This window comes from Podarcis bocagei (assembly GCF_964188305.1).
Source record: "Podarcis bocagei genome assembly, chromosome: 7".
Taxonomy (NCBI): Eukaryota; Metazoa; Chordata; class Lepidosauria; order Squamata; family Lacertidae; genus Podarcis; species Podarcis bocagei.
Window position 1 is genome coordinate 10,442,401 of NC_138132.1, and position 142,949 is coordinate 10,585,349.

Here is a 142,949-nt window from a genome sequence, read left to right on the forward strand (position 1 = left end):
GTAAATCATATTCAGCTAGACATCAGAGCTGGAAAATTGCTTATGATATATATATTGCGCTTAATTCTCTACTCTGTCCCTGCAGAATATTCTGTCCAGGCAAAGAGCTTTTTAATAATCTGTCCTCTTTTTCAAGCTGCCCTTTAAGCCATCATTTTACAGATGAGCACCACTTCCAAGAGCGGGGGAAACCATAAAGTTACTGGACATGCCACTAAGCGTTAATTAAAACTTGTTATAGTGGCCCTGATTGCTTTCAGGTGAAATGGCTGCATTTCACACACAGATGAGTCCCAGACCACCAGGGGACGGAGGCTCTGTGCTTTGGATTGCAAAGGTATACTTGCCTTGCAATAAACAACCACCATTTTCATGTTCTGCCTTTTGAGTAATCTGAACTGTTTCACACTGCTCATCTCAGCAGCCCTTTCACGAGCTACTTGTGAAGCAGGTTAGAATCAAGTCTGTAGTGCAAACAGAAGACCAACACTGGCCTGGGTCTCACACCACTTTAAATCAGGGGTGGGGAACCTGTGACCCTGCAGATGTTGGGGAGCCAAAAACTGGCATCAGCTGCAGACAGCACGTCCCATGGCCTGGCCTGGGGGCATGCTATGTTGGCAATACCTGCATTAAACTTAAAGGTAAAGGGACCCCTGACCATTAGGTCCAGTCGTGGCAGACTTTGTGGTTGCGACGCCCATCTCGCTTTATTGGCCGAGGGAGCCGACGTACAGCTTCCGGGTCATGTGGCCAGCATGACTAAGCCGCTTCTGGCGAACCAGAGCAGCACACGGAAACGCCGTTTACCTTCCCGCTGGAGTGGTACCTATTTATCTACTTGCACTTTGAGGTGCTTTCGAACTGCTAGGTTGGCAGGAGCAGGGACCGAGTAACGAAAGCTCACCCGTCGCGGGGATTCAAACCGCCGACCTTCAGATCGGCAAGTCCTAGGCTCTGTGGTTTAACCCATAGCGCCACCCGCATCCCTTCATTCAACTTAGAATAAACTAAACGAATACACACTTTGCTGCTCAGCACACTGGCAAGGAAACAAAGCAGAGACTGGCTTCAGTGATACTTGCAAAGCAGCACACGTATTTTGTTTTATCAAAACAAACAACAAGTTTCTTCTTGGCTCCATTGGTTTGGAGGAAACAATCCACCAATGTTAGTTCGCATGTATCATGGAGCCAGCCTCTGGTTCATCTCCTCTCTGGTGTGCTGCAGGAAGGAGCAACAAAGTATACCCTCACTTTTAAACCAAGTTATTTTATATGGTTAAAGAATGACATGCAAACAAGGCCACGGAAGGGAGCTTGTGGAATTCCCATAACCTCTATAGTTTTTGTTCTCACGACAAGCCTGCAAGGTAGGTTGGGACAGGCTCAGCTTAAGGGCAAGCAGAGAATTTTGTTGGCCGAGTGGGTGGGTATGTGAGCCCAGGTCAAAGTTGATTTATCTGTCCACTGCACTCCCACCAACTGACTTCCTGGCAGGGATGCACACTGACTGGGGACTTTCTAGAGCCCAGCTCAGGCCATGGTCACTGGACTCCACCACTGCCAATTCACAGGACTTATCATGGAAGCACACCAAGTGAGCACCAAAAAGCCTCAGTCGTGGATCTTCAACAGCTCCCTCCTCAATAGTACTAATAATAATTTATTATTTATACCCCGCCCATCTGGCTGGGTTTCCCCAGCCACTCTGGGCAGCTTCCAACAGAACACTAAAATACAATAACCTATTAAACATTAAAAGCTTTCCTAAACAGGGCTGCCTTCAGATGTCTTCTAAACGTTTGGTAGTTGTTGTTCTCTTTGACATCTGGTGGGAGGGCGTTCCACAGGGCGGGTGCCACTACCGAGAAGGCCCTCTGCCTGGTTCCCTGTAACTTGGCTTCTCGCAGTGAGGGAACCGCCAGAAGGCCCTCGGAGCTGGACCTCAGCGTCTGGGCAGAACAATGGGGGTGGAGACGCTCCTTCAAGTATACTGGACCAAGGCCGTTTAGGGCTTTAAAGGTCAGCACCAACACTTTGAATTGTGCTCGGAAACGTACTGGGAGCCAGTGTAGGTCTTTCAAGACCGGTGTTATGTGGTCTATGAGATCGAAAAGGGGGGGGGGAGGAAAAGGAAGACAAGCAGGAAAAGTGGCTGATGTTGGTTTTTTTGTTTTTTGTTTTAATAGGAACCAGATATTCCCAACTTCGCAGTGGAGGGAGGCAGCTTTTGCCTTGCAGATTCTTCTTCTTCTTCTTCTGTAAAAGATCCTCTCATTCCCATTAACTTATAAACATGATTTACACTCAGTCTCTGGCGGCAGGAGGGGAGGAGGGCATGCAGAGATTTTCCCCGCCACCTCCGCAGAGGGCAGCAGCGGGAGGCACGTGGGGCAGGCGTCTTTCTCTCTCTCTTGCTATGGTCCCGTGGAGCTTCTCCGCGCAGAGGAGGCAAGGTTTGGGATGGCGAGGGGCGAGCGGCGCCGTGACATCCAGCAGACGCAGAAGCCATCATAGGGCATTCTTCTTGCAAAACCCTTGATGGCAGGTGGAGAGGTGGAGGTGTAGGGGGGGAGGGGGGGAGACTGAATGAGAAGCAGAAGGCAGCAGAACAAAAATGAAATCCTGGACTTTTAGGAGACTCGATTTGGTGGCGTGGAATAATGCTAATAATAAAAAAGGGGGACAGCTTGTGAGTTCCCAAACATTCCCCAGACACACTGCAGAAAAGTCTGAGGGAGTCCTGGCGGTGGGTTTTTAAAAGCCCTGAAGGCTAAAGACTAGGATACACTGACATTTTTTTTATATAAAAAAATCTTCAAAAGTCCTGCCTCTGCGCTTCCAGGCTTGGGGGGCGGGGGGGTCAGGAAGAATTCTCAGAATAGAAAGGAAAAGCAGGGAAGGCAAAGGGGGAGAGAACCATCGCAAAGCACCCCGTCCTGGGTGCAGGAACCGTTGTGCCCCCCTCTTGCCGCGCCAGCAGCCGCAGATCCCCTTAGAAAGAAGAAGAGGCCTTCCCCCCCATCCCCGAAGCAGCACCCCCCTCTAGTGGCAGCAGGCAGGCAGAGCAGCGATTGCAGCTGCTTATGTCACGGGCGCCTTTGGCTCTTGCAAAAAAACCGTACCTTGGGGGCAGAAGCCCAGAGGGGGAGCAGGGAAGAAGCCCCCCAAGCCCCATGCAGACCCCTGCCCCCAAGTTCCCTGAGAACCAGCTAGCTGCACCCTGACGCGTCCTGCTCCATCCCCTCGCGCCCATGCTCCCCGGGCCCCCCACGCCCACACCACGGAGGCGACCCCTAGCCGAAGGAGGATGCAGGTGGCGGGGCAAAGTGGGTGCGAGCTGCACTGAATCGGTGGGGGTTGGAGGAGGAGGAGGAGGAGGAGGAAGGGCTGGCGGGCTTAGCCAATGGTCAGGCCGAAACCACACTGGAATTTGTTCTTGCGGTGGTTGAGGAAGGCGCCCATCGCCAACGTGAGGGGCAGGGGGAGGAGCTTCTTCTCCAGGGCTGCTCCTACGATCCAGTTGCTGTCGACAGAGCCTGAAGGGAGAAGGGGGAAAGCCGTGGTCAGAAGCGGTGGAGGCTGGCCGGCAGAACGAGGCAGGCCTAAACTGTATTTTGTCTGCGTGGAATCGTGTGTCCCTCCCTCTCTGGCATCATGTTAATACATTAATTTGCATTCAGAGGCTGCCTGGGGTCCTTTCTGCCCAGAGCCGTGCCATAATAATAATTTGTTTATTTATACCCCACCCATCTGGGTAGGTTTCCCCAGCCACTCTGGGAGGATCCCAACAGAATATGATAAAACATCAAATATTAAAAACCTCCCTAAACAGGGCTGCCTTCAGAAGTCTTCTAAAAATCGTATACAGTCATACTTTGGGTTACAGACACTTCAGGTTGCGGTTTTTTTGGGTATGGACAAGCCAAAACCCGGAAGTACCGGAACGGGTTACTTCTGGGTTTCAGCGGTTGCACAAGCGCTAAATCGCACTTTGCACATGCACAGAAGCGTCAAATCGCAAGCCGCGTGTGCGCAGACGCAGCGTTGCGGATTGCGAACATGCCTCCCGCATGGATCACATTTGCAACCAGAGCGTCCACTGTAATTGTTTATCTCCTTCACATCCGATGGGAGGGTGTTTCACAGGGCGGGTGCCACTACCAAGAAGGCCCTCTGCCTGGTTCCCTGTAACTTGGCTTCTCGCAGGGAGGGAAGCGCCAGAAGGCCCTCGGAGCTGGACCTCAGTGTCCGGGCAGAACGATGGGGGTGGGCACGCTACTTCAGCCATCAGTGGACTAGGCCAGTCCCCTAAATTAAGAGTATTAAAGTGTGCACCTTTTCCTCCGACTTGTTCATATACATTCATTTTTATACCATCATATTCATCACTCTGGAGTCAGACGCCTCCTTCCCAAACCCTGGGAAGCTTCAGCCCGGCATAGGGAGAGAGGCATGATGCTCCGACTTGGTCCAAGAGCCTGTCACCTTCCCAAAGCCCAGCCCGCTTTGGGAAGGAAGCAGCAGGGCTCCAGCGTCCTGTCAGAGGCTGGGCATCTCCTTCCCAAAGCCTGGGAGGCTTCTGCCTGGCTTAGGAAGGAGGTGTAGTGCTCACGTGGGAAACATCAGCCCCCCAATCACTCTTGCAAGCTGGCGCCACTGGCCCCAACTGTTTCCCTACGAAAATTTTCACTGCACACCAGTTTCTGTCCATCTCTTTTGCTAGAAACAGAACTGAAAAAGTACAGGCGTATCTGGGTATTTGATGCCGACACCTATTTCTAGGTGTCCTTCCAAGGCCTCTGTCGGAATGAATGAATTTTACTATTACGGTCACAGACCAGTTCCGGGTCGCTTATAATATCAGGAAAATAATAAAACACAACAGGAATACATTGAATTGCAATTGGGTATAACAGAGACAATTCAGATATAGCAGCAGTTAAAATATATATTAAATCTTGCTCACTAAAATATAACCTACAATTATCATTTAAAACCTCTGTCGGCCTCTGTCGGAGAATCGCCTAAGGGTCCGTTGCAAATATACAGCAGAGGATGGGAAGAAAACCTTTGCTTCCAGTGACCATACGAGGCTCTGGCTTTTATTAGCTGCCCTGCTCAATTCACTAGCCAGCTCTGGGGGTTACCAGCTGCCACTGGTTCGGGCTGTGTGCATGCACACACCACAAATGCCACAGAGATCACACCTGAAACTCTCAAGAGGCAGGTCTCCCCACCACCTCTTGTTATCCCTGGGTGGAAACATGCGGTCTAAACTGGGATGGAGATGGATGCCGTACCTCTGAAAAGTAGGTTGGCTTTGGGGAGGTCCAGCTGGTAGCCAAACGTCACGCTCGTGTCCTGCATGCGGGTGCTGGCTTCAAACTCCACCCCCACTTGCAACTGGAAGGACACAGAAAGGGAGGAGGATGAGGAGGTGGTCCAAGGAAGGAAGACTTCGTGGCAAGAGGTATTTCCTTGCTTTATTCTTGGCCCCACAAACCATCTCCAAGCGGCCACTAACCTGATCGCTGGCTTTGTGGTAATACGTGGCGTGTGCTCCGGCCTGCCCTAGCGTCAGAGTCCCAATCCAGTTAGGTGCTGAGGGGGGGAAAGAGAGAAAGAATCGCTGAGAACCCAGGAACCCAGCCTCTCCTTCGGAAAACATCAGGCCTGTTCCTCCATGGATCTGTCACTGGTCCTTAGCAGCTGAAACAGCAGGAGTGGCAGGCCTGTGACGTCGTAGGTCAGCAAACTAAGGCCCGTGGGCTGGATCAGGTCCAATTGCCTTCTGGATCCAGCCCGTGGATGGTCCAGGAATCGCTGCGTGGATCGCCAGCCAGCACGCACGCTCTTTCCCTCTCCCTCACACGACAATGGCGGCACCTCCTCCCTCCCTCCCTCCTCCTGCTTTCTCCCTGCCCTGCCTAGAGGAGGAAGGGGGCTGGGCTTTGTTGGTGCCGGCAGCAGCAGCGCTCGAGCAGCCGCCATTTTAAGCAGCCCCTCTCCGGAGCCCTTTCACGTGCCGCTCATCATCCCACCGCCGTCAGCCTCTGCTGCTCACAAGACACAGGTAAGCAGCCACCGGAGCTCATCCCCCCCCCCAAAAAAAATATAGACTGGCCCCACACAAGGTCTGAGGGTCAGTGGATTGGCCCCCTGCTGAAAAATTTTGCTGTCCCCTGTCGTAGGTGCTGCTAGGACTCCAACACCAACTGGCCCCCAGCAGCATGGCCAACAGTCAAGAACGGGCATCTGGGTTGTGGTCTAGCAACACCCGGAGGGCCAGAGGTTCCCCACCTCCAAGCTACAGGGAGCCACAATAGAATTGTAAAGTTGGAAGGGACCCTGTGGATCTTCTAGTCCACCGTTTCCCAAACTTGTATGGGAAACACTGATCTAGTCCAACCCCCCTGCAATGAAGGAATACGCAGCTGTCCCATGCAGGGATTGAACCTGCAAACTCTGGCATTATCAGCCCCACGCTCTAACCAGAAAATAATGAGGAGCCCTCTTGCCTTATGGGCTTCCTGGCGGCGTTTGGTTTGCCACTGTTGGAAACAGGATACAAGACCTGGTGGGCAAGCAGAGTTCATCTGTCCTGGCCCCGCCCTGACCCACAGCAAGATTAAAGGCTTTGAGCATTAGGGGCCCCAACAAGGCAGAAAGGTGGCATTTCAAATACATGATGCAGCATATTATGTTTTTTAAGCAACTGCAACAAGGCCACAGAGAGCACCGTTTTCCTGCATTTGATCTCTCGGCATCATTCGTGTAATAACTCCAAGGAAAAGTGTGGTGGACATAGTTTGATTTTTATTTTCCAGTGCCCAGAATGTCAAAGGCTGAAGTCCTATGAGCTTTCCGGGTATAGGGCGGTATACAGTGGTGCCTCGCAAGACAAAAAGAATCCATCCTGTGATTCTCTTCGTCTAGCAGTTTTTTCATCTTGCGAAGCAAGCCCATTGAAGGATTAGCGAATTAGCGCTATTAGCGGCTTATCTGCTGATCGGATCAGCTGATAAGCGGATTAGAAAAGGGGGGGGGGAGGGGAAAAAACCAGCAGGAACTCGCAAGACATTGTCGTCTTGCGAAGCAAGCCCATAGGAAATTCGTTTTGCGAAGCACCTCCAAAACGGAAAACTCTTTCGTCTAGCGAGTTTTCCGTCTTGCGAGGCATTCATCTTGCGGGGCACCACTGTATAAATTCAATAAATGAGTAAAATAATTTTTTTAAAAGCTCCACAATAATCAAACGTGGCTTATCCCTTTAAGTAAACCTGCAAAGGCTTAGGTCTTCAAGCTAGCACTGGTCACCCCACCCCCAATCGCATGTTGCGAATCAGGAACGTTATCTTTTTTCTTTAAAGGAGTTGTAAATTGCAGCCTAATCCTTCCTGCCTGTTTTTTGAGAGACAACCCTAATCCTCTGTGTGTACACTGGTGCCGAGGAGAGCCAAGCAGTGAGATACGCAGAACACAGTTCAAATCGGCCCTAAATTCTGTATACCATTCCGCATCTGTGCTGCTTTTACGTATGAAACTGTTTTTACAGTGAAACTGCTTTGATATGCTTTGCGGGAACTGTTTCGCGGGCGGATCTGGCAGATTGTGTCGGTACCTGTATACTTCCCAGCAAGCGACATGACGGTTCCCTCCTCTCCCGGGCGGCGATGGTATACCAGCTCCCCACCCAGCGCCAGGCAAGGTGTGATGCTCTGTAGGTAATGCGCTACCAGGATCCCTGTGGGGTGGAGAGGAGAGGGGATTGGTCAGGACCTGACAGATAGAAATACAGCCACATGGATCACACCCACAAGACAGAGGGACCCACGCCAAAGGCCAGTCTAATGAGGAGAGGAGAATAGGAGCTTTCTCACCTGAACCCACTAAGATATCGGGGTTCCCTAGCGTGACGGCTGCAGTGAAGTCTGCGCCCCGGTATTCCCCATCCACCTGCCAGTTCACGAATTTTGATTGCTGCGTCTGGATGGCCGGGGGGAAGAGAAAAGAAACATTTATTTGGCACAAGGAATTTGACATGCAAGGGCCACACTGAACCACCACGTGCTGGGGCAAGAAGTCAGTTGCCGGTAGCCACTGTCAAGGCATTAAGAGATCTCAAGTACATGGCCTGGCCTTGCACGCAGATACACCTTCTCCGAGGAGACGCCGAGAGGCTGAATCGCTATCTAGTCATACAACAAGGAATCCCAGAGCCAATCCCTTTCCCCATCCTTGCAAATCCCCAAATCAAAGAGGGACCGTGGAGAGAGCAGACTAAGAGGGGGAGACGCTGCAATTAAAATATAAAAATAAAGTAAGAAAGTCTCCTCAACCAATCCTAAGCAATGGACAGGGATTATTAGTCCATTAGTCAGTTGGTAGTCGTAAATTAAATGGGAATCTAGTTTTGCAGTGCAGGGCACCTCCCTGGTCACCTGAAGGCAATTCTGCTCGCCGTAGGTGATCAGGAAAAGAGGGATATTTACAAGCCTCAATCACAGGCCAGCAACATACCCCGTGACCCAAAGGGCCCAGGGCATACTGCAAGGCCTGGATCGGCAAGAAGATGGCAGCAGCAGGAGGACCTGTGGGAAGGGAGAAGAGGAGGAGGAGCTCAGCCAACAACTCAGTACCTGGAAGGCCACCTTGGAGCGAACTTTGTTTGTGAGCTGGTGAATGATCTGTGCATTGAGGCTGCCGCTGTTGTCCATGTCCCCTACCAGAACGGGGAAGGCCTGAGACAGAGAGAGGAGCAAAGGCACGTTCAAAGGCTAACCAATAAGTAACTTGTTTAGGTAGATCACTTATGCCAAAACATTCGGGAACTAAGCTGTTTGAATTCTGTTCCAAGGTACAGTCTAAAGGGAGGCTATCATAATTACATGAAATACAACTCTGAGAACAAAGAAAAGTAGAAAGAATAAGAACAACAGGCACAAATTGTAGGGGGTTGGACTAGATGACCCGTAAGGTCCCTCCAACAATTCTATGATTCTATTATCAAGAACCCTCAAATTACCAATCAATGAGGACCCAAATACAACTATTTTAACTTGAGGTATACATTTTGTTTGATTTCATTTTGTTTCAACTTTATTTTATTAAAATATTTATAACCCGTTCTCTAACCTTGAGTAACAAAAGTTATGGCCAGAAGGATCTCAGATTCGTGTTTCTATGTCGTGTAAAAGTTGTTCGTGCTTTTGCACGCCATCCCAAAACCTTTTGCTGTGGGTGATTAAATGGTATTTTAAATAATTAAAATGGGAGAAAGTGGTCCTGACTGAGACAGATGAGAGACAGTCAGGATGACCCAATTATTCAGCTGCCTAATATGCACAGAAACAGCACCTATTGTTTCTCCCCACCACAATGCTTGCAAACTTACCTCTGTGGGGCTCAGCTGCTTTGTCCCTACATACGTCACCCCAAAGTGGTAATTGGAGTCGCCAACCGTACTGAGAGCCACCGTGTGATTGACCTGAAGAAGGCAACAAATGTGTGAAACAGCAACGTGAAACTAAGATGTAGGAACACAGCAAGCCAATGTATACCAGGTAAGTCAATCTAGCCCAACATTGACTACACTGACTGGTAGCAGCTCTCAAGTATTTCAGACAGGGGTCTCTCCCTAGTCCTATCTGTGGGTGCCAATAAATGAACCCGTGTCCTTCTGCATCCAAAGCAGATACTCTAGCACTGAGCCCTCGGCAACCGCTGGCCAGATCGCCTGTGGTGAGCAGTGACTGCTTCCAGGTGACCACACTTTGAAGCCATTCAGAGTGTTCTCTCTCTCTCTCCCTCATATATTTTAGGCTGAAGCATCACGAATACCAAGAACAGATAGGACTGGATAGGCAGTTAAATCAACATTTGCACAGATTAATGCAAAATATTGCTTGCAAAAATTACTAAGGGCTAAAAACAGGCTTGTGTGCTGCAAAGCATGGTTTACTGTTAAGGTAAAGGTAAAGGGACCCCTGACCATTAGGTCCAGTCGTGACCGACTGTGGGGTTGCGGCACTCATCTTGCTTTATTGGCCGAGGGAGCCGGCGTACAGCTGCCGGGTCATGTGGCCAGCATGACTAAGCTGCTTCTGGCGAACCAGAGCAGCGCACGGAAACGCCGTTTACCTTCCTGCCGGAGCGGTACCTATTTATCTACTTGCACTTTGACTTGCTTTCGAACTGCTAGGTTGGCAGGAGCAGGGACCGAGCAATGGGAGCTCACCCCGTCGCGGGGATTTGAACCGCCGACAATCTGATCGGCAAGTCCTAGGCTCTGTGCTTTAACCCACAGCGCCACCCACATCCCTGGTTTACTGTTACAATAGTTTTTATCCAACTCATTCGCTGAGTAAGCCCACTGAAATCAATACTCAGTTAGATGCAACCCAAAATCTCTAGAGTGACTCTCTCAAACTGCCTGCAAATTCAAAGGGGTCACTCTTACCTGGAAGTGGTTGCTGAGACCTTTGTTCACAGTCAATTTCACGCCCTCCATCTGGATGGGGAATAATTCTGAAACGGTGAGAAAAGAGGGTGTCAGATCATCACGTGGTCACATTTTGTCCTTCCAAGCTTCCCTTGCTCAAAACAAGAGCTATTAGGGCCTCTCCCAGAGAAGCCCAGTGTCTGATTACAGGAAATGTGTTCAAATTCCCACTTGGCCGCACTCTGGGCCTAGCCTACCTCTTATTGCGAGGCTAATGAAAGAGAACCCAGCAGCTGCATTCCTGAGCTGCTTGAATGAAAGGCAGGACATGCTACAGGCAATCGGGAGAAAGTGTCGAAGTGTTTTCCACATTGGGTGTCGGCATGAACAAGAAGGTAAAAACAAAAAGGGGTAAGCAGGCAGAGCCACGAGATCCAACCTTCAGGCCTCTGGCAGGAAACCTAAGAGAGCAAACAGCTTTTGGAAAACAGAAGGTCTGATCTGCACCAGCTTAAGTCTGGTCTAGTGTACAGAATGAATTGGTAGAATACGCTGCACCACTTCAGGCTGTGTCTCTCTGCATAAACTGCTATTTTTGAATGCTTTCCTTGCATTAAGGGGGAAGGGGGGAACCTCCTGCAAATTGAATAACGAAATTTGGGTAGCCTCCAGGTGTTATTGGACTGCAACTCCCATCATCCCTGACAACTGGCTATACTGGCTGGGCCTAATGGGAGTTGGAGGATACTACATTGGCTGTCCCTGAACTACAGTGATGCCTCGCAAGACGAAAATAATCCGTTCCGCGAGTCTCTTCGTCTAGCGGTCTTTTCGTCTTGCGAAGCACGGCTATTAGCGGCTTAGCAGATTAGCGCTATTAGCGGTTTAGCGGCTATTAAAGGCTTAGCGGCTAAAAGGCTATTAGCGACTTAGAAAAAGGGGGGAGCGAAAAAAATCACAAGACTCGCAAGATGTTTTCGTCTTGCGAAGCAAGCCCATAGGGAAATTCGTCTTGCGAAGTGCATCGAAAAACGGAAAACCCTTTCGTCTAGCGGGTTTTTCGCCTTGCGAGGCATTCGTCTTGCGGGGCACCACTGTAAATTATCATGGCAGGAAGAAAGGTTCCAAGCTAGCCCCACTCCCGGAATGTGCTCGTTTCTCGCTTGCAAGTTTTCCATGCAGGGGTACACACACACAAAGTGATTCCCACACACCCTCTAGCCCAGTCTGTGTTGCTCTAACCACCTCGTTCCACAGCATGGGTGAGACCAGGCCTTAGACTGTTTAAATGAAGAGTTGGCACTCGGCATGGAAGGAAGCAAGGGGACCATCAACATTCACACTACATAAATGAATGAAACTAGTACCGATACATTGTGCCTACTGTTAGCCTTTTTCACAAGAAGTCAAAAGGAAACGGTCTCCCTAACTCTGGGCTAGAATCATTTTTTTAAAAGCGCATGCGAAGATGGGAAGCAGATTCGGGAAAGTGACAGCCCCTCCGAAACCTTCTGCCTAAGGAATGGAATTTTATGGCCAAGCTATCCTTGGCCATATCACAAGTAATATGTTACGATATTGAAGCAATGCAGCCGCGAGCTGCTGGTAGCTTGAAAGCAAAACATAATGGGAATGTTGGGACTGTTCCGTGGGAAACAGAGGGACAGTCAATTCACAGTGCAGAGGGCACCGGAATTAGCTCAGAGTGTAATATGAGCTGGACAGGAAGTGTTTGTTTTCTCTCGACTGTCGGAGTTTGAAGAGAGCAGTCATGTTTTCTGTAACGCTGCAAAGACAGAAATAAAGGCATGTAAATACGTTTCTGTCTATCTCCTTCCCCTGCCCGGGGGGCGGGGGCAGGAAAGAGTGGTGTGTTCTTCTCACGCTGAGAAGGATCACCTATCGCGACCTCTGCCTGGATCTTGCCGGGAAAGCAGACAGGGAGGTCAACAGGAGACCAAGCCGGGTGCCTGGGAGAGTTGCCAGTTTCTCCTGATAAAGGCTTGATTTCCGACATCCTGTGCTAGGGAAGGGGAACCAAAGGCGCAGGGGCAAAATACAGCCTGTCTCTGGCCCCTGGAACAGTGATGCCCTCTCAAAAAGTGTCTGCAAGGTTTTTGGAATAATTATATGATAGCTATTTATATAAGTACTCTGCACAGCCGGAGGACATGACAGATTACAGGTGGAGGCCGTTTAGGCGTGTCCAATTGACGTGCAACTGCTGACATGCCGGTCTTTTTGATCTGGAAGAGGGCAGAACGGGGGTGGGATGGGGGGCAGGGCATGCTTATGCACACTCCATTGATGCGCACGGGGGCTGGGAACGGAACCCTTGCATGAAACGGTCACTGCCTGTACAGAGCCACGCTCCGGGGTCTGGTGTGACACCATAGCATATAGCAGCCTTGCTGAAGCCAAGCCTAGGCCTGGTCAGTGGCTGGATGGGAGATGGGAAAGGCACAGAAAGCCTCTACAATGCTCCGTCATGAAAGAAAGGCAAGAAATGAATGCAGGAGGTCTAATAAAAAGAATTAAGCATTTAGCACAAAATAAAGGATTGTTAAAAAGTGCAAAACGGCATGCCATCATTACCTTCACACTTATACGTATGTCACTTTAAGCTACTCAAGCTACCCCGCGCCATAATATCCTCAGAAAGACCCTACACGGTAGATTAGGATGGCACTGTAACTAGCCCAAGATCACCCAGGAAGTCTCACAGCTCAATGCGGATTTGAACCCTGGTCTCCCAGGTCTCAGTCCCACACACTAAACACTCTACTGCACAGATATACAACTGACAGCCAGCAAGGAATTTTCAGTCCTTCTTAGAAGAAGTTTACAAATAATGCCAGCGCTGCGATCCCCATATTGCACATTGAAATAAGGCAGGCATGGCTAAGGTCACGTGGTAAGTTCATGGCCACGGGTCAGCAAACTTTTTCAGCAGGGGGCCGGTCCACTGTCCCTCAGACCTTGTGGGGGGCCGGACTATATTTTTTGGGGGGAGGGGGGAAATGAACGAATTCCTATGCCCTACAAATAGCCCAGAGATGCATTTTAAATAAAAGGACACATTCTATTCATGTAAAAACATGCTGATTCCCAGACCATCTGCGGGCTGGATTTAGAAGGCGATTGGGCTGGATCCGGCCCCCGGGCCTTAGTCTGCCTACCCATGTTCATGGCCAAGGGGAGATTTGAACTGGTGTCTGCCTTGGCAGCTCCCTCTTAGCCACTGAGAAAAGATAACAGATCATGGTCTTTGCCCGCCTTCTGGCTAACCAAGTCTTTAGCACACATCGCTGCTAGGTTATTGTGAAAACATAGCAATGCAGCTTTTGCTTTCAGAAAAGAAACTGGGGTTCTCACTGATTTCATGGGAGCACTCTCAGAGCATGTCTTACTTCCATGCTCCCAGGATCCAATCCAAAGGCGCGTAACAGATCTGGGTCTGCTCAGTGCCTGGATGAAACACCACGTGGGAAGCCCTAAAGATACAGCTTTTATTTTACATGATGGAACATGGAATACGCATGAAATAAATAAAATTCAAGAGAGGATCCCAGAGTCTGCACAGACCAGAAACACGAGAGACATGCTCTAAACAGGCAACTTGCATGGCAAAATATGAACTCAATAAGCTGGAAATCTGACAACACGGAGAAACATGAGCTTCTTTTGTTTTAGGAGTACAAGAGTCCCGTGAGGTGGATGCTGCCTTCCTTTGCCGTGTGCTGGTGGAGCATTTTACCTTTGCATTTGCGGTGACACTCCTCGAAGGTGCCTGGGTTGGGAAGCTGGTCACACTTGTCTTCTGTGGCACGATCTGCTGCTGGGGGAACCAGCCCACTGACAGGGGGCATGGAGAATCCCGGTGGAACCGATACGAGGCCAGAACCCGGCCCTGGCACGGCAGCAGGGGGCGCTGGGGAGCTGGCAGCCAGGACATTACCCATGGCGAGGAGCTAGGGAGAAGGAAAGAACTGCTCAAGCGGAAGGTTTTGTTCAGGGCCTTCAGAAATGGCCATTCTTCAATGTGACAGCCTATGCTTTGCAATGAGCAAAGGTTGGAATATGGCCACCAATTCCTAGTATCAGGTTCAAAGAAGCAGACCGATGGCCTGGGTCAATCTGCTTCCGCTGGTTGCTGACCAATGGCAGGACTCATCAACAGAAGAGACAGAGCAGTATCCTGGCTTAATATAGGACAGGGTTGTAGCTCAGTGGTAAGCTACATGCTCCCCAGCATATCCAGGAAGCAGCGGGGGAAACTCCTGCCTGAAACCCTGGCAGATCTGATGTGCGTGTAGCTGTAGACCACTCTAAAAGACACACCAACATCACACTCGGAACAAGTCTAGAAACAATCTTCTCCATGCTTCCCCACTTCAGGCTCTGGGGCTACAGGCTATGTGGCTGTAGTACAACATCTGGGGACCCACAGTTGGGGGAAGGGAGGTTGAGGAGTGAGTGGAGAAAGATCAGCAGCACAACCCAGTATAAAGCTCTTATAACAATACAGCTCAATACAGTGGTACCTCGGGTTAAGTACTTAATTCGTTCCGGAGGTCTGTACTTAACCTGAAACTGTTCTTAACCTGAAGCACCACTTTAGTTAATGGGGCCTCCTGCTGCCGCTGCAGCACGATTTCTCTTCTCATCCTGAAGCAAAGTTCTTAACCTGAAGCACTATTTCTGGGTTAGCGGACTCTGTAACCTGAAGCGCATGTAACCTGAAGTACCACTGTACTGTGTACATTGACTCACAAAAGCTCTCCAGGGTTTCAGGCAGGGGGCATTGACAGCCCTACTAGGAGATGCAGATGACCAAAACTGGGACGTATGCCCTACCACTGAGCCCCCTTCTCCTAAAAAGGGAGCAGTTCTGAAGTAGCAGAGTATGCATGCCAAGAACCACCTGGCCTGAAATGCTTATACAGTAGAGTAAGAGCAAAAGAAGGGGAAGCTTGCGATATTCAAGACTGCTGTCCTGTGCAAGTGTTTGAGCTGACATTCCCAGTAGTGGTGCCTCGCAAGACGAAAAGAATCCGTTCTGTGATTCTCTTCGTCTAGCGGTTTTTTCGTCTTGCGAAGCAAGCCCATTGACGGATTAGCGGATTAGCGGCTTATCAGCTTATCGGATCAGCTGATAAGCGGCTTAACGGCTTAGAAAAAGGGGGGCGAACCCGCAAGACATTTTCGTCTTGCGAAGCAAGCCCGTAGGAGATTCGTTTTGCGAAGCACCTCCAAAACGGAAAACTCTTTCGTCTAGCGAGTTTTCCGTCTTGCGGGGCACCACTGTACTTGCAGTTAGGCTGCAGTCATAGGAAGGTGCCTTATACCAAGTGTGACCACGGGGATCCACCCAGTTCATACTGGATGACAGTGGCTCTCCAGGGTTTCAGAAGTGTGTGTGTTTTTCCCCAGCCGTACCTGCAGTTGCCGGGAGACTGAACCTGTCCCCTTCCACATCCAAAGCAGATACTCTAGCCACTGGGTAATCGCTCACCGGGTCACCTGTGGTGAGTGGTGAGCACTTCCAGGCAACCACGCAATGAAACATTTGTAAATTCAGAACTCCTCCCTTCTATCCTATTCCAAGCTGATGCTCCACAAAGCTGGCAACAGCCCTCTAAGTTTTCAGCCAGGGCGTGTGGGAATCTCTCCCGATCCTACCTAGAGTTTCCAGGAGACTGAACCTGTGCCCTTCGTCATCCAAAGCAGATGCTGTATTACTTAGTTAGCGCTCGCCAGATCACCATTGGTGCTCGTGGGGCACTTCCAGGTGGCCCTGCGATGAGGCTTTACCCAATTCAGAATTCTCCCCAGCATCTCCAGGAAGTGTGTGTGTGTGTGGGGGGGGGGGGGACTCCTGCCTGAAACCCTGGCAGATCTGATGTGCATGTAGCTGTAAGGCAAAGGGACCCCTGACCATTAGGTCCAGTCATGGCCGACTCGGGTTGCAGCGCTCATCTCGCTTTACTGGCTGAGGGAGCCGGCGTACAGCTCATGTGGCCAGCATGACTAAGCCGCTTCTGGCGAACCAGAGCAGCGCAAGGAAACGCCGTTTACCTTCCCACCGGAGTGGTACCTATTTATCTACTTGCACTTTGAGGTGCTTTCAAACTGCTAGGTGGGCAGGAGCAGGGACCGAGCAACGGGAGCTCACCCCGTGGCAGGGATTCGAACCGCCGACCTTCTGATCGGCAAGCCCTGCGTGTAGCTGTAGACCACTCTAAAAGACACACCAACATCGCACTCAGAACAAGTCTAGAAACAATCTTCTCCATGATCCCCCACTTCAGGCTATGGGGCTACAGGCTGCTGCACCACCAGGGGGCTCTCCGGAGTTTGAGGCAGGAGCTTTATACCTGGGGGGAGCGATGCTGCAGCTTGAACCTGGGACCTCCTGAGCGGAAGCCACATGCTCTGCCGACGAGCTGCGGCCATTCCCGTGAAAGCGGGAACCGGTGGCTTGGGCCGAGGGAGATCCTCTCGCAGCAGGAGGGATTCCCACCCCCTGGGCCCACCCCACCCCCCAGCAGCACCCCTGGGCCCTCCCCTCCCCCACCCTTGGGCCCACCCTCTCCCAGAGCTCCTCCCTCCCACTCCCCTCACTGCAGAGTCCATTTTGGTTCCCCCTCCTTCCCCCCTCGCGTGCCTGCCTCCCTCCCTGCCTGCATAGCTGCCCTGCCCTGCTTCTCCGCCCCGCGCGGCTTCCCCTCCCCTCCCGCCCCGCCGGAGCCCCTCCGGCCCCGGACTCTCCTGCCCCACTCCCAACTCACGCGGTGGCGGCGGCGGCAGGAAGAGCAGCAGCAGCAGCAGCAGAGAGAGCCGGAGCCGGGGGACACCCGAACCCGCCTGTCCACAAGCCCCGCCCCCCGGCGCCGCCATTGGCCAGCGCCGCCCGTGCTCGCCCTCCGCCGCGGCGCGACTGGCTGCTGCGCACACAAGCCTCGCCCCCTCAGGCAACCCCCCCCCTCGTGGCTCGCAGGCATGGCCGTGTCCCGCCGCTTCCGCTCCAAGCACGGACTCCCTATTGGTTGGGCTCGCCGTGCCGTCCGCCCCGATTGGGCCGGTTATGGGAATGAATCCGGGCTCCTCTCGGCCATTGGTCTCTCTTTCCGCGGGGCCGCCGCGTCCCCATTGGTTGTTTTTCGAACGGCGCTGGGGATAGGGTTCCCAGCCGCCTTGTCACTGGCTGCTTTTCTTAATGGAGAGGCGGAGCGACCCCCGCTAAGCCAGCAAGGTCAGCTGCGGAGAACAGGAGCAAGGTCAGGTGGCCACAGAGCTGAAGGGGCAAGAGTGGCCCGCAAAAAAACCATAGAGTTTGATAGGTGGGAGAAAATAAAGGGGAAAACCGCACGGGCGGCGCCATCTTTGTGAACGTCGTTGGGTTCCGCGCGCCAAAGGTTTCCATAGTTACCCACATGGGAGGCTTGTAGGATACTCGTCTTTCCTCAACGTCAGGCCAACGCCCAGAATGTTGATATATTCCATATATATATATGGAGATAGAAATTGCTTCTTCCTCCCAATATATATTCATGGGAACTGTAGTTTACCCTGCACCGAGCTACAATTCCCAGCACCCTGAGCAAACGGCACTTCCCAAGAGTCTTTGTGAGGAAGCCTCGTGCTTTCTATATATGTTGTGGGTGTGATCCAAGGCTCATTATTTATCTAGGCGTCAAATCAGTGGACGTCTCCGAACCCTCCCCAGGACACCTAGCCCACGGCAAGATAACAAATCAGGAACTGTTCAGGCCCTCCTCACCCACAAAGCATGATGCTGTCATTACAGGGTTTGAAAAACATTTATTTTTAAGAAACAACATCAGTAAAAAGTTTATTTAAAAAAGAAGAAAGTCCATCTGTGTTCCCACTGAGATCTGTCCATTCAGCGTCAAGCAAAGGCACGAAAAGGGCATTGAGGGGAAAAGGCATCTTGTGTTTCAATCATTCCTTCCCTCAGACCCTGAGATTCATGGCATTAGTGTTAAGATCAGTGAAGTTAAGAGGAACAGGTAGTAAAAAACAATCGTAATCACAATAAAAAATCCTGCAGCGCCAATCTGTACCTGCGCCCAGCGGAAACAGCAGCAGTGGCAAAAAGGCAACAACTAAAAACAGCAAACCTACAAAACAACCCTTCACATTTTCAGATCAGGAGACCGGAAACCCGGGCAGCTCCTGAGCTCTTGGGGAACAGATTCACAATTCAAGTAGCAACCGGAGCCTGAGCTATAGGAAAATCATGCCAGTGGGAGTTTGTGGCACCAACCTCCCCACTCAAAAGTGGAAACTCTGAAACATGGAATGATCTCCGTGTATCCTCTTATGTGGGGCTGGGAGACCAGGGGACCGCCAGGCATTGCCAGACTACAACTCCCATCACCACCCCTTAGCGCTAGCAATGCTGGTAGAAGCTGCTGGGAGGCCAACAACAACTAAAGGTCCATAAGGTCCCCACCAAACTTCTGCACAGTGACTAAATCTAGATCAGAGGTTGATTGATTGACTGACTGATTGATTGATTGATTGATTGACTGCCAGATGTGCTGCAGACACCTGAAGGCTTCACAGCAACGTCGTACTGCAACAGTCACTGCCAGCCTAACTGGTCCTTGTTGGGATAACAGGTGAGATCAGTCACAGCACTCCAAACTTGGGCTTGTGGACAAAAGTGGCCTCTTGCCAACAACACAGCAACAGTAACCTGCGTGCGCCTGGCAGCTTTTATAGGGAGCTGCCACACGACCTACTTTGCCCAACTGATGTGAAGATCCTTCCTTGCTGTTCTCCCTGCAGTCCCCTCGTTTGGCCAGAGCCGAGTGGGGCAGCATAAGCTGCCTTGCCACCCTTCAGGTTCCAGGATTTGGCATGGGGTAGAGTCCTGATGACGTGCCGCAGACCCAACGAGAGATCGTTATGCACAGATACCTGCGCAAGTCCGTCCCGTTCCAATCCCCTTGCTAAAAAGGCTGTCACAGCTCATATCCCTGGCCTAGTGCTAAATTGGCACCTTCAACACTGCAGTTGGGAGGTAGCCCAAGCAGGGATGTCCTAGTCCCTTTTGAAAAAGCACTCATTGCAGAGACCTGCCCAGCCACCCCATAAATACCGCCGCAGAAGGAGATGCCACTCGCCCATGGCTCTCTGCAGGAAGGCTACGAGGCGTATTCTATTGCAGCCGAAACCTCCTGGGGTGTGTGCATATGGTGGTTTGGGGGGGAGAGCTCAGCTTTCAACAGCAAGAGACCCTATCTTTTGCACTCACTCGCATGGGGAACCCCCAACTCCCTAGGGCTGGCAGTGTATTTGGGCAAGGAGAAAGCAATACTCTTGGGTGCTTGGTGGGAGACGTCCTGCGCAGTCGGGAGCACATGCCAAGATTGTTTCGAGGACACAATGAGAAGCGGAGTACCCGCAACAAGTTGCCCACCCCGTGGCCGAGGAATCTAGCACATCAAACCCCGAAGATGGCTAACACTGTGGTGGTGGTTGCCAGGCACCTGGCAGACATTTCTTGTGCCTTCTGGAAGGAGCCTAAACATTCACCAAGGCGTGATCATGTCATGTGAAGATCCAATCGTATCTCGGAGCCTGGTCTAGAGAGAAAAAGCTCTCGTCTGGTGTTGTTCCGTTCCAGAGTGCAGACGGAACTGCACGACTGAATCACCCCCACCCCGATACACATGGAAAACTCTCCACCCAGAGAAAACTAGATGCTGGGGGAGTCTAGCCAAGACTTCTTCCCAACATGCCCATTTTTTCTGTGTAGGATTCTTTTCCCTTTTGGGGGTGGCGGGGAGCAATCGGGCAACCTCCATCTGCAATACGAAGGGGCAAAGCCCAGGAGGCGTCGTTTTACCAGGTGCCAGGCATCCTCCAGGCAGGACAGGTTAATACAGGGGCACCAAGAGAATGGGGGGGGTACCTAAGGAGGTATAAAATCCCCCTCCCCAACTGGCTTTGGCAGGAGTCAATAGCTAGCTCCATGGGGGGAGCAGCTGCAAGAGGTACTTGGCCCCTGTATCCACGCATGGGAAGTGGTTCTGAGGACTCTGGATTCTACTGTAAATGTAGCATTTGTCCGACAGCCAGATGGCTCAGGGTCAGGGAAATCTGGCCGAGGAAGGCCCACTAGACTTTAGGGGAGGCTGGGAGGGTATAAGCCGCCATCAGACAAAAGATGAAGGCACTACGTATGTCTGGCATGGTGGGACAGCTCTGGCCTTGCTGGAGAAAGAACAGAAGGAATGAGAAGGCCTGCTTGGAGCAGGACGTGCTCCTGCCCATCTAAGGCACACGAGAAACCCAGGATTTTCAAGGGAACCACGCTGGGCATCTAACGGGATAGAGCGTCAAAAGAAGCAGCATCTCTCCAGGACCAGCGCGAGATACAGCATCCTCATCTCTGGGCCTCGGGTGGAAATCCAGCCTCAGGGCTCAGACATACATAGCCCTCGACATGATAAAGGCCTTGTCGGTGGACATGGGAGCCATGGCGGCCTCTTCCTCCGTGGCTGCGAAGGAGAGCGCGTCATAAATGGGGTTGATCTGGTCCAGATATTCGTCCTCCATGCTGGGGCCAGCGCCTGCCGCCGCCTCTCGCTCTTCCAGCGTCGGCAGCTCATGGTATCGCGGGGCCTCCTGCAAAGGGAAGGAATGAATTGGTGGTTTGGAGGGGGGATATTTACTTAACTGCTGTCCCCCCCATCCCTTGTTGCATCCCACTGTGTTTACACTGAGGTGGGCAGTAGGTTGTGATGGTGGACCAGGGTTCCTGAATTCGGTTCCCGGAGCTGGAGGCTTGGCTTGGAGACTGGAGCAGCCAAATCTCGACTGAAGTGGAGACCATGCTGCTCTGATGACCAAGCCAGGGCCTGATGACCATGTTATGGCTTCCCTCATGGAATTCTGGGAGCTGTAGTTCGCTAAGGGTGCTGAGCGTTGCTAGGAGACCCCCTATTCCCCTCCCAGAGCTGCAATTCCCAGGGTGATTTGGCAATCAATCCCTCTGCAAAGGGAACTCTGGGAAGTACCTATATGTGATGGGGGGAAAGGTCTCCTAACTACTCTCAGGACCTTTAACAAACTACAGCTCCCAGAATTCTTTGGGGGAAGCCATAACAGTTTAAAGTGGTATCATAGCTCTTTAAATGTATGGTGTGATGGTGGCCAGGCCAGGCCAACCCAGGGGCATCATCCTGGCTGTCATTCACAGGGGTCGACATTGCATGCTCTCTCTGTGCTGAGCTCAGCTAACGTGGCCAGGCCCGAGCCCCAGACTAGGAGGGCCCTAGCTAAAGCTGTGGGGGCTGGATAAACACGCACCCTAAGGAGCCATGCCACAAGGGACTTGTGTCACAGACTATGTTGCACCTATTTCTTGTTCTTTCTTGTAATCAGGGCTGGCCCAAGACATTTTGCTGCCTGAGGCAGAGCAACAAATGCTGCCCCTCCCTCACAAGTCAAGGTCTCCAAAGCTCACCAAGATATTTTGGGATTTAATACAATAATAAAATAAATAACAGTTCATGGCCCCTTCAAAACACCACAATTCAGCTGTCTGAGGTGGACATTTGACATTGCCCAATGGTTGAGCCGGCCCTCTGTGTTGCCTGTTGGTGTGCACAGAATTAGTATATTGATTCTGAAGGTAAAATAAAGGCACCCCTGACCGTTAGGTCCAGTTGCGGATGACTCTGGGGTTGCGGCGCTCATCTCGCTCTATAGACCGAGGGAGCAGGCGTTTGTCCACAGACAGCTTCTGGGTCATGTGGCCAGCATGACTAAGCCGCTTCTGGCGAATCAGAGCAGTGCACGGAAACACTGTTTACCTTCCTGCCTATGTATCTACTTGCACTTTGACATGCTTTCGAACTGCTAGGTGGGCAGGAGCTGGGACCAAACAACGGGAGCTTACCCCGTTGCGGGGATTCAAACCGCCGACCTTCTGATCAGCAAGCCCTAGGCTCTGTGGTTTAAATCCCAGCACCACCCACGTCCCTCTTGATTCTAAAGAGTACCTGGCAAACAAACATATCTGCAGCTCGCCCAGTTGTGTTGGAAAGACAGGTCACCGTTTGTGGGAGCAGCTAGTCTGAAGGGCAGATCTGTTTTGACGAGCACTATGAAGCACCGTGCAATCCAAGAGGCAAACGCCAGGATCCTAAGCAATGCTGCTGAGAATCCAGAAGCACAACCTCAGATTATAGGCAGTGTAATGCTTTTGTGTCTGCAAAAGTGTGTAGCAAAGGAGGGGTGCTGAAGCAGCCCCTTGCCCTCTGCTCCCTACTCATCTTGCTTGGTCCCCCTTTCTACATTGTAGAAAACTCACCAAGCCTTGCCCACAAGTTTGCAAATTAATTGCTACGTTTTGCAGCCATAAGGACTAGAAACTTTGAGGACTTTAAAAACAAAAAGGAAGCCATGAGTCTCAGGATTCTCTGGTGTGCACTCGCCAACCAAATCCCACGCTCTGAGAGGCGCGATCGCAGATGGGCAGGATACATCCTGGGAGTTGTGTGTGTTTGTTATACAGATCTTCCACATGGGGCCCTGGGGCCAGCATGGGCTATGTTATGTACTGAAGTTCTCACCCTGGGCCAGCAGGGGGATACTGTAGATAGTTATGCAAATAAGGGATCGAAAGTGACGTTCAGTGATTGGATAGCTTTAGAAAATTGTTACAGTTACGTTGTACTGGAGCTCTATATAAGCAGGCTGACTGAACCCTTCAGTTCAGTTCTGTTCTGGCCTGTGAATAAACAAGAGCTGTTTGAAGAATTGCTGTGTCGTCTGATATGTTCACCCACAACTTAACAGGCTAGGTTTTCTCTCCAAGGCAAACCCGAGAAGCTGAATCTCAGGGTGTCAGAGCGGATCTGGTTTCAGAGGGCTCAGTCTCCTTGATTGCACCCCTTGTGCTCAACGCGGGCTCTTCCCTAGAGAAAACTCCTTGGCACGGGCTCCCCCTCACCTCCATTGCGGTGGCAGCGACCCCGCCAAAGAGATCGTCTGTGGTGCTGGGTTCATAAAAGGGTGCTTTGAGCGGGATACTCTCAGCCTCACTGGGAGTGGGAACCTGGAATAAACCAGAGATGGGGGATGAAGACGGGAGGGGGCAGCCTGAACTGCCGGAGGAAGCCAAGAGAGAGAAAAAGCTCCCTTCCCAGAGTCAGAATAAATTCCAGGATACTCTCAGCCAGAGAGGGAGAGAGCCGCCAGCACACACAGAATTGCAGGTAGTTCCCTCCCCATCCATCCCTGGTCGCCTTTGCCTTTCTGAAGAGCTTCTTAAGACTCAGCCAGCCACCTCCTATCCAACTGCAGGAAGAAACTGCTGCAAGCAACCCTGCCCAAAAGCTTCACCAAAGCCTCCGGCGTCTCTTCGTCCTCAGCCAGCCATGGCAGGGCCATGCGTATCCTGCCATTTCATGCAAGCACCGCACAGATATTTGCTCTGGGAGCCAACGTTCATTGGAGACTCCCAGCGTTCTGGTTTTTATTTTCTAAAAAGCAAGTTGCTAGGCCTTATGGTTTGCAAAGAGAGCTTTGCCCGAGAGTGGGCAACGCCTGCTGAAATCACAGCCTAAGAAGCCCTGCTGGGTTAGGTCAGAGGCCCACTGAATCCAGCATCCTGTTACCACTGTGGCCAGTCAGGTGGCAAGCCCAGAAGCAGGATCTGAGCACAAGAGCAGCCAGAGGGAGTAAATAAGGCTTCCAGCGACAGAGAGAACATGCATTGCTCCACTGAGCTCTTGGCCTGGCCCCAGGAAGAGCAGAAACAGAAGGGAATAAGCAAAAAGCAACAGATATTGCACACACTTCAACAGTGAACAGGTACATTAAAACCCAGCTTTTCTCACTTCAAGGATTATTATTATTCTTCTAACCCAGTCAGATGGGAGATGATGATGATGATGATTAACAGCATCCTCTTTCAGCACAGAGTACAAACAGCCCTGGAAATTAGTAGGCTGATGATTGCTAAGCATGCGAGGGACGGGTCTTGCCTGTGCAGGGGTGGCTTGGCCAGCGCCAAGGACGACATTGCCAGGTAGCTTCTGCTGAGTTCTGCAAGCTCTGCTCCCTGCATTCTCTGGCCATTTCCCACCACACCTGGGAGGGACCTTGGCCAACTCCAGCTACAAAGGCAGCTTCTGTGGCTCAGGATGCCTAGAGGCCATTGAGGTAGGTAGGACATCGTTTTGGGCAGTCTTCAACAACTGGGCATCCTCCTTCTGTGCTGCAATTCCTATCAGTCCCAGGCAGCACACCCCACTTCGCCCTGAAGCTCTTTGGGGGCAGGTCTATGTTGGGGTCTATGTTGGATCAGCCAACGTCTATTAGCCTAAAGTACCTCATGCAGTTGGCAGGTAGGGCCAGGGGTGGTGAAGGACCATTTGTAGATACAGGGAAATGTGAGCCATCATTAACACCAGGGTCAAATAGACAGAGCCTCCCTTGCCCAATGGCACCCAGTGAGTTTGACAGCTGAGCTGGGAAGGATTTGACTCCATCTCCCTTTGGTACAGGTCCTACCCACTTTCGTCCCGGGCCCCAGCTCTGCCCTAGAAGTTATCACCTGGGATCTGCAATTCGCATGGGGACACTGTTATAATTTTGTCCCCCCAAAAACCAGTCCAAGAGACTGAAAAAATAACCCCGTGTGTCAGGAGCATATCCTGGCTACTTCAAGCCACAGATACTTACCGGTTCTGTTTCGTCAGACAACTGGCAGGGTGGGGGCGGCTTGTAGGCAGGTGGTCCTTCCTGGCTGCAAAGGCGGCAGGAAGGAAGACGGTCAGGTGAGGATGTAAACTGCCAAACTACTGACTACCAGGGCTAGCTGGCTGGCTGGAGATAATGTGCTTTAGGTGGGTCAAGGGAGCCATGGACTCAGAAAGGTTGAATACCACTGCTCTAGGTAGTGGGTGTTAATCATGAGTTCAGATTTGCACCCCAATGGGTAAAGAGATGCCAGTGAAAAGGGCCACCTACTCAAAAGATGGTAGGCCAGATTTAAAGGGTTTGTTGATACCCAACCTCTGGTTCTCCAGATGTTGCTGACCTGTGTCTCCCAAAACAGCCCACCCAGCACTGGACAATGGTCAATGGCTGGTGGCAGCTGAAGTCCAACAACATCTGGCAGGCCAGAGAGCCCCTGCGATAGAGAATCAAAATGGTAGGCCCATGATAAAGGAATAGCAAGGGACCTAGGCAAACAATGCAGACGGGAAAAGTGCCGAAATAATTACATCCATCACCAACCTGGTGGCTTCCAGATGTTTTGGACCGCAAAACATCTGGAAGCCACCAGGTTGGCAAAGGCTAAGCCAATCGCCTAGAAATTTGGATCGCTGTTCCTGCATTGTAGACCCACCATATTGATTCTCTGTTGGGGCCTTCTGGCGGTTCCCTCACTGCGAGAAGCCAGGTTACAGGGAACCATGCAGAGGGCCTTCTCAGTAGTGGCACCTGCCCTGTGGAACGCCCTCCCACCAGATGTCAAAGAGAGCAACAACCACCAGACTTTTAGAAGACCTCTGAAGGCAGCCCTGCTTAGGGAAGCTTTTAATGTTTGATGAATCATTGTATTTTAATATTTTGTAGGAAAGCTGCATGTATGTCTAAATAAATAAATAAATAAATAAATAAATAAATAAATATGATGATGATGATGATTATTAATGAACTAAACCATTTTCATTTGTTTCAGTTAGAGTTGTACGAGCCTGCGGCATTTGTCACCAGCGACACTTCACCTGCCCAATCTGAACCCAGACCAACTGTGGCCGGAGGAGGAGGAGAGGTTATCCCTTTCTTGCCATGCCCTGTTGCCCACCTCCCTGGCCCCCTGCACTCTATCTGGAATCCTGGCCCTTAGCCTTGAGCAAACTGAGCCACTCACTCATCCTCCTCGCGATCCATCCGGTTCTTCTGCTGCTGGCGGCAGATTAGGATGCCAGTGGCCACCACGGCTACGGCCACGATGGCCGCAATGAGGCCACCAATGATCCCCCCTGTGGTGCCTGCCCCTTCCATGTTGGGCTTATCTGGAAGAAAGAAAGAAAGAAAGAAAGAAAGAAAGAAAGAAAGAAAGAAAGAAAGAAAGAAAGAAAGAAAGAAAGAAAGAAACACTGTGAATCAGAGGCCCATGTGAACATGTGTTGCGCATCAGGCTGCTTCAGGAGTGGGGGCGCTTCGTTCCTGTAGGTGTTGTTGGGTGGCATGGCCAAGATCAGGGGTGATGTCTGGAGCCAGAGTCAGTCGTATGTCAGGGAAAAAAATACCCAGTGTCATTGAAGTTAACTCTTTATTCAAAGAAACCAAAACAGTGCAGGGTCATGTTGTGCGGATGCCTGATGATCGTCTCCCAAAGCAGCTACTCTACTCCGAACTTACAAATGGAAAGTATAATGCTGGAGGTCAACAAAAGAGGTTTAAAGACTCTCTCAAGGCAAATCTAAAAAAAAGTAGGATAAACACAGACAACTGGGAAACACTGGCCTGCGAGCGCTCTAATTGGAGAACAGCCTTTACCAAAGGTGTCGTGGGTTTTGAAGACGCTCAAACTCAGGACGAAAGGGAGAAACGAGTTAAGGGGAAGGCACGCTTGGCAAATCCACACTGTGATCAACTCCCGCCCGGAAACCTATGTCCCCACTGTGGAAGGACGTGTGGATCCAGAATTGGCCTCCACAGCCACTTACGGACTCACTGTTTTAACTGTGTTTATGGAAGACAATCTTACTCGGTTACGAGAGATCACCAAAGAAGAAGAATGATCCCAGCAACTCTTCCCAGTAGGTCTTGCCCCAATGAGGCAGCTCTGAGGACTAAAGGTCCCTACCTTCCCACTCCTCTCCAAGGTTCCTTTCCCTGGTTCCTTCCCCAACAGCCTAAGGCTCCATCGTCTTGCCTCTCTTTGCTCTGCCCTCTTCTTTTCTCTGCATGTTCTGGGAGATCAGGCGGGAGGGGAGCTGGCTGAAGCAGGACAGAGGGACTCCCTGGATTCTCCAGCAGCCGGACTCAACTCTGTCTCCTGGCCTTCTTCCTCTCCCACCTCTGATTCTGCACTGCTCTCTGCCCCAGTCTCTTCCTGCTCACGAAACCCTGTTCCCTCTTCAGCTTCGGGCAGCTCCTCCTCCCAGTCTGCACCCTTTGACCAGACACTGCCATCCCGCCGTCAAAAACTGGCTCTGGGCCTTCTTCTCCCGGGGGTTCCCCTGGGGGTTTCCAGCTGGTGCCTCCCACCACTCATCTACATCCAGCCATGACAGGTGAAGGAAGTTGTAGTTCCGCAAAATGTGGCAGGCTACAAGTTCCCCATTTCTGACGTACGCAAGACATCAAAACCCTCCTCAAACATTCAGAAAATCCACCGCTGTGGCACCCAGGGGCAGAGAAGCTGTAGCTCTCCAGATTCCGCCAGGCCACTAGTCTGATCCAGCAGGGATCTTCTTATGTTCTTAGGATTGATGGGAGTTGTAGTCCAACAACATCAAGAGGGCTGCAGCTTCCCCCCTCCTGGGCTCCTTCCCAGGTCAAAGGATAAGTCTGCGTGGAGCTGGCACCAAAACACATTTTTAAAAGCAGGCCTGAGGGTGATGGCCCCACAACTGTCATCTGTACCTGGAGTCACCCAATTCCACCAAGCAGCTCTCACAGATGAAAATCATTCTTTTTTTAAAAAAAATCAAAAATCCTGCACTAAGGTAATCCAAACTGTGCAACACGAAAAGGTGAATTCAGCAACCTGTATAACTTATGAAAAAAACCCTGAGAGACTATTTCGAGATAAATTTGAATACTACTGTGGAAAAAAGAGTAATCTGGGATGCAAGTAAAGCAGTTATGAGGGGGTTTCTGATCCAACAGAATTCACTAAAGAAGAGAGTTCAAAACGCGAAAAAAGAAAAAATTCTGGATAAAATAAAAGAGGGCGAGAAAAAACTGAGATTGAAACCCAACACAAGAGATTCTGAGAGAAATAAAGTTACATCAAGTGCAATACATGAAGATGATGAATCAGGAAATTGAATGGAAAATTAAACAAAGGAGACAAAGGACTTTTGAACCGGCAAATAAATGCGGGAAATTGTTGGCGTGGCAGATGAAGAAAAGACAAAAATTTAATACCATTACTAACTTGGAAGTGGAAGGAAAAAACATTCAGAACTGTGCTACCAGAACTGCATGGAGCTGGCACCAAAACACATTTTTAAAAGCAGGCCTGAGGGCGATGGCCCAACAACTGTATAACTTATGCAAAAAAAAAAAAGGAGAGAGAGCGCATTTGCATGGGTTTTTTTTAATTTTTATTCAAAATTAAAACAAGACATATTATCCAAGAACATATCATCCTTGTTCCCCCCCCCATTTTTCCTCCCTCCTCCTCCCACACAGAACCCACCCGCCCCCGCCCCCCGACTTCCCTCAGTTCCAGTCTTTGGTTTCTCTGAGACTGCTGTTTTCTGCATGTTACAAAGTTGTATAGATCCTCAAACTATTTAGCTGATTATTATCAATAAAAAGTTTGTGCTGTTTATTCAAAAACTGCCAAGGAGTCCAGTTCGCTTTGTTGCGTCTTCAGATACTTTGTAAAGGGTTCCCATTCATCCTTAAAGTCACAGTTATCCTTGTCCCACAGCTTATATGTCAGTTTTGCCAGTTCTGCATAGTCCATCACTTTTTCTTGCCATGCTTCTTTAGTTGGGGTTTCTTCAGTCTTCCATCCTTGTGCTACCAGAACTCTCGCGGCCGTTGTCGCATACATGAAGATGTTTTCCAGCTTTTTTGGCAGGTCTTTCCCTACAATCCCCAACAAAAATGCCTCGGTTTTTTAAACAAATGTTAAATGGAACATTTTCTTCAAGCATGGTTTTCTTTCCTTTTCACAGTTTCCTACAAACATGGGGATGGGGCAAGGCCTCTGGTTATTGGAAGTCTCTTTCAGCAACTGCTGCTTCTGAGATTTCAGCTGGCCAAGTGGGGCTCGCCTGTTTTCAAGCCTCCCCTCCAAACAACTGTGGCTAGAAAAGGAACTCTGAGGTTTTCAGAGAGCTGGGTTTTGCAGACGCACACTCGAGCCTGTTTGGCTGTGAACGGACACAGTGGTTTTCTGCTTCCACTACAGGGGTCAAATCTACTCAACAAATGCCAGGATGAATGTGTGGTCTCCAATTACTGATGCTGCAAATGGTCACCGTGCTGATTTTGCACAGGTTTTAAGCCGTAATTTAGTTCCTGGCCTGTAATTTTTTCATTTAATGGCATTTCATAACCCTCTCATCATTCCTGGCCATTGGCTACGCTAAACTGAGCCTGCGAGGAAGCTGGAGCTCTGCAACATCTGGAAAGACAGAGGATCCCCACCTCTGCCCATGTGCCTATACAGTGGTACCTCAGGTTACATATGCTTCAGGTTACATATGCTTCAGTTTACAAACGCTTCAGGTTACAGACTCTGCTAACCCAGAAATAGTACCTCGGGTTAAGAACTTTGCTTCAGGATGAGAACAGAAATCGTGTGGTGGCGGTGGGGCGGCAGCAGGAGGCTCCATTAGCTAAAGTGGTCTTTCAGGTTAAGAACAGTTTCAGGTTAAGAACAGACCTTCAGAACGAATTAAGTACGTAACCAGAGGTACCACTGTATATATTCCTCTCATCCAAAGATAACAATTCTTGCAATACAGTCATACCTCAGGATGAATACACTTCAGGTTGAGCATTTTTGGGTTGCGCTCTGCGGTGACCCAGAAGTAATTGAACGCGTTACTTTCGGGATTCGCCATTCGCGCATGCGCAGAGGCTCAAAATGACGTCATACGCATGCGTGGAAGCGGTGAAACGCCACATGTAGAAGCACAGTCGCGTGTTACGTTTGCTTCAGGATACGAACGGGGCTCCAGAACAGATCCCGTTCGCATCAAGAGGTACCACTATAGATGATATGGATTCTAGTCCGCAAACCACCATGCCCCCAACACATGTCTAAATCTTTAAGGTGCCGCAAGACCTGTTATTGTTTCTGCTGAATTGTGATAGTAGAATCGTAGAGCTGGAAGGAAGCATGAGGGTCATTTGGTCCAACCCTCTGCAATGCAGGGATCTTTCTGGCCAACGTGGGCCTTGTACCCACAGCCCTGAGATGAAGAGTCTCATTGGTCTTATAAACACACAGCCCTGCACCTCATAGAGGAGAGGGCTCTCAGTGGCTGCCAGATGCAATGGCTGTGCTCTGCTTCCACAGCCAGAGGAAGCAAAGCTTCCGAATACCAGTGGAAATCGCAGGAGGGATGGGTCTCTCCTGGGCTCAGGGCAAGCTTGCAGATTTCCCTGGGTGATCCCACGTGAGAATAGGATGCTGGATTATATGGGCTGCAGGCCTGATCCATCAGGCTCTTTTTATGTTTTCGTGTAAACCTAGAACAGGGCTTTAACCGGCCGGGATTCTACATCGTGTTTATTATTATTATTATTTCTCTTACTCTCCAATCTTCCACCACTAGGTGGCACCTTAATTCTACGCTGCAGATTAGCAATTGCAGGGGGTTTGTACTGGCAGATAGGAAGGTTGAATGGACTGTGATTCACACCACAGAGGGAAAGCAAGCAGCCCGGTTTCTGCTCTCCCCTGGTGCCCCCACCGCACCCATCCTGCTGCAGTTTCAGGGACTGGACGTTTGGGAAAGGATGAGGGCAAAGCATTCTTCCAAGTTGGAATCCCCGGCCATGGGAGGGAACACACAAGATGCTCCTCCAAGACCCAAGTCTAGTTCTAGGGATGGCAATCTATTGATTAGAGAGGGCTGCACTGTTATTTATTATCCTATTACTTATTAGATTTATGCACCGTCCTCATCGCAAGATCTCAGGGCGGGTCACGAGATAAGACGCCAAGTAAAAGCACAAACAAAACAGCTAAAGCAAAAACGTTCAGGCCGGCGTCATCCATCGCACAACTGCCCTGTGCAAAATCGGGCACATCGGCACCAGGAGAATCTCAGCCATCGTAGTTTTCAGCAAATATACATCTGCCACTCCCGCCCTGAATTGTTTGCGGCGCAACAAATGGCTGCAAGCAATCAATATTTACCCGCCAAGTTTCTAGCCCTCAACACTCGGAAGCGTAGGGGTGAACCGCCGACGAAATCTCGGAAGGCGCAGGTCAGGATTCCCGCTAGCCAGGTTGCCTTCCTTTCGCCGCGGTTAGCAAGGAGCGATATAAATTATGCAAAATAGAGATGTATGGAGGCGAATGAGCTCAGCGTGCATAATTCATACGGCCTGTAATGCGCAGCTTTTCTTCGGCACACAATTGATGTTTTAAGCATAAAGGTGAAGGCAGCCCTGAGAGGGGATGAATGCCGGGATTTTGCCTTTCATCTCTCCTCAGCGCTTTGAAGAGAGCGAGGCCTGATGGCTACAGTGTGTGAGTGTGAGTCTCTCTCCCTCCCTCCCTCCCTCTCTCTCTCTCTCTCTCTCTCTCTCTCTCTCTGTGTGTGTGTGTGTGTGTGTAGAGGTGCATGGGAAGTTTCTGGGTTACAGGCCCGTTATGAAAAAAAAATAAAGAATGAGGTCCAGTGGTTAAGCTAAGGTCACTGACCTTTGTGGCCAGTAGGGGCGTTTACGATTTCAAGAGAGTATTCAAACAACCCTTTGCGCTGTTCTCCCACCCGCCCAACCGCACATGCGTACACAAACACACTTTGCTTTTCTACAGAGTCTGGGTAAAAAGCATACCCTCCAACTTTTCTCCCATGAAAATAGGGGTGTCCATGCCTGTGGCACTGTGGGTTAAACCACAGAGCCTAGGGCTTGCCGATCAGAAGGTCGGTGGTTCGAATCCCTGTGACTGGGTGAGCTCCCGTTGCTCAGTCCCTGCTCCTGCCATCCTAGCAGTTTGAAAGCACGTCAAAGTGCAAGTAGATAAATAGGTACCGCTCCGGCGGGAAGGTAAACCATATTTCCATGCACTGCTCTGTTTCGCCAGAAGCGGCTTAAGTCATGCTGGCCACATGACCCGGAAGCTGTACGCCGGCTCCCTCAGCCAGTAAAGCGAGATGAGCGCAGCAACCCCAGAGTCGGTCACGACTGGACCTAATGGTCAGGGGTCCCTTTACCTTTATGCCTGAAAGCATGGACAGTCGCTGCCAGTCAGGGCAGACAATACTGACTGAGATGGGTAAAAAAATAAAGGACCCCTGGATGGTTAAGTCCAGTCAAAGGCGACTATGGGGTTGCGGTGCTCATCTCGCTTTCAGGCCAAGGGAGCTGGTGTTTGTCCACAGACAGCATTTCCAGGTCATGTGCCCAGCATGACTAAACCGCTTCTGGCGCAAAGGGACACCGTGACGGAAGCCAGAGCACACGGAAACGCCGTTTACCTTCCTGCTGCAGTGGTACCTATTTATCTACTTGCACTGGTGTGCTTTCAGACTGCTAGGTTGGAAGGAGCTGGGACAGAGCAACGGGACCTCACCCCATCTTGGAGATTCGAACCACTGACCTTCCGATCAGCAAGTCCAAGAGGCTCGGTGGTTTAGACCGCAGTGCCACCCGCGTCTGAGATGGGGCATTGGCCTGACTCACCATAGGTTATGTTCTTATGTGTTGGGTCTCTGCGACCGCACCTTTTTACTGGTCTGCCAGGGAGAAATGAAGCAAATGAAGGCATGTGTGTTTGTGTGTGCTTGCATCACTTTTCCTTGCCAGGCAAAGCGCCCACTGCTCAATTTCCGCCTGCTTAAGAAGGCGACAACCCCTGTCGTTTGTCACTGCCGTCAGACGCTCTGGGGCTTTTCATGGCACAGGGCATCCCGGCTCTGCCCATCACATGCCAGAAGCTTGCGCAAGGCCCATCAGGAAAGGCAAGGCAGCAAAACACACATACACACTCTCAACCCACAGAGAAAGTGTGCTCCTGTCCTCTCCCTTGCAGTGGAAACTTCATCAGGACTAGAACGTTTGTCCTGGCTACCTGGGGCTCAATTTTTATGTATGTTTCTCTCCTTCTGGTTCAGACTTCGTGCATTCTCTCACTGGGCGGCCTTGCACAAAATCGGCGTCGGCTCCCTTCTGCATTATGAGGATAATAACTACTACTTCACAGAGCTGTTAGAATAATGTACATAGGGATAATGAGGCAACGCATGAGGAGCACTTTTAAATGAAATTAGAGTCGACAGCAGGCTTTAAAAAAAAAAAAAGCCCTGACCCATCTTGCTGCTGTGCCTTTAATAGCATCCCAAAGTGCAGAAACCTGAAAGCAAAGCTTTTCACGGCAGGACGATCGGCAGAATCACTTCAAAAGCCAGCGGATCAAGTGGCACTCACAGGCGCAGGAGCAGAGGCAAGGGGAAAAGTTGGCAGTCTTCAGCACTAATTAAAGGAGGGGTGAGGAACCTTAGGTGTATTGGTGAAATATGGCCCTGCAAACCTCTCCGCTTGGCTCTCAAAATACAGTGGCACCTCTGGTTAAGAACGTAATTCGTTCTGGAGGTCCGTTCTTAACCTGAAACTGTTCTTACCACTTTAGCTAATGGGGCCTCCCGTTGCCACCCTGCCACCACTGCGCAATTTCTGTTCTCATCCTGAAGCAAAGTTCTTAACCCAAGGTACTATTTCTGGGTTAGCGGAGTCTGTAACCTCAAGCGTCTGTAACCTGAGGTACCACTGTACTCCCTAGGCCAGGCATGTCCAAAGTCCGTTTTGGGGGCCTAATCCGGCCCCCGTGGCAGTATCTGTCCTGGGGTAAAATCCTAAGAAAAAGCACAACAACCTTGGTCGGCCCTCACACATGTTCACTTCATCAAATCTGGCCCTCTTTGAAAAAAGTTTGGGCATCCCTAAGCCAAACTCCTCAGAGGCCCTGCCCCACATTTCCCTCCAGTGCTTTGTCTGCTTGGGATGTATAGAATCACAGAATCATAGAATTGTAGAGTTGGAAGGGACCCTGAGGGTTATCTAGTCCAAACTCTTGCAATGCAGGAATATGCAGATGTCCCATGCCGGGATTGAACCTGCAACCTTGGCATTATTAGCGCCGTGCTCTAACCAAGTGAGCTATCCAGGTATCTTTGGATGGCGATAAATACTCTTCATTGCCTGGGTGGAGAGAGGAATGCATGGTTGCATGCAGAAACCTCTTGTCTTCAGTTCAAGACTCTTCTATGTGGCTGCCTTCAGAAGGAAGGGTAGGATATAAATGGACGAAATAGCAATGATAACCTGTTGCTCCACCCAGTTTTGCTCTTCTGGAATGTGGCCCCCAGGAGGCTAACATGGCCCTCAGGCAGAAAAGGCTTCCCCACCCTTGATACTGTATATTATTGTTGTTATTATATATTTATTTCTACCCCGCCATTTTCCCTGCCAGGAACATAAGGCAGCTTGCAGATTTTAAAAAAAAATACCGTATTTTTCGCTCTATAGGACGCACTTTTTCCCCTCCAAAAATGAAGGGGAAATGTGTGTGCGTCCTATGGAGCGAATGCAGGCTCCTTGGCTTCGCGGCGACGCGCCTGTCCTGGAAGCTGGAGGAGGAATAGAAGGGTCTCCTTCTGTTCCTTCTCCAGCTTCGCTGAAGGGGCGCTGCGCCCTCTCCCTCTCTGCACAGCGCCTCTCCTGTGAAGGAGAGGCGCTGCGCAGAGAGAGAGAGAAGGCGCAGCGCCCCTTGAACGACGCGCCTGTCATGCGAAGCCGGAGGAGGAACAGAAGGGACTCCTTCTGTTCCTCCTCCCGCATCGCAGCGACGCGCCTGTCCAGCGAAGCCCGAGGAGGAACAGAAGGGTCTCCTTCTGTTCCTTCTCCAGCTTCGCTGAAGGGCACTGCGCCTTCTCCCTCTCTGCGCAGCACCTCTCCTGTGAAGGAGGGCCGCTGCACAGAGAGAGAGAAGGCGCAGTGCCCCTTCAGCGACGCGTCTGTCCTGGCTTCTGCTTTAGCCCTGCGCAGCCTCTTTGGGCAGGGGGAGCCTTCATCCCGCTGCCCTGAAGAGGCTTGGCGGGGTTACCCCAGAAGCCAGAACAGCCACACGGTATCCCAGAAGCCAGATCCCTCTTGCTGTTCTGGCTTCTGGGGTTCAGAATAATTTTTTCTTGTTTTCCGCCTCCCAAAACTAGGTGCACCCTATGGTCCGGTGCGCCCTATGGTGCAAAAAAATACGGTAAATCTCATTCCTTCTAGACCTGGGCTGGGGAACCTTTGCCCTTCCAGGCACGGCTGGACTCCAACTCCCATCAGCTCCAACCGACAGCTGAGGCTTATGGGAGTTGTAGTTCCGCAACAGCTGGAGAGTCGCAGGCTTCTCTGCCCCCGCCGTCCCAGATCCAGGGCAACTGCGGCCAACTCCTTCCTTCCCAGCCAAGGCCATCTGTCGCCTTCCCTTCGTGTCGGGAGGCAAAAGCACCAGAGGTGCGAGATTGAGAGGTGAAAGGCAGACCTCCGCGTGCCATCTTTTCGCTGCCAGCTTGGCGTGTTCATCCACTAACTGATCCCCTCCTTGGCTCTCCTGGGACGACCCATAATTACCCACAGCCCCATCCATTATGCATGGGCCAGCTTGGAGCAAGTGCCGGCGCGTGGATTTCTCTCGCGGCGGCTCGAAATTACTATTTTCAAGCTGAGGAGCAGGTTTCCAAAGGAATCCTTTCGACGCCGGCCCTGCTGGCAAGGAGCTGGGTGCAGCCAAGGATGCCGAAATCCAGGAGGGGAAGGAGAGAATCTGCAACTTCCTGGCGCGGGTACAAAGAGGAGGAAGCGAGGCTGCAAGATCGGGGTTGCCCTCCCTCCCTTGGAGCAGGCTTGGTCCACCTGGCACTCTCCTGATGTTTTGGAGGGCAGCTTCGAAACATCTGGGGGGCACTGGGTTTGCCAAGGCTGTGTTTTAAGAGCGTGGGGAGGAAGCAAGAAAACGAAAGAGAGAGAAGACGTGGGAAGATGGTGATAAGGAGGAAATGTTTTCTCTTACTCGGGGAGGCTTAAAGGATTAGACTGTTCCGAGCTTAGAAATGCCTATGACTGCGGGGGAATATGACAGCCACACATCCAGAATATGAAATCAGAGGATCATAAAAAGCAGGGAGAGAGAGAAGATGCAATTTGATCAAGCCCACTCATCCACTCCCACCCAGCAGAAAGAATCTCTCACAGACGTCTTGGCCACAGCCCAGCCGTGCAGTGATAACAACAACAACAACAATTTATTATTTACACCCTGTCCATCTGGCTGGGTTTCCCCAGCCACTCTGGGCGGCTTCCAACAAAATATTAAAAATACAATAAGACACCAGACATTAAAAACTTCCCCAAACAGGGCTGCCTTCAGATGTCTTCTAAAAGTCAGATACAGTGGTACCTCTGGTTGCGAACAGGATCCGTTCCAGACCCCCATTCACAACATGAGCAGAACGCAACCCGCGTCTGCGCGTGTCGTGATTCGCTGCTTCTGCGCATGCGTGTGATGTCATTTTGAGCGTCTGTGCATGCGCGAGTGGTGAAACCCTGAAGTAACTCTTTCAGGTACAGTGGTACCTCAGGTTACAGACACTTCAAGTTACAGACACTTCAGGTTACAGACGCTTCAGGTTACAGACTCCATTAACCCAGAAATAGTACCTCGGGTTAAGAACTTTGCTTCAGGATGAGAACAGAAATTGCGCAGCGGCAACAGGAGGCCCCATTAGCTAAAGTGGTACCTCAGGTTAAGAACAGTTTCAGGTTAAGAACGGACCTCCAGAATGAATTAAGTTCTTAACCTGAGGTACCTCCGTGTCGCCGCGGGACGCAACCTGAAAAGACATAACCTGAACCGAACGTAACAAGAGGTATGACTGTAGTTGTTTATTTCCTTGGCATCTTACGGGAGGGCGTTCCACAGGGCGGGTGCCACTACTGAGAAGGCCCTCTGCCTGGTTCCCTGTAGCCTCACTTCTTGCAGTGAGGGAACCACCAGAAGGCCCTCGGTACTGATTTCAGTGAACGATGGGGGTTCACTGAACGATGGGGTGGAGACACTCCTTCAGAGAGCAGGGCTGAGGTTTTCAAGGAACCACAAGGAACCTAGCCTGGGGTCCCCTAAAATGTGTCCAATCGATGAAGGGCAGGTGGAGAGGAGCCTTGCACTGCCTCTGCCCAGCTAGGCCAGAGATGGTCTGTCTTCTGTTGTTGGCAGAACAGGAGGCCCGCAAGTCGTATGTCCACAGTAACTTGGAATATGAACAGCAGCAGAAAATTGGTAATATTTGAAACAGAAGAATATTTGAAATTAGAAGAATTCTGATTTATTAGAATGCAGTATATAAATGGGATTGGATGGGATCAGGAACAGCAGAAAAAGGCAGGAAGATAAAGAGAAATGTCTAACAAATTTGGAATCTGGAATTCATATGTAAAGATTAAGTTTAATGGGGGGAATTGACTTGCAAAAATTAATTTAAAAAATGGTATGTCCACAGGAAGTGCCCACAAGTGAAACTATCACCTGCCCCGACCAATGTGCAGGAGTGAAATTTTGGTGAATAACTGCAGTCATTTTTTTAACCCTTTCTCCTCATCATCACTCATCGTTTTTCAGCGAGCACCCCGCCTATGTGACTGGCATCGCAAGGCACTATTAAAAGAGGAAGAGTTGGTTGCGCAAGCTGTCGCTCTTGCGGTAGGCATGGCATGCTATTTCACCATCGTTTTCTGCCAGGCGATTCCCCTCTGTGTCCCAGTCTGAAAAATGGGTATGTGTCACAGCGCTCGGTCACACAAAACCCTGGGACGCTGGGCGTGCCCAAGTCATGCTGAGCACCTGTCAGGTATGAATCCGATGTCTGTGGGAAACCTGTAAACAGGACATCTCATCCCACCCTGCCGTTTCCAGTAACTGCTTCCAGCTGTGGAGGCAGAGCATGGCTAGCAGCCACTGATGGTCTTATCCTGCACAAATTTGTCCAGGCGTCCTTTAAAGCTACCCAAGTTGGTGGTCATCACTTCTTCCTGTGGCAGAGAGTTCCAGAGTTTTCACTATGCGCCACATGAAGGAGGACTTCCTTTTATCCATCTGGTATCTTCCACTGAACGTCCACGAGTTCTAGCATTATGACAGAGGGAGAAAAACTTTTCCCCAACTTTGGCTCTTTAGCTGTTCTCGGACTACAATTCCCATCATCCATGGCCACTGGTCCTGCTAGCTAGGGATGATGGGAGTTGTAGTCCAAAAACAGCTAAAGAGCCAAAGTTTGGGAAACACTGCTCTATGATATACAGAGGCAAACTGAATACAGTGGTACCTCGGGTTACAAACACCTCGGGTTACAAACTCTGCTAACCCAGAAGTAGTACCTCAGGTGAAGAACTTTACCTCAGGATGAGAACAGAAATCGTGCGCCAGCAGCGGGAGGCCCCATTAGCTAAAGTGGTACCTCAGGTTAAGAACGGTTTCAGGTTAAGAACGGACCTCCGGAACGAATTCCGTTCGTGACCAGAGGTACCACTGTACTTAAAACTGATAATTTGTCAGCTACTCTGGGGAATCTTTGGTGCGGTGGAAGGGTTGCAGAACAAGATAAAGACCTCCAGATCTTCCTAGCGATTCAAGTAGCTGTCTCTGTTTGTGGACCCCAGCTGGGCACGGATGCCAACCATTTTCACCATCCTGGGAGTGAGCAGTGAGGTTCAGGGATTTTATACATCTCCTATTGCATTGCAGGACGAAGTTTTGGGCAGCCAGTTCTTTCCAGGACAGATCCTTGGTAAGCTGCGGTTCAGACAGTCTTGCGTCGGAGCCGAAAGCAGGAGAGAAGGCCCTTGTTTTACCAGCCAAGCAGGTACCGCTGGGGAGGATCATCCCCCTTATCAGATATTGATATATACGAACTGAGGAAACAGATGCTGAAATTGTTCCAAAGGCACAGTCAGAAGGACCTGTCTGGGGAGCTTACTCATTATGTGATGATGCAGGACAGAGGCAAGGGAAAGGATGAGTGAGTCAGGGCTGAGCTGTGATTTTGAAATGGTCACCCAGGAGGGGGCAGGGAGGATAGCCGGCATGAGAGTGAAACTTAGCCATTCAAGGAAGGAGAGTGGTTTTGAGAGAAGAGATGTGGGAGGGAGAACGCAGGCGATTTTTCTTTCTAGCTGAGCACGGGAGGTTTCAAATTCCAGAGGGATGACGGCACATCTGAGCCACTCGGTTCCCGCTCGTGCCCCCACCCCACCCCGCCGCCCACAAAGACCCGGGCATCAGCCCACACCTCACAAAAGCCTGTTGGAAGAGTCACCCTCCCGCTCTCGCTCTCTCCCTGCCCCCACTTTCTCCCAGGCTCTCTCATGCTCCAAAGAACTGGAAACAAAAGTTTTATCTTATCTGTTCCACCCGCCCCCATGCAAAGTCCAGTTTCGCTCTCAGCCGCCCCTGCTCGCTGCAGAGAAAGCCTAGTGGCATGTGCCCATCCCGACTGAAGGCCACAGTTTAGCCTCAGTGACCGGAGCCTTAGGGCAGCCACGTCCCACAGGTAGATCGTGATCTACTGGTAGATCACTGGAAGTCTGTGGTAGATCACTGGTTCCCTCCAAAAAAGCTCAACAACTTTGACCCAAACCCCCCCAAAAAACGGGGCTTTCCTCCTCCCTAAAACAAGCTCAACAACTTTGACCCAAACCCCCCAAAAGTGGGTAAAAAGGTAAAGGGACCCCTGATCATTAGGTCCAGTCGTGACTGACTCTGGGGTTGCAGTGCTCATCTTGCTTTATTGGCCGAGGGAGCCGGCGTACAGCTTCCGGGTCATGTGGCCAGCATGACTAAGCCGCTTCTGGCGAACCAGAGCTGTGTATGGAAACGCCGTTTACCTTCCCGCTGGAGCGGTACCTATTTATCTACTTGCACTTTGACGTGCTTTCGAACTGCTAGGTTGGCAGGAGCAGGGACTGAGCAATGAGAGCTCACCCCGTCGCGGGGATTCGAACTGCCGACCTTCTGATCAGCAAGTGCTAGGCTCTGTGGTTTAACCCACAGTGCCACCCGCACCTGCTTGGTAGATCACTGGCTCTCCCCCAAAAAGCTCAACAACTTCGACCTGAAGCCCCCCCAAAATGGGGCTTTCCTCCTCCCTAAAACAAGCTCAGCAACTTTGACCCGAACCCCCCAAAAGGGGGGTAGATCACTGCCAGTTTTCAACTCTGTTAGTAGATCACAGTCTCTTGGGAGTTGGCAACCCCTGCCTTAGGGGAAGCCCAGAGAGACCTGGCACCAGGAATCGCAGGCGTGAGTCTGTTCCACCACGGTTAATTAAATTGCAGGGTGGATAAGCACCACCTTTTCAAATCTGCGTGCCAGTTTTGTTTTGCTTTCCCCGCCCCTGCCCCCCCCCCCAGTAGGATCCCTGTGTTGTTGGCAGCTGCACAAGCGGAAATTCAACAGGGAAGGTTTTTGCAGCCCCACAGGTGTAGCACTGCGGGAGAGTGCCCCCACACCATAGATTTCTGGCGGCTGAGGGGTTGTTAAGGCCACCTGCCCAACGCATGGCATTGCTCTTAGTGGTGGCCTGTTCAGGAGAAAAGTGCAGGGGCCACGGGGAAGGGATGTGGCAGAGATCTCCCAGTGCGGATGGTGTCAAGAAAAGAGGAGAAGCTAGAGCGGTGGTTCTCAAAGGGTGCGGCATACCACGCTGTGGCGGGCCGGAGAGGATGACAAGTGTGGCGGGGAGATTCAAGGGCAATCAAGGGAATACCGTATTTTTCGCCCCATAAGACGCACCGGCCCATAAGACGCACCTAGATTTTAGGGGGGGAAATGAAGGAAAAAATTTTTATTTCCCCCCCAGGTGCGCTGCGCTACACCAGGAGCTTGGGGCGTGCGGAGCTCAGCGCGCCCCAAGCTTCTGCGTGCCGGCAAGGTCTCCGCTAGCGTGGGAGAGCCGGCGCCTCTCCCAGGGCTAGCGGACCCCTGCGCTAATCCAGAAGCTTGGGGCGTGCTGAGGTCAGCGCGCCCCAAGCTTCTGCATGCCGGCAAGCAGTCCGCTGCCGCCCCAAGCCTTGCGCACCCGACGGGACCTCCTGCCGGGTGCGGGAGGCTTGGGGCGGCAGCGGACTGCTTGCCGGCATGCAGAAGCTTGGGGCGCGCTGACCTCAGCACGCCCCAAGCTTCTAGGTGCGCGCAAGCAGTCCGCTGCCGCCCCAAGCCTTGCGCACCCTGCCTTAAGGGCGCCCGACGCTCCGAGAAGCAGGCTGCTATCCGCAGCCTAGGCAACCCTGTGGGACCTCCCACAGGGCTGCCTGGGCGGCGGATATCTTCCTGAAGCCTGGAGAGCGAGAGGGGTCGGTGCGCACCGACCCCTCTCGCTCTTCAAGCTTCAGCGAAAGCCTGCATTCGCCCCATAAGACGCACCCAGATTTTCCCTTCATTTTTGGAGGGGGAAAAGTGCGTCTTATGGGGCGAAAAATACGGTAGTTCTGCGAGTGATTTCTGTTCTTACGCAGCTGCTTTGTTTTATACTATCTGCACGCCCCATGGTCATATTATGAAGTAGTTGTGTTCTGTTCCCATTCAAGCACTGGAATCACAGAATTGTAGAGTTGGAAGGGACCACAAGGAACCGGAATCTTTCAACCAACGCAGCGCTCGAACCCACAGCCCTGGGATTACATGTCTCATGCTCAACCAGCTGAGCTATCCAGCTTGTGGGGAGGGGAAATAAACTTGGCTAGATGCCACAAAGTAAGTGGTAACGCCTTAACCATATGCGTGTTGTACAGGTCACTAGTACCTCTTCCATCCATATCAAGGGGAGAGCTAACCTTCGCACTTTTCTTTTTATTATCCAATGCATTCCTTACCAATAAAATTTTGGGGGGAGTGGAGTGAGCAAATTTTCATTCTGAAAGTGTGGCCCAGAGAAAAAACAGTTTGAGAACCCATGAGCTAGAGCCTAAGACGAGCGGTGCAGGATCAGGCCATCTGGTGCAGAATCCTGTTCTCCCAGCGGCCAGCCAGATATCCGTGGGAAGCACACAAGAGGACCCGGGCGTAAGAGCAACTCTCCGCTGCTGTGGTTTCCAGAAACTGGCATTTAGGAGCAAACTGACTCTGGCCACCACAGAGCAATAGCGCAGCAATAGTGGTTAGCAGCCACTGACAGCCTTAACCCTGGTGAATTTGTCCAAGACCCTTTTAAAGGCCTCAGAGTTGACCCTCACTGCCACCTGGGGGAGCAAACTCCACCGCTGCTCTATGTAAACAGCCCTGCTGCCCTGCCTCTGTTTTCCCCGCTCTCCTTATTAACGTTTTGCAAGCTCGTTTCCACAGGTATAAACCAAAAAGAAGAAAAGGAAAAGAGGTGGGGGAAAGGCAAGAACCCAACCCGAACAGAGGAGCTAGCCATCTGGGCTGAGCTGTTGTTTGGGTCACCGGCCGCACCCTTTCTGGGTACACTTTGCCCTTTAAATAAAATCCCTCTCAGCTGCATTTCCTTAACAGGAAGGGCTCCCTGAGTATCAACCCCACCCTTGGGAATCTCTCCGCTGGTGTTTACATGAAACTAGACAAAAGAGGAGACTTAGCCGCACTTTCAGTCTCAGAGGAGCAGAGTTCGTCTTACTTCCCCAGAGTCGGTGCCCGCATCCCTAGCAGGTTGGCTGAAGGGCGCCGGAGTAGCATAATAGCTCAAGGGAAACCTGAATTTTGAGAGCCGGGAAGGCGAGGTTTAAAAGCCTTTGCCTGGCCTCGGGAAAGGCATTTTGAAAGCCTTGGGCTGCTCATTTGCAATATGGGAATACTTACCGCCCTGCCCCACAAGCTACTGTAAGGAGGACTGAGACAATAGATATGCATACCGTTTCTCTCGTTATCATGATTGTCCCTGCATTCCTCCTCCTCCTTGACTGAAGTCTTGTGCCTGTAATAGCTGTGCCACAAGCCAGGAGTGGGGCAGAGGTAAGAATAATAGAATCAGAGAATTGTAGAGTTGGAAGGGACCCCGAGGGTCATGTAGTCCAACCCCCCTGCGATGCAGGAATATGCCGCTGTCCCATGCGGGGATCAAACCTGCAACCTTGGCATTATCAGCATCATGCCCTAAGTAACTGAGCTATCCTGCGTTTTCTCCATCAGATACCTGCAGGAAACCTGGAAACCGGGCACAAGAGGGCTCTCCTCTCCTGTTGTTTCCAGCCTCTGGTACAGTGGTACCTCGGGTTAAGTACTTAATTCGTTCTGGAGGTCCGTTCTTAACCTGAAACTGTTCTTAACCTGGAGCACCACTTTAGCTAATGGGGCCTCCTGCTGCCGCCGCGCCGCTGGAGCCCAATTTCTGTTCTTATCCTGAAGCAAAGTTCTTAACCTGAAGCACTATTTCTGGGTTAGCGGAGTGTGTAACATGAAGCGTATGTAACCCGAGGTACCACTGTATCTATGCAGAGCAGGAGACGACACTGACATCACACATAGCAGGATTTATCGATGGAACAAGCTGCAAAGGATCTTGATCTGAAGCCAAGGCATCCATGGAAACTTTCCCGCGAAATATGTAACCTCCAGCCTTTTGGATGTTGCCGCAGTTAAGGTTTCCATCACCCTAAACCTTCAGCCACGCTGGCTGCGGGTGACGGGAGCTGACAGCCAACAACATCTCAAGGGTCAGCTACCCCGGTGTGGTATAGGAGGGTATGCTGACTGGCCAGAAAAATGATAACTGCCTAGGCCACAGCAGTGTTCAGAAAACGGGCAAAGCTTTTTACAAGGAGATAAAGCGTCGGCACTGCTTATCACAGTTGCCGTCAAAGGCACAGCAGCAGTGGCTGCGACGAAAGTTGGCAATACTAGGTGTTCATCTCCTCTGCTGGCGACTTTTCTCAATATAGTGGTACCTCAGGTTAGGAACTTAATTTGTTCTGGAGGTCTGTTCTTAACCTGAAACTGTTCTTAACCTGAGGTACCACTTTAGCTAATGGGGCCTCCTGCTGCCACCACTGCACGATTTCTGTTCTCATCCTGAAGCAAAGTTCTTAACCCGAGATACTATTTCTGTGTTAGCAGAGTCTATAAGCTGAAGTGTCTGTAACCTGATGTTCCACTGTACAGTGGTGCCCCGCAAGACGAATGCCTCGCAAGACGGAAAACTCGCTAGCACCGTTTTGGAGGTGCTTCGCAAAACGAATCTCCTATGGGCTTGCTTCGCAAGACGAAAATGTCTTGCGAGTTCCTGCAGGTTTTTTTTCCTCCCCCCCCTTTTTCTAAGCCGCTAAGCCGCTTATCAGCTGATCCGCTAAGCCGCTAAAAGCCGCTAATAGCGCTAATAGCTGTGATCCGCTAATCCGTCAATGGGCTTGCTTCGCAAGACGAAAAAACCGCTAGACGAAGAGAATCACAGAACGGATTCTTTTTGTCTTGCGAGGCACCACTGTACTGCTGTTCCCAGCCAGGAGGGAACAAAGGTTGGGAACAGAAACTCTGCCAACCCAAAGGAACCTAACCTATCCTCCTGTAAGGTATGGAAAGACTGATGTATTTTTTAAAGTGTTTTTTATCTTTTTTGTATTTTGTATTTTTTCTTTTATTTTTATTTTTGTCTTTCTTTTTCTTCTTTTTTTAATTCATGTAATTCTTTTCTTTGAAACCTTAATAAATATTAAAAAAGGAACCTAACCTATCCTCCAGCTGAGTTTTATTGCAATGGGAGAAGAAGCAACGATGTCGCTGATCATCTCTGACTGCTAGCTCTGCTGGCTGGGTGTTGATGGGAGCCCAGCAGCACCCAGAGAGCCACTGGATTTCCAACCCCTGTTTTAGAGACTGTGGGAAAAGGCTACCACCAACTTTAACACCATTATTATTATTATTATTATTATTATTATTATTATTATTATTATTTGAACACTAGTCCCAGTACCAATTTTAGATTCCGATGCAGGGCCCCCTGAGGCCTGACTTGTGCAACAAGAAAACCAATAGCACATTTGCAAAGCTAAGCAGGGTCTGGTCTGGTTTCAAACTGGATGGGGGACTGTGTGTTCTTGCATTGCAGGGAGTTGGCCCTCATGACCCCTTCGAAATCTACAATTCTATGATAGACCTAACCACGTTTAAAAAATTTTTTAACTCTGCACTCACAGCCTGCTTCATGGGAGTGTCTCTGAGCATATGCAGAGAGTCTTTCTACAAAATAACCACCTGCTATGTTCTGGGCTTCTAGGTACCTCTCATTCTTACAGATGAAACACTGGTTCTAGTCCGTTTCGTAAACAAAGCCTGGCCACCATCTCCTCTTGTGTCAACTGAGCCCTTTGTTTGTACATTCTTTTCAGGTGAAGGAAGTAAAACTTTAACTTCAAGCTGTCCTTTCTGCCACTTGCACAAATGTTCTGTCACTTATCTCTCTATGCCAGAAAACATCCAACACAGCTGAATGTTGTAATATTCAGAAGAGACAAAGTATTTTTTCCACACAGTGCATAGCTGGGCTGTGGAACTCACTCCCACAAGAGGTAGCACTGCCTGATAACATGGGTGTTTGTTTTTTTAAAAAAGGGTTTGTCAAATCTGTGGGGGCTAAAGGCTCTCAATGGCTACTGCCAAAGTTTAGTGCTGCCGACTGGAATTAATGGCAAGGGAGCTGGCCCTGTTTGCTTCTTTTAAAATGCAGGTGAAATCTGCACCCAGCTGTGGGGTATTCAGTCCACAAAAGGACAAGCAGCCCAGACATACAACGGGTCAGTTTCAGTTCCCTGTGTGGAATTTTTCCTACAATATCTGATAAGTTGCCAGGTTCTGTGACCGCACAAGGTTAATTATACCCTGCTATCTTGAGTCGTCTATTAATATCCCAAAACACAGCTATAAGGAAAACTGCCTGATTTCTTGTAAGAGGCCTGAGCATTAACAGCGAATCGGAGCTGTACAAAGTTAGGCACGCCCTCAAATTCCAATGGGTCTACTCAGAACATTGGATACAATGCCCTGCGCCTCTGCATGTTTTTAAACTTCCCATAGATGGTAGATCTAGGTAGTTGAGATCCCTGCATTGCAGGGGGTTGGACTAGATGACTCTTAGGGTCCCATCCAACTCTATGATTCTATAATAGATCTATTTGGATCTACTGACATCAGGCAGCCGCCATCACCGTACTCTTTTTGACACCTGTTTAAAACATACATTATTTGCTTAGGTAAGCTCATCCAAACATGCAGAAGTTACGTGTGTGTTATTTCTTTTTCAGATGCTGTTGATTTCAGTCATCTTTTGAAAAGTTGCAATTACCTGTTTTAAATCAACCATTTTAATATTTTATTTCATTTTTTTAAAAACCACTTTGCTGTTTCCTTTCCTCTTTTTTTCCCTTGGAAAGAAAATATTAAACTGGTTTTGTGAATAGGCTTAGAGGTTTTCCTAGAAACAATTTGCGTATACATTTTGTTAAATAAATAAAAATAAGTATTTCCCAGGAAGCAGGGTTGGGCAGAGAGAAAACAGAGCATTTCATTAATTTCGATTCAGGTAATATCAGGACAGAGGTTTTACTGGCATATACTTTTCCAGGTACATCTATTAGTACAAATTAAGCAAATTTAACTGACACTCCCACCTGCATTTTAGGAACTGTAATCTAGCAAGTGTGCGACAAATTCTTCATTGAAAGCAGAGGCTGTGGAACCTGAGGTCCACTCACTCTTTTGGATTATTATTTATATTGGTTTTTATACTTTCAAGGCAAAAAATCCCCACAAAGCGGCTTACAATATAGCTAAAGCTAGTCTGATTACAAATTTAAACACAGCTAAAATTTGATTTTTAACAAAAGAAACCCAAACAATCCCACGAGCCTCTTTCAGCTCAATGATTAAGGGTTTTGGTAAACAGACGGACATGTTAGACAAGTTTAGGGGAGGTGGAATCCTGATTTACAACTGGGCTCCAACTCCCACCAGCCCCAGCCAGTGTGACCAATGGCCAATGATGATGGGAATTGGAGTCACTGTCTAGATCAGGCACAGGAGGACCACTGGCCATCCAGATGTTCCCAAACTTGTTGTTGTTGTTTAGTCATTTAGTCATGTCCGACTCTTCTTGACCCCATGGACCAGAGCACGCCAGGCACTCCTGTCTTCCACTGCCTCCTGCAGTTTGGTCAGACTCATGTTCGTAGCTTCGAGAACACTATCCAACCATCTCGTCCTCTGTCGTCCCCTTCTCCTTGTGCCCTCCATCTTTCCCAACATCAGGGTCTTTTCCAGGGAGTCTTCTCTTCTCATGAGGTGGCCAAAATATTGGAGCCTCAGCTTCAGGATCTGTCCTTCCAGTGGAGTACTCAGGGTTGATTTCCTTCAGAATGGATCGGTTTGATCTTCTTGCGGTCCATGGGACTCTCAAGAGTCTTCTCCAGCACCAGAATTCAAAAGCATCCATTCTTCGGCGATCAGCCTTCTTTATGGTCCGGCTCTCACTTCCATACATCACTACTGGGAAAACCATAGCTTTAACTATACGGACCTTTGTCGGCAAGGTGATGTCTCTGCTTTTTAAGATGCTGTCTAGGTTTGTCATTGAGAAGCAGGTGTCTTTTAATTTTGTGGCTGCTGTCACCATCTGCAGTGATCATGGAGCCCAAGAAAGTAAAATCTCTCACTGCCTCCATTTCTTCCCCTTCTATTTGCCAGGAGGTGATGGGACCAGTGGCCATGATCTTCGTTTCTTTGATGCTGAGCTTCAGACCATGTTCCCAAACTACAAGTGGCAATTGGCCACAGATGTTGTTCAGCAACATCTGGAGGGCCAAAGGATCCCCATACATGGTTTGGACTCGAAAGGACCAGAAGCTGTGCCCATGGGCAATTCATAGTACTGCACAGTGACTGTTTTATCTGCAGCTGCCGATTCGCATAGATCAGTCTTCGCCAAGCTGGTGCCCTCCATACCATTTGGACTACAACTCCAATGGGAGTGCTGGTCCAAAACAAGTACAGAGATACATGTCCTTAGCTGGCGGCTTTCAGAACGTGGTCGAAGGAAACTCCAGCATCCTATGGAAGTTTATCAACCATTTCCCCGCGATCCTAAACAAGCGTCCCTGGATTTTCCTTTGAAATGCAGATCTGGAGGAGAGCAATGGGTATAATCTAGAGCAGTGGCTTCCACCTGGTGGTCCGCAGACCTCAGAAGGTCCACGTAACCCACCCAGGAGGTTCGTGGCTCCATTCACATAACAAAAACTACCATAGATATATAAAAATCTTCAAAAGTGGGGGGCCCATGGCTTGGCTTTTGAAAAACAGAGGGTCTGCAACCAGTGACCTCTAAAGCATTTCTCGAGTTCAACATGGACTGATGGTTAGGTTCCATAAGACTGGCTATCACCCCCGATATCAACTCAGCTGTAGACATCTGAAGGCAGCCCTGTACCGGGAAGTTTTTAATGTGTGATGATCTGTTGTGTTTTTGTATATTTTGTTGGAAGCTGCTCAGAGTGGCTGGGGCAACCCAGTCAGATGGTCCCAAAAAATAAATTATGAGTACAGTGGTACCTCAGGTTAAGAACTTAATTTGTTCTGGAGGTCCGTTCTTAACCTGAAACTGTTCTTAACCTGAAGCACCACTTTAGCTAATGGGGCCTCCTGCTGCTGCCGTGCCGCCGGCGGGTGATTTCTGTTCTCATCCTGAAGCAAAGTTCTTAACCCGAGGTACTATTTCTGGGTTAGCGGAGTCTGTAACCTGAAGTGTCTGTAACCTGAAGCGTCTGTAACCCGAGGTACCACTGTACCGTATTCTCAAAATCCTTCTCATCAACTAGAGCAGTGCTTCCTAAATTTGGGTCTCCAGCTGTTTTCAGACTACAATTCCCATCATCCCTGACCACTGGTGCTGCTAGCCAGGGATGATGGGAGTTGTAGTCCAGAAACAGCTGGAGACCCAAGTTTGGGAAATCGTGATCTAGAGGTTCCTCACCAGCAGGGAAATCTGAAAGCCAGCGCCTGACATGGCTTAAACCTCTCAAATTCATAAACAGGGCCTTGCTGACAGCAAACACCCGTTCCGAGACTCGAATTACACTATTTCTTTCATTTTTTAAAGGGCTTTGGGGGTTTCGTGTGCCCAGCGGGGGCCACACCCCAAAGCAGCCAAGGATCAGGAGCCGTCTCCAAGTGGCCTTCCTTTGACCTTTCTCCACAGAGTCCGACACTTGAGCACTTTTTATTGCCTAAGCAAAAACAGCTGCCGCCTCCTTCTTTCCCAGGCTGCAGCCTGGGTGGCGAAGAACCGGGAGAATCCGTCACGGGCTTCGGCGGCAGGCCCTGTCAGCGTGGAAGGACTTAGCCCGATATTCACGCTAGGCTTTAAGTGGACCAGGCCCCACGGCGATACGAAACTGGGTTGGGGCAACCAGTGGGCGAGAGATGAAAGCTGAAACCTAGAGCAGGGCCTTGCCAGCGGGCAAGAGATTAAAACATAATCTGGAGAAGACCTCAGCCACACTTTTGGCAGTTACCTCAGCGCTGCTACCAACACTTGGGAAACATGAATAGCTTGCTTTGAAACAGCTGTTTGAGGGTGGTTCTGAACAAGTGCAAATTAATAATATTATTACTGCATGCGGAGTAACTGCTAGGGACCCCCTTTCCCACGCAATGTGGGCTAACCAAAAAGATTACACGGCAGAGACATAGCTGTCAACTGTCCCTTATTTGGCGGGAAACTCAATTATCCTAGTGCCGTGTCCCACTGCTGTCCCTTATTGATGATGTCCCTTAAATTTCCCGGGTTTCATGCTCGCCCGGCTCGGGAGGGAAGCAGTGGCTCGGGGTCCTCCGCTGCGCGCGAGAGCGTGCGCACAAGCTGCCGCGTCTCCATCTCTCCCTTTTCCCCCTCAGGGGCACGTCGTGAGGAGACGGGTGGCGGCGGGCGGGCGGGCAGGCCCTCTCTTGCAAGACTTCTGCAGCGCTACCAGGGGAAGCCAGAGGTGGCAGCAGCAGCTGAGGAGGCGGCCTGAGGGAGGAAGAAGAGGAGGGGATGGGGAGGGACACAGAAGGGCGGCGCTTCAGTGGTCGCCGCGGCGCTGCAACCACATCATGCCGGGCTCACGGGCGGCGTGGGCGAGAGTCTCCCTCCCTCTCTCTCGGGCAGGGAAGGGCTGGTGGAACTCCTTGCACCAGGACGACGGCAGCCCCGACGTGCTGCTTAGCATCCCCTCCAACCAGTTCAGCATCTTAATGTAGTGATTCCCCCCTCTGCATCCCTATCATAACTCTATTTTTATAAATCATTTGTCCATCCATAGTTCAAATTTTTACTGCAAATTTTCTGTCAATCCTACCAATGTATGTAACTCTTTACAATAGCTTTTCAAATAAATTATAAACTTTCCCCATTCTTTATTCAGGAGGTCCTCTTCCTGGTTTCTAATTCTGCCTGTAAGCTTTGCCATCTCGACGTCGTTCATCAGTTTTGTCTGCCACTCTTCCTTGGTCGGAGTTATAGACCCTTAGGATCATCTAGTCCAACCCCCTGCAGAACACAGTCAGTCGCAGCAAAAGCAGCATGGCTCCATGAGTGCCGGATTTCTATATAAGCTCAGCAAAATCCCTTATTTTGGCTGCTAATCCCTTATTTTCGAGGCTGCTGGTCCCTTATTTTCAAATCTGTAAGTTGACAGCTATGGGCAGAGAACCTACAGTATTTCAGACAACGTGGACAACGTTCAAGGGTAATGGGAGTTATTTCCCATGAAGTTCGAACCCCAACATTTCATTTCTAGCGCACATTTAGCATTTGCCCCTAAGTGCTTCAACGAGCCTTTATGGTGGCTCCAGCAATGTGTTACAGACAAGGCCAAGACAGTTTGCGCCTTATCAAAGGCCAGGCCTGTGAACGTGCGGCGAAACTCGTCTGTTTGAAACCAAGGGCTCATAGCTCGCGCTCGTAACCACCGTGAAAGCCGCTTACAGATGAAGCGCCGGGCTTGCAGGTGAGCGAAAACGAGGCCGATGGCAGGTGTCCAACAGCCATGCTCCGCTGAAGGGTGAAATAAAGATTTATAGGAAAGTGACAGGGAGTGAAATTTCAGAAAACCGCCGCAGCCTCTCCTTTTTCTAAGTGTCAGGCCTCTCCCTGGGTGTGTCAATCATACACATCCTGGTGTTACGAGATTGGCAGAACCACACCAGGGGTGAGGAATTCTAGGCAACTGAGTCAAATGCGGCCTTCTAGTCTTCTCTATGTGGCCCTCAAGATTCTCCCCAGGAAACATCTCTCCCTGGCTGTGATTCACACCCCCCTTGAGTGTTTCTGCTTGGCAAACAGATTTTTTAAAAACTAAATCACTGACATCCCTCACAAATACAGTGGTACCTCGGGTTAAGTACTTAATTCATTCCGGAGGTCTGTACTTAACCTGAAACTGTTCTTAACCTGAAGCAACACTTTAGCTAATGGGGCCTCCTGCTGCCGCCGCGCCGCCAGAGCACGATTTCTGTTCTCCTCCTGAAGCAAAGTTCTTAACCTGAAGCACTATTTCTGGGTTAGCGGAGTCTGTAACCTGAAGCGTATGTAACCTGAGGTACCACTGTATCAGACTGCGAACGAAGTATGCTATATGAGCGTTTACGCTCATAGAAAGTTTGCACCTATCGGGATGCATACATTAAAAGCCCAGTGCTTTGATTTCTTTTTTAAATGCAGAGCGGCGAACAGCCCTGCTGCTTTTGAACACAGTATCCAGAGAGAGATCAGAGTTACAAGTTCAAGGAGGCAGCTTGGAGGGAAATAAAGATGCCAGAATCCTTGGAAGTTCAAGTAGTTGGGCTGTCGAACCTACGAGAAGTTCAGGAGCCCAACTTGCTAAAAGCCACTATTTCCCACTGTCCTATATGTGAGAGACCTTTCCGTTGGTTCTGGATAGACAAAAGTACTTCAGTCACAACACATAATATGAGATTTGCTGCCAGAACGTGATGCAATGGTACCTTCTACCTCAGTTTTGTGGGTTTTTTTAAAGAATGGGGTTGAGAAAGGGTTAGGCCCCAGGATGGGAACCTATGGCCCTCCAGATGTTTATTGATTTCAACTGCCATCAGCCCCAGCCAGTAGGACCCAGTTGTCAGGGATGATTGGAACTGTAGTCCAGCAATATCTAGTCATAGGTTAGGCCAGTGTTTCCAGCAGATTTTGGACTACAATTCCCATCGTCCCCGACCAGTGGTCTTGCTAGCTATGGATGATGGGAGTTGTAGTCCAAAAAAACAGCTGGAGACCCAGGTTTGGGAAACACTCGAGGTAGACCAACCTTTGCCAACCTGGTGCCTTCCAGACTTGGTAGGACTTCAAGTCCCATCAGCCCCCTGCCCAGCACTTGCCGGCTGGGGACTGAGGGGAGTTGTAGCCCAACAACCAGCTTCATAAAGGCTAGGTTCGACAATGGTCTGGTTTGCATGACACCCTAAGCCAACCTGAGGCTTATCGAGACTGTGCAATTCCAGGAGAGCAGCTTCCAATTACTTTATGCTTTTATTTACTGGTGTGCCGAGCCGAGATAAGCCAAGGTTCGGCGTGCCATGCCGTGCAAACCAGGCCCGAAATCAGGAAAGGCAGGCCTGTCAACCACCACTAGGCCTGCCAGATAAACAGGACCTCTGTGGTTCAGAGGCAGATGACAACAAGAGGGGTGTTGGTTGCTTTCATGCCTTGCTTGTGAGCTCTGCCTGGGCACTAAGGCTGGGTGGGGCTTTAAATCCAATCCGGCAAGGCTCTTCCTTTTGAGCTTAAGACCTCCCTTGCCAAGAGGATTAACCTGGGGTGGAGTTGGGGATGTCATGCACCCCTCAGCCCTGCTTGCATCATAGGCGCTGTGAATGTACACATGGAGAAGGAAATAGCATTAAGCACCCACTCCACAAGGCCATGCCTTGTTCCCGTGCTGTTCTTTCACGCTTTACGTACTTGAGTAGACAACTGCAACAAAATGTTGCAGCAGGGAGCACTCCTGTTAAGGATTTTCGGCTGGCCTGCCATGCCTATTTTCAGGATACTCCATTTTAACACCTTCCTACTCTAACCCTCTTATCGAGCTGTGGTTTCAGCGCATTTCCCTCCACACATCCTTAACATTTTTGTACTTCTGCAAACCTTGGGGTGAGGGACGCGGGTGGCGCTGTGGGTTAAACCACAGAGCCTCTTGGGCTTGCCGATCAGAAGCTCGGCGGTTCGAATCCCCATGACGGGGTGAGCTCCCGTTGCTCGGTCCCTGCTCCTGCCAACCTAGCAGTTCGAAAGCACGTCAAGTGCAAGTAGATAAATAGATACCACTCCGGCGGGAAGGTAAACGGCGTTTCCGTGTGCTGCTCTGGTTCGCCAGAAGCGGCTTAGTCATGCTGGCCACATGGCCCGGAAGCTGTACACCGGTTCCCTGGGCCAGTAAAGCGAGATGAGCGCCGCAACCATAGAGTCGTCTGCGACTGGACATAATGGTCAGGGGTCCCCTTTACCTTTTACCTAATCTAACACCCTTATCAAGCTGTTATTTCAGTGTGTTTCCCTCCCCACATCCTTAACATTTTTGTACTTCTGGAAACCTTGGGATTACCCTAGCCTCCCGCTACTTCTCTCTTTTGCAGAGATCCTGCCGCTGTTATTTAAAGAATCCACACTTGTGAGAACGAGTTTCCTCTTAGTAGAGATGTTGCTTGATACTGCACCTCATCCTCGACCACTGGCTTGGCCATCCCTGCCTGGCACTGATTGGAGTTGGGAGCCCAATAACACCAGGAAGGCTTCAGGCCCGCCCACCCCACTCCTGTCTGAGATCGTGCCAAGGAACGTGGGGATGTCGCAAAACTCTCCTCGGCCCGTTCAGAGAAAGCTGCTCTCTCTGTTAGTTGGGCAGAGGAATCCTGGGAAGGGGTAGATCAGGCCCAACTCTGGCAACAACCTGAAGGAGCGTCTCCACTCCCATTGTTCTGCCCGGACACTGAGGTCCAGTGCCAAGAGCCTTCTGGCGGTTCCCTTGCTGTGAGAAGCCAAGTTACAGGGAACCAGGCAGAGGGCCTTCTCGGTAGTGGCACCCACCATGTGGAACGCCCTCCCACCAGATGTCAAAGAGAACAACAACTACCAGACTTTTAGAAGACATCTGAAGGCAGCCCTGTTTAGGGAAGCTTTTAATGGCAGTCCAGAAGATTTACACCTGCTTTCGTCTGACTTCCAACTAATTTTATCCCTGAAATAAGAGTTAAAGTGACGGTTTGGAAATCTGTGTTGGTCTTTATGGGCATTTTAGCCTCCAATGAAATATTTCACCTGAGAAAAACACACGTATTCCCCCCCCCCTTTTAAAAAAAGGGGAAAAATCACTTGAGCGGCGGTGCTTGTATCAAAATGGTCCTTAAACTGAACTCTCTGTGAGGGGGGAAAAAACCCCAAGCTGCTTACAAAGATAAAATTTTAGCTCACTTCCCTACAGAACTGGAGAAAAGCATTACATCAATAGGTTGTGTGTTTTTTTTATTCATTGGCACAGCCTCCTGTTTCTCTATTAGCAGCCACAGATGTTTAGCTGGTGAGGCTTTTTTCCTGGCATGAGGATAAAGTGACCGAGAAAAATTCACAGCTCATATTTCAATGCATCAGGCTGCTGTGGGGAAAACATTGGCAGGGTCTTTTTTCGATTTATTTTTTTTAACACAGAAATCCTGCCCCAGAAGTGAATGCTACCATCGCTGTGGCCTGTATTCAAAGCAGTCTTTTCACTGCCTGCACCTGCAGTCACAGGTGCCTGTATACAGTGCAAGGCACCGTAAACTGCCCTCTGTTTCTCCAAAACACCACCTGGGCCATACCTGCTGTTCCTGCTTTGAAGGAAACCCGATCTCCCTCCTGGGGCAGACAGGTGGTCATGGAGACGTGCAAAAAAAGTTGACAGATCAGACCGGTTCTAAACAGCAGGCGCCTGCTGCCAAAGAACTCCCTCACCCTGTCCCAAAAAATGGGGTGGTATTTTAGAGGCTGGTTTTAACAGTGCAATAAGAGCGAGGAGGTGCAAAACCCATGCACACTAACCAAACTATTTTTTTTATTTATAGCACCGTAATGTACCTTTCCTAACTGAAGGAGCATAGCTGTTTACAAAAGAACAACAAGCAGAGCTACTGATGCAATTCTCTTTACTCCTCAGAGCCGTGAGGCCTAGGCAGTGAGTTTTTTTGACCGAATTCAGAGAGGAAGAGGGGGAAAGTGTCGATTAACGGGAGGCCAAAATAGGCCACTGATGACGGCAACTTTGCCAACCATATTGACATTCAACATTATTAAGGAGTATTATTATTGATAATAACAACAACAGGCAGGCGGACACACCACCAGGACCTACTCCTGTGCCATCCCATAGGGCCAACAGACACAATTCTGCCCTGTGGTAAAGAAGAGGGGCTGGGAGACAGGGTTATTTGGGTGGGAGAGCTCAGAAACTGTAAACCGTCTTGGTGAAACGGCAGTATATAAATCCAGTAAATAGGAAAACATATATATATTCATCTGCAGGAACCATTTAGAGCAGGGACACCCCTCCCTCCAACCTAGACTACAACTCCTATCATTCCTGACCAAAGGCCATGCTCACTAGGGATGATGGGAGTTGGAGTCTGACAGCATCCAGAGAGACTAGGGACTTGAACCACTTTTTATGGTTGTATTTGGGATGTTGCTCACAGTACGACAAGCAATTGGTGCCTCCCACTCTACTCTTCCTTTGAAAATACAGTGGTACCTCAGGTTAAGTACTTAATTCGTTCCGGAGGTCCGTTCTTAACCTGAAACTGTTCTTAACCTGAAGCACCACTTTAGCTAATGGGGCCTCCCACTGCTGCGCCGTCGCCGGAGCCCGATTTCTGTTCTCATCCTGAAGCAAAGTTCTTAACCTGAAGCACTATTTCTGGGTTAGCGAAGTGTGTAACCAGAAGCGTATGTAACCTGAGGTACCACTGTATATCAGGAAGTACCTTTTGCCTCTGTAGCAACGTTTTTTTTAAAAAAGAAAAATCGCAATGGACAGCACTTCACAATAAGGAAGAATCCAGAGTTTTGATGCCCCTCCAGGACTGGGGTGGAGAAGGCCAACATTGCTCTTTCTTCTGCGGATCAAATTCGGCTACGCGAAACTTCCTTTCCCCAATGCGCACTTCCTCTCCTACTCAGAGGAGACAGCCCAGTCACTCAGCCCGAGCCTCTAGGACATTTCGCTTGCAATTAATTTTATACAGAGCAAGGTGGCTTTAAATATTCATGCGGCTGCGAGAAGGCGAGGGATTCAGTGTCACCGTGGCAAGGATCCCTTCTGCTTCAGCAATGTAAGGGGTTCCTCGCCGCCATCAACCCCCAAACCTCCCCTTGTCAGACAAACCCCAAAACAGGAAGGCAAGGAGAGTTCGGTTTCAATACATCTTTTAATTACACTCAAATGCGGAGACAGAGCCCACCGGGGACACACAAAAAAACAAACCAAAAGTACGAAAATAACTCTGCGCCTTTTTCACAAAGGCGGGGGGTATTTACAGACATTTGTGGGTTATGTATGAAGGAAGGGGAAACCTGCTGGTCCTCATTAAGGCACAGCATGGGGTAGTGCAGAAGAGAGGGGAAGAGGGACCCATCTCTTGACCCTCCAAACAACTCAACAGGAACCCCCCCCACCCCACCGAAAACAACGCACACAATGATGGTGAACGATTCAGGGGAGTTTATGGGGAGGGGACGTGGGGCAGGCCAAACTGGGGGACGGACAGACCCCCGGCAAACAGATAAGCAAGTCTTTTGGAATAAAGCAAGGCCCAGGGGCTGGCAGTGCGAGTGGTGCTGTGCCCCCTCTCTCCTTCCCCCAACCCTGGCCTTGTTCCCTGATGAAAGAAGGGGGGTGATCCGAAGAGCAGGAAGGCCTTTACCTGTTGAGGCAGGCAGGGTGGAGGATGTGCAGAGAAGGGGAAGGAAGAGACAGCACTTTTAGACAGGAGCCTGGTCTTTTCCTCCCAAGCACCAGGCTGGGGGGGGGGGATTCAGCACCAGCCAAGACCACCCGGTTAAGAGCACCAAAAAGAAACCAGAGAGCGCCATTCGGGGGGAGAGAGCGAGAGAGAGATTAAAGATTGCCAAAACCTGGGGGGTGTCACGCAAGGCATGCTGAGCCCAAAGGTCTTTTACGCCAGCGACAGGAGAAGCTAGGTGCGTTTCCTTCCCAAGCTGCCCCATGCCCAGTTTTTAGTCAGCTCTGCATCTCCTCTAACACGTACTACAAAAAAAGGAAGAAGTCGAATCCTCTTAAGGCAGCAGCACGCAAAATGTCTCCTGGTGGTCGAAGAAGAGGGAAATCTTCGGGGTAAAGAGTGCCCCGTCCCTGCCCCCCCCCTTGTTAAAAAAGAAAGCAAAAACAAGTTTCCCCTTTTCGGCAACCCCCAACTTCATGGGGCTCCGACAAATCTCCCCCTGGGATGTCTCTTGCGGCTGCCTCGCCTCTCGAAGTCGAGGGAGGCTTCGCTGCCCCACCAACAGAGTCTGGCCACGCAGGGCCCATAAATTAAATCAAAAACCAGAACTTCGTAGAGTCTCTCTTAAGCGTGTCTTTTGCGAAGGCCAAAGTTCTCTTCCTGGCATCCTCCTGGGGACGCCGCCAAGGCCGGGCTCACACGTAGACAGCTGTCTTGGATATGATGGAGCCGTCGTGCTGGGACTCCATGTCGTCGAACTCGTAGCCGTGGTGGGGAGAAGTGAGCCGCAACATGGGGCCCAACTGGTCGTACTGCTCCTCTTCGCCCTCCAGGCGGTGGGATGAGTAGCCGTAGGGCGGGAAGCGCTCCTCATGTTCATCTTCCTCGTCGTACTCGTCCTCCTGCCCCTTCCCCGGGGCGGCTTTGAGGGGCCGGTCGAGTTCGGTGAAGTCGCGGGCTGGGGGAGGAGCTGTCCCGTTGCCAAAGACCCGGGTCTTGGGGTCGTAAGAGCCTTTGGTGCCCCGGTGACGGCGGCGACGCACAGCAAAGAAGACTATGGCTCCCAGGAGAGCCAAGGCTAGGATCCCCCCCACGATGGACCCGGCCAAAGCTCCAGCGCTGCTGCTCTGCCTCTTCGCCGGCTGGTCTGAGTAAAAAAAGGAAGACGAGGGGTGTCACTCAGAGAAAAGTGCATCACTAGGCTTTGCCAGCGCTGGGGAAGGGGCAGAGCTGCAGGTGGAGCCGTGGAAGAGCACACGGGCGGGGTCTCTGGGACCCCCCGCCTCCCCTATCCATCTGGAAGGGTCCTCCTGCAAAGGAGCCCCCTTGCTGTCCGAGGAGAATTGGGACATTAGAGGGTCCAGGGAGTGCCTCTTCCATGCAGGCCTGCCCGAGCATGACGTGGCCTAGCATGTTGCCTCTGTACCTAAAACACACCCAGCTGGAGGAACAGCCTGTGCCACAACTTACACCCACAATGCGCCCAGCCGATTAGGCCCCATGGCGCACCCTTGCTTTCCCGTTTCCACAATGCATTCGGCTTTCGGGACATGCACAGTAAGCCCGCAACTTACACAGGCGTTAACATTCCGCGGATCGCGCCTAAAGCCAAAATTGCGTGGGCTCAACCCTGGGTGGGATTTCCAAAGTCGTTTTTCCTGGAACACTGACTCCTCTTTCCATCCTCTGTTTTTTGGCGGAATGCACACGGTTTAAATGCACGTAAGTTGCGGGCTTGCTGCATTCCCAAGACGTGAGCATGTATCGAACCATTTACAGTACCAGGAGAAGGACGTCATATGGTGTGGAGGCCCAGATTTGCGACTTCCAGTTCTTGTTCAGCTCCACCCAGCACGGCCATGATAGGAGTTGCAGTCCAACAACATCTCAAATTTCAGCAAATCTGGTGTCCCCCTGTCTCTTGCGCTCCACTAAATGCATCTCTGGGGGGAGATTCAGGTTCCCCACCCCGAGTCTAAAGATTTCTCCCTGACATGTTAGTATCATGTATACAAGGATTGGGGGTGGGGGGTGGGGAGAACAGAAGCACTCTAAATATTGCATCCTCCATCTCAAACTGAAAATGGTGCAGCCCAGTAATCAAGTTCTAAAGAGTTTCAGCTCTCAGCCCAGAGAAGGAAGCACATATTGTATATAAACAGCTGGCCCCCAAAGCAGTTTTGTTTTTTGTTTGGGTTTTTTTTAAAAAGGCAGCAAGATTCCCCATATGTACAAAACACCAGGCCACCAGATCCAAGTCCTTTCACCCAAAAGCTCTACACACACTCAAGACCATCAACTCCCCACGATACTCACCTCGGACATAGATGGGTTGATCTGTCGAAACCTGTCCCACGCGATTGGTGGCCTGGCATCTAAAAGTGGTGTTCACTGAAGCATCCACGTTGCGCACCAAGAGTATGTCGCCCTGGACCTCCACAGTCTTTGGGAGAGGCCCATTGGCCCTGAATGGGAGCAATTGAGAGAGAGAGAGAGAGAGAGAGACTTAGCTAGGAAACAGAATCTGGGAGACTCCAATAGTCCCTTGTAAGAACCCATTACACATGCCATGTCTTTTGCATTGAAGGATGCAAGACACCTGTGCGTATACAACAGTATACAAATTTAATAAATTATAGTGATAATGATAATGATAATAAATGTAATCTGCTGCTGTGTGAGCTTTTCTCCACAAGCCACGACAATCAGAAACTTTGCTTTTTTAAAAAAGAAAGAATGCTACAAATTTCATACTATACATACCATAGTTTCCAGCGTATAAGATGACTTTTTAACCCTGGAAAAGAGGTTAAAAAGTCGTGGTATGGCTTCAGTGTGTGGTGGGCTCCGCTCTGTGCCAGGAGGAAGCTGCCTGGCAAAGCTGCCCAGTGATGCTAAGCTGGCTTCGCTGGGCGGCTTCCTCCCAGCACGGAGCCCACTGCCGCTTCAGAAGCTGCCACCGCAGCAGCAATGGACGGCGCGCTCCGCTTTGTGCCAAGAGGAAGCCACCCAGCGAAGCCGGCTTAGCATCACTGGACAGCTTCCTCCCGGCGTGGAGCCCGCCACCCACTGCCCAGCGAAGCTGCCAAAGCGTATAAGACGACCCCCCAAAAATTGGCAGCGTCGTCTTATACGCCCAGTCGCCTAATACGCCGGAATCTACGGTAAGTGTTTCTTAACCTTGGGTCTCCGGCTGTTGTTGGACTACAACTCCCATCAACCCTAGCTAGCAGAACCAGTGGTCTAGGATGATGGGAGTTTTAGTCCAACAACAGCTGGAGACCCAAGGCAGAGAAACCAGTCTAGGACAGTCTGAATGAATGGTACAGGGAAGGAGAAAAAGGGCCTACCAATGAAACTTAAATAGGAAATCATCCCAGAGAAGATAGATGAGGACCCTGCAGAGCCCCAGATATTGCTGGACTATAACTCCCATCAGCCTTGACCAATGGCTGGACTGCCCTGGGGCTGATGGGAGTACAAAAACGTCGATAATACCGCAGGCTCCTCATCCTTGCTATAAAGGTTTATATCATTTTATATTAGGACTGCATGTAAGCTGAAGACATGGAGTAGCAACACATGAGTGAACTTTTTCCTGGTGCCACTTTGAGCTTAATTTGGCACTCACTGTTTATAGTATCTTATCAGTACAAACAGGATACCCTTTTTTCCAATGCATGCCATGCCATGTGTACTGCTCTGGACTAAACCACAAACTTAAGCCGCCTCCTCTTTGCAACGCTTCTCTGCTTTGATCCCCTCGTCTCAAGGTGCTCTACAGAAGGTCATGCAGAACTCGGGAGCCCTGTTTTCCTGGCCTTCCCCTGCCCATAGCCAGAGTCATCTGAGGAGGATGTTTTTCCTTTGGCGAGCCAGAAGAACCGGCTCAGCCTCATTCTGTGCCGAAAGGGGAAGCCGTCTCCCACAGGCTGGAGGAAGAGGCTTAACACAGCCTACGAGTTCTTTGGAGCAGACTGTGCAACGTTCAACCCACTGAACTGAAAGAAAGCCACCAATCCCACACATTTTGAAAATGTTTTTGTCTTCTTGCGGCCCGAGGCAGGCAGAAAACCCCTGGTGGTTTTTCAAATTATTAATAATAATAATAATAATAATAATAATAATAATAATAATCCTAGGGGCAGATGGGGCTGGTCAACCTGGGAAGGTAAGCTCATCTAGAAGAAGGAAAACTCTGATCCTAAACCTCCGGCTGAGGAGTAAACCCTACACAAATCTGGAGTGGAGTTCCTAAGATGGTTGGTTGGCGCCTTGCATGCCTCCTTCCGGAACTCTTACACCCAAGCCAATGCCAAATGTACTGTGGTACCTCGGGTTACATACGCTTCAGGTTACAGACTTCGCTAACCCAGAAATAGTGCTTCAGGTTAAGAACTTTGCTTCAGGATAAGAACAGAAATTGTGCTCCTGCAGCACGGCGGCAGCAGGAGGCCCCATTATCTAAAGTGGTGCTTCAGGTTAAGTATAGTTACAGGTTAAGAACGGACCTCCGGAACGAATTAAGTACTTAACCTGAGGTACCACTGTATTGCTCTGCCTTCCTTTGGACCACATCAAAAAGGCCAAGAGTGGGGTCTTGTCATCTAGGCAGCCCAGGACCCCCATACACTCTGCCCAGGCTTGCACCCCGGGGAGGTCACTTTGCTACTGCAAATGCAGCAGTTAGACTTCACCCCCGGAGGCGCACTCCATTGTCTCTCAAGGCCAACAATAGGCTTCCATTCATGGCTGTGTTTTGCTTAGGGGGTCACAAGCTATTCAGGCCTATCATAAAATACAGTGGTACCTTGATTCTCAAACGCCTTGGTACTCAAACATCATGGAACCCAAACACTGCAAACCCGGAAGTAAGTGTTCCGGTTTGCAAACTTATTTTGGAAACCAAACGTGCTCCGTTTTGAGTTTTACGCTTCCATTTTGAGTGCCAGGCTTCCGTTTTGAGTGTTACACTGAGATCTGTCTGTTTTTGCCATTTATTTTGCGTTTTTGTTTTTGCGGCTCTTTTTGTTTCGTTTTTGTGACTGCGTGGAACCCAGTTCAGCTACTGATTGACTGACAGTGTGACTTGCAGTGCATTGTTTATTGCTTTCATTGCATGCATCAATGGTCTCATTAGAGAGTAAAATTCATGTTAAATTGCTGTTTTAGGGGTTGTTTTCAAAAGTCTGGAACGGATTAATCCATTTTGCATTACTTTCTATGGAAAAGCGCACCTTGGTTTTGGAACGCTTTGGTTTTGGAACGGACTTCCAGAACGGATTAAGTTTGAGAACCAAGGTACCACTGTAGATGTCATTGCCAGGAACAGCTTCCATTGAAAAACAAAAGGCGGCAAGTTTCTAGTTCTCGTGGGCACAGAAGTGAACCCTGGGGGGAGGGCGGGAAGCCAACATTCACTGGGCATCTTCTAAAGAAGGCTTCTCCAGCCAGGTGCTTTGGATCACAACTCCTTGCACACACACACACACACACACACACACACACACCCCACCTGCTGGTGGTTGTGCTGGGTGGGGCTCAAAACATCTGGGGAGTTGAGATGACCCTCCCAGGCAGACTTTCAAATTCTGAACGTCCCAAACAGTGCCGAGAGAATGTAAGGTCACACAGTGCAGATCTTCCCTCTTGAAATCAGGAACTGCGGCACATGGAAAAGCCTTTCATCAGCACCACTCCTGAGAAAGTGCAGGGATGCACTTCAAAGCTCATCAAAGTGCAGAAGTCCTAATTGGCCAGCTTCAGGTGAATGCCTCCGCAGAAGGGCACACTCGAGGGGGGGGGGGCGTGTTTACTGGCTGGTGGTGGGAGGGAAGAGAGAAAGAAAGAGGCTTCGGACTCACGTGCTCCAGATGAACTCGGTGGGCGGAGGGTTCCCCTTGGCGGTGCATTTGAGCATGGCCTCATTGCGGCTCAAATACCAGTTGTCGTCATATCCCTCTATGGTGACCTCAGGAGGATCTGCAAGGAGAAACCAGATAGGATACTCCCGTCTTTCTTGGTGGCAGGCACTGAGAAGACGCACAAATCCCTGCTTCTTCTTTCTCTCCCAGCTAACATTGCCTTCCTGCGAATATCCCCACAAGCTCTGCCTGAAACAGCATCTGCTATCTCCCCAGGTCCTTTTCTCAGTTTTTACACCTCCCGAAGAGCCTTTTATTAGCTATAGCTCTTTCCCAATTTACTCCTGCATCAAAATTGCCTTTGGGTGTTTTAAATGGTTTCATCGCCTGCGGGTTTGCAGCTCTGGGCAGCTTGGGGAGAAAAGGTGGGATACAAAACACACCCTCCAGGTATCATTCCCCTACCCCCTTCAACGTGCCTCCAAACCTGTGCTCCAACCACTAGGCGCCACTCCGCTACCCAAAGCTAGTGATGGAACCCAGGCATCCTAGTTTCCCACAGCTTGCAAAGCAATGCCTAACTTCAACTGCTCCCCATCCCACCCACCCCCACTCTCAGGGTGGTAGCGAATAATAACAATAATAATTTCCAAGATTGTTCAAACCAGCATTCAAAGACCAATCCTCATTCACCTTCCCTTCCACATCCCAGGCCACTTAAAGCAGGCATAGGCAAACTCCGGCCCTCCAGATGTTTGGGACTACAATTCCCATGATCCCTGACCACTGGTCCTGTTAGCTAGGGATGATGGGAATTGTAGTCTCAAACATCTGGAGTTTGCCTATGCCTGACTAAAAGTAAAGGATTGTAAGTTTTTCCAGGGCCAGGAAATAAGAGCAGAGAAGTGAAGGCTGTGTACACACCAAACATTTAAAGCACATTCTGCACCCCCTCCAGAAAAAAGAACCCTGGGAACCATAGGTTACTCCTCACAAGAGCTACAATTCCCGGCCCCCTTAAACTGCAGTTCCCAGGGGTCTTGATGGAAGGGGACAGAGAACGGCCTTTAAACGAAAGGGGGGGGGGTTTGCACAGTCAACGTCTCCTGGGCTCTCTGAGCATTTTCCTCCGCAGGAGCCCACCTCAAAACCCTAGCCACCTCCAACCCCAAAGCCAGGCCGCACCACTCACACAATATCGAAAGCACCACTGGAAGAGCTTCTGGCTGTGGTTGCGTCTTGTGCTCCACAATGCAGGTGATGCGCTGCCCGTTGGCTTCCTTGGTGGGCACCATGCGGTAGTAGCTGGTGACAGTGACCGTGCCGTCCGCGTTGGTCACCTCCGAGACGGTGGCGTTGCCGTTCAGCCCCGACTGCCATGTGATGCGGGCCGGCGGCTTCCCCCGGTCGGAGATGCAGACAGCCACAGGGAGTTCGAGGTTGCTAACCTTGACCTCCTGGGCTTCGGCTGTGTTTGTGGGCTTGGCTGGAAGAGAGGCAGAGGTTTGGGGTGAAACAGAGCGGAGGGCTGGACTGTGCCACTTTTGAATTGCGGGGAGAAAGAAATCTGAGTGCATATGTTTGAAACTCCCTGGTGGCGGAAAAAACGACCCTCCACGTAGAAAGCTAGCGTGTCAGGGATCAAATCTTCTCCGCCAACTGGGGGGGGGTTGGGGGGAAGGGGGTTCTCCCCAGTTAAGGAAGGTTGAAACATGCACTCCTTCCCCCCGCAGCCGAAGAAAACGGTGACGTAATGGTTAGAGTGATGGACTAGGACCTGGGAGAGCAGGGTTCGAATCCCCACTCAGCCCTGAAGCTCACTGGGTGATCTCAGAGTGGTAGACAATGGTGGTAGACAATGGTAACACAATAAAAATGATAAAAAAATAAAAGCTCTCCCTGTTGATTTGACTGTACGGACTGGTGTAGTGCAGTAAACAGGGTTAATAAAAGGAGTGACTCCAAAGCTAATTGTTCTCTATCTAGACGCCTGGTTGCATGCAAGGGAGACAGAATTGAAGCGCCCTTTGCCTGTGCCTGGAAACGCAATGAACTGCCTAATAATAGGACGGCTCTGTCAAGGCTTCTGCTATTCATACGGGAGAAAGGGATTTGAAAGAGTCTTTTCCCACGTCCTGATTGGCGCAGATCAAGGGGAGGAGCTGCTGTTGCTGGCTCTCATCACCCTTTGCTCAGTTCAAAAGCGTGCCCTCTATTAAGGCCTATTTGCATCGAGTAAACATGAAACCTCCGTTCCGGCCACATTTCGAACCTTAGCTATTGCATCGGAAGAACTGCCGCTACCTGTAGATTCCCGGCAATTGAGGGTCATTTCCTCAGTGTTCGCCAGCTACTCCACTGCGACACTTTCAAGCTGTTATGCTGCCACTCCTGGCTCTATAGTGATTAAATTAGTTTGGATTTCTCTTCTTCCGGTAAAGAAGAAGGAGAAATCTGTGCGAGCGGGGAAAGTTATGCAGATCTACCCATGGCCTGATTGGCGCAAGTTTCCAAGGTTTCCCCATCATCACAGGGGCTAGACTCTCCGTAATCTTTAAAGGCTAATTTTTTTTTTAATGGACTCTTCAGTGCTCCAGGCAGAAAGCATGCATGCCTGGTTTATAGCTGTGCAGATTCCTGCACTAGAACATTAGAATTATGATGCCTTTATGCAGTCGTACCTAGGAAGTCGAACAGCCGAGTTCTCGGATGTTTTGGCTCCCGAACGCTGCAAACCTGGAAGTGAGTGTTCTGGTTTGCAAACTATTTTTGGAAGCTGAACATCCGATGGGGCTTCCATGACTTCCGGTTGGCTGCAGCTTCCTGCCATGCTTTGGTTTCCGAACATTTTGGAAGTCGAAATGTACTTCCGGAACGGATTCCATTCAACTTCCGAGGTATGACTGTATATACAGTTCAGCACTCTAATTGGTGTAACTTATTCTGGTCTTGCTACTCACGAGGAGGGGCAAGGCAATAAAGCCCCCACAACCCCCCCTCCAAAAAATATCCCATTACAGTGGTACCTTGGGTTAAGAACTTACCGTATTTTCTGCTCTATAAGACTCACTTTTCCCCTCCTAAAAGGTAAGGGGAAATGTGTGTGCGTCTTATGGAGCGAATGCAGGCTGCGCAGCTATCCCAGAAGCCAGAACAGCAAGAGGGATTGGTGCTTTCACTGCGCAGTGATCCCTCTTGTTGTTCTGGCTTCTGAGATTCAGAATACATTTTTTTTCTTGTTTTCCTCCTCCAAAAACTAGGTGCATCTTATGGTCTGCTGCGTCTTATAGAGTGAAAAATGTGGTAATTCATTCTGGAGGTCCATTCTTAACCTGAGGTACCACTTTAGCTAATAGGGCCTCCCACTGCCGCCGCCACACGATTTCTGTTCTCATCCTAAAGCAAAAAGTTATTAGCCTGAGGTACTATTTCTGGGTTAGCGGAGTCTGTAACCTGAAGCTTCTGTAACCTGAGGTACCACTGTATTCTGCCACCTCGAACCACCGTCAGCTTTAAGCCTCCACGTAGATTTTGAGGCTGCAGCATCTACAAAAACGTGTCCCCACCCCACCCCGGTCTTTTAAAAATGCAAACCAAGAGCTTTTGTAAGCAGGATTTGTCACCCAGCTCCACACTGCGCTGCTGCAGAAATCACAGAACACACAGCCCTTGCTTTTTAAAAGGAAAAACCCCTTAGAGATAGGTCATCCAAGGAGCTCTCAATCTAATGAGACCTCAAGGTAGAAAAGATGGGGGGGAGTGGGAATCCCCCACCCCCAGGAGGTCCGTCCATGCTCAGATTAAAGGCAAAGAGAGTCCTAAATGACAGTCCAGCGACTTTATTGCTGAGCCATGCAAGAAAACTGCAGTAATTTGAGCACGAAGCCCTGTTGGGTCTCCGTTGCCCAAAGCCCTTTTGGGTTTGTTTGTTTTTTCTCCCTGCTGCAAAGCAGCCTATTAGGTAGGGACTTATTACCGCTGTTATTACGCTCCCTGGTTGCGGAACATTACAACGAATTGCCCATAATTAATTTGAGGAATCGGGACACGGTGCTACCTCACAACACAGGGGCGCGCGAGCCGGGGAAAGCGTTTAAGAGGCTCGGTTCAGAAATGGCCGCGAGGAAGCAATTTAAAAATGTGCAGATTCCCCTCCTGTCAGAATACTGCCAGATGCAGGCAATTTGCATCTCCAAAAATAACAGGCAGAATGAGCCAGAGTCCTACTTCCCAGTTCTGGGAAGGACAGATCGGGGTGGGGGGGGGGAGCACGACTCCACAGGCCTAACCAGCACCCTGCACAACATCACCCAGAATATTCTTCAGTTTGGTGGTTAGAGGGTTGGGCTAGGAGCCTAACGAAGGGGGAGGCTCTGGGCTAGATTCCTGCTTAGGTCACAAAGCTCGCTGATTGACCCCTATCCAGGACTAAACTTCCTTACAGGGGGAAAGGCATGCAGAAGGAAGCAGCCCATTGCAAACTCTGAACTCACCAAACATCCCGTATACAGTCGTACCTCAGACGTCGAACGGAATCTGTTCCAGAAGTCCGTTCAACTTCCAAAACGTTCGGAAACCAAGGCACAGCTTCCGATTGGCTGCAGGAAGCTCCAACTGGCTGCAGGAAATTTCTGCAGCCAATCGGAAGCCGCGTCGGACGTTCAGGTTCCAAAGAACATTCACAAACCAGAACACTCATTTCCGGGTTTGTGGCGTTCGGAAGCCCAAACGTTCGACTCGCAAGTCGTTCGCGAACCAAGGTACGACTGTAGATGCTAAGTAAGATGAGTTTAAGTTCTTTCTACCATTTAAGACATTTTTATACCATCTTCCCACTGAAAATATCCAGGGCAGCGTAGAATTGGGCTGTTTGCCAAGGGTGGGGAATCTGTGGCCGCCCCGATGTTGCCGGACTGCAACTCCCATCATCCCTCACTGCTGACCATTGTTGGCTGTGGCTGATGGGAGTTGGAGTCCAACAGCACCCGAAGGATCACAGGCTCTCCACCTCCAGCTTAAACAGGCATGGAAGCTCCCCTGGTGGGATGTGCTCTCTTTCACCCCAGGGTAGCCTGATCAGCTGCAGGGGTCTGCAGCCTCACCAAGCACGGTTCGTAACAGGGGGTCCCACATTCGCCTTTCTGCAGATGGGTTTGCCCTTACCCAGTACAACCAGGTTGGTGATGCCGCCTTCGTTGCCCGAGGGGTATGTAGCGAACTCGCAGAAGTAGGTGCCCTCGTCGGCCATGCGCAGGGGGCCGATGATCAGTGTAGCATCCTCCAGGGTCCGGGTCTTGAAGCGGAGCCGCCCGCTCTCCGTCTCCAACGGGTAGCTGGGCTCGTGGTCCGGGTGGAAGACGGCCACATTCTGCTTCCTGCCCGCGGCTTCCTGCATCCAGGTGACCTGGCTGACCTTGATCTCGTGGCCCGTTGGCGCAAAGGTGCACGGCAGGGTGACTTCCTGCCCCAGGTAGCCCGTGACCTCATCCAGGACTTTCACCCTCTGGGTGATGGCAGCTGAAAGAAGGGAAACGGCTAGTTACGTAACGGGCCCAGCCACGGTTTTAAAGCAGGCTAGCGAACATCCCCTTGCCTTGATAGTCTCTTTGCTCCTCCCTCTTCACACCTCTTTGGGTTCTGGGAGACCAGTGGGGAAGGGAGTTGGTTGCAGCAGCAGGACTCATCTATGCCTCTTGGCCCCTACTCCTTTCCAGCCTCCTCTTCTGCCTCTAATTCTGGACTGCTCTCTGCCACAGACTCTTCCTGCTCACTAAACCCTGTTACCTCTTCAGCTTCCGACACCACCGCCTCCCAGTCTTCTCCCTCTGACCACTCAGCGTCGTCCCACCACCACCACCCGGGCTCTGAGCCTTTTTCCCTTGGGGGTTCCCTAGCTGGTGCCTCCCACCGCTCTCTTGCCTCCTGCCAATCCATGAGACCTTCGGGTATAGGGCGGTATAGAAATAAAATAAATAAATAATATCATGGTAACGAATGAGAACTAAAGAAGCTGAAGCCCAGCGCATATGAGACAGAAATTCTGTTAGTAAGAGGTCTTGAACTCAGATAAAGTGTGTCCGGCCAGCTGTGGAAGGAGCTGCAATTCCCCGTCCCCAAAGGATCACGTTTGCAGCTTGGAGCAGGGTGGGTTTCTCTTGGATCCAGTTCTGTCACTGGAAGCCCAAGGGGCCATCTAGCAGCCCAGCTACACCCCTATCTGGACACAGATAACCTGGCTTGCATACCTTTCAAATGTTTAAAGTGTCTGCTCACATTGCATTGTCTAGTTACAGCTTTGTTAGGCAGGGATGGGGAACTAGATATTGCTGGAGTCCAACTTAGGGTTACCAGACGTCCCCGGTTCCTGGGAACAGTATGTGATTTGCAATTCTGTCCCCGGACAAATTCCGTCCCCGGAACGTCCCCAGATTTGCAAATCTGTTCTCGGGAAACGTGGCCGTGGCAGCCTCAGCAGTCCAGAACCAGTCTGTTCACACTTCAAAACGACCTTGACAGATTAGATAACTAGGCCAAAACAAACAAGATGAATTTTAACAGGGAGAAATGTAAAGTATTGCACTTGGGCAAAAAAAAATGAGAGGCACAAATACAAGATGGGTGACACCTGGCTTGAGAGCAGTACATGTGAAAAGGATCTAGGAGTCTTGGTTGACCACAAACTTGACATGAGCCAACAGTGTGATGCGGCAGCTAAAAAAGCCAAAGCAATTCTGGGCTGCATCAATAGGAGTATAGCATCTGGATCAAGGGAAGTAATAGTGCCACTGTATTCTGCTCTGGTCAGACCTCACCTGGAGTACTGTGTCCAGTTCTGGGCACCACAGTTCAAGAAGGACACTGACAAACTGTGCCACTGTATTCTGCTCTGGTCAGACCTCACCTGGAGTACTGTGTCCAGTTCTGGGCACCACAGTTCAAGAAGGACACTGACAAACTGGAACGTGTCCAGAGGAGGGCAACCAAAATGGTCAAAGGCCTGGAAACGATGCCTTATGAGGAACGGCTAAGGGAGCTGGGCATGTTTAGCCTGGAGAAGAGGAGGTTAAGGGGTGATATGATAGCCATGTTCAAATATATAAAAGGATGTCACATAGAGGAGGGAGAAAGGTTGTTTTCTGCTGCTCCAAAGAAGCGGACACGGAGCAATGGATCCAAACTACAAGAAAGAAGATTCCACCTAAACATTAGGAAGAACTTCCTGACAGTAAGAGCTGTTCGACAGTGGAATTTGCTGCCAAGGAGTGTGGTGGAGTCTCCTACTTTGGAGGTCTTTAAGCAGAGGCTTGACAACCATATGTCAGGAGTGCTCTGATGGTGTTTCCTGTTTGGCAGGGGGTTGGACTCGATGGCCCTTGTGGTCTCTTCCAACTCTATGATTCTATGTTAGCGCAGTTGGTTCTGGCTGGCTTTAGGAGCTGCTTGCTGCTCTCTGCCGTGGCACCCACCATTTTTCCTGCGCCACGGCAGCGAGCAGCTCCTGAAGCCAGCCAGAGCCAACTGCACTACCAGGCTGGCCCCTCCTGGGCAACGGCCGCCCGCCCGTGACTTCCAAGCCTCCCCTGATCTGTCAAAACAAAGGGGAAAGGGGAAGGAGATCGGGGAAGGCTTGGGAGTCATCGGCACTGGTGTGCCGTTGCCCAGTTTTTTTAAAAAACTGCACATTAATGTTTCGCAGGGTGCGAACGAAGGGCTTTGCACCTTTATACAATATGCATGTGTGCTTGGGCCCAGTGTCTTTTGCCTCACCATCCCCACTACTGACTCCCTGTTGCTACTCAGCTTAAAAAAAAAAGTGTCCCCGGATTCACTGAAAAAAATCTGGTAACCATAGTCCCACTCCCATCAGCACCTGCCAGCATGGCCCACGGTGAGGAATGATGAGAGTTGGGAGTCCAGCAACTCTGTAGACTCACAGGTTTCCCAGTCTTTGCACCATATTCCCTCTGCTACAGAGAGTAGCAACTCGCCTAACTCCTCCTTGGTGAGTGACTAGCGGAGACGAGATTCGAACCGGGGTGAGATTCGAACCGGGGGTTTCCTCGCCATCTGGGAAGCATGTGAAAATTGACAATGCAATAAAGGAAGCCCAACGTCTTCCTGCCATTATCTAGAGGGGAAGGAGAAGCGGTGATGCAGATTTCAGGCGGTCCCCGGGAAGGGGGAGCAGCAAGCTGATCGGCAAACAGATGGAGGAGAAGCTTCGGCATCTGCAGACTGGCTTGTGGTTCTGCCTACAGTGAAATACTGCTGCATAATGCAGAACAAGCGGAGCTCAGCGGCAAAGAGAGGGAGAAAAAGAGCAAATGTGGTATCAGGTGCAGGATTCAGCTCCAAGCATTTCAAGCCTTAGTTTGAAGTGATAAAAGAGGCCTCACGGCTGCAAGACAGAGCCTGGGAGCATGTAGGTCATGCCTGTGCAAAAGCCTCAGAAGGGAGTGGGGCTGTGCATAATTTTGGGAGAGAGGAATTGGATTTTAGTTCCTTTCCCCTTTCCACAAAGTAAAATTACGCAAGGGAAAAATTCCAAGTTTTGCTGGTTCGTATACAGTGGACACTCTGGTTGCGAATGTGATCCGTGCGAGATGCACATTCGCAACCCGCAGCAGCACATTTGCGCACACGCGGGTTGCGATTCGACGCTTCTGTGCATGCGCGACCGCCGAAACCCGGAAGTAACCTGTTCCGGTACTTCCGGGATTCGGCAGTCCGTAACCCGAAAAAACACAACCTGAAGCGTGTGTAACCCGAGGTATGACTGTACTTTCGACCAGCTTCCCTCAACGCGGTGCCCTTCTGGGTTTTTTTTGGACTGCAACCCCCATCAGTGGGGTATAATTGCTTTTTTAAAAAGATACAGCAAAACAGAACAAAAAAAATCTGCTCCAAGAAAATCTGGATTCTGCAATCTGTCTCAAGTAGTCTATCCCAACCTGATGCCCTTCTTGCGTTTTGGACTACAACTCCCATCAGCCCCAGCTGGAGGGGAGGGGAGGCAGGAGACAGAGATGAGGCCGGCTGCTGAAGAATCCAGGGAGTCTCCCCCTCCTGCTGCAACCAGCTCCCCTCCCTCTGGTCTCCCAGAACACACAGAGAAGTGAAAAGAGCAGAGGAGAGACTGGTGGCAAACAGACACAGTCTCAGATTGCTTGGTGGGTGAACCTTGGAGACTTAGGCAGCTGTGGGAAGTCAAGGACCTTCAGTCCTCACAACTGCCTCATTGGGGCAAGACCTCCTGAGAAGAGCTCTAGGCCTGTGATGTTTTGGTTTCTCTAAATAAAGAGTTAAACTTCACTGACACGTGATTCCTACTTCTGACACTAACTCCAGGTTTGTCCTCATCATCAGGGGAGGCTAAAGGCTCAAAGGGGCATGGAGGATCTGTTCCCGGCTGAAAGTATTGCCATTACAGTGTTACCTCAGGTTAAGTACTTAATTCGTTCCGGAGGTCCGTTCTTAACCTGAAACTGTTCGTAACCTAAAGCACCACTTTAGCTAATGGGGCCTCCTGCTGCCACTGTGCCGCCGCTGCACGATTTCTGTTCTCATCCTGAAGCAAAGTTCTTAACCCGAGGTACTATTTCTGGGTTAGCAGAGTCTGTAACTTGAAGTGTATGTAACCTGAAGCGTATGTAACCCGAGGTACCACTGAATATCGCCTCTGGTCATTATGTGGCCACAGGAACAGCCACATTCAATGCCAGGGCAAGGCATGCCAGGGCATGGCTCAGCGTCTCAGGCCCATGTGACAGAGGCCCGCACCAAACAGCTGCCACATCCGCCCAGCTAACCCAAAAGCACTTTGCACGTTGCATAAAAAAATTGGTGAGCAATATCGACAGCCACCTCCTCTTAATCATGGGGTTGCAATGGAAAGCCAGACAAGTTGGGCGGACTTGACTCACCCTTCCAGAACAAGGTGGTGCTGCAGCAGCTGCCTCTGGCAGAACCACACGCACTGGGCCCACATGTGCAGGAAATGTGCCAACATTTTGCCCAGCTTGAGAGTTCTTTGCACTCAAAAAGGCTTGTTTCCCAACTGCAAGTCCAGAGGTAGCGTTATTATCAATCTACAATGGGTTGGAAGGTTCCCAGCCTGCGAAGGACTTGCTCACAAATTTATTGACAGCTGCACGAATTATGAGAGCTAGGAAGTGGAAACGGCAAGGTGAATATAAAATGGAAGAATGGTATAAAGAGGTGTGGCATATAAGCTATTAACGATAATTTAACATGCGCCGTTACGGTAAGATGGGGAATACGCAGGAGAAATTATTTTGAGGAGATATGGAAGGTGTTTGTAGAATTTGTACTGTTAAAATGGAAAGGGGTCAAACCATCGCAAGAGGTGTTGAAATTTTGGGAGTCGGATAGTTACAATGGAATGGTCTCGGTGGTGGGGTGCACATTTTTATTTTTATTTATTTATGATTATTACTTTGTCAAAACAGAGGTTCATTTCACAACAGTCTAGGTTTGCATGCCAAACGCACAGATTCCTTTACCTGAAAATTAATGTTATAAAGAGAGGGGGAGGGAGGACGGAACTGTGCTGATAACATCACTACAAGCATTCGACACTGAAGAGATAATCGCAACAAACACTCTTAAAAGCACCGTTGTTCTTTCCAGGAGTGGAAATATCCTAACCTTGCCAAGAATCCTGTCCCATCCTCCCTTTAGAACGGGGTTGCTCAAGTCTCCAAGAGGCTAATTTATTAAGCAGCAGCCCGGCTCCTGGCGGAGGAAGGATGGGATAGAGATTTAAAAAAAAAAAAAAAAAAAAAAGTCTCTCAAACTTTTCTCAACACAGCCAGGGAGGTTAAAAATAAATAAATAAGCAGCTAAAAGAAGTTTGACAACAGTATGTAAACACATACAATATTCCTACTGCTATATACAACCTTTAAGCCAGGGATGGTGAACCTGTGACCCTCCAGATCGGGGGTGAGCAACCTTTTTCAGCCGTGGGCCGGTCCACCTTCCCTCAGACCATGTGGTGAGCTGGACTTTATTTTGGTGGAAAAAATCAACGAATTCCTATGCCCCACAAATAACCCAGAGATGCATTTTAAATAAAAGCACACAACAAGAACAATCTTTATTACGGTCCAGAGACCCAACAAATCGTTACAAAGCAATACACAATTCATACAGCCTACCTCCAGGTTAAACAAGCATTTTGTTCAGAATATAGGGATCATTGGTTCATGCAACCACTGATAAAAACTTTGCCACTGCTAATGTTCTAGCATTTGACACATTCTACTCATGTAAAAACACACTGATTCCTGGACCGTCCATGGGCCGTATTGAGAAGGCGATTGGGCCGCATCCGGCCCACGGGCCTTAGGTTGCCTACCCTACCCCTGCTCTAGATCCTGCCATATATGGGAACGGGGCCTTTTCTGTGGTGGCTTCCTATTTGTGGAATGCTCTCCCCAGAGAGGCTCGACTGGCGCCATCACTACATCTTTAGGCACCAGGCAAAAACATTCCTATTTACCCGGGACTTTGGCCATTAAACAATCTATGACTGTTGGTATGGTCCACCCCACCCCACCCCGGTTGTTTTATTGCATTTTATTATCATACTCTGCAAATTATGTTTTTAATGTTAAGATCTTGGGCTAAGGAGTGGTATATAAATCAAATTAAGAGCAACAACATCTGGCGGCGTGCCTGTGGTTGGGAAGATTTAAAAAACTTGAACAGATCAGTCCCCTCCCACCCACTGAACATTTCCAAGGAACGTTCATAAAAATCCCAATGTGTAATGTTGCTGGCATCCGTCTGCCTCAACAGACAATGGAGTGCACCTCCGAGGGTGAAGACAAATAGCTGCATTAGTAGCACTGGAGTGACGTCCCTGGGGTGAAAGTCTGGGCAGTGTGTATGGAAGTCCTGGCCTGCCCTGATGACAAGACCACCACCCTTGGCTCTGCTGATGGGGTCACAAATAATTCACTAACAGGGAAGGTTAGGGAAGCTTTTACTGTTTGACGGACTATTGTATTTTAATACAGTGGTACCTCGGGTTAAGTACTTAATTCGTTCCGGAGGTCCGTTCTTAACCTGAAACTGTTCTTAACCTGAAGCACCACTTTAGCTAATGGGGCCTCCCGCTGCCGCCGCGCCGCCGGAGCACAATTTCTGTTCTCATCCTGAAGCAAAGTTCTTAACCCGAGGTACTATTTCTGGGTTAGTGGAGTGTGTAACCTGAAGCGTATGTAACCTGAAGCGTATGTAACCCAAGGTACCACTGTATACTGTTGTAAGCTGCCCAGAGTGGCTGGGGAAACCCAGCCAGATGGGTGGGGTGTAAATAATTATTATTATTATTATTATTATTATTATTATTATTATTATTATTATTATTAGGAGTGGAACACTTTGACCGTGTATATACAGCCCAGCTGTAAGGCCCAAACTTGTGTGGCTGCACCACAGTGCCTCAACGCACATCCATGATTGGACAAAATGGAATCATCCCACAATACACTGCTCCGATACAGGTTCAAAAAGCAGGAACACTGCAGACCAGCGGTCAGGAAGCTGCGTCCCTTCGGACATGGTTGATTACAACTTCTGCAATCCTTGACCAATGGAGAGTTGGTGGCTCCCCATCCCGGCCCCAGGAAGGATGCAAAACGGGGATTAAGCATGGAGAAAGGATGCTTCTGCAAGAAGGGACAACTCTAAACCACTGCAAAACTAGCAAAAAGGGGGTTGCTTCTGTTCTCTGCGCCGAAGCGGCGCTGCTGAATCACTGACTGTCAGATTCAGGTTAGCAGGAACCTTTTGAGAATCCCAGGCTGTCCAAGCACCACTCGGCAGACGAGGATCTCTTCCGACGGGCAGGCCATGAATAAGTAAAAGGAGGAGAGTGTGCAGTTTGCAAAGTGCTGCCACACTCTGCCCCTGGAGGGTGAAGCACACTCGAACGACACACACAGGCCAAGGAAGCCGCAGATGCACGCAGAGAGGGGACTCTTAGCACCAGCATTTGGGCTGCCTGGGTTACAATAGCAAATCAAGACATGCTCCATTTAACACACACTCCTGCGCCCATTTTGTTCAATGCACTCACTGGCTAAATGGCGAAAATGGATGCTTCCCCCAGGATGCAGTCACCAGAGAGAGAGAGAGAAATATAAGCAAACTTACAGACCCTTAAGGTTGCAATGTGTGCTTCAGCCCTCTGCACCCCGGGAGTGCTGCATAGATGTGTATGAATGTGAACTTTGCACTAATTCACCCAAAAAGCCAAACATCTGCATCAAGAGCACCTGTTGCAAAAGACCTAACTCCAGCGCTCTTCTCACCGAAAGCCATTCACAACCAAATGAAGTCTGCATTTTGCTGTTCATGTTTTGATTCTGCTTCTGGAGCGAAAAAGCTATACAGTGGTACCTTGGTTCTCAAACTTAATCTGTACCGGGAGTCCGTTTGATTCCGGAAACCATTCAAAAACCAAGGCATAGCTTCCAATCAGCTGCAGGAGCTTCCTGCACTCAAGCGGAAGTGTGTCAGACGTTCAGCTTCTGAAAAACATTTGCAAACCGGAACACTTACTTCTGGGTTTGCAGCGTTTGGGAGCTGATTTGTTCGGGAGCCAAGCCATTCGAGTACCAAGGTACCACTGTACAAGGTTTGAATCCCTGTAAACACACACGTACCACACAAAATCATGAAATGTCCCAACCGTAGGACTGGGCGATATCTGGTTTGCAACATCGCGACATATCACCAGCTAAACATCACAATATACTGATATATCACAATGCCTGAAATAAGGATGGAGCTATGTAGAAGCATTTGCTGACTTCACGATTTTCCCCACATTGTGATTTTTACATAGCACGCACACGCACACCATGATTCGCAATACATTGCCGGATCGAAAAATTAGGAAACTGATACTATGATACGGATTTCAAACAGGTTTTTGGACAACCTATTGATACATCGCCCAGACCTTCCCAACACAAGTGGCAAGTAGATTCCACCAGACGGCGTTCACACACTTTCGAAACTCAGCACGCACACACACACACACACCACAGCCACAGGGACTAGAAACTTTAAAAAATAATAATGAAGCAGAGTCAAAGAATACCAAGTTCATCATCAGGTAGCGAAACCCAGCTCTGGCAGGTGACATGGGATCAACACAGCCCTGCTTATTCCCTTTTGAGGCACACAGCTCTCCCAAACTAAAATTAATCCCATAAAGCTGGCTACCCTTGAATTACTCAGCACAACCTTTTGTCTCAAAAGAGTGAGATGAGCTATTCCAGGGAGGCTAGGGAGGAGAGACCCAGGCTGCATTCGCAGTAATAAATAGAAGCACTTAGTATTTACATTGCTCAAAGCACTTTGCATATATTATTATCTCCATAATCCTCACAATAAGCCTGTAGATAATACTGACCTATCATCCCCATATTGCAGTGGGGAGGGAGTGGGGGGGGGGAGGACACCAAGGACCAGAAATGGCAGCTTCCCTAAGGTTACCCAGAGAGAGTTCATGGCCAGGCTGAGATTTCAACCGGGGACTTCCAGCTCATAACCATTATGGCTCAAACTAATGCTTAGCTTAGGTGTGCTTCGCGTTATTGTTTATGAAAGGATTTGACCGGAACGCTTTATGTGTTTCCTTAATAATATACTGGCAGGAACGAAGTGCAACTCAACAGTTTGCATCTGCTGCCCGCAAATGCTAAAATACCCATTTTTATAAGCTTCACCTGGCGCCACGGCCACTCGCTCCCCACCACCACCGACATGCCCAGCAGCGGACATGACACTTCTTTCTCTGCCCCCCACAAAAGACCATAAGCAGCGACAGGCCAGATGGAGAGTGTCTGGCTACAGCAAAACCACAAGAACAGCATGGCACACATTGCAGAATAAAGGTGGAGGGGGGTGGGAAGAGTTAAGGTGACCCAGTTTTAGGGCAATCTAAAAGAGGGATGGGGCCTGCGCCACATAATGGCCATATTCACATCAGGGCAGCAGATTTGGGAGGGACCGTTTCAGAGCGGCAAACTGTTTGGCATGTTATGTTTGCTGCCTCAAGACGCCAAAATGTCTTAAGCTATCGCACACAGGCAGGATTAAGCAAGGGTATCGGCTGGATACTTCAAACCAGTGTTAGAAACTCACAGTGCTTTTTTTTTTTCCTAGAAAAAGATACCGGAGCTCACTATGAATAAGAGAAATTCCCTGTTCTCTTATAAAGGTAGTGGTGCCCACCTGAGAGGTGTCGGAACAGAGTTCAGTCAACTTCCAGCTGAAAATAAGCCCTGGAAACTCATAGATATAGAAGGTGATAATCACTAAAGGGCACCATAATTGCTGAACATGGCACCCTAAACGTAGGTTATGGTGCTTACGCAACAATTCCCCTCCCCAGCAAGGTTTATTCTTACTCTTATTAATTTCATTTCTATACCACTTAATATTTTAAAGGGGGGAAAATCTCAAAGCGGCTCACAACACATTAAAACATCAAATAAAACAATCCAGAATAAAACAAATTCAAGCTTCAGATCCTTCTCTAAGTGCCATGTTGCTTTCTCCCTATTTATTTAACTACTTAGTTTATAGAGCCGGCTCATAGCAAAAGTACTAGCAGTGTGGGCTAGTGGTTAGAGTGTCGGACGCGAACCTGGGGAATCAGGGTTCAAATCCCCACTCAGTCCTGACGCTCACGGGGTGACCTTGGAGTCAGTCACAGCCTCTTAACCTACCTCGCAGGGTCGTCGTGGGGATTAACTGAGGAAGGGGGCCTGAATCATGTGCTTCTTGGGAGAAAGGTGGGATACGTGTGCAATAAATGAGCTCTTCTGCTGACCTGCTTAAGAAATCTGGAGGGACCAGCCAGATGGAGATGTCCATTGTCAGCCTGGCCCACCCAGAGTTGTCCACGTGGTTGCAATTGGACCCGTGCCAGTCACAAAATGCTCCTGGCTAATTTCTAACACTGCTCCCAATACCTAATAGAGCACCATAGAGAAGGACGACAAAGCCATCCCCTCCCTCTCCAAATCGGTGTTGTGTGTCCTTGAAATCCAAGCCTTCCAGGGGTGCAGGACTCTGGCCGTCTGGCAGGCTGCCTCCTGGGGAGCTTTGCTTACATCTTGTACTACAGCGTCCCACGTGGCTCAGGTATGTTGCAACACACATCCCGTTTTTGACCGTGGGGTGGGGGGGACGACAAGCAACAAGGAAGGCGGCGCGAGATGCGTGTGTTGGAGAAGGGGAGTTTGGTATGGAACATTTCAACTAATAAGCTCTTCACACTTCACAGCCCAGCAGAAACAGGTTAGGGAAGCCATTTCCCACTCGTGCGGCTGTTATTAATCCCCCACTGCTTCCCTTCTAAATGCAGACTGCAACCGGAACCCCGCAGTCCTGGGTCCAAAAGCCATCCATCTCCCCACAGCCTGCCAGCCAAAAGATTTCAGCTCCATTTTGTGCCAGGGGGTGGGGAGGCGCATAGAGCCCCTGTTGACAAAAGCTGCTGGCGCGGTACATTTACCAGGGTCATATTTTATCAGTTTAGAACAATGGTTCGCATTATGGAGCTTTGTTACAAAGCAGTCTGGAGGGAGGGAGAGGCAAGAGGAAAGGCAGGCGATGGAACAGTTCACAGTCACACAGATCAAGCCGGGGGGCAGGGGACGGGGTACCGCACCAGAACCTGCCGGCCAGATCCTGAGCATCAGCCAAAAAGAAAAAGAAAAAAGGCACAAATTAGAAGGAAGCAAGAGAACCTGGTTTTTCCATTTTAGCTGAAAGATAGTGGCTGGAATCCAGAGAGCTACTTGAAAAAAGTCGCCGAGTTTCAAAAACAGATGACAGCAGCTACTCTGCTAAAAAAAGAGAGAGAAAGTTTTGAAAGTGCTTCAAACCTGCAACAGTTCCTTCTCTCCACCTCCACCAAGCTGGCCTTATGCACACATCACTTCAAAGGGAAAACTAAGGTTAAAATGTGAACACGCATCACTGAAATCGCAGGCGATTTTTGCTCCTCCCGCAGTCCTGCCATGCTGCAAGCCTAGCCACAGTCTAGATTAGTGTTGCCTCCAAACCTGGGCTTCTGCTTGGTTTCCTTCGAACAAACCATGAGCAGTAAGCCGGGAACTAACCTTGGCTCCTCCTTATGGTTTGTTCAGAGGGAAAGAAACCATGAGCTTGGGGTTGCAGTGTGGAAGCATCTGAGATTTCACAAACAAGCACCTGGCAAGCTGAAAGTTCACATTTAAGCCATAATTTGGTTTCATGGTGGTTTAAAAAATGATGTGCAAGCCAGGCTCTGGCTGCTCCATAGGAAATAATGCAAGGGGAGATGTGGAAATGGGAAAGCAATAGGGATTGGGGAAAGATAAAAGATATTTGGGGGCAAGTCAGAACATACTGGTCTCATCACCTCCTGGCAAATAGAAGGGGAAGAAATGGAGGCAGCGAGAGATTTTACTTTCTTGGGCTCCATGATCACTGCAGATGGTGACAGCAGTCACGAAATTAAAAGACGCCTGCTTCTTGGGAGAAACGCAATGACAAACCTAGACAGCATCTTAAAAAGCAGAGATATCACCTTGCCAACAAAGGTCCGTATAGTTAAAGCTATGGTCTTCCCAGTAGTGATGTATGGAAGTGAGAGCTGGACCATAAAGAAGGCTGATGCTTTTGAATTATGGTGCTGGAGGAGACTCTTGAGAGTGCCATGGACTGCAAGAAGATCCAACCTCTCCATTCTTAAGGAAATCATCCCTGAGTGCTCACTGGAAGGACAGATCCTGAAGCTGAGGCTCCAATACTTTGGCCACCTCATAAGAAGAAAAGACTCCCTGGAAAAGACCCTGATGTTGGGAAAGACTGAGGGCACAAGGAAAAGGGGACGACAGAGGACGAGATGGTTGGACAGTGTTCTTGAAGCTACCAGCATGAGTTTGACCAAACTGCGGGAGGCAGTGGAAGACAGGAGTGCCTGGTGTGCTCTGGTCCATGGGGTCACGAAGAGTCGGATATGACTAAACGACTAAACAACAACAACAGAACATACTGTAGTTACTTGTGGACTCAATTATCAGCTTTTGCACCTGCAAAAGAACAGCTTGTATGGGGAGGAGGGCTTTTTTTTGGAGGGGGAGGCATAGAAGCAAAAGACACAAGTTCAAGGCCTCGTGGAATGAGGGAGGGATGTGGCAGAAAAACAGAAGTACCACAAGACCCACCCACCCCAGTTTTGAAGTTCCTTTTTCCTGCATGCACATTCAGACACAGAAATTCAGGAAGCCCCGTCAATCAGCGACAAGAGACAATGAGCTCAGGGTCTGAAAACACCTGTACCACAGAACAGATAAGCTCAGAGGTTAACTTGCCGAGGTTCCCACAGTCTGTCTGCCCCCACCATTCAGACTGTCCTTTCTTCTTTTCTTTCTTCTTTTTAAAAAAACACACACACATTTATTGTTCTTCTCCCTGCTACCCGCAAACCATATCAGATGGTTTCCTGTTTGGCTTAGAAGATGCTTTTCAAAGCAGAGAGAAGGGGGAGGGAGGGCACACAATGTGAAAAGCAAAGGTTTTTTTATTAACAAAAAAAAAAAAATGGGAGCAGGCAGAGAGAAATCAGAAACACATCAAGAACAGCTACTCTGGTGCAGCACCGGCCTCCATCATTTTAAGATGGGGACAAACGAAAAAGGGAGGCCAATGCTGACCTATGAACTGTGTCATGATGTGTCCTACTGAGATTGTTCTTTCTGAGAACTCACATAAACCCTGCGGGTCGGAGGGTGGGGTTCTGTGCAGGGGAAAAAATAAAAATCAGTTTGCATATTCATATCAGTTTGCATATTCAGTGCTTTGGCTGCATCTCCTAATCCAGGAAGAGTGACAGCATTCTTATGCATACCTACATAGGAGAAAGTCCTTAAAAAATAATAATTCAGAAGATATACATTTTGCAGCACTCTTTAAAAAAGGGAAAGAAAGAAATCCCACCATCGTTTAAATTAGGGTAGCCTTGAATGTGCAAGACAAAATCCCTGGTTCCAGTCTCACCTCTGCCACAAACTGCATTACTTGCACGCCTTGAGATAAGCCATAGTGTTCTCACTTCCATCGCCTCATCTGCATTATGCAAATGCTGGTCTTGCACGCAGGATTTTGTAAGGATTACCGAAATAGTGCATGTTAAAGCACTTTGAACAGTTAAAAAGATGGGGAGAGCAAGTCGGTACCATGGTCAACTCAAGCCTTTCTGAACGAAATCGAATCCATCGGGTTTTACATGCAGAGGCCTTGGGAGCTAAGCATGTCCACCAGCCCCATAGGCCATGGCAACCCAACCAGATGGCAAACAGAGCTTCCGCAGCTGCTGGGCATCTGCCGCCGCCCTGCACCCCAGATGTGTGGTTGGCAGTTTGCAGGTTTCAGCCCCCAGCCCAAGCAGCTAAGAGAGACTGGGGCAAGACGAGATAACATCAGAAAGAGGTGGTTGCAGGAGGAAGTGTGTTAAGTGTGTGTGTGTAAAAAAGCATGCACGTGCAAAGTAATATAGATTCATAACCTTGTCAAAGATGCCCCCACGGCTAACAGTTGGCCTTAAGAATAAATAACCTTTTAAAGTTTTATACAAATCCACATCAGAAACATGATGGCAGATTGCACCAAGGGGAGAGAAAGATACCAGTTTTGCTCACAGCACTGCGATAAAGGGGCGGGGGAGAGTTGCAAAATGAAGTATTTCACACTGCTCAGACTTCCTTAGACCATATTCCCTGAACATGTGTGCAGGGAGACAGAGAGGAAACCCAAATTATTGGACTCCCTATCCGGCCTCAAACGCCCATGCAACCCAATGCCATTTTCGCTCCTGGTTCTTTAAAGGTTGTTTGCCCAGCATTTTTAAAAAAATGTTCCCAAGGCCTTTTGGATTAATGAGATGGTTGTGTAATTGCGTGCCAGTTCCTCTCGAACCTGACCTGCCTTTAGGATGCTGAGGCACTAACAAGCGGTTGCAGAAGCTCACAGACGGCAAAGCAGGAAAAAGGAAGGATTGGAAGAATCGGCATGGGGTAGGTTCTGTAGTGGTGGGTCCTTCTGAACCTGGGACCTGCAAGGAAATCAACGTTGCCATTGGTGATAGAAATTAGCCAGGCGCCAGGCGCGTTTTCCGACTGGTGCGGGTCCAATCATGACCACATGGAGAGCTCTGGATGCTGGGTTGACGATTGGGGAAAGCAAAACGTCCCTTAGAGAAAGATCTGAAATAGTTTTCCTTGAAGCTTGAAATTTGTTTTGTTCTGGATTGCTTCGTTTGATGTTTTGATGCGTTGTAAACCGCATTGAGATTTGTTCTTTGAAATACAGTGGTACCTCAGGTTAAGTATTTAATTTGTTCCGGAGGTCCGTACTTAACCTGAAACTGTTCTTAACTTGAAGCACCACTTTAGCTAATGGGGCCTCCCGCTGCTGCTGCGCCGCCGGAGCATGATTTCTGTTCTCATCCTGAAGCAAAGTTCTTAACCTGAAGCAATATTTCTGGGTTAGCGGAGTCTGTAACCTGAAGCATATGTAACCCGAGGTACAAAGCAGTATACAAATGAAATGAAAAAATAAAATAAAATAAATTCCACTGTGGAGAAAAACAGTGCCTAGCCATTCCATTGTGGCAACCGTAACCTAGGTTTGGCAATTAGATTATATATCTGAGTTTCTAACCCTGGTTGTCAGTATACCATGGTCGTCTTTCCTGGCCCACTGAGAGAGAGAAGGTGGGCAGCCATTGTTAGTTTTGCAATTCTTCTTCATGTAAGGAAAGGAAAGGCAGTCAGTGAAGGAAGGAGTTGGGAACGCCTAGGGCTCGATAAGGTATAGCGGATGAAAGTGCAACACCCCACAAGACAGGACGTCCTGGGTCCGAATCCCCACTCAACCACAAAGCCTGCTGTGTGACCTTTGGCCGGCCACCATTTCTCAGCCTAACCTACCACGCACATTCGTGGTGAGAAACGTGGGGTGAGAGGTTCCGGGTGGCCGCCACCGTCGCTAAATGCCGGCTATGACTAAAAGGCCTTTTCCCATACGGAAAAGGCCGGGACGAAAAATAAATATATATCAAAACAGGATTTTAGCTTAGTCACCACCACCTCTGCTGCCATCTGCCTGGCTCTTTCTCTCTCATCTTTCCATCCACACTGTCCTGCCTAGCCAAGCAAGTTAAGCAGAAGGGAAGGAAGCTCTAAAAAGAGAAAGGAGGACGAACGAGAGAAAGAAAAGGGAGGCAAGAGGTCACACGCAGCACATGCAGCTGCCCGACAAGAGGCCTCCAATTCCCAGAATCCCTACAGAACAGCATTGTCTGGTAAACCGAGCCTTGCCTCAATTTGGAGGTGCCTGTGCTGCAATTCCCCCCCTGGCTGGCCAAGAAAGCCTCTTTACTGCCTCAGTTTTGATGGGCAGAGCCGCTCATTTAGGGTGGGGGGAATTCGTGGCGGTGCAGTGGTTAGAGCGCCGGACACTGGCTGACCTGTGAGGGTTCAAATCCCCACTTGGCTGCAAAGCTCACGAGGCGAGCCGTGTTAGAATTGAGCCCGGCGCATTTTGCGACTGACGCAGGTCCACAATTGCGACCACAATGTGGAGATCTCTGGGTGCTGGGCTGGCGACGGCAGTCTCCATCTGGCTGGCCCCTCCGGCAGAAGAGCTCATTTATATTCCACCTTTATTTCCAAGAAGTGCAGGGTTCAGGCCCCCTTCCTTAGTTAACCCCCACAACGACCCTGTGAGGTAGCTTCAAAGGCTGTGCCTGACTCCAAGGTCACCCCATGAGCGTCAGGACTGAGTGGGGATTTGAACCCTGATCTCCCAGGTCTGAGCTCAACACTCTAACCACCACCCCACACTGGCTCCCTAGAGTCCTTCTGCTATGGGGAAGCTATATACAGTGGTGCCCCACAAGACGAATGCCTCGCAAGACGGAAAACTCACTAGACGAAAGTTTTCCGTTTTGGAGGTGCTTCGCAAAACAAATTTCCTATGGGCTTGCTTCGCAAGACGACAATGTATTGCGAGTTCCTGCTGGTTCCCCCCCCCCCTTTTCTAAGCCGCTAATCCGCTTATCAGCTGATCCGATCAGCAGATAAGCCGCTAAAAGCCGCTAATAGCGCTAATCCGCTAATCCGTCAATGGGCTTGCTTCGCAAGACGAAAAAACCGCTAGACGAAGAGAATCACAGAAAGGATTCTTTTCGTCTTGCGAGGCACCACTGTAAGTGAAGTTAGTAAATATATACAGGGAAAGCAAGATGGATTGTTTTATTTGATGCTTTAACGTGTTACAAACCGTTTTGAATTTTTTTATTTAAAATATAAAGCAGTATATAAACAACAACAATAATAATAATAGTAATTGCAGGTGGGGGGCGGGGGGCGCGCACGTAGACATTCCCCTGTGGGGACCATAACATTTAAGGTGCCTTTTGTTGAATACAGTGGTACCTCGGGTTACAGATGCTTCAGGTTACAGATGTTTCAGATTACAGACTCCGCTAACCCAGAAATAGTACCTCGGGTTAAGAACTTTGCTTCAGGATGAGAACAGAAATCGCGTGGTGGTGGCGTGAGGCCCCATTAGCTAAAGTGGTACCTCAGGTTAAGAACAGTTTCAGGTTAAGAACAGACCTCCAGAACGAATTAAGTTCTTAACCTGACATACCACTGTATCTGATATATGAGAGTTTCTAACACTGTGGGCGAATCACTGCCTCTCAGGGTTGCAGTGGGGATTAAATGAGTGGGAGAACCATGTACATACCACTTTGAGCTCCTAGGAGAAAAAGCGTGGGATATAAATTCAATAAATGAAATAAAATAAAACCTATGCAGCCTGGGACCAGGATACCTGAAAGATCGCCTCTCCCTTTATGTGCCCAGTCGATCCCTGCTCTCTGCAGGCGACAGCCTCCTGCAAAGGCCTTCTTACCAGGAGGTCTGTTCTTGCACGTCGCATGAATTCCAACCCTCTGGAATTCCTTCCCCTTCAATGTTCGACAGACTCCGTTGTCTTTTCAGCACCTGCCAAGACCTTCCTTTTTTAACAAGCCTTAGAAGCTGAGGTCTTTCGCAGTCTGCATTCTGTACTGGAAGTGTTTGTTTTTTTAAAAAAACATGTTGTTACTCTTTCATCACTTGTTGTTTGCTGCCCTGGGCCACATTTAGAGAGGAAGGCTGGTGTATAAATTCAACACATAAATCAAATCTTCCCACCGCCACACCCCAGTGTTCTGGCGTGGCATAGTTTGACACAAGGGATCTTTCCAAACCCAAAATGTGAAAAATGAGGTACTGTATTTTCTGGAGTATAAGACTATTTTTTAACCCAGGAAAATCTTCTCAAAAGTCGGGGGTCGTCTTATACGCCAGCTACAGCAGCAGCTCCTGCAGCAACTCCCCACCAAAGGATAAAACGACGGCAAATTAAATCAGAGGACACCAAGCTCTCTAGATGAAGCAGAAATACGCTTGAAAAGTAACCCCAGAAGTTCCCGGCCACTGGGAAGTGGAGCGGATTTCCGAGCCGGACAGGAGACTGTTTTTTTTAATTTTTATTTGGTGTGCGTTGGAAGAGGGGTAGTCTTATACGGCGAGTATATCCCAAACTCTATATTTTAACTGGAAAAGTTGGGAGGTCATCTTATACGCCCAGTCGTCTTATACGCCGGAAAATACGGTAGTTGCTGTCCTGCAAAAAAAGGGGCTCTGTCACCTGAAGAGTTTGTTCCACCAGCTCCGGGGAGAAGTGGTGCTGACATGTGCCATTAACTGTGCTTTGGGGTTCCTAGAACACCAGAGCCGTGTTAAAAAGAAACATCAGAAACTTCCACACCGCTGAGGTAACTTTGGAAAAGGCCCTCTGTCAGTGCAGGTTCATAGAATCATAGAATCATAGAATCATAGAGTTGGAAGAGACCACAAGGGCCATCGAGTCCAACCCCCTGCCAAGCAGGAAACACCATCAGAGCACTCCTGACATATGGTTGTCAAGCCTCTGCTTAAAGACCTCCAAAGTAGGAGACTCCACCACACTCCTTGGCAGCAAATTCCACTGTCGAACAGCTCTCACTGTCAGGAAGTTCTTCCTAAGGTTTAGGTGGAATCTTCTTTCTTGTAGTTTGGATCCATTGCTCCGTGTCCGCTTCTCTGGAGCAGCAGAAAACAACCTTTCTCCCTCCTCTATGTGACATCCTTTTATATATTTGAACATGGCTATCATATCACCCCTTAACCTCCTCTTCTCCAGGCTAAACATGCCCAGCTCCCTTAGCCATTCCTCATAAGGCATCGTTTCCAGGCCTTTGACCATTTTGGTTGCCCTCCTCTGGACACGTTCCAGTTTGTCAGTGTCCTTCTTGAACTGTGGTGCCCAGAACTGGACACAGTACTCCAGGTGAGGTCTGACCAGGTGAGGTCTGACCAGGTTCAAAATGGCTCCAATGGTTCAACTTGATCAATTCTATTACTAAGAACGCTGTGCGATGAACACATTTCTGGCTTCAAACAGGAAAATTATAGGCAACCCCAAAACCTTGACCTCACCTTTTTCCCTAAGCAGGCTGTGTTCATATGCAGCTGCCCTTCCAAAAGTCTGCACCTAATTAAGTCCAGATTTTAATCCAGCACCTGCGCCACACAAATCTGAATCCTAAAACCTTGAGTTAAATATTCAAACAAGTAACTCTGCATTGAAGTGGGATAAATTCATGCAAAATAAGTACTCCCCCCCCAAGTCACACGCAGAGCCAATGTGCTACTGAGGTCCTTCACATCCTCCTAAGCCCTCCTTCTGGGTTTGAGTTTTTGTTTAAGCAGACTTTTAGAAAGGGAAAGCTTTTGTAAGCATTTCTGAACCACTCCTCTGTTTGTCGGCCCTTCAAGGTTGCAAAATTTATATATAGGCTACAGCACGAAACAATAAAGAACAGGATGAATTAGTGAGCACAACACGGAACAAAGCAAACCTCAAGTGAAAATGAAGAGAGAGAGCCAGGAACAAACAAAAGTCAAAGCCAAAAGCCTGGCGGAATAACATAATTGTAACCGCACAGCGAAATAATAATAATAACCTAAGCCAGGGATGTCCAACCAGTTGATCGCGATCTACTGGTTGATCGCTGGGCGCTCCTGGTCAATCGTGTGATCCTGATGGATCGCCAAAAAGTAGAAAAAAGCTCAACAACTTTGGTCAATCCAATGGGTAGATCACTGCCAGTGCTTTTATAGTGGGAGTAGATCACAGTCTCTTGGAAGTTGGACATCCCTGACCTAAGCCTTTGGGGTTCAACCAGACCTGGTATTGACAGTAGCGCTACCGCCATGCAAACACATGGGGAGAGAGCAGTGTTCGAAATTAGCCAGGCGCCAGGCGCATTTTGCACCTAGCTTTTGACCACTTGCAACCAAGTGAAGATGCCTGGGAGCCAGCATGGATGGCGCCTGACATGTCCACCGTCTGGAGGATCATTGGATCTGGCCTGTTTTCACACACTAATACCCCATCCTGTAGAATTCTATCAGTTATATTTCATCTGCACAATCGGAATGAATTTCTGGAACCAAACTGCCTTTCCTGTGCAGCCTGAGCAGGAGCAGTCACCTTTAAGAAAAGGAGGCCGGAAACGGCCAGTATATATGTGGACTGTCCCTGGATCAAGTGACTTTTCTTCTTTAAGTTCCCAAAGTTCTTAAACTAGCTCAAGGTTGTCATCTGAACTAGCCAGATGCTTAACTGATAGTCAATCATAGTCAATCTACCATTTGAAAGATAAGACTTTAGAGCTGTCTTGCCCCAAAATGGCAACTAGACATTCCGTTTCGGCCACTGTAACCTTGGTTTAAGGAGCCATTTGGTACCTAGCTTATATATCTGAGTTTCTAACACTGGTTAAAGCCTGGCATCAATAGCAACGCCATCGCCATGCAAACACACACACAGAGAGAGAGATGGGTTGCCAAGCATTTTTGGGTTAAAGTGAGGTCGTGGCCTGGAAATTGGGTATTGGTGCCATAAGCCATACTGCCAATGTGCTCCTGGTTCTGTGTCACCAACAACTGCACTTCTAACATTGGGGTGACATGAAAGCAAAGCCTCTCTGCTAAAGACCTTAACAAGCAGGCATGTTGTGTCTACTCTACACACACACACACACACACACACACACACACACACACACCAAAGAAATACCCCAAAGGGAACACGTTTTCAAGGCCACTGAAATTATACCTTTCGAAACCAAATTCTGCATTTTTGCAAAACGTTGAAATACACACCTAGCCTATCAGTTCACATCTCTGCAAGCTTGGCTAGGTTTCTGAAGCAAAGCAACGATCTTCCAGAGGTCACATACTGTGCCAAATCGTAAAAAAAATCCCTGCTGTACATGGAACACAAACTTCTTTAAGAGACAGCTTTGATTTGTTGAGGTGGGTACACAATGCACTCATGTTCAGAGTGGACTTCTTAGGCCTCTTAGAGAGGGAAAGGGGTGGGGGGTGGGATGCAACTAAGGCCGAACCTAAACTCGTCATTATTTGGGAACTTTTCTGCAGTGCTGAAAAAAGGACATCTCCTTTTTGGCACCCCTTGCTAAAAGAAAATTTAAAAAGTGTTTCCCTATTAATTTTAAAATTGTCCCTGTAGCCAAACCTTACTGGATGTGGTGAACCACACAATTAAAAAAAAAAAAAGAATTCTGGTCAAGCTGTCACATGAGCAGTGCCAAAGCATCATCTTAGAATCAGAGTCAGAAGGGACCCCGAGGGTCATCTAGCCGAACCCCCTGCAATGTAGGAATCTTTCGCCCCACATGGGGCTCGAACCCACAACCCTGAAACTGAGAGTCTCGTGCTCTATTGACTGAGCTAGCTTGTTTGTGAAATGTGTGGCAAACTCATCAATTAAGCAGGATAGCCCACACAACCGATTCAAGAAGGAAAAAGCAGCAGCCACAACAGCCCTGGGCAATACTGAACTAGGTGACTGTACACAACACACACACACACACACATGAGCCAAACCTGGCAAATATTCCATGCAACACTACTACGTGCATCTTCTGGCAAATAGATAAAGTCATAATCAGATGCAGAATGGTAGGCAAGATGGACCAAAGCTTTGCCCCGATGTGGCAGCCCTTGTGTCCTTACTCGAAGGATAGTTTTAAAAATAGACCGTAATTATGTTCCTCTGTGTTCCAGTATAAAGCCAGAGAAGAAAGCTCCGGGCTGGTTTCGCCAGACAATTCCACTCTGAAAGAAAGATTTTGCTAAGGAAACAGACAAGCCACAGTTCGGCTTTTATAAAAATAGTCGCAGGGTAACAAAGCCCCCACTCCTCCGTGCTCTCCTCCCGGCTGGCAGCTTCCACATTCTGAAGGGGTTTTTATTTTATTTTCCGCTGTTTAAGAAGCCCATCCCACCCTAGGACAATTATCCCAGGGAGCCAAGCGCACAGGCCTGTGCCCCTAATGGGAAGCGACATTCCCGTCCGTAGCCCCACGCCGCAGTCAGGGCAATTCGGAGAGCGTGAATGAAGTTCCCTCTAATTTAATAAGAAAACAGATCGAGCGTAAGGCAGGAGCATTAAAAATCCAGCTTTCGCATGGGGGTGGGTGGGTTTTTAAAAAGAGGGCAGAAAGGGGAGATGCGGGAACAAGCAACCCTCAAGGATGTGGGTATATCGAAGAACGCACTTTTCGCGAGCAGCTATAAATAGACAGTCCTACATTTTAAGCCACGGATACTTTCGGTGCAGTTCAGAGAGCAGGGCCGCGCGCCTCCCACAATTCTGCAGAAGCGGAGAACGGGGATATTGGCCGCAGAGTTCAAGTTTCAGCGACGAGAACCCTGCAAGTTTCCCGAACTCGGGCCTTATGCGAGTCGGCAACGCGTGCTGCGGTTCTCCAAAGACAAAGCCAGGGTTCAGCACTATGCGTAGCCTTCCGCTGCTCCTCGCTGGATGAATCAAACCGGAGTAAGTTGTTCAGAGACAGATGTTGAAGAAACCTGTGCATAAATCTGCATGCGTTTACCCAAGCTGCACAATATGGCTTTTAAAACCAATTTTAAGGGTGCGAAGTACATCCATCCCAAGCCAGGCAACTACAGGAAAAGTACTACATTCAAAGTTGTGCAAAGTTTTCCAATAGTGCCACTGTATTCTGCTCTGGTCAGACCTCACCTGGAGTACTGTGTCCAGTTCTGGGCACCACAGTTCAAGAAGGACACTGACAAACTGGAACGTGTCCAGAGGAGGGCAACCAAAATGGTCAAAGGCCTGGAAACGATGCCTTATGAGGAACGGCTAAGGGAGCTGGGCATGTTTAGCCTGGAGAAGAGGAGGTTAAGGGGTGATATGATAGCCATGTTCAAATATATAAAAGGATGTCACATAGAGGAGGGAGAAAGGTTGTTTTCTGCTGCTCCAGAGAAGCGGACACGGAGCAATGGGTCCAAACTACAAGAAAGAAGATTCCACCTAAACATTAGGAAGAACTTCCTGACAGTAAGAGCTGTTTGACAGTGGAATTTGCTGCCAAGGAGTGTGGTGGAGTCTCCTACTTTGGAGGTCTTTAAGCAGAGGCTTGACAACCATATGTCAGGAGTGCTCTGATGGTGTTTCCTGCTTGGCAGGGGGTTGGACTCGATGGCCCTTGTGGTCTCTTCCAACTCTATGATTCTATGATTCTATGATTCTAAGCCTCATCCCTTCTCCCCATGCCCCACTGCCCACCACACACCCTGAATCGGCCAAACATTGCTTTGCAACAACTTTGAGACCAACCATTTGATGAATTTCGCAGGATTAACCACATAATATACTTGGGCATCTCAGCCCATATTTTTCAGTTTTGCTATTCAAATCATAGAATTGTAGAGTTGGAAGGGACCCTGAGGGTCATCTAATCCAACCCCCTGCTATGCAGGAATATGCAGCTGTCCCGTACGGGGATCAAACCTGCAACCTTGGCATCATCAGTGGCACGTTCTAACCAACTGAGCTATCCAAGCTTTGTTGTTGTTTAGTTGTTTAGTCGTGTCCAACTCTTTGTGACCCCATGGACCAGAGCACGCCAGGCACTCCTGTCTTCCACTGCCTCCCGCAGTTTGGTCAAACTCATGCTGGTAGCTTCGAGAACACTGTCCAACCATCTTGTCCTCTGTCGTCCCCTTCTCCTTGTGCCCTCAATCTTTCCCAGCATCAGGGTCTTTTCCAGGGAGTCTTCTCTTCTCATGAGGTGGCCAAAATATTGGAGCCTCAGTTTCAGGATCTGTCCTTCCAGTGAGCACGCAGGGCTGATTTCCCTAAGAATGGATAGGTTTGATCTTCCTGCAGTCCATGGGACTCTCAAGAGTCTCCAAGCTACATTCCCTCAATTTCAGGAATCCAGATCAACAGCATGTTATCATGCGTATGGAAGTGGGGTGAGAGTTATGATCCTGTCTTCCCTTTCCCATCTTGCAGACTAACCTAATATCTGTCCCTGTGGGGTGAAGCCACAGCATGCCACGCTGGAAGTAGCAGGGGCACCCCAAAAGGTGAAGTTGCTTACAAGATTGGGCAATGCATAGTCTGCAATTCAAAACACACACACACACACACACACACACACACACACACACACACACAGTGCTAGGTACACAATACGTCTTCCAGAGAATCCAAACCTTCATGTTAGAAATGCATCAGGTTTTAATCCTTAAGGCTACAAAAGATGGGCTTGAAAGTATTGCAGCTAACGTCTGATGCAATCTCAGAAACCAGATAAGACTGCCAGCGATTGGGGTGGGTGTGGAAAGGGCACAACACACACAGCATTTCCAAGCCTATCTTGCAAACTTAGCTCATATTCTCAGCGTGTGGAATTCTAGATGCGTTCTCCACTTGCACAGAACAGCAATGTGCTATGAAATGTCCTCTGCCTCTGGCCAACAGCTGCCTGTTCATCAGAGCCCAGAGAGCCCACTGAGACAGCATCTTCTGCAAAACCCAAGTCCCCACGGTGCTCAATCCAAATACAAATCCAGCATCACCCACCAGACTCCCCTGGTTATCTTAACTCAAAGATTTAATCAGGCTGTTTAAGAGGTATTCGAGACCAATACCTCTACTGTCAGAAATCATGCTCTTCTAAATGCCAGCTGCTGTGAATCACAAGCAGGGAGAATACTCATGAACTGCTTCTTATGGGCTTCCCAAAGGCATCTGGTCGGCCACTGGACTGTGCAGACGTTTAGTCTGATCTCGCACACTACTCATGTCCTTAGAAGCTGCACAATATGTCAATATATCAGCCGCACAAAATTTGCGCAGGGGCCAAATTTAATAGGCAGGTTTGTGTAACAAAGGAAGCTGCCTTATAACAAGTCAGGTCACTGGTGCATCTAACTCAGTACTGTCAACACAGACTGGCAGCAGCTCTCCAGCCTTCCCAGGGATTACACCTGGGGCATTTTGCAGGCTAAGTACAGTCGTACCTTGGTTCTCAAACACCTTGATACTCGTATGTTTTGGCTCCTGAACACTGCAAACCTGGAAATAAGTGTTCCGGTTTGCGAACATTTTTCAAAAGCCGAACATCCGACGCGGCTTCTGCTTGAGTGCAGGAAGCTCCTGCAGCTGATCGGAAACCATGCCTTGGTTTTCGAACGGTTTCAGGAGTCGAACAGACTCCCGGAATGGTTTAAGCTTGACAACCAAGGTACCACTGTATATTGTTCTGCCACTGAGCTATGGTCTTTCCTAATGAGAACATTCATTTATCTTTTGGTGACATTTCATATGTCGTGCTATTGTAATAAGGAACGATAAAGAGAACTGAGGAAATGTTAAAGCTTATCTCTCTCCTAGAACGAACAGCAGGGTTTTATCTCAATTGTTTCCTCATTGTGTCCAGAAAAGGCGAATATATCGGTGATGTGCAAACCCATTTAAACTTGAAAGATAGAAAAATAAGATTCAGGAAGTAAAGAACTTCCAATTCTTCATCTGTCCGCTGTATAAAAACAATATTCACTTCGTCCAATTTAATATAACACCCCTCTTTTCTATTCTTTCTTTCTCTTTCCTTCTATTATTTTTCTCCCCCCACCTTTTTTGTGTTTTTATGGTGTATATATATAAAAGTCTTGGTTTGGATTAAAAAAGGGAAGTTATTAAGTTTTTTATTTTTCTCTATAAACCTTACTAAAAAATTAAAATGCAAACCTATTTAAACTTAACCATTCTGATCAATTTGTTTTGCATGGCAAAACAATGAGTCAAGTGAAAATGAATAAATAGTGGGCCAATAGAATGTTAGAATGATGTTGGTTTAGAAATTAAGTGGATTACAGTTGTAAGGATTAAGTTAAAAGAAAAGAAAGGTTAAAAATTAGATAAATTTAAGGGTGAGGATTTGCTGAATTAAAATTTGAAATTGGAATGCAGAAAGGGGAGGTATGAGGAGGTCGGAGAAGTAAGTTATAAGAAAATAAGGGTTTGAAATTATACTTGTTCTTTTTTTGTTTGTGTTTGCCTGTATTGTTGTGTTTGTCTGTATAATTTGTGAAACTTTAATAAATATTTTATTTAAAAAAATAAATAGTGGGCCAATAGCACCCACTCTAAGCACAATGCTGACCCCCCCAAAAAATCTTAAGTGTTCCCACAAGTCTAGGACAAGCAGACACACATCCAAGACTGCGCGGAGATGCCCAGGAACACGAAGCGTCAAGCCTGCATCTCCCCCTCCCCAGAGGAGTCAGATCTTCCTGAGCTGACTGGAGAGGACAGGAGCCATGGCTGCAAAGTGAACAAGCCACTTCCAGCTGGGTTCCGCAGCGCCTCGGCAAGGCAGCAGCCAGCCGCCTTGGCGCTGCTGCCCCCACCGCCCACCCAAAGCCAGCATGTGGCAGCTGCCACGGGAGCGCGGCGGAGGGTGGCGAACGAGGGCAGCAGCCTGACGGAGTCGCGAGCGTCGGGCAAGCGGACAGCGAGCGGCTCGCTTCGTGTCCCGGGGCAGGATGGAGACGAACGGCCGGTGCGAAGACAGGGCTGCAACTTGGTTCAGGATCCAGAGTTCAAGCACGCCAGGGACAGACAAAGCTCTGGACTGAGCTAGGAAACAGGAGCCCTGCTTTAGCACAAGTCAAGATCATAGCTACTGGAAACAAGAGAGACGAAGAGTAGATGGGTGGAACAAAAAAAACAACAATGGAGGGAAGCTGTCAAAACCCAAGCGCTGCCAGACTTGTTCTTAGTTCTGCTCTGCACCCAGTCTCCAAAAATCCTTTGCCAATTCACCGCTTGACAGCAGGACGCCGCTCCTCCTCCCCGTCTCTTGACTCCATACCTCAGCATGACAAAAAGGCAAGGGAGTAAAGTGTTGTTTTTTTAAGAAATACCCAAATTATTCAGCATTTTTCTACATGCCGCGCAGCCCAGACGTGGGGTATCGAATTAAGTGGCTGTGCAAAACACTGTAAGGTCATCAAACTCACAAGATCGTTATTGCTTTAAATAGTTTATAATTCTTTAAAACAACAACAGCCAGGAATTCCTGTAGTGAATCACTCTTTCTGCAGAATGACCACAAAGCTTCAGTGTCCTTTAAGGCAATAGAAAAATATAAACCCATCTCTCCCAGGTGGGAAATGTTTTTGTCTCCAATCGGTGAAAATCGGTGTAAATCAGGAGTGGGGAATCTCTGCTCCCTGAGCCATTTCTGGCCTGTCACAGAGTCCAATTTGGCCTGTAAGGCCATTTTCCCCAAATCATGTCCACTTGCCCATTAGCTGACATCACTGGTGGAAGGAGAGGGTTTAATACTGCATTGGTTGCAAACCCTGTTCCCAGTAGGAGGGGCAGGGATTAAAGCCTTTTGCAAAAGTGCTGTTTGAAGCAGCTGGCGCTTCTCAAGTGCGCAGTGGCAGCAGCCGGCATGCCAACTCACTTAAAGGAGAAAAGCAAGCTGCTTCAAATTGCACTTTTGCAAAGCGCTTTGAGGCAGCCCCTGCACTCCCATTTCAGCCTCTAGAGGGCTCTCTTAAAACCTGCACTGCCCTTTTAAATCCCCAAGAACACGGGTGTCAAACACAAGGCCCGCGGGCTGAATCTGGCCCGCCAGACCTCGTCATGTGGCCCGTGTAGCCGCCGCCGGCCGCCAGCCTTCACCTTTTATTCTCGCTTTTTTTTTTTTACACAAGAAAGCCGCCTCTTCAGCGCATGCGCGGCAGCCTACAAGCCATTGAACGTTTGCCCTCTAGCGGCGCCGGCCGTTCTACACAGGAAACCTCCACTTTACATGCATTCAGGAAACCTCCGCTTGTTTTTATATTGAGCGCATGCCATCCTGTGATGTGACAGATCCAACGGCTGCCTGAACCCTTCTCTCCTGTAATGTAAGTCCTACAGATACAACCGGCCCTTTGAGGGTGACCAAACTGCTGATGCGGCCCCCCGATGAATTTGAGTTTGACACCCCTGCCCAAGAATGAGGACTTGAAACAGAGTAGAGGGGGTGAGACTTGGAAAACCACACAAGGGATTTTGACAGACGGACTCCCCTCTCCATTTCCATTTGGTATTGTCTAGCTTTACAAAATGGGAATAAAAGAGAACAAGATGGATGAAACTACCAGCTCGCCATCCCATTTAGATTAGAACGCAACACTTTTACCAACGCTAGCCGTTTCCCCAGCTTTAAGGAAAGCGGACGTGGTACGTAAACGTCAAAAATGGAGCCAGCTCTTCTCCATCACTGCCATGCACTTCTTTGCCCAGAAGCTGGGGAAGGAAAAAAGGAGCAGGGTGTGAAGCTACAAGTCAAATGAATCACAATTCTGAGTTATCTAAGAACAGCGTCCTAATCGCAGAAGACGTCACGGGGGTGGAAGACAGCAGCCTGACAACGCTGATCTACTTTGGCGGGCTAGCTGAAGCACCAAAGACTTGCACAGAAAGGTGAAAAGGAAAAGGCAGAGGGAAATTCCAAGAGTTATTGCAGAGCAGGCATGTCCAAAGTCTATTTCGGCCCACCAGTCGGTTTCATCTGGCCCCTGTGGCAGTTTATTTCCTGAGGTAAAATCTTAAAAAAAGCTCAACTACTTTGGACGGTCCTTTGGATGGCCCTCATGCATGTTCACTTCATCAAATCTGGCCCTCTTTGAAAAAAGTTTGGACACCCCTGTTGTAGAGCATATACAGAGCCAGAAAAGGTCTTTATGTTAATTTCAGCCTGATCTCCCTTCAAGGCCTTCGTGCCTGATAAGGTCCACTACCCCTGATGGCAGTAAGTGTCCAAGCCAAATGTTCTCACCCAGCAAGCTACTGCATCTGAAAGAGTCATCTTCTGCAGAAGGGAACTGCTAACACAAGCATGAAGGGCAAATATGCCAGCCCCTTCAGCTTCAACACATGCCTGCCCAGCTGCCAAGACAGAGGCAGCTGTCACTTCTGCCAGAAAGGAGAAAAGGACCCCCCAACTTGGCAGGTGCTGCCAAGACAAGATTCCTGCTGCTCCGAACATAAGCAGCGGTGTTGACCCTCTCCTAGCGAAGGAACAGCGTGGGGCAAGGCTTAACCCAAGGCTTGCTAAGTACCAAAAGCCTTCACAGGTGCCAAGATGTCAATGGGAACCAGCTTGGTGACCGCTAAACTTCAGTAATTGAAGGTACCGTATTTTTGGCTCTATAAGACACACTTTTCCCCGTCCAAAAATTAAGGGGAAATGTGTGTGCATCTTATGGAGCGAATGCAGGCTCCATGGCTTCAGCAATAGCAACACGAAGCCTCCTAAGCGCATTGGGAGTGCTCCCGCCACGCTCCGGAGGCTTTGGGTTGCTGTTGCTGAAGCCAGGAGAGCAAGAGGGATCGGTGCACACCGATCTCTCTTGCTTTCCTGGCTTCGCTTTGCTGGAGAGGCGCTGCACAACTTTCCCTCTCTGCCCAGCGCCCCTTCAGCGAAGCAGGAGGAGAAATGGAAGGGGCTCCTTTTCTCCTGCCGCTTTGCTAAAGGGCCACTGCGCAGAGAGGGAGAGAATTTTGTTTACTTGTTCTCCCCCTCTAAAACTAGGTGCGTCCTATGGTCGGGTGCGTCCTATAGAGCGAAAAATACGGTACATTTCCTCACAATCATCCTGTTACCTGTGTCTTTTCTACCTCTCTACGCCAACCTCCCAACCTGTCATCGTCCAGATGTTGCTGGACTCCAATTCCCATCAGCCCCAGCCAGCACAGCCAATGGTCAGGGATGATGGGAGACGGAGTCCAACAACAACAAAATCTGGAGGGAATGACACTGTCTACCCCAACTTTATACTGCAAGGCCTAATTCCACCTCCCTCCCATTCCTTTTCAGATTGCTCCCCATCTCATTCCTGCTCCAGCTCCATCTTCCCTCTCTCTTCCAGCTTTTGTCTGTGGATTAAGAAATATTTCTTCAGCCACAAATCCCCTTCGCGGGGGAAGGCCTCGCAGACCACAGGTTTAATCAATTTGCATCCACACAAGAGCTGGAGATTTATCATCCCAAAGGTCAGCGCGAGTAGGAGTGCAACCACGGTCCTCAAAGCTCGGACCCCTGAAATTTGCAAGATCATTCTGTCGGGGAAACCGACCTTTTGCTTATGGGAGAGAAACCGGGCTAGATGCTGCTGCGAAGAAGAACACGGGCGTCAAGAGACGATCAATACGGCTTAGCCACAGACCAAGCGTCCCTTGAGGGGATGGATTTTTACATATCTTAATATACATGCAAATTATCTGGGAGAATTAACTAGGTCACCCTACCACCACTACCGTTGCAGGCTGAAATAAAGAAAGACTTTGCATGCACGTGTGTACAAACAACAGGAGACATAATACAGGAGAAATCTGGAGCTGGGGGCAGGGAGGGAGGGAGCCAAGGGCAGAGCCTAAAGTGCTGTTTGATGTTCAGCAGCATGCAAACAAAGCGGTTAAATGGAGCAAGCTGCAGGGAGGGTATTTTAGAGGGCGGGAGCACGGAACAACCTCCCAGCTATCAAGCCCCACGTCCAGGGAAAAAACGGTAAACAACCCAAGCAAAGAGCAGCTAAGGCAGATCTTAAATGACAACCCAAAGAACTAGGCAGGTGAGAGAAAGAGGCTGAGGGGGCAGGTGTCCTTCAGGGTCTGGGAAGGAACGTGCGGAGAGCTCTCAAGCTTGTGCCTCTGTGTCTCCCCGCCTCCCTCAGCACCTCCAGTCCTCCTACCCACCCACCCAGACCCCCTGGAAAAGAGCAGAGGAAACCGATCAGATCAGAGGAAGAAAAGAGGCTTCGCAAGGTCACGCCTCCAGAACGCCCGAGTCAATCTTTCTGCAGATCGCACGGAGCACGAACAAGCTGCCGTTTCTGGAAAACCTGAGGCCGTTTTGCTTTATTAAATGCCTTTTTCAGATTTGATAAGCTGGTGTACTGTTGCAAAGAGAACAGAGGCATCCGTTTGGCCAATGAGGGTGGGATCTGTAGCCCAACAACAACTGGAGGGTCACAGGTCTGCCACCCCAAACCTTTATTTATGTGCCCCATCTTTACAGAGTTACAAATATAGAGAGAATGAGAATAAGTTTCCTTGTTTGCTTAGCAACTTCAGCCGCAGTCCGCATACTTTAAGGAGTGAGGCTCTTGTGTGGGGCAACATTCTGAGAACACAATCCGAAACACCTTCTTTAGGCTTTTGAAAACGTATAGCAATACTCCTGAACCACCGCTAACACCTCGTTCAGATCACAGAGTATACAGTGGTACCTCGGGTTACATACGCATCAGGTTACATACGCTGCAGGTTACAGACTCCGCTAACCCAGAAATAGTACCTCGGGTTAAGAACTCTGCTTCAGGACGAGAACAGAAATCGTGCTTCGGCAGCACGGCAACAGCAGGAGGCCCCATTAGCTAAAGTGGTGCTTCAGGTTAAGAACAGTTTCAGGTTAAGAACGGACCTCCGGAATGAATTAAGTACTTAACCTGAGGTACCACTGTACTTGGCACATGAAAGGGAAGAAAATAAAGTAGGGTCATGGTAGCAGGGCCTCCCATACCTCCCTATGTTCAGCCAAAGGGCTGTGCAGTGGTTCATCATTTCTGCTTTTGCAAGCCTCTAAGTGGACTCCCATTCATGAACTTGAATATTAAAACAAGCGCCGCCTCTATTGTCTTTTGGGTGCCTCCCGAAGACTTTCCCCTTTCAACAACAAGCCTTTTAAGTTCAGGCCCTTCTCTGTCTGCATCTGTGCCAGAATAGTTTTTAAGATGCTTCATTACTAGTTGTCTGCTGCCCTGGGCCCTTTCAGGAGGGAGGGAGGGATATAAATTTAATTAATAATCACCATGCCGTAATAACATGCTGGTGTTTGAAGCCCTAAATGACTCAGGCACCAAATACTTGAAAGAATGTCTCCCTCCCTAAAGACCCCCTTGGGTGCCACGATTGGTCAAGTGGTTCGGAGTGATGGTTGCCCAGGACAGGGGCATTGTCTGTGGCAGCCCCTAAGTTGTGGAACTCCTTCCTCACTGAAGTGTACCTGACACCTTCTTTACACAGCTTTGGGCTGAATGCTGATGACACACTTCTTCATCCTGACTTTTAACAACTGAGGTGTATATTTCTGGGACCAGCATCGCTTCTGTGGTTGTGAGTTGTTTTGGGCTGTTTTAACATTTTGCTTTAATTGTTGTAAGCTGCCCTGGTAACTTTAAAGGTAAAGGGACCCCTGACCATTAGGTCCAGTCGTGGCCGACTCTGGGGTTGTGGTGCTCATCTCGCTTTATTGGCCGAGGGAGCCGGTGTACAGCTTCCGGGTCATGTGGCCAGCATGACTAAGCCGCTTCTGGCGAACCAGAGCGGCGCACAGAAACGCTGTTTACCTTCCCGCCAGAGCGGTACCTATTTATCTACTTGCACTTTGACATGCTTTTGAACTGCTAGGTTGGCAGGAGCAGGGACTGAGCAATGGGAGCTCACCCCGTCGCGGGGATTCGAACCGCCGACCTTCTGATCGGCAAGTCCTAGGCTCTGTGGTTTAACCCACAGCGCCACCCGCCTCCCCTCTGGTAACTTTAGGGGTAAATAATAACCACCATCCTGATGTAAACAGGGTTCAGGTCTTATGTCAGTGCCAAATATCAAACCATGCCACTTCACAGTCGCCTCTACAACTGGCACCAGTTGTGTTGGCTCACACCACTGTCCATTGGTTTGGCACCAATATGGAAGCCCAAGCAAGTCTCCAAGAGGAACAAGCATTAGCTCAGTGCAGGGAGTGTGTGGAATGGAAAGGAAGCTTAGCTCATCCACGTCCATTAAGATTACTCTTCTCCTAATCCCACTGGGCCCAAGGCAATGCAGAGTCCACGGGGAGATTTCGACAAGCAGAGACAGCGCTTCACAGCTCATCTTTTCAGCTCTCGCTACCGAGCAGCCAGCTCCTTCTCTGTCCTTTGTATTCTGCTCTTTCAACCACCCCTCCCCTCCTCTTCCACCCGCAAAGTCTGAAAGTTGTGGGCAAGCAGGAGCAAAGCTTAGGAGGAATGAAGCAGCAGCATTTCCACCTTTTCCAGCAAGGAACTCGGAACACAATAACTAATAATAATAATAATAATAATAATAATAATAATAATAATAATAATAATTTATTATTTGTACCCCACCCATCTGGCTGGGTTTCCCCAGCCACTCTGGACGGCTTCCACAGAAACCAAAAATACACTAAAATCACACATTAAAAACTTCCCTGAACAGGGCTGCCTTAAGATGTCTTCTGAATGTCAGGTAGTTTATCGCTTTGACATCTGATGGGAGGGTGTTCCACAGGGAGGGCGCCACTACTGAGAAGGCCCTCTGCCTGGTTCCCTGTAACTTGGCTTCTCGCAGTGAGGGAACCACCAGAAGGCCCTCAGCGCTGGATCTCAGTGTCCGGGCAGAACGATGGGGGTGGAGACACTCCTTCAGGTCTACTGGACCGAGGCCGTTTAGGGCTTTAAAGGTCAGCACCAACACTTTGAATTGTGCTCGGAAATGTACTGAGAATAGAATACAGGAATAGGAAGCCCAGTTGCCCCATCAGCTAAGTCATCTGCTGTGTAGGGACTCAATAAATTGCAAAGCAGTCATTTCACCTCCTGTTGTCCCCACACACTTTGCACAGGGAGGAGCCGCTGGCTGCATAAACACAGAGATAACTGGGAAGGGGTGTGGAGAGGTCCATTTTCAACCATTCCTTAGCATCTCAGTACAAAAGGATAATGGCAATGGCATTTCAGGAGAGGAGAGTTCAGGTCCAGGCAAGAAGGCCTCCAAGAACAGAACCTTCCACAAACCTCTCAATGGCCTCATCATCTCAAACTGGACCTAGGTGAAAGGAAGCTCAGACTGAATCTTACTTCCAATACTGGTGATAGGATAGCAGCCTCCATGGCACCTGAAGGCAAGAGGCCAGCTTAGCAGGTACAGGGCAGGCCATGCGACACAAACCGCTCTGTCCTTACACATCTTGCTGCTCTCCTCCCCATCCCCCACAGTGTCAAGCGGCCGCTCCACTCTGCCTAATGGTAGAGCCGGCAATCCAGTTCACAGGAACTGGGCAGATGGGCCCTCGGATGACTTTTCCATTCCTTTTCATGCACCATAGCAACTTTCTCCTACACAAGCACACAGGGCTCTGTAGGCCCCTCTTCTCCAGCATAAACAGAGGCCTCCATCCCTGTCTGCATTTGCTCATGCATACGAATGTGCAGCCCAGGTACATAGAGGGAGGATTCTTACAGGACCCCCATTGCTGGAGAAGGGAATCAGAAGAGCCTCTGCTGAACTAGCAGCGAGGGCCAATGCTCCTGGCTTTTCGGCCCCTGCTCAGCTCAAAACATGCTCTCCCATCTTAAAGATTAGTTGCACCTGACCTGGGCTGAAGATTACTTGCACCCGACCTACTAATAGCAGTTTTATGCTTTTTAAGGTGTTGTTTTGCTGCATAAAGCATCTGTAAAAGTGCAAGTGATATGAAGAAGTGGATATTTGGAGCCCACCTCCCCAAGCTCTCTCTGCTTTGTGGACTTTTTCAACCTTGCAAGCCAGCTTGCTGTGTAGAAGTGTGAGAGTCAAGTCCTGATTCCTAAACTAGGGCAGATGCAGATGGTTTTTTTGTTTTCGGGCAGGGAAAGCATGTTAACTAAACAAGAGTCTTTGGGCTACATAAAATCAACATATCAGTCTCATACAATAAATAAATTTATATTGAAAATCATTGTGTCGTTTGTGCCCTTGCAGTATTTCAGTGGAAAATTAAAAAGGGCAGTGCCTGCATATAACCTCTCCATAAAAAATCTGAGTCAGTGGTGGACGTATCAGGATTCCACCCCTAGTTATGGTCAACAGAAAAGTCCTCCATATGCTTTCACAATTGACTGTTTTAGCAGTTCCTCTAAGTACGCAATACAGTGGACACTTGGGTTGCGAATGTGATCTGTGTGGGACCCACAGCGCCACGTCTGCGCACGCACGGGTTGTGATTCGGTGCTTCTGCGCATGTGCAAAGCATGATTTAGCGCTTCTGTGCATACGTGACCGCCGAAACCTGGAAGTAACCTGTTCCGGTACTTCCAGGTTTTGGCGGGTCCGTAACCCGAAAAAACACAACCTGAAGCGTCTGTAACCCAAGGTATGACTGTACTGATAATGCTATAAACGTTCAGATAAAGCCATGTCCCATATTTTGTCTAACCAGCCACTCATGGCGAGTTCTGGTGTTTCCCAATGGCCGGCCAATTCCAAACAGCACCGCCGCAAGGAATGCAGAGACAAATTCCCCATAAATTAGGATGACACTGTGGCCTGGTTATCCAGAAGTCTCGAAACCACTCCTTGTCTCTACTGGAAAAGCCTGGCTTCTGTAGTCACAGCCAGAACACAGTCGCTCCAGGACTCAGCCAAAGCCTTCCCTCTTGCTTGTTGTCAGGCCTGACAACTGGAGCCGCACCTCTGTTTATATCTCAGAGCCCATCAAACAGAAATGGAAGACTGGCTCAGGAATGTTATCTGCAGTTGAGAGAAAGCCATGGCCTGAGCTGGGATTAAGCTTGGTTTGTGGAAAAAGCAAAACAGTGGCGAAGGGGAAGAGTTGAGGGGAAGGCCAGTGAAGGAGGAATAAGCACAAGTTTCATTAAGGTCTGTTGGTAATTGGGTAGACAGAGGAAAGAGATGCCTCTGGTCTTGTTTAAACTGAAGAATACAGGCATGCCAAACTGGTCACTCCCGATAGAGCACCAGGGCCGTCTTAAGCATATGTGGCGCCGGGGTGCAACGATCCGCCCAGCGCCCCTCCCCCAGGTTGCCCAGAGTTGTTGACTTTCCTTTAGGGGGGGAAACCCTAAAGTTGTTGACTTTTTTTAGGGCGAGCCAGTGAGGCGTGCATGGCAGAGCTGGCCTGGCCAGCCAACTCAGCGGCAACAGAGGAGCCCGAGGTGGTAGCGGCAGCAGAGCAAGGCTGCGCCTGGACAACTGGGGGTCGGGGCAAGCAGAGCCTAGCGCAACAACGGTCAAGCCCAAGGCAGCAGCTGAATGCCTCGTGTGAGCAGCATGCGCTGGACGGGCCTCTCGGCGGCCCGACAATCCCAGGCGTGCAGGAGGGCGGAGCCGGCTGGCTGCCTCAGCGCCTCACTTGCCCGCAGTAGAAGAGCTGTGGCGCTTCGATGGGCTCTGCTCCAATCAGAACTGGCTGTCAGCTCTTCCCAATCCCCAGACTCCAAATCTTGGCCCCAGATTCTCGGCCTGGTGCCCCTGAGACCCAGGCGTCCGGGTGCTCCACACCCCTAGCACCTATGGATAAGACGGCCCTGTGGAGCACAAATAATCTGAACCTCTGCACCAGAAAGAACTGAATACAGTGGTACCTCGGGTTACAGATGCTTCAGTTACAGACGCTTACAGGGACTACCTTTGAAGGTGACCCGGAAACTACAACTAATCCAGAACGCAGCAGCTAGACTGGTGACTGGGAGCGGCCGCAGAGACCACATAACACCAGTCTTGAAAGACCTACATTGGCTCCCAGTACGTTTCCGAGCACAATTCAAAGTGTTGGTGCTGACCTTTAAAGCCCTAAACGGCCTTGGTCCAGTATATCTGAAGGAGCGTCTCCACCCCCATCGTTCTACCCGGACACTGAGTCCAGCACCGAGGGCCTTCTGGCGGTTCCCTCACTGCGAGAAGCCAAGTTACAGGGAACCAGGCAGAGGGCCTTCTCGGTAGTGGCGCCCACCCTGTGGAACGCCCTCCCACCAGATGTCAAAGAGAACAACAACTACCAGGCTTTTAGAAGACATCTGAAGGCAGCCCTGTTTCGGGAAGCTTTTAATGTTTGATGTATTATAGTATTTTAATATTCTTTTGGAAGCCGCCCAGAGTGGCTGGGGAAGCCCAGCCAGATGGGCGGGGTATAAATAATAAATTATTATTATTATTATTATTATTATTATTATTATTATTATTATTATTATTATTCAGGTTACAGACTCTGCTAACCCAGAAACAGTACCTCAGGTTAAGAACTTTGCTTCAGGATGAGAACCTCCAGAACAAATTAAGTTCTTAACCCGAGGTACCACTATACACAGGTCGGGGGGGGGCTCCCCCACATCTTTTGGGATGCCAGTTTACATTCAAGTCCAGGCTTGACACCACATATCCCCCCCGATCACAGCTGGAAGAAAGAGGAAAGCCAATGGCAGTCTGGTTCCTAGCAAGGCCAAAGCATGCTAAATAAGCAAAGAACATAGCAAAGGAAAGCAAGCAAAGACATCAAGTGTATTGGCCCAAAATCTCAAGCAATGGAGGAGGTTCAGTGGATCAATGGAGGAGGTTCAAACTGAGGATCAATGGATGGGTTGGCTAAGGACCCCCTAGCAAACACATCCCAGTGAGCTCACACATTTTTTCATATGTGGGAGAAGGGCCTGTTCAGGGAATTACGAAACCTAGAACAACAGAAAACCTCTGTACACTGCCTGGCTTACAGATGGGTCAGCAAGCATAGCAACCCCCGAACCCCACTTTCCCAACTTCTTCCCAAGATTGCTAACCTGCAACAACTACCCTTGATCAGGGATGGGCCAATCAAGGATAAGCCAACCAGGGATGCCCCTCCAGATAAATAGTGGACTACAGCTCCCATCATTCCTGACCGTTTACCATGTTGGCTGGGGCTGATGGAAGTTGGAGCCCCCCCCAAAAAAAAAACACCTGGAGATAATAATCCTTCCTGGAAATTGCGGGGTTCCTTCATACGCAGCAAATTTATGTGTAGCTTGGTACTTCGCCCAATTCTGTGGAGGCTACACAATCACTTAGCACAGCACAAAAATTAAAAATAAGTGGGGGGGGAGAGAGAGAAGGAAGCAAGGTGAATCAATCAACAGCATCATATCTGTGTCAAGAATTGGCTTGGGGCTTTCTTCAGCATCCACTAATGCCTTGAATGTAAAAACACACACATTCTGGGGGTAATAGCTCTGGAATTGCCTAGCCTACCTGGCACGGTTGTTGTGAAGTTAAAATGAAGAGGGAGGCATAAATGCCACCTTGAGCTCCTTATATGAAAGGTGGGATAGAACTGTAATAATAATGATGATGATGATAATAATAATACTTGCATCTTGTATCCTTCATCCAAAACAGGGTCCACCCCTGAAGACCTCACAGGGTGTTCAGATCCCCTGTAGGTCTACTAGAAGATGAAAAGAGCTTGTCTCTGCCTCACAGAGAAGTATGGAAAGAGAAGGCGAATGAGAAAGCCTCCAGTTGCCATAGCAATAGGGAGCCGGACGCTGCCGGCTTGGCTCCTGGGACAAAATTGACACAACTCATTTGTCTGTCTCCCAGCCTAACAAAGAGATGGGCTGGAACAAGGCTGACTGGGTTGGATCCCAGCCTGAACTCATCGACAGGCACCTGTCCTGGAAGTCCTGACATATTGAGGCTATGTGAACAAATAGAGAGGGTGCTCTCAGGCGTGTACAGAGTGAATTGGAGGTCTCCTCTGCAATAACAGCAGCTGCAACATCTGCAGAATGGACACCAACAGGTGGAGACCCTCACCAAACCTGAACAGGGGCTGCAGTTCAGTGCCAGAGGATCTGCTTTACCTAGGGCTGCCCTATTTCAAAAAGTAAAAACCAGGACATCCTGACAGTTGCTGAGTTGTTTTAGGAAACCCCCAAAAATTGTTGAGCTATTTTTTTCGTTTGACAAAGTGGAAATTCCCCCTGGACAAAACTTCTGCCTTTGAAATCCCGGTAATGCCCCCCCCAAAAAAATTCCAGACATATGGCAGCCCTAGCTATACTTGCAAAACGTCCCAGATGTGTCCTCCCCCCTGCCACACCCCCAAAGTAAGGTTCGGAAACCAGGAAAGTCAATGCCACCATTCCTATGCGCAGATTAAAAATCACCGAAGCCACATCTACAGAATACAGTGTTACCTCGGGTTAAGAACTTAATTCGTTCCGGAGGTCCATTCTTAACCTGAAACTGTTCTTAATCTGAATCACCACTTTAGCTAATGCTGCCACTGCGCCGCCGGAGCCCGATTTCTGTTCTCTTCCTGAAGCAAAGTTCTTAACCCGAGGTACCATTCCTGGGTTAGCAGAGTCTGTAACCTGAAGTGTATGTAAGCCAAGGCACCACTGTACATTCAAAGTATTCCCCGCCAAAAAAAGGAACCTGAGAGCTGTAGTTTGTTAAGTGTGCTGTGTGAGGGGTGAACTACAGTTCCCGGGATTCTTTGTGGGGAGAGGGAAGCCATGACTGCTAAATTAGTGCTCCAAATGTGCTTTAAAGGAGGTTCCCGGCACGTTTATCCAAGGCACCTGCATATCCAAAAAACCTCTGGGTAGCAACAGGGACACAGAAGACAAAGCTCTCTCTCCTCGTTAAATTTCATGCACAAAGCTGCACAGCACAACACGCCAGCCATGTCCTGGCATACTGAGACTCTTGTGCATAGGAATGTTAGATACGTAAGGAAGCCTGCCAAGATATCGTAGCTCGTTGGGGCAAGGGTGAGTCAACAAGCAGGAGACAGCGGATTCAAGAAACACAAGGGTGTGGGGATGTTGAGGTGTGGGCAAGGGCAGAGAGGGGCCAGAATCACCCTGTGGGTGCCAACCGGGCTTCTAAAATAAAAAATCCTCCCCAAAGCCACCCCCCCCACCAGCACTCTCCCCAGGGTGAGCAAGCCTCAACTCAGCAGGGGCAGGAGAGGGTTAACCCCGTCCTTGCTGCAGTCGCCTCCTCAGGGGCATGGCTTGCAGACGGCTTTTCTCATGCTAATGATGAGTTCTGGCTCTTGGGCAGACAAGGGAGGGAAGGAGAGGGAGGAAGAAAGGGGTGGGGGATGGGAGCAAAGAGGGGAAATATTATTTTCAGACCTATCTGGGGGCAGGCGGGGTGTGTGTGAGGGTTTGTGAGTGAGCTCGCTGCGGGGGAAGAGAGACAGCAAAGAGAATTCTGCATCAGTCATAGTTTTGAGCATTTATAGGAGGATGCATGTATGTGATTAAAAGATGCTCTCTGCAACATGAGAGGAGGAAGGCGAATGATGCACATGGTTCAAAGTTTTAACTTAATTACAAGCAAAGCAGCGTCTCTGCCCAGCTTAAGAGGCACACAAGTCTAGTAAAGAGGTGCCATTAATTTCACCATGCAAGTCTTTCCCTCCATTGTTGCGAAGGAACAAGATGGGTTAGAACAAACTAATCAGGAACTGGTCTGCTTGGGCCTCGCTATGGCCACTCTCACACCATACTTTCCCTCCAAAGAACCCTGAGAACTATAGTTTGTCAAAGGTGCTGAGAGGTGTCAGGAGGCCCCTCCCAGAGCTACAATTCCCAGAGTTAAGAGGGACCCAATAGTTAAACCACTCTGGGAACTGTAGCTCTGAGAGGGGAATGGGGGGGGGGTCCTCCTATCAACTCTCAGACCCTTTAACGAACTACAGATCCCAGAATCCTCTGGTGGAAGCCATAAGTGGTATCATAGTGCTTTAAAAGAATGTGTGAATGGGGCCGCTGTATAGCATCATTGGAGAACTTGGGGAAGGGTTAGCACAGAGGAAGAGCATCCATGTGTCTTACATGCAAAAAGTCCCAAGTTCAACGCTCCAATACTTTGGCCACCTCATGAGAAGAGAAGACTCCCTGGAAAAGACCATGATGTTGGGAAAGATGGAGGGCACAAGGAGAAGGGGACGACAGAGGACGAGATGGCTGGACAGTGTTCTTGAAGCTACCAGCATGAGTTTGACCCAACTGCGGGAGGCAGTGGAAGACAAAAGTGCCTGGCGCGCTCTGGTCCATGGGGTCATGAAGAGTCGGACACGATTAAACGACTAAACAACAACAATGGTCCATTTTCACCATGTAAGCAAAGTGATGCCTTTGGCTTAAAATGTCTCTGTTAGAAGGATGGCATCTCCACTGAATACTGCAACACAGGAACGGCGTCTGGTGTGCAACGTGCAGGACACTATTTCTACATTTCAAGTCCAAATGCAAGGTCACCTCACCCACACACATATGCCAGTTTTCAAGAGCAGGAAGAAGAAAAATGCAGGAACAAAGTGGAAAACACTGCACACAAAGCCTCACAGAGTAGCAGCACTGTGCTTTGCAAGTTTGTGTGTGTGTGTGTGTGTACGTGCGCACTTACACCCACCCACACCCCATTTGGGAAATCTACTTCTTCGTCACAGGTGAATTTTGCACACATACTTTTACTGCTGACCTCTCCCCGCCAAATAACAGGAACTACTAGATGCTATTTAGTCTGAAATATGTTGAAATACTCTGTGACACACAACTGCACTTCCTTGACACTAACAGCAAACACAAGATATGGAGTACCGACTGGACTGTAGCCAAAATAGGAGAGTGATCGGGAGAGCTCTGAGATTTGAAGTAGCACCCCCCCCCCGCAAAAAAAACCTTTCGAAAAAGAAAAACACAGAGGCAATAACACAGTCCACTGAAGATGGAGTATGCTCTGGCAGCTATGGCATGTTGACCATGAGTTGGGAAAATAAAACAGAAAAGGGTTGCAAGAAGCAGAATGCCCTGCTTCAGTTCCTTACGGCTCAGCACCCTAGAGGAAGGCATGATTTGAGGGCACAGAAGCAACCTGGTTTGGGAAGGCATATGGCACTGATTTTGGCTGTAGCAGCTGCCCATTAGTTTCCGGAGCTGGTTTGGACCTCTACAGCCTTCAGTGACTCATGACAATACCTCCAGGACGGCCTCTCCCCATATGAACCAACCCAGGCCCTGCGATGATCATCTGAGGCCTTTCCTCGTGTGCCTCCTCCACAAGAGGCCCAGAGGGTGGCAATACAAGAACGGGGCCTTTTCTGTAGTGGCTCCCCGTTTGACTGACTAATATCTTATACCACCCCCCCTTTTAAGTGGGTTTGTTGTTGTTAATCATGCACTTTGTGCTTTTAAGTTGCATTTTTATGTTGTGAACTGCCCCGAGATCTGCGGCAGAAGGGCTGTTAATGCAAATATAATAATAAATAATAACCTGTTGCAAGTCCCACCTGTCTCCTTTTGCTCTCAAACCCTTTCAGGTTGAAAGAATGGCCTTTTATCCAACGGAAGTTCATAGCCAAGTAGTAATTGAGACACTCCCCACGCCACCCCCATTTCAAAAGTCTGCACCCCTCCAGCAGCAAACTCAAGATACTGAGCACAGACAGGACTGCAGTCAAAATGGAAGGCTGCGAATTCATGGGACATAAGGACCTTATTGTGCAGAATGAAGAGATAAGGTTCCTTCCTAGGGGGCCAGGCTTCTGTACACATTAGCAGAAGGTGCATTTCTTTTGATGCCTGGTGGCACCTACTCCAAGCTACCGAAATATGCATGCCGCCCTAAGGGTGCTGGTGAAAACAGTTTTGAACAGAGCCAGAAAAAGAAGCCCCAATTCCTATACCAGCAGCCTTGGACAGATGCAACAGTGTGCTGCTGCTGCTGCTGCTGTTTAGAAGGACTTGAGAGGTTTAAAACCCAAACTAGAACGGCTTGTGCCCTGTCTGCTCGCCCTGCATATTTTAAAAATTCAACCAAAACTGCATAAAAGGGTCCGCAGAACACTTGCAAGGATGCAGACCCTGTAAAAAGTTGCCACGAACCGTTTTACTGCTGGACCAGGGCAGTGGGATGGGGAAGTGAGGAACAGGAAACATGCCTATCTTTTTACACACCCGTTAGATGACGGGCATTTGGAATTACCCCTGTATGTGAGCTAAGCACATTTGTGACGCTTTTATGTACACACACAACAGTTTTCACACACGCACACACAAAACCAGCTGGTAACGCTCAAGGAATAAGCATTTCCACTTGTTTGGTCTTACAGTTTTATAAGCTTGCCTCGTTGTGGAGGAGTCTCCCGGGATTAGAAGGGCTCTTGAAGATGCTATAGAACTACCTCTACAAAAGCACTATTTTTGTACAAAAGTTACTACTACAACTTTGATTCCCCTTCGTGGAAGGAGCCCACCAGTTTAAGCCTGCCCTTCCCCCCTCAGTTTACGTTTTTGTACTTGTCAATAGGATTGCTACCATTTTACTGTTACAGCTTCTGTTAACTCAGACCCTCTGAGCATGCGCAGAGTGCGTTCCCCTCTCCAGTAAAAAATCAAGCTCTTTGGGGGACAGGAACTGAGGGGAAAGTACCAAGTGATGTATTTGCAGAGTGCCCCTTTTGGAAAGCTTTGAAATAGGCCTCAGTCCTCCCTCAGAAAGACGCTCCTCCATCAGAAGACGCTGAAGCAAATTCACTTCAGAGCAGCTGAAGTGAGCAGGAGATAAAAAGCATGTGCATATGAGGCCTTCTCTGCACTGTACATTTAGAGCACTGTTGTTGTTTAGTCGTTTAGTCGTGCCCGACTCTTCATGACCCCATGGACCAGAGCACGCCAGGCACTCCTGTCTTCCACTGCCTCCCGCAGTTTGGCCAAACTCATGCTGGTAGCTTCGAGAACACTGTCCAACCATCTCGTCCTCTGCCGTCCCCTTCTCCTTGCGCCCTCCATCTTTCCCAGCATCAGGGTCTTTCCCAGGGAGTCTTCTCTTCTCATGAGGTGGCCAAAGTCTTGGAGCCTCAGCTTCAGGATCTGTCCTTCCAGTGAGCACTCAGGGTTGATTTCCTTCAGAATGGATCGGTTTGATCTTCTTGCGGTCCATGGGACTCTCAAGAGTCTCCTCCAGCACCATAGTTCAAAAGCATCAATTCTTCGGCAATCAGTCTTCTTTATGGTCCAGCTCTCACTTCCAGCACTATGGTCCAGCACTATTACACTGCTTTTACAGTCATGGCTTCCCTCAAAGAAACCTGGGAACTGTAGTTTGCTAAGGGTGCTTAGAGTTGTTAGGAGACCGCTATTCCTCACCCTGAGCTACAATTCCCAGAGTGTCTGAATGCCTCGCTCCAGGGACCTCGGGGAAATTGTAGCCCTGAGAGGGGAATAAGGTGTCCCACAACAACTCTTGGCACCCATAATGGCACCCCAGGATTCTCTGGGGGAAACCATGGCTGTTAAAGTGGTATCATACTGCTTTAAATGTATAGTGCAGATGCCCCCAGTCCAGAGTCAGAAAAAGGCATACAAGTGTAGGAGAAAAGTCTCCAGAGCGATGGTCACTGTTTGATGCAGCTCTACTTGGCACTAAAACATAAAACAGAGTGATGACTATCAGACGCGTCACTTTCTAAGGCGTAGGCAAAGGTAAATGTTTCCTCAAGGGGCCGGGCAGGTGAAATGAAGGCTGTTATTTACGGGCAGCCGCATCAGGATCTTTTGTCAAGTTTTGCCAACTTAAAAACAGCCAGAGGGTTTTCCTCCTGTGGAAATAGGGTATTGTTTCTGGGGGGGTGGGGTGCCCACCGAGGGCCTTCCTCCCGGAAGGTTCCAGAAGAACCTGAGGAGACTCCTTCGCCTTTGGAAAGGGAAGGCAAATAATACCTCATGATTACCTCACAAATTACCTCATGATTACCATCCCAAGTTCAGCATCAAGGGAAGGCGTGTACAGACACACCGGATGTCCCACAACAGACACAATTGCTAAATAACAACTGCGCTCTCAAACCAAGCGCATCTTGATGTGGAGAAAAAGCCTCAAGCTCCAGAAAACCTCCAAAAAATAACACATACACCCCCCCCCAAAAAAACCCCAGTAGCCAAGTTTGCGTTCATATGATACATGTTGGTTTGTGGGTAGATCCCACATAGTCCCAAAAGCACCTCATCCACAGATGATAGCGGGAAGTGGCATGTCTCGAGCAGAAAATGCTCGCCGCCTCACAAAACAACGTATTTGGGCGCTTGGGAGAAATGAAAAAAGGGAAGTCTACATTACAGTCTGCAAATTTATTACTTTCCTCAGAGGTAGGAGAGCTGGTGCGGTTAAGTGAAGTCAGCTTAGAAGAACAGGGAAACGCAGATTCAAATCCCTACTTAAAACTGATTGAAGCCGGGTTTTAAAATTTCAAATCAGATCTCTGGAAAACAGAACGTCGGTTATGTTTCCATTAATATCTTTCTATCTGTCCCTGCGAGCTCTCCAATTGGAAAATAGCCTTTACCAAAGGCGTCATGGACTTTGAAGAAGCACAAACTCAGAGAGAAACGACCCAAAAGGAAGGCACATTTGGCAAACCCCTCATCGTGACTAACTTCTGCCCAGAAACCTATGTCCCCACTGTGGAAGGACGTGTGGACGCAGAATTGGCCTCCACAGTCACTTACGGACACACCGTTAATACCACGTTCATGGGAGACAATCTTGTGAGGGATCACAACTTTTTCAGCAGGGGTCTGTCCCTCAGACCTTGTGGGGGGCCGGACTATATTTTGGAAAAAATAATAATGAACGAATTCCTATGCCCCACAAATAACCCAGAAATGCATTTTAAATAAAAGGGCACATTCTATTCATGTAAAAACACGCTGATTCCTGGACCGCTTGCGGGCTGGATTTAGAAGGCGGTTGGGCCGGATCCAGCCCCCGGGCCTTAGTTTGCCTACCCATGAAATAGAAGATCTGTCCCTGCTATAAAGTAACCCTGGCTGTTAATTCATGGAGCATCCATTTCAACACAGGGTGCATCTTATTTATACTTTCCTGCGAGTAAGTCCCATTGAACTCAATGGGGCTTACAAGCAGAACTACATAATCTACACCTTGAAACCATGACTCAACATACTGAGAGGAAAGCCTGCTTTTCTGTGGGAAACAAATTGGTGGGGAAAGCATGAAGTACTCTGAAATGATATATTGTGTTTATTTTTGTCCAAATTATGATTTCAGATTGCCAGCCAGAAATGAATGGACATTTAATTTCCATGGCCCAAAGATAAGCAGAACGATTTTCAAGGAAATGATGTCGCTTAGTATCCTTATATGCGCACAGAAAACTCAAAGCAGATACTGTTAATTCACAACTGAACTTCTAAACAAATGCATATACGTGCACAGCACAAAAGACATGTGAGCTGCATGACTCCAGGTTTTGGAATACGCCTCTGCATAAATATAAAAATTTCTTATGTGCTTCATAAGCACACAGGTTTTATTTGTTATAGCAACCAATTAATATGCATGCTTGCCCAGGGTATGCCTGAATCAGAAGATGAGAAAGCTAGTTTAAATGAATGGTTTTGAACTGGGCCTTTTTCTGGCCAATTTAAGTTACCTGTTTTAAAAACCAACCCTCAAGGATGTATTTCTACCTAACAGAATGGTACAAGGGAATTGTGGGCAAAGGAAAAGTTTTCCACAGAGAAACACATTCAATACCCAACACACAATGGTCAGGGCATTAATCCTTAAAAAAAAACAACCAGAGGCTTGAAAGACTGGCATGGCCAACAGCCGAACAACAGTTCATCCCCCAAAATCCTACAATAATGCACCTACTGAAAGGGTTAACATTACCCAGCTATCATCCCGGCTTTTTAACTGTTTTATATCAGGATTGTGAACCATTTCACGCTGCCTCTATGCAAACAACACTTTTCTATGGATTGTTGTCACTTTTGCATGATGGTTGCGTTATTTTATCTAATATTTCGTTCTGACCCACCCAAAGAATGTGGAAAGATGGATTGCTGTATAAATCCCCGAAAAAGCATGGCAATAGGTCAGCCATACTGGTAATAGATCAGGCCACAGAGTAACAAAGGGAAACTGAGGTCGCCCAGGAACCTAGAACATTTGAACATAAGAAGAGGCTACTGGATCAGGCCAATAACCCATCTAATCCAGCACTCTGTTCTCACACCCAGAATAGGAAACCAGCAAGCAGGACTGGCGCACATGAGCTCTCTCCCCTCCTGTAAAGGTAAAAGGACCCCTGACCATTAGGTCCAGTTGAGGCGGACTCTGGGGTTGCAGCGCTCATCTCGCTTTACTGGCCGAGGGAGCCGGCATACAGCTTCCGGGTCATGTGGCCAGCATGACTAAGCCGCTTCTGGCGAACCAGAGCAGCAGACGGAAATGCCGTTTACCTTCCCGCCGGAGCGGTACCTATTTATCTACTTGCACTATGACGTGCTTTTGAACTGCTAGGTTGGCAGGAGCAGATGGGAGCTCACCCCGTCGCGGGGATTCGAACCGCCGACCTTCTGATCGGCAAGTCCTAGGCTCTGTGGTTTAACCCACAGCGCCACCCGCGTCCCCTCCTGTACTTTCCAGCAACTGGTCTTCAGAAGCAATCCTGAAGGCAGAGTATAGCCATTATGGCTAGAGGCCATTGATGGCCTTCTGCTCATGAACTCATATCCAGTCCGCCATTGAAATATTTGTTTAGCTGGGCTTTTTAGGCCCATGAAGAAGTCCAGATTTTTGAGCAAGTGCTGTAGGCTACTTCTTTCCTCTCCTCCTCTGCATGCTGCTCCCCAAGAGGGCCAGAAAGAGCATGTTCACATGCACATTCTCTGCTTTTCCAAGGGATAAAGATAAAAAGCTAGATTCAGTGCAACTAATCCAACTAGTCTTGAAAAGGCACATAGAGCTGAAAGACGAAGCAGGGAAGAAATTCCCTCTTCCAGCTTCCTGCTCCAGAATGCTATGCATTTTCCAAGCCTTCCTTTTTCTTCAAGGTAGAAAAGGGTAACCCAGCTTGGCATCTCATCACAAGGCGGCAGGGGGGGCGGTTCAGAGGCTTTGTGGGTGCCAGGAGAAGGTCTCAAGGGTACCATTGCACCCACAGGAACCATGATGGCAGTAGTCACTCCCAGCAAACAAATGCAGAAGTGCCCCGTCCCGTCGTCTTTTTCTCACGTTTTTTCAGACTGCAATCGTTCCATGGAACTTCCTCCTCAATGAGAAGATGCGTCACGGCAGACAAAATTCCCTTAACAGTGATTTGTGCCCATCTTCCTCACCCAGCCACAGAAAAGCAACGGATTGTGTCCTGGTGTAATAAAAGAGGGCTTGTATTCTGCCCTTGCAAACCAATTGTGCACCTGAGGACACGCCTCTGAATCCTCTACCACGATCAAGGACTCGGCAGTCGACAAGGTTCCCCAAACGAAACGGGGTTTAAAAACCCAATGGAACATCAGAAGGTGCCTTATGCCAGCTCAGGCTGTCCACTGTCTCCTCAAGATTGGCAGAAGCTCCTCAGAGAAGGGCCTTCCTCCATCACTGGCCCTTGAACCCAATGCCTGCTGCATCCAAGCACCACCTGAGGCACTTCTTTTCCCTCAAGGGACTCTGGTCACAACAGCTAGGAACTGGGGGACCGAGGCAGTAAAGTTTCTGAATGCCAGCTCCTGGAAGCCATAAAAGAGAACAATGCTCTTCTGCTCAGGTCCTGCTTAAGGGTTTGCCACCAGCATCTGCTGGGCCACTGGGATCACAGGATGCTGGACAAGATGGCCCTGTGGCCTGATCCATCGGGGCTCAGCTTACTCCTTATGACCTCTTTCGGAAGCGACACGTCTCTAATCACCAAGCGCCAAGGACAAACAACAAGTGATGGAACCCACCATCTTGTCCTGTCGCTGGCAAGCCCCTTGGCCGAATCCCTGCTAGATGTGGAGGTCTGAGTTAGGAAGATGGTACCTTTCCGTGTGATCTATCATCTAGACATTGCAGTTCTTAATTGTCTTTGCAAACGGGAGTCCTCTGTTCCTTCGCAAAGCTGCTTCCAAGAAGCAGCCTATGAAGGTGAGAAGGGAACTTCCCCCTAGCAACTACCTGCACAGATGCTCAGCTCAGCTACACCAAGCTGCGCAAGGCAGCCTTTCATCACGACCAGAGAACAGCAGGGAGCGCACAGCAAATCCTTCCAGGCATCACTGCTGGATACAAAATAATAAGCAACAGAGCTATGCTGGTGTGTGTGTGTGTGACAAATACTAGTCACAAGCAGATCCTACCAGAAACACATTACAGTCCAGGGTTGGGTGGAGATCTGGGCAACTAATCATTTCAGGGGTGAGATCTACAGGTTGCAGTGATGATCATGCAACCAGTTACATTATGCGTGCAAGTCCCCAAGGAGCTCATTCAGATCTGCCCATCCGAAACTCAGCAAAGGTTCCCGCTATTCCCACCCCAAGCATGAAAAGAAAACAAGCTAACAGAGCTGAATCAACCAAGATCACACCGAATACTAAGCGCCATGGATTCCTTGGGAGACTAAACATTCCGGGGCGCTGCAGCTGTGGAATAGCTGGAGGAGAGCTTGGGAGAGAGACTGGGGGCGCAGAAGGAAGGCTGGTCCTCGCTTTCCCCACCGCCCCTGAAATTCTCCAGATTCCTGCGGGGAGGGGGCGAGGGAGGATCCCAGAGGAAGGGGGAGTGGTGGGGCTGGCGGATCCTCAAGGCAGAGAGCCCTCCACCTTGCGGCCCCGCCCCGCCGGCTCCGGCCAGGTGAGGAAGTGTTCCGGGGCGTCTCCTCCCGCTCCGCCTTTCCCAGGGCGCCCAGCCAGAGAAACAGGTTCCCTGGGCCTCGCCATCTTGGGAGGGAGGGGGCGGAGAAAGAAACTTTATCCGGCTACTGGGCTGCTGCGGAGGAAAGCGGTTTGGGAGAGCCATGGGGCGGAGGCGGGAGGGAGCAATCGAATTCGGAGCGAGGAGGGTCGCCAGCAGCCAGATTCGGGAGAAAGCAAAGGGTGCGACGGCGGCGCCGGGAAGGAACCGGCGAGCGGGGAGTTCGCTCCGCGCTGGAGGAGGCGCAGACCTGCGCTTTTGGGGAGGAGGAATCCCCAAGGAGACCAGATCCTGGCACTCCGGATCTAGGGGAGCCGAAGGAGAGTCCAGCCGGGAGGAGAGCAAGGGAAGCGGGAGGGCACTGGGCGGCTGGAGACGGCGCCGGGCTTACCGGAGAGCAGGCAGAAGAGGAGGCTCGCGAAGGCGCACGAACTCCAAGGCGCGCCCATGGGGCGGTGGAGGGTCCGGGCAGCAGATCAAGCGGCGGCTGGGACTCCGCTCTGTCTCCTCGGGGCGTCCGTCCGTCCGTCCGGCGTTGGATCGGCTTCAGCCTTAGAATCAGTCCCGTCTCTTTCGGGGGAAGAAGCGGCTCCTCGCGCTCCGTGGCGACAACTGCTGCGTCTCCGCAGCTTGCGCGTTGCTACTGCTGCAATCGCCCGGTGCGCCTTTGGCGCCGCCCCTCGAGGGGAGGAGGGAAGGGGTGGTCACGCCCAGTCGGGGCTTCGCCCCCGGTTTACCGAACCCTCGCCTTCCCCCGTCTCACCTCAACCCGGTGCAAGCGCACCTGTCTGGCTGGCACTACCGAGGTTTCCCTCGTTTAGAGCTCACCTTATGCGGGGAACCTCACAGGGATGAATGGGTCGCGCCCTTTAAGGAAAGGTGTGTGCAGGATCTTGACCTCTCTGTGCCTTAGAAGTATTTATTGTTAGGGTTTTTTGTATCTTTATTATAGATCTCATTGTGATTGATGTGGAAATTGTTCAGTTTGGTTGAGTATTTGTGTAATTTCTCATGTATTGTTCATGGCTACTTTTGTTAAGTTGTAGTTCTGATTTTTTTTTCATACTGTAAGCTGCCTTGGGCATGGTTTGAACTGTGGAAAGGCGGCATACAAATAAAATTATGTATGTATGTGTGGAATCACATTTGGGCAAGAGGAGGGAAGATCATCCCATCGATTTCACGTTTTTGGGAGATTCTGGCACGCAGCTTGCTTCCTCTTCGGGAGGGTTTAGGTTAGGGGGCAGCAAACTTTTTCAGCAGGGGGCTGGTCCACTGTCCCTCAGACCTTGGGGGGGCGGACTATATTTTGGAAAAAATAATAATGAACGAATTCCTATGCCCCACAAATAACCCAGAGATGCATTTTAAATAAAAGGGCATATTCTACTCATTTAGAAACACGCTGATTCCTGGACCGTCTGTGGGCCAGATTTAGAAGGTGATTGGGCTGGATCTGGCCCCCGGGCCTTAGTTTGCCTACCCATGGTTTGGGTCTTGCTGGTCGCCATTACAGTGGTACCTCTGGTTAAGTACTTAATTCGTTCCGGAGGTCTGTTCTTAACCTGAAACTGTTCTTAACCTGAAGCACCACTTTAGCTAATGGGCCTCCTACTGCCGCCGTGCTGCCAGAGAACGATTTCTGTTTTCATCCTGAAGCAAAGTTCTTAACCCAAGGTAATATTTCTGGGTTAGCGGAGTCTGTAACCTGAAGCGTATGTAACCCGAGGTACCACTGTATTTTCTTAGGAAGGCTTGGTCCCCTACTCACACATTTGGGTAGGATTTGCTTGATGCAGAGAGCGCCCTGCGTTCACATGAACGCACAACCCACAGGAACTGATCCTGTGCAGGTTTAGGCAGTCCTGTTGAGTCCAACAGCAGGGCTCAGCCCCTGGTCCAAATTTATTTCTTCATCAAACAAGATTTCTATGCCACTTGATTGTAGTAAAACTTCAGCGAGCGGTTTACAAAAAGAATAAAAATTTTCTGTGCAACTTTAAAGGGTGATCTCAGCCATGCCTGCTCTGAAATCTTCTGTGGCTCTGTTAACTTTTATGTATATTTTATTGAGATCAGCAGCTCTGTGAAAGCAAATTTCGTCAATTTATTGTGTGAGTTTTTAATCAAGGGATAGCTCAGTCTTCTATGATTCCCAGTTGTATATCCGGGGAAATAATATTTTTGAAGCAAGAAGCACCTGGGTTATTTTGGGGTTGGAAGTTGCCCACCTGCATTTGTAGCTAATGGTAGCCTTTTCTAATGCCTCCTCTGTGTGACAAAACACAACACCTAAGACCAGGTGCAGTTTTCTAAACACTTGTATTAAAATACATTTACGTTTCCTGCCCTGTTATTTGTGGGGCAAGTTTTTGGTGCACTGGATTTTTTTTATTATTATAAACCGTGCAGTTCTTTTACATCTCTTTTTACTGAATTCATGGAAGCTTTCTCAGAGTGAAGTGGGTACAGTGGTACCTCAGGTTAAGTACTTAATTCGTTCCGGAGGTCCGTACTTAACCTGAAACTGTTCTTAAGCTGAAGCACCACTTTAGCTGATGGGGCCTCCTGCTGTTGCCGCGCCGCTGGAGCCCGATTTCTGTTCTCATCCTGAAGCAAAGTTCTTAACCTGAAGCAGTATTTCTGGGTTAGCGGAGTGCGTAACCTGAAGTGTATGTAACCTGAAGCATATGTAACCTGAAGTACCACTGTATATGATTGCAGCCTCCAGTGAGTAATCTGATCAATTAATGAAACGTTGTCACCATAATATCACTCTCTTCAATGCAAAGGGAATGTGATGGGCCTTGCTTACTAATAAAAGTAGGTGGGGTTGTAGGCTAGATCCCTGTCCTGCCCCACAGTGTTTTGTTTTTTTAACTCTCCATCTTTTTAACTCTCCATAACCATTGCCTGTCCTGACTCTCCATGATACCTTAGAGAGGGCAATCCTCTGATGTTTACTTGCAAGTAAAGCCTGGTGCTGATACCTTACCCCCATTCCTGCCCCTTAGAAATCAAGCACTGCTTTTCTCTGTATTTTTTGCTCTATAAGACTCACTTTTCCCCTCCTAAAAAGCAAGGGGAAATGTGTGTGCGTCTTATGGAGCGAATGCAGGCTGCGCAGCTATCCCAGAAGCCAGAACAGCAAGAGGGATTGCTGCTTTCACTGCACAGAGATCCCTCTTGCTGTTCTGGCTTCTGAGATTCAGAATATTTTTTTTCTTGTTTTCCTCCTCCAAAAACTAGGTGCGTCTTGTGGTCTGGTGCATCTTATAGAGCGAAAAATGCGGTACTTCTATGGCACAAGTGAGCAATCATTTCGAGGAATCACTTCTCGCTGGGTGTACTTCCTTATCTGTGAGATGTTGCAGAGCAAATGTCTTCCTTTTGGAACAGCAGATTCTCTGTGCAGTCTCATTTAGCTCCTTGGGATTGTGGTGGAGGAGGAGGCAGGACACCAACGAACTATGGAGGAAAAAGCCTGTGGCTCAGTGTTGCCCTGCAAATCTTCACAGCTCCCCCTCTCCCAATAATCTCACCCCTTGTTGATTTCCTGGATGAGGTTGACCATGGGTGAGGTTTCTCTGAAATGTTAGCGCAGGGGATTTCTAGAGGTGTCTCAAGACAGTTAGGAACATCCCAGTGCGTTCCTTTAAAAAGTCCCCAGTTCTTACAGCATCTGTCTTCCTGTTCTCCTGGACAGCCTAAAAACGGCATCTATTCTCACGGTGTGAGATCAGTGGGGTGCTCACCAACTTAACACTGAAGGGGTTTTTCCACAGGCAACCGGTACGCATTCAACAGCATTAAGTCGACAGAGAAGGCTGTGTGCCGCTTATGTGGTGTGCTTCCTGTGTGTATATTTTAAAGAAAACTCTGCAAGTAGAAAGCTCTCCCAGCAGGAATGTGGCCTTTCTCCCTGATGAGCTAGCTTTATACTTGCATGGAGGGGTTTTGTTGTCTTACATGGGGAGCATCTGCCAACCTGGAGTCTGGAGTGATAACGTCTGTTCTGTCGGCTCAGGATAACTATTTCCTATTGAATGTGTAGAAGCTCAGTTGCCTCTCTACCCGAACCTTGCTTGGTCTCCATCTGACCGCTGCTATAAACCGACACACCTCCTCTTGACAATTTTTTGTGAGCATCGCTCACCCCCTGGTGGTTGCTGTCGTGCAATCACACAAATAACTTGGGGGGGTTCATCTCCATATTGCTGCATCTTACAGTACTACATCTAAAAATGAGCTCCGGGTTATATTTTTGTCTGTCAAGCCACGCTGTGGAAATTAATATAAATTAATTATCAGCTGCTGAAAGAGGTTTTTCTTTTCATACATCACAAACCTATGATTTAACGCTGAGAGTAATGTAGCACATTTCAGGTGTTCAAAGTGTTCCACGTACATTATAGCAGTTATACTTTTATTACAGGCCTGCAAATTAGGCCAGAACAATTTCCCCATATTACAGATTGGTGACGGGGCGGGGGGGAATACCAAGGCTAAAAGAACAGTGACTCAGCTAAGTTAGCCTAGTGGGTGTGCAACAGAACTGAAATTTTAAGTGGGGATTCCCCAGCTCCCAGTCATCAGCGCTGTCACTTTTCAGATCTACAAAAAACGTCAACATTGCTATAGAGTTGAAGAGCAAATGATTTTTCAGAGGGAGAAAAATAGGCCAATATTGCCTAAGTTTTCAGACTGACAAAAGCGTCAACATTGCTATAGAGTTGAGGAAGAACAAATAATTTTTCTGTCTTAAAAAATTGAGGCTTGCAGAATTGGGAAAAATGAAGCCTGCAATCCTACTTACCTGGGAGTAAGGCCCACTGAAATCAATAGGACTTACTTACGAGTAGGCATATATATGTTGGAGGGGGGTCATTGCACTTAAGTCTATTGAATTTATCGTTTTTAACTGTCTGAAAAGTGATTGATGCTGTTTACGCATAACGATAATCATTTTGGGGGTGGGAATGCAGAAAAACAGTTGTTCACATTACACTGTGTGTGTTCTGATGTTTTCTCAGTCTCCCTAAAGTATATTTTGTACTTAAGAGGAGCGGGTTGTAAAATTCTGAAAACTGGGATGGGTGGGAAATGAATTGTAAATTGAACTGGAAAGGAATTACAGTGGTACCTCGGGTTACATATGCTTCAGGTTACAGACTCCGCTAACCCAGAAATAGTGCTTCAGGTTAAGAACTTTGCTTCAGGATGAGAACAGAAATCGTGCTCTGGCGGCGCAGCAGCAGCAGGAGGCCCCATTAGCTGAAGTGGTGCTTCAGGTTAAGAACAGTTTCAGGTTAAGTATGGACCTCCGGAACGAATTAAGTACTTAACCTGAGGTACCACTGTAGCTGCTTTTTAGAGTGAGCGAACCTGAAGTGGATTCAGTTCTTTTCCAAGCACTGATGTTCACTATGAAGGAGAATGTGCAACTGAGTGTGTAATATTCATGCCTATGATAATGTAAATGGGCATGTAAATGTAGGCCTTTTGTGGGTTCTACAATACTGTATTCTTGGTCGCTTTTGCAGAAGCAGACTAACGCATCCGGGGTTTGATTTTTACTCCAAGCCTTTTCTCTCTCCAAGATTATATTGCGCCTCAGTCATGCACCCCTTGGTCATCTCTAATCAGACCTGAAAAACTTGAAATGCCACCCTGTCGCCGCCCTGCATTTCCTGAACCTTCTCCAGGTCCTGGTAGGAAGGCGGAATTAAAAAGGCAAGATTTATAGGGGGCATGAACATGAACCACAACCCGAGACCTTTGGAGTTTCAGGTTACACATGGGTGAAACCATGAGACCTCCGCTGGCTCCTTTGACCAAATGGATTTATAGCATTTTTCCCATGGAAGGTTGCGGTGGGTGGGCTATTGTATCCTTTACAATCTGCCATTCTTTAAGGGGGCAACTCCCAAACCCTCCCACCTCTTATCAGAGCTTGCTGACCATTGTTCCAACGGAGCACCAGGGGAGAAAACCATGAGGAAGAGAAACTATTTGCTCATATTTTGCTCCAAAGAGAGGGAAGTTATAAAGACTAAATTATGATGCAGGGTGAGGCAGGGAAACTGCAGAGCATTCCAGGTCTAGCTGTGGTTGCTCAGAAGTATGTCCCACTCTCAAGTGCGAAGGGGATGTGGCTGACTGGGGCATCTGCTCTGCATGCGGAAGAACACAGGTTTTCAATTCCTGGACTCTCCAAGGAGGGCTGGGAATGTCCTCTGCCTGATACCAGGGAGACCCGCTGCCAGTGTCCTCTTCCAGTCCCCACTAGCCTCCCTTCTTACTTGTACCCAGTCCTGGGGTGGGGAGAGCAGTGGAGGAGCTCGGGGCCTCAAATTTCAGTGCCACCCTGTGTGACACCAAAATTTGGCGCACGCACCCGCCTCTCACGCTCCATTCTAAATAATATATCGAATTTATATACCGCTGCAAGGTTTTAAAAGGTAAAAAGGCCATTAGGTCCAGTCGCGGATGACTCTGGGGTTGCGGCGCTCATCTCGCTCTATAGGCCTAGGGAGCTGGTGTTTGTCCACAGACAGCTTCTGGCTCATGTGGCCAGCATGACTAAGCTGCTTCTGGTGAACCAGAACAGTGCACGGAAACGGCGTTTACCTTCCCACCAAAGTGGTACCTATTTATCTACTTGCCCTTGATGTGCTTTCAAACTGTTAGGTGGGCAGGAACAGGGACCGAGCAACAGGAGCTCACCCTCTCGCAGGGATTCAAACCGCCAACCTTCTGATCGGCAAGCCCTAGGATCTGTGGTTTAGACCACAGTGCCAACTTCGTCCCTGGACAGTTAAGTCCAGTCAAAGGCGACTATGGGGTTGTGGCGCTCATCTCGCTTTCAGGCCGAGGGAGCTGCTGTTTGTCCACAGACAGCTTTCGGGGTCATGTGGCCAGCAGGACTAAACCGCTTCCGGCGCAACGAGACACCGCGACGGAAACCAGAGCACACAGAAATGCCGTTTACCTTCCCGCTTCAGTGGTACCTATTTATCTACTTGCACTGGCGTGCTTTCAAACTGCTAGGTTGGCAGGAGCTGGGACAGAGCAACGGGAGCTCATCCCGTTGTGGGGATTCGAACCACCGACCTTCCGATCAGCAAGCCCAAGAGGTTCAGTGGTTTAGACGGCAACGCCACCCGCATCCCTTTACCAAAATCAATATATACAACCACAAAATACATAATCAAAATAAAAGCAGGAACAACCCAATAACACCCCCCCAAAAAACCCACCACCACATTTTAAAAGGGCATAGGAATTAATGATTAAATCATGCAAGCCTCCAGCTGCAGTTTTAAGAGGAACCATCTGGACCAGGGGCTGGCAAATTCTAACTAACCAAACCAAAGGTCCTGGTTGAAAAGGAACATTTTTGCCTGGCACCTAAAGGTGTATAACGAAGGCGCCAGGCAAAATACTAGTTGTGGCATCTCCTGCAGCGCCGCTGCAGGAGTGTGGCAGAGGGGTTTGGATGCAGAGGAACAGTGGCAGAAACCAGCTGGGGAATCCCCAAGGGCAGAAGTCTCAGAGTCCAGGATTAGTGGTGGGTTGAGTGATCAGAGGGAGAAGACTGGGAGAAGGGTGTGTTGGAAGCTGTAGAGGTAACCAGATCACTAGGCTCAGGAGAGTGATCAGCTGAGCCAGCAAGATCTCTGTAGGTTCATCTTCAGGAAAGGGCGGTGCAGTAGAGGAACATAAATCCTACACTTTTCTGAGCCATGCCAAGGCTGAAGATTCTTATAATTAACCTTAAAAAAGACATCTAATTATTAAATAGATCAACATATAATTAGGTAAATTCTCTCCTAAGAGCAATAATATATGCCCATCGCCACCCTTGTGTGACTTGTCTTTCAGACTGTAAACTTCATGGAGGGTAAGCAGCTGTTGTTGTTTTTTGCAAAACTCTTTAAGATGCCCTGTATTGCTGGTTTGGCGCAAGTAATAATAAGCTGGCTAATTATTAAATTCTCAGGAAAGAATTACGACGGTCCTAAAAAGAGGGTTAATTGATACACATGACAAGATATTTTTTATGCTGTGGAAGTTGCACGTTGTGGTCTTACGAGAAAGCTGTGTACGAAACACACTTAAGATAACATCTCACCGCATTTTCTGAACCTAAAGGAAGACAATACAGTTAAAACATAGATTTTTCTCTTAATATGGTGAGGGTAGGGAAGTATGTGTGTTGTGACAAATGTAACATGCTCAAGCAACATTAACTTTTATGGTCCTAAGCTCATCTGATTTTGTTCCAAACATAAAACCTATGGCCCGTTCCCCAAATTAGAAAGCAAAACTGCAATAAAAGGTCATTAACCTACTGCCTATTTTCTTAGAGAGGTCTTGCGTGTTATGCTTCTGGTTATTTTACTCACAGCTAAAATACCGTTTTGAAAAACTGCTCGCAGATCATGAAACTTTGGGAAATGGTCTTTGGAATGATATACACAGCATGTTCAACTATATATGGAACTGAAAAATGGGTCTTTGGTTGCTGCTTTCATGGAAATACCCTTTTTTGCAATCCTCTCACCTTCCCTGCCCCAAAACAGAGGCCCCACAAAAAACCCCTGTTCAAAAACAGTACATACAAACATGCAATTTAGTTTTATTCCACTCCAGCTATAAACAGCAGTATTAATTTTTTTTAAAAAATGGCCAAAGGCCGATTATGTATGAGGATCTTATTTCCTTTTGTAAAAAAAACTACTGCAGGGATATTTATAGACATGTATATATAGCCAACTGACCTTTGGACTGAGAAATGCAGTTAGAAGTGTCTTCCAGAGGAGCAGCACAGCGGGGGTTAAATTCCTGCGTTTCCACCTGTGGAGCAGATGATTAATCATCTCTTTAATCAGTTGACAGCCCGTTTATTTATATGCTATTGATACATAACTGCGCTTTGTAACAAAAGCGGAGCAGGCAGGTTTCACTGGGTCACAAAAGCTTGTGCCACAATAAATCTATGCAGTTTTTTCGAAGTGCTGCAAAAGTCTTTCTTTCCAAAGTTAGGGTCCATGTCAGAGGATGAAAAGCACCGAGGCAGGGGGAGCCATGGCACAAATATCTACATAGGCTGATTTGTAGGCATATCTTATTCCGTTCATAAGACACCCTTTTCCCCAAAGAGCTCCAAGTGGCCTACATCATGCTTCTCCCCCCTTCTCTTTTAATGCCCAACAACAACACTGCGAGGTAGACTAGGGTGAGAGACTGGGATTGGCTCAAGGGGACCCAGTGAGCCACACTGGTCGTTGAGGAATTAAGGTGGTCAGCAGCTGGTGAGTTCAGCCAGCATTTTGCTTTGACAGTAGGTCCATGTTATATATATATATATATATATATATATATATATATATATGCAGGTTTTGGTGTCTTCGGGTGTCTTCCCGTGTAAGAGTTGGGGTGTCTAGGCGACGTTTCGACGAGGTCTCACTCGTCATCTTCAGGCTGGTGCTTTCGGCTTCTTGTTACTAGAACAGAGCAGGATCTCAGTGTTTGAGTTCCTATAAATACTGTTGAGGGGGTGTGGTGTATAGCCTCCAACGTTCTGGGCAGAGAGGAAGTTCCTAGGTTAATGTGCCTTTTCTTCTTTTGTTCATTAATTACTTGAGGGATATCTTGAGTGATTACTTGAGTGATATTCTGAGTACCACTTAGGAGGGTCATTAGGTGTGGATTAGTTGCTAAAGCTTTCGTGTCTTGACCTCTTGACCTTGTAAAGAGTTTTTCTGAGAAGATGGCTGTACTGCACTTAGTTGTGCTCTGGCTTGGCTTCGTGTATAGGGGCGAGCTGTGGTTTTGTGCCCTGTGCCAGCCAGATCTGTGTAGGGATTGCAGGGGGGTGCAGCATCCGGAGGTGCCACTATGGTTTGGCTACTGGATGGTGTCTGTAATTTATCTGTGGAGAGGGTCTGGGTTTGGGTCTGGTGTGGTTGATTGGAGATGGCGTTCTGTGTGCCTCTGGTTCTGGTGTCGGTTTTTGTGGGGAGGGCTAATTTCCAGATGTCTGGCAGGCGGGACGTGTCGTCACGCTTGTTCATGTTGTGAGGGTGTTTCTCTATCTCGATGGCTTCCATGATTATTCTCTTGTGGTGATGTTCCATGTTAAAGAGCAATTTGGAATCTGCAAAATTAATTTCGTGTCCTGTTTCTTTCATGTGTTGGTAAAGAGAGGAAGTTTTTTCTTCTTTTTTGACGGCATTCTTGTGTTCTGCGATACGTGCATTTATTCGTCTGTTTGTTTGTCCAATGTACGTGGCTGGGCAGACTTTGCAGGGTATTTCATAGACCCCTTGGTTTTCTAACTGGATTTTATCTTTTGGGTTTCTGAGGATATTGGCTATTTTTTGGTTGGTGCAAAAGGCTGTTTTGATATTGTGTTTATGGAGGATTTTGCTAATTTTATCTGTAGTGCCCTTGATATAAGGAAGGAGGGCCATGCCATTGTTTTCTTCTGTGTCTTGGTTTTTGGGGGGTGTTTCTTTTTGGATTAGCTTCGTAACCCTGTTTTGCTGGTATCCGTTGGCGATTAACACATTTGAGAGATTCTGTAACTCAGTTGTCAAGTGGTCAAGTGATTTTTCTCTGGGGATGATTCTTAGCTGGATTTCTTCACTGATAGGAGAGGCTATCCCTTCCTTGACGTCCTAATCTACAAAAGGCTATCCCAACTTCCCTTCCTTGACGTCCTAATCTACAAAAAACCTGATGGCTCCCTAGGACACACTATCTACCGGAAAAAAACACACACCAACCGCTACTTACATGCACAATCACACCACCACCCTGCACAAATAAACTCCGTAGCCAAGACTCTCATCTCCAGAACCAAACGCCTGGCTGACAAAGACCACTTGACAACTGAGTTACAGAATCTCTCAAATGTGTTAATCGCCAACGGATACCAGCAAAACAGGGTTACGAAGCTAATCCAAAAAGAAACACCCCCCAAAAACCAAGACACAGAAGAAAACAATGGCATGGCCCTCCTTCCTTATATCAAGGGCACTACAGATAAAATTAGCAAAATCCTCCATAAACACAATATCAAAACAGCCTTTTGCACCAACCAAAAAATAGCCAATATCCTCAGAAACCCAAAAGATAAAATCCAGTTAGAAAACCAAGGGGTCTATGAAATACCCTGCAAAGTCTGCCCAGCCACGTACATTGGACAAACAAACAGACGAATAAATGCACGTATCGCAGAACACAAGAATGCCGTCAAAAAAGAAGAAAAAACTTCCTCTCTTTACCAACACATGAAAGAAACAGGACACGAAATTAATTTTGCAGATTCCAAATTGCTCTTTAACATGGAACATCACCACAAGAGAATAATCATGGAAGCCATCGAGATAGAGAAACACCCTCACAACATGAACAAGCGTGACGACACGTCCCGCCTGCCAGACATCTGGAAATTAGCCCTCCCCACAAAAACCGACACCAGAACCAGAGGCACACAGAACGCCATCTCCAATCAACCACACCAGACCCAAACCCAGACCCTCTCCACAGATAAATTACAGACACCATCCAGTAGCCAAACCATAGTGGCACCTCCGGATGCTGCACCCCCCTGCAATCCCTACACAGATCTGGCTGGCACAGGGCACAAAACCACAGCTCGCCCCTATACACGAAGCCAAGCCAGAGCACAACTAAGTGCAGTACAGCCATCTTCTCAGAAAAACTCTTTACAAGGTCAAGAGGTCAAGACACGAAAGCTTTAGCAACTAATCCACACCTAATGACCCTCCTAAGTGGTACTCAGAATATCACTCAAGTAATCACTCAAGATATCCCTCAAGTAATTAATGAACAAAAGAAGAAAAGGCACATTAACCTAGGAACTTCCTCTCTGCCCAGAACGTTGGAGGCTATACACCACACCCCCTCAACAGTATTTATAGGAACTCAAACACTGAGATCCTGCTCTGTTCTAGTAACAAGAAGCCGAAAGCACCAGCCTGAAGATGACGAGTGAGACCTCGTCGAAACGTCGCCTAGACACCCCAACTCTTACACGGGAAGACACCCGAAGACACCAAAACCTACATTCCTGTACCCGTGAAAATCTACGAAAGCATATATATATATATATATATATATATATATATATATATATATGAAGAATTGATGCTTTTGAATTATGGTGCTGGAGGAGACTCTTGAGAGTCCCATGAACTGCAAGAAGATCAAACCACTCCATTCTGACGGAAATCAGCCCTGAGTGCTCACTGGAAGGACAGATCCTGAAGCTGAGACTCCAATACTTTGGCCACCTCATGAGAAGAGAAGACTCCCTGGGAAAGACCCTGATGTTGGGAAAGATGGAGGGCACAAGGAGAAGGGGACGACAGATAGTGTTGGATAGTGTTCTCGAAGCTACCAGCATGAGTTTGACGAAACTGCGGGAGGCAGTGGAAGACAGGAGTGCCTGGCGTGCTCTGGTCCATGGGGTCACAAAGAGTCGGACACGACTAAACGACTAAACAACAACATATATATATATATATATATATAATTTTTATTAGCAGTTTTCACATAACAAATTACTTCAACAATTGTATTTTCCCCCATTCCCCTCCCCATATCCTCCCCCCTCCCCCCTACGACTTCCCTCAGTTCCTCTTTCTGGTTTATTAACACATATTGTTCTCTGCATATTGTAAAAGTGTAAAAAAATCTCTAAGCCATCTATTACGTTAACAAATAAATTTGTGTATGTTTATTCAAAACCTGTCAAGGAGTCCAACTCATTTTGTTGATTCTTTAGATACTTTGGACAAGGTTCCCGTGCCTCTTTAAAGTCACAGTTATCCTTGTCACGTAGTTTGTGCATCAGTTTTGCCAATTCCGCACCGTCCACCGTGCCACTGTTCTTTTGTCGGGATTTCTTCATCCTTCCACCCTTGTGCTATTAAGACTCTTGCCGCCGTTATCGCATACATAAATATATTCTTCATTTTCCTTGGCAGGATGTGCAATATATATATATTTTTAAAGGAATGTCAGTATAAAATGGAAGGAGAAAAAGCAAGAATCGGGGTGTTACAGCAAGGCTCAAGCCTCCTGGGCCATAACTCCCATAGCAGTGGGAGAAAGAACCTTTTTGAGACCATGTTCAACATTTCTGAGAGTCACATGCCTACCGTGGGCGGGGCCAGAGACAAAGTGGGTGGGGCAATGAATAAGGCATTTACTTTTCTAAAGTAGCCTAGATTCTGCATACACTCACACATTCCTCTCCTCTATCCTCCATCCATCAGGCCAAGACATTATCAGCGTCTAGGCCACATCCCACTTAGTCACGGAGCAGCTGGTAGTGAGGGGTGTGGCTTGAAGAGAAGGGGTGTGGCCTGAGAAGGGGTGTGGCTTGCAGAGATTGCTATGGCCTGGACAGAAGGGTTTGGAGGGATGCATTTGGATCCCTGGGCCTGAAGTTCTTCCCCTGCCTCCAGACAGCACCTCCAAAGGTCTTCCCATTTTATCTTCACAACGACCCTGTAAGGTAGATCAGACTGAGAGGCTGCAACAGGAACAAGGTTGGCCAATGAGCTTCATGGCTGAACAGGCATGAAGGTCCTAGGCCATGGGTAGGCAAACTAAGGCCTGGGGGCCAGATCCAGCCCAATCGCCTTCTCAATCCGGCCCACGGATGGTCTAGGAATTAGCATCTCTTTACATGAGTAGAATGTGTGCTTTTATTTAAAATGCATCTCTGGGTTATTTGTGGGGCATAGGAATTTTTTTTCCTTTTTTTTGCAAAATATAGTCTGGTCCCCCACAAGGTCTGAGGGACAGTGGACCGGCCCCCTGCCGAAAAAGTTTGCTGATCAAACACTCTCTGACTATACCACACTGGCTTTCACTGTTTCCACCCATCACCCGAACCACTGTATGGGCTTGCCACCTCCAAAGGACCCCCAGAGCTGGCCTTATTTCCCTAGAGCACCACTGGAATTCCAGCGACACTTTGCAGTACCTGGAACTGTTCATAAGAAAGATCAGGTGTTGGATGTGCTTTGCAGCTCTGGACGGCTGTCTAAAGATCTTTGTAGCCTTGCGGTTGAATTCCAAGGGATGGAACTGGCAGAGAAACTGTATCCACCTCCGAAAAGCAGAAAGGGGGTGAGTTTTGCTTGCTATCAAAATCTGTGCTTCAAATTCCTATGCAAACTGCTACAATGAAATGCCACACACAAAAATTACAGCACGTCTTTCCTTTAATTACATGGCAGGACACACAGCAATCATCTTTGATCCTTTAGTTGGTTCTAACAGCAGGAGGTGAGATTGCCTAGTGGGGTGCTGGAGATTTTAAATCAGATTTTTAAAAGTGGGTATCATTGGATCAAATCCATCAGTTCTGTTGGACTAATTGAACTAATAGTTTTAATTCCTTTTTGCAAAAAAAAATGTGCAATTAATTGTTACTGAATTTTCTTGTGTTATTATCCTCCTTAGTGGGTCATGCATACGGCTATTATGAACAATGTTTTTTTTTATAGGGTACTGTTTTGGGGGGACGGGACAGGCAGGTGTGGAGGACTCCCTGTTCCTGAATGGGGCAACTGTGCTTCTGAAGGACCAGGTGCGCAGCCTGGGAGTCATTTTGGATTCACAGCTGTCCATGGTCAATTCTGTGTGGACGGCTCCATCTGGTACGCAGGCTGAGACCCTCCCTGCCCACAGACTGTCTTGCCAGAGTGGTGCATGCTCTGGTTATTAGACTACTGCAAGGCGCTCTACGTGGGGCTACCTTTGAAGGTGACCCAGAAACTACAACTAATCCAGTATGCGGCAGCCAGACTGGTAACTGGGAGCGGTCACCGAGACCACATAACACCGGTCCTAAAAGACCTACATTGCCTCCCAGTACGTTTCCAAACACAATTCAAAATGTAGGTGCTAACCTTTAAAGGCCTGGCGTGCTCTGGTCCATGGGGTCACGAAGAGTCGGACACAACTAAACGACTAAACAACAAAACAACCTTTAAAACCCTAAACAGCCTCAGCCCAGTATACCTGAAGGAGCGTCTCCACCCCTATCATTCAGCCCAGACACTGAGGTCCAGCTCCGAGGGGCTTCTGGCGGTTCCCTCACTGCTAGAAGCGAAGTTGCAGGGAACCAGGCAGAGGGCCTTCTCGGTGGTGGCTCCCGCCCTGTGGAACGCCCTTCCATCAGATATCAAGGAAATAAACAACTATCTGACTTTTAGAAGACATCTGAAGGCAGCTCTGTTTAGGGAAGTTTTTAAGGTTTGATGTTTTATCATGTTTTTAATATTTTGTTGGAAGCTGCCCAGAGTTGCTGGGGAAACCCAGCCAGATGGGCGGGGTATAAATTATTATTATTATTATTAGGCGGGATGGAGATGGGTTTATGGAACCAAAGAGGCAGTGGCCCCAGAAAATTTGGGAACCACTCATGGGCAACCAGGGATAATGCTGCTGCTCTCCTGGTAAGCAAGAGGAGGGGCGGAGGAGCGAGAAAACAGGTCACGCTGAAAGTATCCATTTGAAGAAGAGAATGTGAAAGTTGCAGAAATATGAGCTCCCCCAACCCTCATGAGAATCTCATTTCTCCTGGTTGTTGAGCTGCGAGATGGCATTCGTATCATGCACGAGGTGGGATTTGTATCATGTAATTCAGTGTTGAAATGCAGTGTCCAGGAAGTCTTCAAAAGCCTCGGCCACATTCCTGACATACATTTAAAGTGCTATGATATCACTTTCAACAGCCACTGCTTCCCCCAAAGAATTCTGGGATGTGTAGTTTGTGAAAGATGCTAAGACCTCCCCCCGCCCCCGAGCTACAATTTGCAGAGTGGTTTATCAGTCAATCCCCCTTCACAGGGAACTATGGGATTTGTAGCTCTGGAAGGGGAATATTGGAGTTTAACAGCTCTCAGCTCCCTTCACAAACTACAGCTCCCAGAATTCTTCGGGGAAGCCATGACTGTTTAAAGCTCTGTTGTGAACTCACTGGCTAGTCTCTCTCTCTATCTCTGCCTCAATTCCCACCATCTACTGCATGTGTTTGTTAATAATGTTTTTCAGCTGCTTTGAATACTTAAAAATGATACGCAGGTGAGCAGCACAATGGCTTTAATGCACAAAGACAAAGCCTTCTGCAACTTCTCAATTCATACATGACATGCAAACATTACCAAGCATTACAGTGGTACCTCGGGTTACAGACACTTCAGGTTACATACGCTTCAGGTTACAGACTCCGCTAACCCAGAAATAGGACCTCGGGTTAAGAACTTTGCTTCAGGATGAGAACAGAAATCGTGCAGTGGCGGCGCGGCAGCAGCAGGAGGCCCCATTAGCTAAAGTGGTGTTTCAGGTTAAGAACAGTTTCAGGTTAAGAACGGACCTCCGGAACGAATTAAGTACTTAACCCGAGGTACCACTGTATAGCATCCATCCGGGGTTCTCAACACAGTGCCTACGGGCTCCCTACGACATTGTCTGAGCTTCCAAATTATCCCCATATTTTTTTTGTTTTTACATTTTTATTTGAGTTTTTGGGGAGGTGGGGTGGGGACTGGCTGCCAGGATTTTTTGCCCTGTGTTGTTGTGTTTTTGAGTGTCTGTGTTTTGCTGGGGTTTCTGCGCAGGGAGGGCAGAGTGTCCGAATCTTGCCAGTTCTTCGGTGAAATGAATATTTTGTGGACTCCACAGCAATTTCATAGATTCCCACATATGCTAAGGCTACCAGACGTCCCCGTTTCCTGGGGACAGTCCCCGAATTAACAAATCAGTCCCCGTACAACATTTTTCAAAAGTTGAAAAGTGTCCCCGGATTCACTGAAAAAAATCTGGTAACCTTAACATATGCCTACAGGGCCCTAGCAATATTCATAAAACCAGCCACGATTAAGTTGCAATAGCAAGAATCCACACCAGCCGTCGCTGCGACCCACGTGAAGCGATTCCGTTCAAGCAAGAACACAGTACGGTTTTTTAAAACTTGCCCAAGCAGTTTATTGGTAATGGTGGGGAAACCGTGACCCCTTCCCATAAGTAATATAAAACTGATTACAGGCCACTAATATCCAGGAGTGAAGTCGCAATATTTTGCAGTTTTTTATCCAAACGCAGAGACTATACAAACATCAAAGTATCTGGTTCTCACCTGTGTAACACATCACAGGGGGCAACTACACAGGAACGGCTTCTCTGCCGTTCCTTCGTCGTCATGCATTGAGGGAGGGGAAGGAGGAAGCCACACCTGTTGAATACTTTCCTGTCACCCAGCAGTTAATAGGATAGCTTCCTGAATGGATTTTATTTCTCAGGTTGCAGCCTGCATTTTGGCCACATGGTGTCACTGCTGCTCCACAGAGGGAGAGAGAGCGCGAACGGCGGGGAAATGCACGAGTTCTTTCACTCACTAATCAGCGGCTATTTATAACGCATCTGTTCCCACCAGGGATCGCCAACCCGGCGCCCTCCAAATTATGCTGGACTCCATTATTGGCCACCTTTAATTTGTAAAGGGCACTGTGGGTTAAACCACACAGAGCCTAGGACTTGCCGATCAGAAGGTCGGCGGTTCGAATCCCCGCGACGGGGTGAGCTCCCGTTGCTCAGTCCCTGCTCCTGCCAACTTAGTAGTTTGAAAGCACGTCAAAGTGCAAGTAGATAAATAGGTACCGCTCCGGCGGGAAGGTAAACGGCATTTCTGTGCGCTGCTCTGGTTCGCCAGAAGCGGCTTAGTTATGCTGGCCACATGACCCGGAAGCTGTACGCCGGCTCCCTCGGCCAGTAAAGTGAGATGAGCACCGCAATCCCAGAGTCGGTCATGACTGGACCTAACGGTCAGGGGTCCCTTTACCTTTACCTAATTTGCAAGCTGCAGTTGCCCAGATGTTCAGCAGTTCGGGCAGAAATAGCTAACAAATACTGACCCCATAGCCAGCCTGTGCATGGAGATGCATAGAGGTTTCTTTGCAGAGCTTGTGACAGCATCACCCCCTGAGTTTGCAAGCGGTTTGTTTGCTATGATGGTCAGGGGCAGGGGCAGACTGGCACTGGACATAGAGAAGAAGCAGTTCTTGCATGGGAACTTTGGGTTAGGTCATACGCCTTTTCCTGTAGCTTACTCTCCACTCCTACTTCCTGTTTTACACTAAAGCATCAACAAACAGTGGGTACTGGGCATGATGGCAAACCAAAGGCCTGCCATGATTCAGATGCAAGGAGATAAGCTGTCATCAGGCCAGCTCATGCTCAGAGAGGCACAGAGTCCTCAGTAAAAGTCAGAGATCCATAGCCAGACACTGGAGCATAGCTGTCAACCCCCTTTTTTTGCAGGAAATTCCCTTATTCCAGCGCCATTTCCCGCTGTATCCTGCTGCTATCCCGGATTGTTAGTGTTAAGTTGTGGGTGAACATATCAGACGACACAGCGATTCTTCAAACAGCTCTTGTTTATTCACAGGCCAGGACAGAACTGAACTGAGGAGCTCAGTCAGCCTGCTTATATAGAGCTCCAGAACAATGTAACTGTTGCCATTTTCTAAAACTATCCAATCACTGACCGTCACTTTCGATCCCTTATTTGCATAACTATCTACAGTATCCCCCTGCTGGCCCAGGGTGAGAACTTCAGTACATAACAGTTAGATATCCCGTAGATTGTCCCCGGGACAGGTGAGGCTGCTGATCCCTTATTTTCAAATCAAAGTTGACAGCTATGCACTGGAGAGGCTTGTCAGGAGTAAGCATGGACCAATGGTACCAAATACTAGAAAATGCTTACAGTGGTACCTCGGGTTAAGTACTTAATTCATTCTGGAGGTCCATACTTAACCTGAAACTGTTCTTAACCTGAAGCACCACTTTAGCTAATGGGGCCTCCTGATTTCTGGGTTAGCGGAGTCTGTAACCTGAAGCGTATGTAACCCGAGGTACCACTGTACTAGCATTCGATTGACGTTGGAGAGAGACTGAGTTGACAAATAAGACCAAGGGTACATATTGATATAGGAATGTATTAGATAAAATGTAAAGAAATATACAATAATAAGAGTACATTCATTTGTAAATATATATATATATATACAACAGGATAGACAGGAAGTCCAAAGTGTTGGTACATATATGATTTTGGAATAGTTTTGTCCTTTTTTTTCTTTTTCTTTTAGTATATAAACTTTGTATACATGCTGAAAATTATAGTATAATAAGCCTTGTGATGTAATATGATGTTTACCGATGTAACATAAGAACTTTAATAAATAAATAAAATTTTAAAAAAGAAAAATTAACCAATGAACTGAAACTGACACGGGGACAAATAGAAGAAATCGCCTTCACCCCAGTATGGCTCCCCTTTATCACATACACAGCCCAACAAGACAACGAAAAAGATCCACCAACAGCATACTAATCAATATGGCTAACCTGACCCAAAACACCCACCCACCCCACTCACACATGAAAACAAAGACCACCACAGCCCACCACAAATGAACAACCACACCTTCAGCCAACCCCAACCTCTCTCACCAGCAAAGGAACACAAGTGAAGAGCAGAGAACCTGCACAAGCAATGCTGACACCAAACCCCACATATATTAAGTAAAATAGAAACATTGCCACCCGACCCCACCTCCACTCATCTTTCCCCCCTCCACCTCTTTCCCCCTTTTCTTCCCAATGTCTCAACAAAAAAAAACCTGATCTGTAAAAAATGTTACTTGGGGAAAGAAAGAGAGAAAGAGAGAGAGATTGCACATACTTTCGTAAACCAAGAAAATCTTTAATAAAAATACATTTTTTTTTCAAAAAAAAAGTACAGTCAGAGATCCTGCTGTGGGCTGGGGAGACCTGCTTTCACCTTCCACAAGTGGCTATAAAGCTGTTTTAAAAACCTGGGGCACGTAGAAAACTATCACCCCATCCTACCTCGCTGGGTTGTTGTGAGGGTGAAAAATGGGACCAAACCTTATAACAGGAGAGGCCCAGATTAACACTGGGAGAAGCCAAAGGTTAACAAGAGGATAGGGCCTAAGGAGTGCGTATAGCGCCCCCCCCCCCGCCCTCCTTTCCAAATCACATCATCAAATACATGTTTCTGTGTGTGTACAGTGGTACCTCAGATTAAGTACTTAATTCGTTCCAGAGGTCTGTTCTTAACCTGAAACTGTTCTTAACCTGAAGCACCACTTTAGCTAATGGGGCCTCCTGCTGTTGCCGCGCCGCTGGAGCCTGATTTCTGTTCTCATCCTGAAGCAAAGTTCTTAACCTGAAGCACTATTTCTGGGTTAGCAGAGTGTGTAACCTGAAGCGTATGTAACCTGAAGCGTATGTAACCTGAGGTACCACTGTATATGTGTTTCCTGGTAAGAGGGAATGAATGTTAAAACACTCTGGAAATTGTAGCTCCAGGAGAGAAATAGCAACTCTCATTGCCCTTAACAAACCACAGCTCCCAGAATTCTTTGGGGGAAGCCATGACGGTTTAAAGTGGCATGAGAGCGCTTTCATTATATCGCACAAATGTTGCACTAATTTTCAGTTGCGACCAACTACGCAGCTCAGAACAAGTTCTCCTTTTCGTTCCGCTTGAGGTAGAGCTCTGTGTGACGCGAAAGCCTACACATGTCCCAACGAAAGCCGTGTTCCCTCCTGCCCCGTTCTGTATGGTCGGCATAGGTAAAAGGTAAAGGACCCCTGGACGGTTAAGTACAGCCAAAGGCAACTATGGGGTTGCGGCGCTCATCTCGCTTTCAGGCCGAGGGAGCCGGCGTTTGTCCGCAGACAGCTTTCCGGGTCGTGTGGCCAGCATGACTAACCGTTTCTGGCGCACACTGTGACGGAAACCAGAGCGCACGGAAACGCTGTTTACCTTCCCACTGGAGTGGTACCTATTTATCTACTTGCAGTGGCGCGGTTTCAAACTGCTAGGTTGGCAGGAGCAGGGACCGAGCAATGGGAGCTCACCCCATCGTGGGGATTTGAACCGCCGACCTTCTGATCAGCAAGCCCAAGAGGCTCAGTGGTTTAGACCACAGCGCCACCCACGTCCCTGGTATGTTCGGCATAACTGGCACTCTGTGTCCTTAGCTGGAATGTCGATGGGGCCGGCGTGTTCTCCTGATAAGAAGGGACATCCCTTTGAACACAGGATGTGTAGCAACCCTATCAAGATGGTCCTTTCAGCTGAAACCTTCCTCTGCCAACCACAGTACGTTGGTGGGAAGCTTTGTTTCCCTTCCTCTGTAAAAATTAAAAAAAAAATCCACAAGGCAACGGCAGGCTTACCTGCTCCTGCCTGGATCCATATTGCGCACCTGGTGAAGTGGGGGGTGGGGTCTCTACGTATAGGCCACATTCACACCATACCTTTAAAGTGCTGTGATGCCCCTTTAAACCATAGTCTCCCCCAAAGAATTCTGGGAGCTGTAGTGCGTCAAGGGGGCCTGATAGTTGTGAGGAGGTTCCCCTGGCAAGGGTACAATTCCCAGTGTTGCCTGTGAAAAGGGATTGATTGTTAATCTACTCCGGAAATTGTAGTATGGGGAGGGGAACAGGAGTCGCCTGACAAATTTCATAGAATCATAGAATCATAGAATCATAGAATCATAGAGTTGGAAGAGACCACAAGGGCCATCGAGTCCAACCCCCTGCCAAGCAGGAAACACCATCAGAGCACTCCTGACATATGGTTGTCAAGCCTCTGCTTAAAGACCTCCAAAGTAGGAGACTCCACCACACTCCTTGGCAGCAAATTCCACTGTCGAACAGCTCTTACTGTCAGGAAGTTCTTCCTAATGTTTAGGTGGAATCTTCTTTCTTGTAGTTTGGATCCATTGCTCCGTGTCCGCTTCTCTGGAGCAGCAGAAAACAACCTTTCTCCCTCCTCTATGTGACATCCTTTTATATATTTGAACATGGCTATCATATCACCCCTTAACCTCCTCTTCTCCAGGCTAAACATGCCCAGCTCCCTTAGCCGTTCCTCATAAGGCATCGTTTCCAGGCCTTTGACCATTTTGGTTGCCCTCCTCTGGACACGTTCCAGTTTGTCAGTGTCCTTCTTGAACTGTGGTGCCCAGAACTGGACACAGTACTCCAGGTGAGGTCTGACCAGGTGAGGCCTTAACGAACTACAGCTCCCAGGATTCTTTGGGTGAAGCCATGACTGCTTAAAGGGGCATTATCATGCTTTAAAATGTATCTTAGGCTGAGACCCTATCTGCCTGCGGACTGTCTCGCCAGAGTGGTGCATGCTCTGGTTATCTCCCGCTTGGACTACTGCAATGCGCTCTACGTGGGGCTACCTTTGAAGGCGACGCGGAAACTACAACTAATCCAGAATGCGGCAGCTAGACTGGTGACTGGGAGCGGCCGCCGAGACCATATAACACCGGTCTTGAAAGACCTGCATTGGCTCCCAGTACGTTTCCGAGCAGAATTCAAAGTGTTGGTGCTGACCTTTAAAGCCCTAAACGGCCTCGGTCCAGTATACCTGAAGGAGCGTCTCCACCCCCATCAGTCTGCCCGGACGCTGAGGTCCAGCGCCGAGGGCCTTCTGGCGGTTCCCTCACTGCGAGAAGCAAAGCTACAGGGAACCAGGCAGAGGGCCTTCTCGGTAGTGGCGCCCGCCCTGTGGAACGCCCTTCCAGCAGATGTCAAAGCGATAAACAACTACCTGACATTCAGGAGACATCTTAAGGCAGCCCTGTTCAGGGAAGTTTTTAACGTGTGACATTTTACTGTATTTTTGGTTTTTATGGAAGCCGCCCAGAGTGGCTGGGGAGGCCCAGCCAGATGGGCGGGGTATAAATAATAAATTATTATTATTATTATTATTATTATTATTATTATTATTATTATTATTATTATTATTATCTTCTTCTTCGGTGATCCCTCATAGCTGAGTAAGATTGTCTTCCATAAACACAGTTTTAACAGTGAGTCCATAAGTGACTGTGGAGGCCAATTCTGGATCCACACGTCTTTCCACAGTGGGGACATTGGTTTCCGGGCGGGAGTTGATCACGGTGTGGATTTGCCAAGCATGCCTTCCTCCTAGCACATTTCTCCCTTGCGTCCTGAGTTCGAGTGTCTTCAAAGCCCATGACACCTTTGGTAAAGGCTGTTCTCCAACTGGTTGTCAGTGTTTATACAGTGGTACCTCGGGTTACATACGCTTCAGGTTACATACACTTCAGGTTACAGACTCCGCTAACCCAGAAATAGTACCTTGGGTTAAGAACTTTGCTTCAGGATGAGAACAGAAATCGTGCTCCAGCGGCGGGAGGCCCCATTAGCTGAAGTGGTGCTTCAGGTTAAGAACAGTTTCAGGTTATGAACGGACCTCCGGAACGAATTAAGTACTTAACCCGAGGTACCACTGTACTACCCATGACACCTTTGGTAAAGGCTGTTCTCCACCTGGTGCGCTCGCAGGCCAGTGTTTCCCAGTTGTCAGTGTTTATACTACATTTTTTTAGATTTGCCTTGAGACACTCTTTAAACCTCTTTTGTTGACCACCAGCATTACGCTTTCCATTTTGAAGTTCGGAATAGAATAGTTGCTGTGGAAGACGATAATCAGGCATCCACACAACATGACCAGTCCAACGAAGTCGATATTGGAGAATCATTGCTTCAACACTGGTGATCTTTGCTTCTTCCAGTACACTGGTGTTATGGTACAAATGTGGCCCCATATGCAGAACATACAAAGAATAGAACAGCCTACTGGATCAGGCAAATGGCTCCAGCATCCTGGTACCATTTGTACCATAACACCGTGAGCCAGTGTGGTGTAGTGGTTAAGAGCGGTAGTCACGTAATCTGGGGAACCGGGTTCGCGTCTCCGCTCCTCCACATGCAGCTGCTGGGTGACCTTGGGCTAGTCACACTTCTCTGAAGTCTCTCAGCCCCACTCGCCTCACAGAGTGTTTGTTGTGGGGGAGGAAGGGAAAGGAGAATGTTAGCAGCTTTGAGACTCCTGAAGGGGAGTGAAAGGCGGGATATCAAATCCAAACTCTTCTTCTTCTTCTTCTTATCACAGTGACCAACCAGATACCTTTTGGAAACCCACAAGCCTCCCCACCCCCAACCCTGTGGCTTCCAGCAGCTGGGATTCCTAGCTGGAGGGCACCTGGTTGGGGACAGCTGTTCTAAGCTACGTCACAGGTTCCCCACCACCTCAGCTTCCTGTTTATCTTACGACAAACTATGAATAAGACGAGAGCCTCGGCTGGAATCTAAATATCTACTTTAGCGGCAGGTTGGATACCCTTGCATTTTTTGGTTCTGTATCCTCCCCTGACATATCGCAAAACTATTTTGGGAAGCTGGCCTTGGTTTCAAAAATGGCTTGCCGCACGGCACGGATTCCGGAGCAATAAGGAAAGAGGTTGTGCCCTTCTTTTGATCCTGGTCTCCCATTTCAGACATCAGCGGTAAAAACAAGGGAGGGAGGAACGAGTCGTTCCTGTGCATTCTAGGCTTCTTGATAATATTTGAACTGGATTTGTCTGAGGAAGAGCTGCAGAGCACGTGCTCAGCAG

At 48.9% G+C, this 142,949-nt stretch overlaps 2 protein-coding genes across 5 annotated transcripts; both read right to left on the reverse strand.

The window, feature by feature from the left end:
* Positions 1-2,163: 2,163 nt before the first annotated feature.
* Positions 2,164-17,369, reverse strand: TOMM40 (translocase of outer mitochondrial membrane 40). 2 transcript variants are annotated; one of them, XM_081202108.1, is made up of 10 exons: positions 17,238-17,369; positions 14,204-14,417; positions 10,465-10,532; positions 9,400-9,492; positions 8,645-8,746; positions 7,886-7,991; positions 7,627-7,749; positions 5,530-5,606; positions 5,306-5,408; positions 2,164-3,541 (listed from the first exon to the last, which is right to left on the reverse strand). In XM_081202108.1, exons 2-10 carry the CDS (start codon positions 14,406-14,408, stop codon positions 3,402-3,404), a joined length of 1,017 nt encoding a protein of 338 aa, XP_081058234.1. In that variant the 5' UTR covers positions 14,409-14,417; positions 17,238-17,369; the 3' UTR covers positions 2,164-3,401. The 2 variants fall into 2 exon arrangements, with proteins under 2 accessions (XP_081058234.1, XP_081058233.1); XM_081202107.1 differs by lacking the exon at positions 17,238-17,369 and adding an exon at positions 15,886-15,939.
* Positions 17,370-18,254: 885 nt separating this feature from the next.
* NECTIN2 (nectin cell adhesion molecule 2) lies at positions 18,255-119,543 on the reverse strand. Of its 3 annotated transcripts, XM_081200451.1 has the most exons (9): positions 118,751-119,543; positions 68,434-68,787; positions 64,463-64,756; positions 63,271-63,388; positions 59,723-59,871; positions 26,375-26,519; positions 25,177-25,240; positions 23,441-23,545; positions 18,255-21,108 (listed from the first exon to the last, which is right to left on the reverse strand). In XM_081200451.1, exons 1-9 carry the CDS (start codon positions 118,806-118,808, stop codon positions 20,905-20,907), a joined length of 1,491 nt encoding a protein of 496 aa, XP_081056577.1. In that variant the 5' UTR covers positions 118,809-119,543; the 3' UTR covers positions 18,255-20,904. The 3 variants fall into 3 exon arrangements, with proteins under 3 accessions (XP_081056577.1, XP_081056579.1, XP_081056578.1); XM_081200453.1 differs by lacking the exon at positions 23,441-23,545 and having other exon boundaries at positions 118,751-119,539; XM_081200452.1 differs by lacking the exons at positions 18,255-21,108; positions 23,441-23,545; positions 25,177-25,240; positions 26,375-26,519 and adding an exon at positions 56,854-58,553 and having other exon boundaries at positions 118,751-119,526.
* Positions 119,544-142,949: the final 23,406 nt, after the last annotated feature.

Bases quoted from the DNA above. Each gene is read 5' to 3' on its own strand.
- NECTIN2 (XM_081200451.1), bottom strand. From the start codon at position 118,808: ATGGGCGCGCCTTGGAGTTCGTGCGCCTTCGCGAGCCTCCTCTTCTGC. The intron at 64,757-68,433 runs GTAAGGGCAAAC...CCTCTCTTCCAG, and splicing joins CACCAACCTGGTTGTACTGG to CCAAGCCCACAAACACAGCC. The intron at 25,241-26,374 runs GTGAGTGGCTCA...CCGCCTTTGCAG, and splicing joins ATGGATCGCGAGGAGGATGA to CCAGGAAGGACCACCTGCCT.
- TOMM40 (XM_081202107.1), bottom strand. From the start codon at position 15,924: ATGTGGAAGGGGACAGGTTCAGTCTCCCGGCAACTGCAG. The intron at 8,747-9,399 runs GTAAGTTTGCAA...TCTCTGTCTCAG, and splicing joins AGCAGCTGAGCCCCACAGAG to GCCTTCCCCGTTCTGGTAGG. The intron at 5,409-5,529 runs GTTAGTGGCCGC...GTGTCCTTCCAG, and splicing joins ACCACAAAGCCAGCGATCAG to TTGCAAGTGGGGGTGGAGTT.